Source organism: Ceratotherium simum, chromosome 4 (genome assembly GCF_057802395.1).
Source record: "Ceratotherium simum simum isolate JZ-2026a chromosome 4, ASM5780239v1, whole genome shotgun sequence".
NCBI classification, from domain to species: domain Eukaryota; kingdom Metazoa; phylum Chordata; class Mammalia; order Perissodactyla; family Rhinocerotidae; genus Ceratotherium; species Ceratotherium simum.
The window spans coordinates 93,324,543-93,446,429 of NC_141903.1; the positions used below are offsets into that span (position 1 = coordinate 93,324,543).

General features: G+C 44.2%; 3 protein-coding genes and 1 non-coding gene across 14 annotated transcripts; 1 reads left to right on the forward strand and 3 right to left on the reverse strand.

Moving 5' to 3' along the window:
* Positions 1–4,221: 4,221 nt before the first annotated feature.
* NAIP (NLR family apoptosis inhibitory protein) lies at positions 4,222–39,431 on the reverse strand. 5 transcript variants are annotated; one of them, XM_004420472.3, is made up of 15 exons: positions 37,383–39,431; positions 34,796–35,366; positions 33,696–33,795; positions 30,406–30,487; positions 29,434–29,485; positions 27,464–27,583; positions 25,592–25,691; positions 20,192–20,273; positions 19,145–19,202; positions 16,924–19,032; positions 13,835–14,002; positions 12,541–12,693; positions 12,095–12,181; positions 9,728–9,892; positions 4,222–4,741 (listed from the first exon to the last, which is right to left on the reverse strand). In XM_004420472.3, exons 2-15 carry the CDS (start codon positions 35,361–35,363, stop codon positions 4,377–4,379), a joined length of 4,209 nt encoding a protein of 1,402 aa, XP_004420529.1. In that variant the 5' UTR covers positions 35,364–35,366; positions 37,383–39,431; the 3' UTR covers positions 4,222–4,376. The 5 variants fall into 5 exon arrangements, 4 of the variants coding, with proteins under 4 accessions (XP_004420529.1, XP_087286347.1, XP_087286345.1 ...); XR_015552053.1 differs by lacking the exon at positions 37,383–39,431 and adding an exon at positions 6,480–6,619 and having other exon boundaries at positions 4,655–4,741; positions 34,796–35,387; XM_087430219.1 differs by lacking the exon at positions 37,383–39,431 and having other exon boundaries at positions 4,649–5,645; positions 34,796–35,387.
* A 9,185-nt stretch (positions 39,432–48,616) lies between these two features.
* Positions 48,617–66,137, reverse strand: GTF2H2 (general transcription factor IIH subunit 2). 4 transcript variants are annotated; one of them, XM_014779728.2, is made up of 16 exons: positions 66,003–66,137; positions 64,450–64,538; positions 63,770–63,847; positions 63,407–63,443; positions 63,112–63,198; positions 62,425–62,475; positions 62,040–62,094; positions 58,930–59,035; positions 57,631–57,721; positions 57,373–57,460; positions 56,757–56,864; positions 55,229–55,292; positions 53,819–53,922; positions 53,150–53,252; positions 50,318–50,357; positions 48,617–49,055 (listed from the first exon to the last, which is right to left on the reverse strand). In XM_014779728.2, the coding sequence occupies exons 2-16, from the start codon at positions 64,503–64,505 to the stop codon at positions 48,936–48,938; spliced, it is 1,188 nt and encodes a 395-aa protein (XP_014635214.1). In that variant the 5' UTR covers positions 64,506–64,538; positions 66,003–66,137; the 3' UTR covers positions 48,617–48,935. The 4 variants fall into 4 exon arrangements, with proteins under 4 accessions (XP_014635214.1, XP_087286349.1, XP_087286348.1 ...); XM_087430223.1 differs by lacking the exon at positions 66,003–66,137 and adding an exon at positions 64,665–65,267; XM_087430222.1 differs by lacking the exon at positions 66,003–66,137 and adding an exon at positions 64,670–65,266.
* Positions 66,138–70,228: 4,091 nt separating this feature from the next.
* On the reverse strand, positions 70,229–121,242 carry OCLN (occludin). Of its 4 annotated transcripts, none has more exons than XM_014779709.2 (9): positions 121,087–121,242; positions 112,523–112,638; positions 108,136–108,802; positions 104,473–104,634; positions 85,922–86,067; positions 78,990–79,205; positions 76,988–77,159; positions 74,181–74,222; positions 70,229–72,714 (listed from the first exon to the last, which is right to left on the reverse strand). In XM_014779709.2, exons 2-9 carry the CDS (start codon positions 112,570–112,572, stop codon positions 72,613–72,615), a joined length of 1,557 nt encoding a protein of 518 aa, XP_014635195.1. In that variant the 5' UTR covers positions 112,573–112,638; positions 121,087–121,242; the 3' UTR covers positions 70,229–72,612. The 4 variants fall into 4 exon arrangements, with proteins under 4 accessions (XP_014635195.1, XP_087286351.1, XP_087286353.1 ...); XM_087430225.1 differs by lacking the exon at positions 121,087–121,242 and adding an exon at positions 120,856–121,001; XM_087430227.1 differs by lacking the exon at positions 121,087–121,242 and adding an exon at positions 120,914–120,934.
* Positions 90,976–91,087, forward strand: LOC147917371 (U6 spliceosomal RNA). Its single transcript, XR_015552112.1, has one exon. It is a non-coding gene; the product is annotated as a U6 spliceosomal RNA (small nuclear RNA).
* Positions 121,243–121,887: the final 645 nt, after the last annotated feature.

A 121,887-nucleotide genomic window follows, 5' to 3' on the forward strand; every position in this document is an offset into this window, starting at 1 on the left:
GGCTTAAGCTTTCTTGTATAGGGTGAGTGGAGTTTTGTCGTTTTTCATGACAGTGAGCCAATAGTTTCTACAGTCGGCATATTTTAATTGCCTAAATATGTGCCAAGTTAAATTTAGTTAGGAAGGTAGCTTATTTCCTTTCTAAGATACTTTCAGATGTTACCTCCTTTAATACCTAATACAGTTGGAGAGTGGTTGTAGGTTCAGGAAAGTCGTTCATGTCAGCAAATATTTGTTCAACTTTGTCCATGTGCTAGGCACTCTTCTGGGGGCTTGGGAGACAGCAGTGAACAAAACAGATGCAAGTCCTGTGCACAGTGGTGGGAACCAGCCGGAAATAAGTGACATTCACAAGGCAGCAGCCAGTGATGCGTGCTGTGGAGAGAAGTGAGGCAGGGACAGGAGTTGTGCACAGTGGGATTGGAATTGGGGATGCTTTTTAAAAAAGAGTGGTCAGGGAACTCCTCACCGTGGTGACATTTAAGCAGAGATCTGAAGGAAACGAGAGCCATTCACGGAAGTAGAGGGAGAACCTCCCACGCAAAGGAAATGACAGATGCAAAGGCCCTGAGACAAGAGCATGTTTAGCATGTTCAGGGAACAGCAAAGAAACCAGCATGGCTGGAGTAGAAGTGAGCAGGAAGGAGAGAGCAGAGATGAAGGTGAGAGAGACAGCCAGGGGTTAGGTCATATGTATGCCATTGTAAGGTCTTCAGCATTTACTTTGAGCTGGGAATCCATTGAAGTTTTGAACCAAAGGTGTAGCACGATCTGGTTTATAAAAAGAGTCTTAAAAGAGCCTTCTGACTGCTATGTTGAAAATAGACCATAAGTTTCAAGGGTGAAAGCAGGTCAACGAGTTGGGTCCAACGGGTAGTGTGATGGATCTGAGTGTATTTTGCAAGTGGAGCTCAGGATTTGCCAGTAGATTACATGTGGAGTATGAAAGAGAAGAGTCAAGGATGACTCCCAAGGTTTTTGGCCTAAGCAAGTGGAAGAATGAAGTAATGAGATGGAGAAGTCTGCACGCAGAGTACTTTTGTGGAAAAGATGGATAGCAGTTTGGTTTGGACGTGAAATTTGAGATACCTATTAATAGGAGTTTGACATGAGTAAAGAGTTCAGGGAGGTCTGGGCTAGAGATGAAAATTCAGACGTTAGTGTAAACGTGGAGCCATTCAACAGGATGAGATAGCTGAGGAAGTGCATTTAAGTAGAGCTATCAGAGAACCTTGGGGCACTCCGGGTGTTTAGAGATAGGAGGAGAAGCAGTAAAGGAGACAGGGAGGGCTCCCAGGTAGGGGGGAGGAGACCTAGGAGGGATGCCTGGAGGCCACTTGAAGCAAGTGTTCTGAGGAGGGTGATGGGCCAAGTGAGAGCTAGCTGCAGGTCAGATGCTGCTGACAGGAGGAGCGTTGAGAAGCAGTCACTGCGTTAGCAATGTGGAGATCGTTGGTGACCCTCAGACAAGCTGTCTTGGTGGAATGGGGGAGCTGAAAATCTGCTGGGAGAGGATACAGGAAAGAGAACAGTTGAAGATGGCACATGTGAACAACTCTTTCAAGGAATTTAGTATTCTGAATTTTTGTTACATTTGGTATTAGTAAAGTCACATTTGGTATAGCTTTGTTTTAGAAAGTTTTTTGTGAATCTTAGTTGTGTACATGTATTTAAGTGTGTGTGTAAATTTTTTATGTAAAATTTATTTCTTACTGTGGGTTATGGTAAAAAAACAAGAAAGTTCAGGGAACATTGAGAAAAGAGGTTGAGGATATAGGAGATGTTACTCCTGTGGGCACAGTGGCAGGATTTAGGGAGTTGGCACGAGTGGGGTATGTGATCAGAAAGGGGAAGTTTAGAAACATAAGGGGGAGCACCAGGGCAGTGAGGGTGACCTGGGTCCTGTGGAGACTGAACGGCTCCTGGGATGAAGGGCATGGAGATCTTACGACCCAAAAGTACTTCGTCATGGAAATAATCCATCTTTGTAAAGGGCCAGAGTAAATTATTTTAGCTTTGTGGGCCACTGATGGTCTCTGTTGCATATATTTTTTTAAACCTTTAAAAATGTAAAAACCATTCCCAGCTCATAGGCTGTACACGCTGTGGCTGTACTTTGATGCCCCTGCTTTATACTCGAAGCCCTGAGATGATGCTCTGGACGAATAATCTGCGTGGAGTTAGTTTTTAAAGTATCATTTTTAATAGTATGTGCACATTGGACAGAATTCAGATGGTACACGAGGATATGCAGGGAAAAAAAGGCAAACCCCTCCCTCCTCTGCTCACTAGCTATCCTGGACCCCTCCCTGAAGTCAGTCGTCATTACCAGTTTCCTGCATGACATTTAAGAAATTTCCTGTGGCTGTATAAACATGCACGTGCATATGTCCTATCAATCTGAAGAAATTTAACTAGGGTCCTTTTTTGTTTAGGTCTGAACTATTAAATGTAATATGTAATACTTGTACCAGTTATCAAGTTATAGCCTGTCCTGTCCAAATCCAGCCTTCAACGCCAACTCTGCAGTAATGGGTCTGGGCCTTGTAAGTACCTTCTCCCTGTCAGCAGGCACAGTGGAAAGCTTTGTCGGTAGAGGGTGCTGTGAGACACCGGAGGAGCAAGGGCGGCTTTTCTTGGTTCCAGGTGACCCTCCAGCAGAGCCCTGCAGCCCCCACTCCAACTGGGCACACCTTGTGCAGTGCCTGGCTTTAGCAGGACCCAGGGGCCAGTAGCACGGGGCACCCCCACGCTCTCACCTCCTTGGGCTGCAACTCTGAGGCCTCAGCAAATCTCTCTGTGGTTCACACTGTACCCTCTCCATCGTGGTCTGGATCTCAGCCCTGGGGTTCCTCCTTTGGCTGCTGTCTCAGCCTAGGGTGAAAAGCCTGCAGGCTGTTCTCTGCCTCCACTTAGAGCTCTCCTAACTCCTCACTTACTTACCCCATCCCCATTACTCCAGTCCCGTTAACAGTTAAGTCTATAGTAAACATTCCCCATTCAAATTACTATGGTTTCTGTCTCCTGATTGGACTCTAATACTTAAAACTTTTTTGATTACAAAAGTATTAGATGTAAAATCAGACAAGCCAGGTGATAACCCATCTCCCCTTCTGGTACTCTCCCCCTCCAGAGGCAGCCCCTGCTGATGCTATAAATGCTGAACTAGTTTTGTATTTTAAGTGTAAAAATAACACAGGCACTTGTAAAACAAAAAGCAGTATAAAAAGGGAGAAGGTAAAAGAATGCCTTCCTAGAGTTAGCCACTGTTAACATTTGCTGGTGTAGACTTCCAGAAATTCTTAATGCAACTAGCGACATGAGAGTGTATTTTTTAAACAAATGGGATCGTACCATACGTATATACGTATTGACTTTTTCCTTGGTAAAAATAAAATTTAGGGAGAAAGAATGGTTATTTTCCAGCCTATACTAGCATCATGAGTTTGGAATGGGCTTCTAGCCATTCAGAAGACTCTGCTGCTTAACTGGTAGGGGAGCAATTCTTGACATGTAGATGTAGAATCCTTGAACAACGTGAAGTCACTAACAGACAAATTGTGTTCTCCCTGAGCAGACTGGATTCATACGAAAGTTCCAAGACCATTATAAATGCATATGTTGAACTCTCAAACACGTGGTTATCTAAAAAAAAGCATTGATACTCAGTATTCTGGAAAACACAAATTTAGCTAATCTCTAGTAATGCTAAATTCTACTCTGTATTTTTTGCTTATACAATAAGTGATGAGTCAAAAGCCTCTGGAATAAAAGCATTTTTCCCTAGATCCTATTTCTTTACATTGGCAATGGATAAAGAGAAGCTGTAAGTAAACTCGACTATACTGAAGTTAACTAAATACACAAAACAGACCCTAGAAGGATTAAGGAATAGCTCTTGGTCCAGAAAAGATCATCTGGACCCCCGGTGTTATGGTGAGCTCTTATTTCACCGTCTGTGGAACTGATTCAGCCCTTAAGTTAGCCGGTCCATGTATGACTTGAATACTTGCACATTGTGGCTTTAAGATACATCAGTGCGCCTCTCCCCACCCACTCCCTGAGGCCTTGTCCATTACTCTCCACCACAGTTACCCTGAAAACCTGATGCCGAGCCCGGATAACAGAGGGTCAGCTGTAGAAACTTGACTGAAGCACTGATCTGTAGTTGCTTATTCAGGGACTCAAAGGTGCAGGTAATAATCTAGTCCTTAAGCTCAGTGATGTGTAAGCAAAGTGTTTGGTTTCTTTATTACATGCCTTACACATTGTATAAATATTTTGTATGCAATATTTAATAAAATGTTTTTGGGTAATTAAACTTTTAGAATTGTTGACAAAAATTTCCTTGATTCAGCAGTTTTTAGCTAACTCTTCTATTTCTGAATGATTGGAGAGAATGGCAGTACCCATTTCCAGTGAATGATTAAGTATTTAGACTGAGGATGTCTTTCTTTCACGGCTGTAAGCAGTGCGACGTCCTCTGCATCCAGGAGCCAGCTTAACATGCTCAGTCTGGTGAGGCTCGGCAGGCGTGACACACATTGACTCAGAGCCTTGACTGTCACGGCCTGAGCTTTGATACATTCCGTGAAGTGCCTGGAAATAATCAATTCTTGCAAGTGTGGTAGGTTGTCCAGGGCTTGAAAGAAGTTTCTGTATCCTTCCTCTGTAATCTTGTGATTGATCTCAAGATCTAAGTTCTCGAGTTTCTGGAAACCTCCATTGATTGCTACCTTGGCTATAAAAAGCAAAATATTCATGAAAATGGAATCATAAGGACTTCTGTTTCAGTAACGGTAGACTAGGTTATTTGAACCAACCCCTCTCCCATCACCACCACCACTGAAAGTAGACAATGTTCAATATAGTATTTTTTAGATATCTTCTTAAAAGTCCCAAAGAGCTGGTAAGTTAATAAGGAACTACCTGGCTAAAACCCACAGGAAAAGCAGAAATGGGAGAAGTAAGGCTAAGCCCTAGGGCACTGAAACCGCTTTTACTAGGAGGGTTTTGCCCTTCTGTGCCCTTCTGGGCTTCTCTTTCGCTTTCACAGGAGGACAGCTTCAAGGCACAGCATGGCTAAGAAACAGGCTGAGTGACAAGGGACGTCAGAGATTGAGGCAACCATGTCTCCCCTTTACAGAGAGAAGGATGTGACACTCCTCAAACTGTCTTCTCACCGTCTCCTTCTGTGCACTCCACTTGTTGCCCAGGAGGGCCCTTCCTGTCATTGAGACTGAGGGCTCTGAAGGATGTGGGGCCTGGGCACTTAACAGGAAGTTCTCAATGTAGGTCGACTTCACTTTGGAAGTGGATACCTAGCCAGGTTTTTGTTTTTAATTGCTAAGTCTATTTATCCTAATTTGCGCAAAGGTTAGGTTTGGTTTCACTCTAGAACCCAGGACTGTAGCATAACTAACTTTAGAGGCAGAGGTACTGAGAAAATGTGTTCAGCTGTGTCCTGAGTAGGTCTCTCCAGTAGTACGCAAGAGATATTTCTCATTCCCCCGCAGGAACGACACTTCTGGAGGGACTTGAAGAAAAGTCCAGGCCTTCTACATTCGTTTCCTTCTTTCCTGTTTTCGCCATAACCCCTAGCTCATGTTTGTAGGTCGCTGGCTCTATGATGCGTCTGGTGTCTCCTGCAAGTCAGGTTCAAGCGTTACTCACTGCTGGGAGACGGTGGCCTGTCAGCTGTCCACCAAAGCAGCCACAGGGAAGTAAGGCTTCTCTGTTAGTCAGCATGCACTGTGCTCCCGCTCTGCCAGGCCTGCTGCGCTGGGAAGAGGGAGCACCTGCCCCTGGGGCGGACGGACTGGGGTTACTGGTCCCTGGTCCACAGGAGGCTTTGTTTGACCTCATGTGGTGAGAAGATGACCATGCAATAATAATTTGTGTTACACAGGGATGAGAAAGACCATCAAATTTAATGTTACTCAATTCTCCTCTTAAGGAGGGAGGGAAGAGGCTTTAAGGAAAAGGTCATAGTTGTTTTTAATAACATTTATAAAGTAACAGTGCTGAGCAGTAATGAAGTGAGATGCCGCCTTTGTAACACACCCTACGAAGCCCTCTCCAGTCTTCTCACAGCGTAACTCCTGCCTCTTGTGCAGATGTTCCTCTTTTTTTTTTTTTAAGTCCCTCAAATATGCCTGGTTCTCTGTCACTCCGGGCTATGATACAAATCATTACCTCTATTTGAAATGCCGTCTCAGTCTCTCCCCTCACAGCTGTGCCCGGGCCATTCTGACCTCAGGTCTCAATAGAAATCTCATTTCCTCCCAGAGGCCTTCCCTGACCCCAAATTAGGTAGAGTTCTGCTGTCAGAAGGAGAGGAGAGAGAGAATGAGGGAGAAAGACCTGGGCAGGAGTGATGTGCATATTGGCCAAGATCTTCCCAAAACTGATGAAAGACGTCAAGCCACAGAGTCAGTAGTTTCTACAAACCCAAGCAGAGTAAATACAAAGAAACTCACGCCTAGGCCTCTGAGAGTACAGCTGCCGTCCTAGACTGCTTGGGCAGCCATAACGAGGCACCCCGTCTCCAGTCCAGTGAGAGTGGAGGTTAGGGCTCCAACACGTGAATTGTGAGGGGACACAGTTCAGTCCATAGCAACTGCCAAAAAGTAAAGCAAAGGAAAAACCTTAAAAGCCCCGAGAGTGGGGAAGATACCTCACCTTCAAGGGCACAACAAAAAGACAGACAGCTGACTAAACAAAAAATGGTGGAAGCTGGAAATGTGAAAGAAAATCAGTGCCAAAACAGAACTCTATACTCACTGAAAAAAGTTATTTCAAAAACGAAGGCAAAATAAGAGACATATCCAGACAAAAAGTGAGAAAATTCATTACCAGCAGACCCACACGAGAGGAACACTCAAGGAGTTCTCGCGGCAGGAGGAGTGTGGTCCCTGGCAGATGAGTAGAAACGCAGGAGAGACTGAGGAGCCCCAGAAACAGCACGTATCTGGGAATGCTACATAAATAGCTGTTTGCAACAGTAATGTCTCGTGGAGTTTCAGTTTACGTAGAATTAAAACAAATGACAACAACAGTGCAAAAGGCTTGAGGGAGGTAAATAGAATGAAATGTTCTAGAGTCCCTAGCTTGTATTACTGTCTAATAACTCAGGGATGCACATTTGAACATCTAGGATACAACTAAGAGAATATATAACTCAAGATAATAGATGGGGAAGATGGAATAATAAATGAAGCAAGAAAGGTGAAAAAAGGAACATCTTGTGGGACAAATAGCAAATAGACATAAATTCAACTATATAATCAGTACATTAACTATAAATAGATTAATACTCCAATTGAGAGTAAAAGATTAACAGACTGCATTTTTTTAAACCTACCTAATCTTTTTACAAGAAACACACCTAAATAAAGGGCACAGAGAGACTAAAAGTAAAAGGAAGGAAGAACATGAGACACAAACAGCAGAAGGATGCCAGATGGCACAGTGACGTGTGACGAAATGACTGACTTGAAGGTAAGATGCATCACTAGGAATAAAGAGGGCTGATCTGCCAGCAAGATTGAATTCTAAATTGTATGTACCTAGGTTTAAAATACATAAAGCAAAAATAGAACTAAAAAGGAAAGAAGACAAATCAACAATCATAATGGGTGATTTTAACACAGCCTTCCCAGTTATTGATAGCACAAGCAGTCAAAAAAGTCAAAAAAAATTTAACGATTTGAATGGTACTTTTAACACTTGATTTGAACTTCAGAAAACTCATTCTTTGCAAGTGAAAATGGAATATTTACTAAAATTGACTATTTTAGTATGTATTTTGTATTATACTGGCCTGTAATACAAGTCTCAACAGATTTCAAAATTGAAATCAGACAGTGTATGTTCTATGATGACAGTGAAATCAAGCTAGAAACCAGGAACAAAAAGATTACTAGACAATCCTCAAATATCTGAAAATTAAGCAACACATTTCTAAATAACTGGTGTGGCAAAAACGTGACAACTGAAATTAGAAAATATTTGAACTGAATGAGAATGAAAATGACATATAAAACTTTTGAGAGGGAGCTAAAGCCAAAAGTGCTCTATCAGCTCAAGATGTTAGGACAAAAAAAAAAGAGTAAATTATATCCAAAGAAAGTAGGAGGAGATAATGGAGGTAAGAGCAGACATGAATGAAATAAAAACATATGAAAAGAGGGCCGGCCCCGTGGCTTAGGGTTAAGTGCGTGCGCTCCCCTACCGGTGGCCCGGGTTCAGATCCTGGGCCCGTACCGACGCACCACTTGTCTGGCCATGCTGAGGCTGTGTCCCACATACAGCAACTAGAAAGGATGTGCAACTATGACATACAACTATCTAGTGGGGCTTTGGGGGAAAAAAAAGGAGGAGGATTGGCAATAGATGTTAGCTCAGAGCTGGTCTTCCTCAGCAAAAAGAGGAGGATTAGCATGGATGTTAGCTCAGGGCTGATCTTCCTCACACACACACAAAAAAACATATCAAAAGAAAAATTTTTTAAAGAATAAAATTGATACACCAATTAGGTAAAAAAAAAGAATGCATAAATTACCAATATCAGGAATATAAAAAGGGTACTATTACCATAGATCATACAGATATTTTGAAAGATTATAAGTATATATTATGAGCAACTTTAGGTAAATTTAAAAGTTTCTAGAAAAATATAACTTGCGAAAACTTACCAATCATAAAACATAATATTTCCCAATAGAAAATCCGCTATGAAATACAACTACAGATTCATCAGAATGGCCTAAGTTGAAAGGTCTGGCAACACCAAGTAGTGGCCAGAATGTGAAACAACTGCTGGTGGGAATGTAAATTGGTACAACCATGGAAAACTGAGTATGTCTATACCATAGGACTCAAATTCCACCCCTAGAAATACCTTCAGATATACCTCAAAAGTCGTGTAAGTATGCATAGCAGCATTACTCAAAGTAGGCAAATATTGGAAACAACTCAAATATCCAGTTGAATGGATAAATAAATTGGGGTGTATAGAGTCATACAATGGAATAACATACAGCAGTGAAAATCAATGACCTCTAGCCACATGCATCAATATGAATGAATATCACAAATAGAATGTTGAGCCAAAAAAGATAGATGCGAGAGTACATACTGTGTATGATTCCATTACATACAAGTTTAAAACAGGTAAAACTAATCTTTGGTGAAAGAAAGTAGTATAGTGGTCACCTCTGGGAAGAAGGGGAATGTGGTGTCAGAGAAGGGACATAAAGGAGGCTTCTGGAATGTTTGTAATATTCCATATTCTAATCTGGGTGACCGTTACCCAAGGGTGAGTAACAACATTTTCAAGTATGCTCACTTGAAAATTCATTGAGCTGTGCACTTAGGATTTGTGTACTTTTCTGGATGTGTATTAATCTTCAATTTAAAAAAAAGTACTATAAAAAGGACTACATGGAGGGTATGTGGCCAGGTGTCTGAGACACTAGGTGTCAAGAACACAGACAGACAAGGGCTTGTATAATCTCAAACGGGAGGCTATCTTTTACTTCCAATCTGACCAGAATGAACCTAAGTCCACAGGACACTGGAGGGAACAATAGGATAGTGAAAATGAGAAAGTGGGTGGAACATTTTTAGAGGGACAAATGTTTTCATAGACATTTTGCAGCAAAAAGCTTAAGTATTACCACTGGCTTTCATGCAAGCTGAAACAGTTTATCTGAGGGTGGCTCACCAATTTCCATCACGCTGTCATCATTCAAAGTCTGGTAAAATGAGAGAACTCGGAGACATCGAAGATGCCGACACTGCTGGATGATCAGTTTGGCCACTTGATGAACGGCATCCCCAGTAGGAAGGATCAATTCCTCCAGGTTATTAAGAGAACCTAAAGTGTGGGCTGTCAGAAGAGACAAGCTATTCTCCATCCCGTGTTCCCAAACAATGGTAATCCACAGCCTCAAAATCATGCACAGTCCAGGAGGCCCCATGGAGGATAGAGGCTGTTCCTCTTCCTCTCCATGGGCAAGAGAAAGAGGTCGGCCTACACCTTGACCCTCGCTGCTACCTGCAGACCACCATTCCTCCCCTGCCAGCCCATCTCCCGCACTGTGGTCCAGAATGCCTATCCACTCTAGTTCCTCTTTGAGCCCAAAGCTTCCACTGGCCTCCAGGCCACGCGCCTAGCTCCCAGTGCCTTCAGCCCCCCTTTATACCTCATCTCCTGCTGTCATCCCCAGAGATTTCTACCTCTGCCCCCAGCACCAGAGCCTCACAAGCCCCCACTTGCATAGCTTTCCTTTTCACTTTGATCCTTCCTTAGCTTCGTACCTTATGGGTCACTTGATCTAGAGAAAGTTCTGTACTTCTGAGGCCTCACACCTGGAAATGTTTTGAACACTTTCTAACACAAAACCATGTTCCAGGCTCATCTTTTACTGTCCCTGTCCTAGTTCTTTTTTTTTTTTTTTGAGGAAGATTGGCCCTGCACTAACATCTGTTGCCAGTCTTCCTCTTTTTCTTTTTTCTTTTTTCTCCCCAAGCCCCAGTACATAGTTGTGTACCATAGTTGTAGAGTCATAGCTCTTCTGTGTGGGCCGCCACCTCAGCATGGCTTGATGAGCGGTGAGTAGGTTCCCCACCCCAGGGTTTGAAACCTGCGAACCCTGGGCCGCTGAAGCAGAGCACACAAACTTAGCCACTACTCTGCTGGGCCGGCCCAGCTGTCCCAGTTCTTTATCAGCCATTTCTCCAAGGACCCTGGCTACTTTTAGGGAGGCCAGTGTTTAAAGCTAAGATCTGGGCATTGGTGATCTTGTTCTTACTAGGGTGCTTTCTAGTCTCTCAATTGACTGAACTGAGAAATATGTGTGTGTCTGTATAGAGATATAGACATAAAGAGACCTATATACACATAGATATCCTTATGTCTATGAATATAGGTTAAAAACCTTGAGTCCACACCAGTATTTCCAATTCTAATTTAACACCTCAAAGTTCTTTCTAGCCTCACCTTTCAATATTTATAAATTCCTTCTCCAACAGGGAGGACACTTGCTCGCTATTCTCAGAGTGTTATTTGCTTGGTCAACTGTTGTATACAGACACCTCCTCGGCCCCTCATCCTGCCTCTGCCACCTCAGCCCTCTTGCTCCTCCCCTACCCACACGGCTGCATCCAAAGGAAGGAAACAGACAGGAAGAGATCTTAAGCATGCTGAAATTTGAGAAGCATTACTGCTCTACCCTCATATCTCCACTGACTCCCCCTATATTTTCCTGTTCCTTAAAAACAAGACAACAGGCCCCAAATGGAGTCACTTATGCTAAGCCCCACATCACCACACTAAGACTCTCCCAGAAATGGAATCTGAAACCAGTCAATCAGGAATGGCCTGATCAGCACTGGTTATGTCATCTGCCCTGCCATCCCCCTAAAGGAAGGTAACCTTGCAATAAGCAACTTGCTTTTTTGCCTAGCATGACTTCCTGTTCCTGCTCCCTCTGCCTATAAAAATCTTTCATTCTGTACAGCTCCTCAGAGCTCCTTTCTATCTGCTAGATTGGATGCTGTCCGATTCACATCCATTTTTGCTCAAATAAACTCTTAAAATTTTTAATATGCCTCAGTTTATCTTTTAACACCTGTTAGAATTTTTTCCATGAGCATACATTACTTTTGTAATCACAAGAAAAAAATGTGAAAAAGTATTTGAGCTCTTTCTATAGTTATCATTTTGTTAAATCTAGGTTTTCACATACTGAGCTTTCTTAACCTTAGAAGATAGTTTTACCTGCATTCTAGAAACTTCTGAAACAACAGGGGCTTACCATGTTTGGAATGGGTGCCTGACAATGAAATTGCCTAGTGCTATAATGACCACTAGTGTGTATTCTAAGAAGTCAGTCACTCTGACAACACTGCTTTGAGTGAGATCAAGGCATTCGGAGGGTAAGAGCTGAGCGGCTCTGTCCCTTCCTCCTAAAGAGCAGGGCAGCTAATGCATATCACAATTTGTTGTGGCTAATGCAAAACAGGAGACAGAGGATTTAGGGGGGAAGGAAACAAAGAATAAGTAAAAGGCACTGTTTTGTAAACATACCAAATTTTTCAGCTGTTTCCTTATCAGGAAATTCTTGTTGTTTAAGATTTAGTACCTTCAGAGAAGTAAAATTTGGCAAAATGATGACTATAAAAGGGGAAATAAAAATTATGTCAGCTACATCTCTTATACTAAAAAGTAATATGCTTAAAGAGTATTTTAAAAGTGATAGAAATCAATATAATCAGATAGAATTAATTAGTATGACTAAGTAGATAAAACAAATCTTTGCTCAGAAAATAATTCTAACTAGAAACGTTTAAACTTCTAGAAACAAATACACCTTATTGTTTGAGAATTCATTTAAGATCAGATATCTATTACAACAGTTTTGTTCTTTGACATCAATTGCACGTTTAAAATTTGGCTGTTTTTAAAAAGTACTTAAAATGACTCTGTGTCCACAGAAGCATCTTAAACCAAAATTTTACAATTATAGCTCTTACCAAATGGGATGGCTTTAAAAAAATTTCCAGAAAGCTTAATTTCTTTGAGTTTCTTGCAAGAAGCAAGTGCAGTCATGAGAGATTCAAAATCCGAAAAGAAATTACATTGCAGGTGGAAAACATGAAGGTCTGGAGAATTCTGAATTAATTTGACTGTAAAATATCAAAGATTTCAGAAATTAGAGAAGATTGCAAATTTCTATCAGAATTAGCCCTATAATTTGTATTTTGTTTCAACAACACTGAATTAAAAGGAAGCACCACAATGTCATGATTTAAGAATCAGGCCACTTTGGCTTAGGTTCAGGTTCTGCAACTAACTAGCAACTGTGTGAACCTGGATGCACAGTTGCTGACCCTCTCTGGGGATCAGTTTTCTCTGCCGTAAAATGAGGGCATTGACTCAGTAAGGTCACTTTCAGCTTTGACATCCTAATGTCTCTAAGTGCGCACATGACATTTGCACAATAGGAATACTATACAAAGGCACCTAAAAGCAATGACAATGCTGAAGCAAAACCTAAACTAATGCAACAATTGCTGACAAATGTAAGAAAACGACCACTTCCAGCTTCAGCTTCCTGGATTTGTTTGTGTACAACTGCAGGTCAACTCCATGGAGACTTACATTTCCTCAGTCTGTACTAAACCAAGGAATTGATGAAGCCCAAGTCATTTTGCTAAATGATGTACTTAAGAAAGATGGCTGCACAGGTTGTCCATCAACCGTGAGGACAGGCTGGCGAGAAACAGGAAGATGCTTCCGATTGCTGCCGATCAGCAGATTCCTCCCCTGATCTGGCAGATCTGTAAGTTGCAATGTAACGGCAACTTGAACAAAAGCAGAAGAAAAGAGCTCTACAAACTGTTTGGAGAGGCAGTATACCAGTGGTTCAGAGCTCAGACTCAGCAGTCGGAATTCCTGTGTCTGAGGTGCAGATTTACCACTTCCTTAGCTGGGTGACCTTGAGCAAAGTACTCAACCTCTTGATACCTCACTTTCCCCGGCTGTAAAACGAGAATAACAACGGCACCTTTCCTCACAGAATGGGTATGAGGATTACACAAGTCGATATTTGTCAAGTGCTTAGAACAATTCCTAGCAGGTAATAAGGGCTCAGTAACTACAAACAGCTCTCTGCTTCTCTAATGAGAAGGCGCGCTGTTCCCACAGTTTACCACGGATACTGGCGACCTCCTCATATCCAGAGACGCTTTAACTCTTAAATAAATCATTGGCCAAGCAGCTTTTTCAAGAGGTGTAAAAACAAGTGAATCAAAGTGCCATGCTTACCTAGTTTGGAAGGACCACGCTCAGCTGAAATACGGATCAATAATTTCTCCATACGGTGGAGATTTAGGAAGTCTTCAGGAATGACTGAAAAAACATTTTCTTTACCATCCAGATTCACAGACAGCTCTTTTAGGCAGAGGAACTTGTCCAAACTAGGAAAGAGTTGATCTGGAAAGCAACACACGTTTCCCTATTATTAAGGTAATGGTTCCAAATGGAAAATTTGAAACTGTCTTTCGATTCATCAAGCTATTTTCATATGAAAACCTTTCACAGACTTAAAACATTCTTTTTTAGAAAGTACACATATAAAGATACTGCTTTTTGCAGCATTTACTGTTTATCTCCTATATGGGAAGCCCTTGCTACTGTCTGGAGTCACAAAAGTAAACAAGACATCTCCTTAACCAATGGCGCTGAGATTACTGGATGTCCACGTGCAAAAGAATGAAGCTAGACCTCTACCTCCCACCAACATATACAAAATTAACTCAAAATGGACCAACAGCCTCAATATGAGAGCTAAAAACATACAACTCTTAGAAGAAAACGTAGGGGTAAGTCTTCACGACCTTGGATTTGACAATGGATTCTTAGATATGTTACCAAAAGCACTAGCAAAAAAGAAAAAATAGATAAATCAGACGTCATCAAAATTTAAAACTTTTGTTCATCAAAGGACATTATCGAGGCAGTGAACAATCTACCTAATAGGAGAAAATATTTTCAAACCATATGTCCAATAAGGATTTAATATCCAGAATATCGGAGGAGAATACAAATAACTCCTACAACTCAAAACAAAAAGACAACACAATTTTAAAAATGGGCAAAGGACTTAATAGACATGTCTCTGAAAAAGACATACAAACAGCCAGTAAGCACATGAAAAGACGTTCAACATCATTCGTCATTAGGGCCATGCAAATCAAAATTACCATGAGATACCACTTCACACCAACTAGGATGACTTTATCATTATAAAACAACAAGTGTTGAGGAGGACGTAGAGAAATTGGAGCCCTTGTACATTGCTGGTGGGAATGTAAAATGGTACAGCCAATGTGGAAAACTGTTTGGAGAGTCCTCAAAAATTAAAATATATTTACTACAATTAATAGAATACTGTTATTAATACAATTCTACTTCTGGGTATATATCCAAAAGAATTGAAAGCAGGGTCTCAAAGAGGTATTGGTACACCCATGTTCACAGCAGCATTATTCACAGCAGCCAGAAGAAACAATGCAAGTGTCCATCAATAGATAAATGGATCAACAAAACGTGATATATACACACAATGAAATATTATTCAGCTATAAAAGGAATGGAGTTCTGGCACACGCTACAACATGGATGAACCTTGAAAACATTGTGCCAAGTGAAATAAGCCAGACACAAAAGGACAAATATTATATGATTCCACTCACATGAAATATCTAGAATAGACCAATTCACAGAGACAGAAAGTAGATTAGACGTTATCAGCACTGGGGAGAGGAAGGAGAAGTTATTGTTTAATAGGTACAGAGTTTCTCTTTGGGATGATGAAAAGGTTCTGGAAATGGATAGTGTTGATGGTTGCACAACATTGTAAATGTACTTAATTCCTTTAAATTGTACACTTAAAAAGGGTTAAAGGGTAATTTTTATGTATATTTTACCATAATAAAAAAAGTATTTGAAAAAAATGAGTGCAATTTTTCTAAATTTGATGATAAATATCAACCCACAGATCTAAAAAACGCTCAGTGACCTTCAAGAAAGATCTATATAAAGCAAAGCATACCAGGCATATAACACGCTGCAAAAACCCAGGCCCCACTTACAACAATCAGAAAGTGAAAAAAATTTAAATACTATTTACAAAAGTATCAAAAAACCAGAAGTACCGGGGCCGGCCCAGTGGTGTAGCGGTTAAGTTCGTGTGCTCTTCTTTGGCAGCCCAGGGTTCACCGATTCGGATCCCGGGCGCGGACCTACGCACGGCTTGTTGAGCCATGCTGTGGCAGCGTCCCATACAAAGTAGAGGAAGATGGGCACAGATGTTAGCCCAGGGCTAATCTTCCTCACAAAAAACAACAAAAAAACCCCACAAGTACCTAGGAATAAGTTAAATGAAAGATATATAAAGTCTACACTGAAAACTTCAAACGTTGCTCAGAGAAGTAAAAGGAGACACAAATAAATGGGAGAGATTATCTCCCATGTATGTACTTCCCAGAGAGTACGAGTCCTTTCTTCCATTAAGCAGGTAGAGGGAGAGTAATTCTCAAGCATCGTCTTACACATAGATCATTCTTTTACTAATAACAAGTAATTTGTGTGTTTATTAAGAGGCTTCATTAGTTAATATTTTATTAATTTTATCTGAGTTATTTGAAAACCATTCTATTATTCAGAGGCCTTTCACTAATTCATACTACTGACAAAAATACATCAGTGAAAGTTTATTTTATTTTATTAATTTATTTTTTGTGTGTGAGGAAGATTAGCCCTGAGCTAACATCTGTTGCTAATCCTCCTCTTTTTTTTTTTTTTTTTGCTGAGGAAGACTGGCCCTGAGCTAACATCCATGCCCAACTTCCTCTACTTTATATGGGACGCCGCCACAGCATGGCTTGACAAGCGGTGCGTCAGCCTGTGCCCGGGATCCGACCCAGCGAACCTCGGGCCGCGGAAGCAGAGCATGCGAACCTACCCACTGCACCACCAGGCTGGCCCCTGAAGGTTTATCTTGTGTCTATTCTATCAGCAAGCATTAATGGTCTCATGCTTTCAGAAGTTTTCATCCTCTTAAAACTAAGAGTGTGGGCTGGCCCCGTGGCTTAGCGGTTACGTGTGCGCGCTCCGCTGCTGGCGGCCCGGGTTCGGATCCCAGGCGCGCACCGACGCACCGCTTCTCCAGCCATGCTGAGGCCCGTCCCACATACAGCAACTAGAAGGATGTGTAGCTGTGACATGCAACCATCTACTGGGGCTTTGGGGGAAAAATAAATAAATAAAATTAAAAAACAAAACAAAACAACTAAGAGTGAGAAAGTAAGATTCTGTATCAGAATAGCCGTCTAAACTACACTCAGGTGTACCTTGCACGTGGGTCGTTCCTGAGACTTCAAGAGATTCCAGGGAAGACAGGGTGAGGAGCAACTCCTGTTCTCCCGCACTCAGCTCAGATTTGCTTATGGAGCACTTGGTGAAGGAGGCCTTATACTGCTCAAGGGCTGGGCGGATGCTTTCCATAAAGCCCCTGCTGTCCTCTAAGTGGAGTCTGATGTGCTGTGAAGCTGAGAAAACTGCCATTAGAACCCTGAGCATCTCCTGGCCCACAGCATCAGTATGAGTCACATGGACTTCCAGAAGGGGAATCTTGTACTGCTTTGGAGAAAGTGTCCAGTAGCCAGTGCTGATGTCCGGCGGTGCACTGAGTTGCTTATTCAGAAAACTCGCCACTTCTTCCTCTTTTTCAGCTAAATTCTGCTCCCATTTATTCATCGGTTCAAAGGCAGAAGCATAGTCCTGATCTATAGTTGGTGCCTGTGATTTGTCCAAACAACTTTCCAGGACTGAAAAATCTAGTCTTGTGGCCTTCTTTCCTTGTATCAAGACCTGGATGCTCTTCAACAATAATAGGCTTTCGGGGTGGTCAAAAAAATACCGTAACTTAAGTACTTCTAATTTCAGGGTTCTCCCTTGAAGGAATCCAAAAATAAATGGAGAACATGCAGCAACAGTATTGCTTTGATACGCAATTTTTACAGCAAGAGCCAGTAAACGTTCTGAAACCAACGAAAAGTAACTTTGTGGACAAAGTTGCCACAAGCCCCTGAGAAATTCCATCTCCACTGAAATTTCTGGACGGTGCTTCAGGTAGTCATCATTTTCAGAGATGTTCTCCAATGACTCTTTACTATCCACCAAATGAAGCAAATGAGATACAACTTTTGGCCCTGCCTTGGTTGAAGCGTGGCAGGAGACGTAGTTCAAAAAATTGTTATAGGGAATTACAGCCATCAAGGACGAGTTCACTTGTTTCAGATAATGAAGTCCCAAATCTTGATCTTCTTGCCTATCTGAATCCAAGAGTTCAGCCAGCCTCATCCCAGCAAGAAATTCTTGGAACGCAGGACTTAAAAACTGATAGACTGGCCTCAGTCTCTGCGCTGTGAATTTGCTCATCAGGCACATGGCTAGGTCCTCGTCTTCATCGACCCCAGCTTCTACAAGGTCATCATCGTGAAACTCAAATCGAGATGAAAAAAATCCTTTCAAGGCCAGCTCACCGCAGGAGGACACAGTTGCTTTGAGAAGTTCAGCTGTGGTTTTGTACTTTAAGAAAAGACATTCCATGTAGGACTTGAAAACAGCCACATCATCAAAGGACTGGTCTAAAGGATACCGAGACCAATTAGCACAGACTGCTGCTACAAAGAGGGGAGTTTTCTGAATTCCCTGCAAACGTTTGTTCCTTCCAAAGTGAACCATAAACTTCCTCAGGGGGGCCATATTGCGTGAAAAGAGCTTCCGTAGTATATAGATGGTATTATAGAAGGGAAACACTTTGATCTCTAGAATCGTGTGTAGGTATCGGTGGATGTCCCTGGCCCTGCTTGTGCGGGCAGCAATCAATAAGCAGACCCTTGAGGAGTGGTTTCTTTGAATCAGTTTTGCTATGACTTGGGGGATCGAGCACATTTCTTTGTAGTCATCCAGAAGGAATAACACCTGGTTCTTTAACTGCTGGATGATGTTCCTCAGGCACACTTCAGTGACAGGGCCTTCTGTCCCTAGGAGTTGGTCACAGATGATGTTGGCTAGCCCCTGGTCCAGTCTGGTAGAGCTAAGGGAGAGATAGAAGACCAGCTGGAACCTGTTTAACAAGGGGCAGCATCCTGATGCCCAGAGAAGAGCTATTTGCTTCAGGAGGACCGTCTTTCCACTACCAGCTTCCCCCTTCACACACATGACAGAGTTCAAGTTGGCAAAGACCTCAGGCAACACCACAGGCTCTTGCACAGGACTGCTGATGGGTTTTGAAGCAAGGGACAGATCACAACCCAGCAACTGGTCAGTGATTTGGCAGGAAGAGACCTCAAGCAAAGACATGTGGCAGAAACGGGCACTGGTGTAGGCTTTTCTCAGTCGCTCACTCAGACCCTTTGCCTCCTGAAACCACTGGGCTTCACCCTGGACCATCTCTGTGGAGAGAAGAAAGGAGGCGCAGCTACAAATACTCTCGCTTTTAGATTCCCTCCATACAAACAGATGCACACATACGTATCATCCCATGTGCTACTTCAAAATCCTTACCTGGCGCTGTAGGACTAACTGCTGCCGAATCTTCAAGATTGCTTTCACATGTGGTTTCCTTTGAAAATAAAATCCTCTATTAAACCAAGATTTGTGTAAGAGAGTGGGACATCATGTTACAATCAGGGACCAAACAACCTCTAAATACAGCCCACCCTCAAACGTTTACGCCAAGAGGAGCGCTACAAATAGGAAACAGTAAATGACCTGCAAACCCCTCTGGGCGCGCACACCCAGGGGTCACGTACGCTACATTCCATGGGCCAGTCAAGCAGGGATTAGTCCAGGTAAGCAGAATCACAGCGTCTAGAGCAAGGCGGACCCTCCAAAAGTCATTAGGTGCAGCTTCTGACCTTAGTTATTAACATTTTTAATATCACATACCTAGGATGTAGGAAGGTTATGTTTCATCCTTAAAAAATAAGCTATTTATATATCCCCACACTTTTTTTTAAGTTCATTTTTCAATTCACAAATATAAAAGATGAATCAAGTGAATAGCAAATTACTTTGTTTTCTTTTTATGGGATGGCAAACATAATGTACCTAACATACAGCCTCAAATAAGGTATGTGTGTGAGTGTGTGTGTGAAATTGATAGTGGCTTATGTCCCAGAGAACTGTGTAGGATTTCTCAGTTTAAAGGGGTCAACCTATTACCTGGGTTATGATTTGGTTTGTCATTTACTTTTTATAAGACAAATACCTTCCCAGCCCTGGGAAAGGCCAAGTAGCAAGTCAGACCACACCGTCTTCCAGATGCAGATCACAGGTGGACTCCAGGTAGCCTGGATGCTAATCAGCACTAAGTCTAAGAGTCTGGACCCCAAAGTAGGAAGGCCTGACTCTACATTTCATGGAGCTGGGTATCATGTCTTACTGGTTTATTATCCTTATCCACACTTAGCACGTGATAGGTGCTTAATAGATATTGGTAGAATTTATGTATTTACCTACTTATTTACAATGAGCAATTCCTGTTCAAAAACAGTTTTTAATCACATGATCATGTACTGCTAAAATAAACAAGGTAGTGTTGTTCATTACCGTTAATTCAGAAAATTCACCATGGCTCTGAAGGTCTGGAATCACTTCTACAGAGGACTTCATATTTTGGAGAAACTGACAACTAAGCACAAAAGTTAAAAGTTATAAAAACATTTGTATGCAATTAAGCATCTGTATTAGGTTTTTAAAAGCACTATTAGAGTTTTAATGGCAAAAACTAGTATGAAATTAACATTTCCAGTGATTCTGTCAGCATCGTCGTCAAACAGGACATTTAGACTGTGGCTCTCAGCGACAGAAACATAAGTGGTTTATAAAGCAACGGTGGGGATAACCAGCAAATGTGGTGGAATGAGTGCCTATTTAACACTCATCCATGAAACTAACTAAAATGAACCTAAAGAATCAGAAATAGAGAAGAAATTCCATCTATGGATTCTGAAACAAAAAAAGGATATTAATAGAAAAACTGGTGAAATCCAACTAAAGTCTGGCATTGACAGTAATGCGCCAATGTTGGCTTCTTAATTTTGACAAATGTCACATGTAATGTAAGATGTTGGTATGAGGGGAAATTGGGTGTGCAGATATAGGAATTCTCTGTATTATCTTTGTACCTTTTCTCTAAATCTAAAATTATTCCCAAATAAAAGCTTATTCAAAAAAAAAAAAACCAAAAAACTCCATCAATACGAAAACTAAACAATGGCCACAAACATATTCTCTGAAAACTATTTACCAGACATCATGAAAGCAAGACATCTAAACTCAGGTATGATGTCTGCCCAAAGAACCAAGGGAGAAAATTCTAGAGAGCTCTCCCCACATGATGAACTTGAAGAAATGGGAAGGATAAATGTGAGTAGGTAAATGGGAAAACTAGGAACAACCAACTGTCTTGGGTGCATTTTCATGCTGCAGGATCACAGGACAGCAGGAGATAAGGCAAGAGGACACTCCATTTTTATGTTTCTAGACGGCTTGGAGACAAGTCCTGGAATAGGAGGTAGCCACAGGGAAACAGCAAGTAGGACTTGGAACGTTTCTGTCCACGGTTGCTACACAGGTAGACCTATCAAGGAAAAGGACTTTGAAGGAAGGTAAAATATAGACTTTTTCATACTAACAAAGCCAATACAGTTAGTTGCCTGTACAGTTAGTACAGTTAGCAGACCTTCACTACACAAAGGAAGTTCTTCAGTTAAAAGGAAAATGATAACAGATGGAAACTTGGTTCTACCCAAAGGAATGAAGAATGCCAGGGATGGTAACCAAGTGGGTAAATATAAAAGACATTTTTGTCTCTTTTTAAAATGTATTTAAAGGATAATTGTTTAAAGCAAAGATGTAACACTATATTGTGAGATTTATAATATATGTGGAAGAAAATAAATGACAATAATCGCACAAAGGATAGGCAGCGAGAGATAGGCGTCACTGTTACATGGCTCAGACGTATGTCAAGTGTGGTAACACTATTTGAAGATGACTGTGATGTTAAACATGCATATTGTAAATTCTAGGGCAGGTTCTAAAAAGACAAAATAAAGATATACGACTAATAAGCCAACATTAGAGATAAAATGGAATACTGAAAAGTACCCAAAGAAGTCAGGAAAAGAAGAATCAAAGAAGAGATGGGATAAAGAGAAAACAAATAGCAAAATAGTAGATTCAAATCCAACCAAATCAATAACGACATTAAATGTAAATGTTCTAAACGTTCCCATTATAAGCAGGTATTGTCCGACTGTTAAAAAAGCAAGACCGGGACCGGCCCAGTGGCACAAGCGGTTAAGTGCTCGCGCTCTGCTTCGGTGGCCTGGGGTTCGCAGGTTCGGATCCCGGGTGCGCACCAACGCACAGCTTGCTAAGCCATGCTGTGGTGGTGTCCCATATAAAGTAGAGGAAGATGGGCACGGATGTTAGCCCAGGGCCACTCTTCCTCAAAAAAACGGGGAGGATTGGCATCGGATGTTAGCTCAGGGCTAGTCCTCTTCACAAAAAAAAAAAAAAAGCAAGACCAACTATGTTGCCTACAAGAAACTCATTTTAAATATAAAGTCATAGATTAAAAGTAAAACGATTTCAAAAAAGACATACCATGTAAAAACTAATTCTAGAAAAGCTGGAGTGGCTATATTAATATCAGATAAAGATTTAAGAATAAATAATACTATGAGGAATAAAAAGGGATATTTCACATATTCTCTGGATACAAAAGAGCAAAGGGAAAAGAATAGCCAAACATGCTCATGAAGAAAAAGAACAAGGAAATTGTATAGGAAAATATGAAAATATGCTCAACATTATTAGTAATTAGAGTGACAAATAGGAAAATTTGGGCAATACCAAGTTAGTGAGGAAGCAGACCAATGGGAACCCATCCATGCTAATGGGAATGTAAATCAGTAAAACCACTTTGAAAAAAGTTTTGTATCATCTAGTAAAGTTGAATATGTGCAAACCCTGTGACTCTGCAATCCCATGGTTTCTTGTGTATCCTAGAGAAACCCACATGAGCACTGAGAAATGTGTACAAGAATGTTCACAGTGGCATTTTTTGAATTTGCAACACTCTGAAAGGCACCCAGATGTTGAATCAAGAATAGAATGGATAAATTATTATATATTCATAAAATAATTATATAGCAGTGAAAACAATGAACTACAACTTTACATATAATTATGGATGAATCTCAAAAACAATGTGGAGCAAAATGAGGCAATCACAGAAGAACTGTGCAGGATGCTCCCATTTATTTGAACTTCAAGAAGAAGCAAATGTAAATATGTTGAAGGATACATACGTAGTTGGTAAAACCATAAAGAGAAGCAAAGGAAGAATTAACCCCAAATTCAGGATCACGTTTACCTCTGTATTGGAGGGACAAGGACGTAATTGGAATTGGGGAGGGGGACACATGTGGTCTTCTAAAGCACTGGTAATATTCAACTTCTTAACTCTAGCTGTGGGTTCATTGGTTTATCATTGTCCTTTACATCACACATAGGTATTTTAGGTGCTCCTTTAGAGGCATCCTAGTTTGCAATTTAAAAAAGGTGGCAGAGGGCCGGCCCCGTGGCTTAGCGGTGAAGCGCGCGAGCTCTGCTACTGGCAGCCCGGGTTGGGATCCCGGGCGTGCACCAACGCACCGCTTCTCCGGCCATGCTGGGGCTGCGTCCCACATACAGCAACTAGAAGGATGTGCAGCTATGACATACAACTATCTACTGGGGCTTTGGGGAAAAAAAAAAGGAGGAGGATTGGCAATAGATGTTAGCTCAGAGCCAGTCTTCCTCAGCAAAAAAAGAGGAGGATTAGCATGGATGTTAGCTCAGGGCTGACCTCCCTCACAAAAAAAATAAAATAAAATAAAAAAGGAGGCAGAGGAAGAGTAAAAACCTACACAAAAAGGGAGATGATAGATTCTAGAAAAAGTTCTAAATAAAATTAGACTGCATCCTGACTTATCTTTCCAAGAATAAAGAAGACTATTCCCACTGTTCTCAATAATTTAGTAAATGTTAAATCCAAATAAGAAAAAAAGCAACTACTTCTGTCAAAATACCTTCAAAGTGGGGCGGCCCCGTGGCTTAGCGGTTAAGTGCGCACGCTCCGCTGCTGGTGGCCCGGGTTCAGATCCCGGGAGCGCACAGAGGCACCGCTTCTCCGGCCATGCTGGGGCTGCGTCCCACATGCAGTGGCTGGAGGGATGTGCAGCTATGACATACAACTATCTACTGGGGCTTTGGGGGAAAAATAAATAAATAAATAAAATCTTAAAAAAAAAAAAATACCTTCAAAGCAGCATCCTCTCCAGAATCTTAGAATTAGATGGAAGTATTCACATTAAGATCTGTATGTATTAATATTTATTTCTGGAAAAACTCATACTAATTACAAAGTGAAAACAACAAATTCCTTCTTGCAATTGAACATTTCTGCAGAGTTTGGTGGGTGAAAAATAAATAAGCCAAAAAATGTTTTAAGAGTCATAGAAAAGAAATATTAAAGAAATAGCTATTTCTTGATGAATTTTTAGAACACTGGAAACAAACAAAATCCTAGAAGCTTCCAGAGGGGGTCAAAGTAGTTTGCGATCAAAGGATTAAGTATCAGAAAGGTGTGGAACTTCTCAACAGCCACACTGGAAGCTATTAGAAAATGCAGCAATGTCTCTATAGGTTAGAATTAGGATGACTTCCAACCTAGAATTCTATACCTAGCTGAACTACCAAACAAGTGTGAAAAATATATATATATATATATATATGTTAGGGTATATGCATTATATGCAAGCTAAAAACATGCATCTCTTATGCAATCTTTCCCAGGGAACTATGGAGGAGTGTTCCACAAAATGAATGAATAAACCAAGAAAAGGATGACATTAGGTACCAGAAACAGGAGCTACAACACAAGAGAGAGGCAATGGGAACCCCTAGGATGACTGTGAAGACAGATCCCAGGATCCTCAAATGACTACGGGACAAGTTGTTCATCTTGGAACAGGTCAGAAGACTGCAGGACAGACTCCTTCAAGAAAATGAAAATGCTTGGATATCTTGTAGGTCTGAATGACTGGACAAGAGATTTAAACATTTGGAAAATTGAAGAATTGGGAGAACTGGGAGAATTTGAAGATGAACTGGCACTAAATACATAAAAAACTAAGCAAATCGCTATAATTAAAAAAAAGGAAAAGGAAAATAAGTGTTGGTGAAGATGTGGAGAAATTGAAATGAAATTGAAATTAGCCACAAAAAAAGAATTAAGTACTGGTACATGCTACAATACGGATGAACCTCAAAACACTATGCTAAGTGACAGAAGCCAGACACAAAGGTCGTAATATGTGCTTCCATTTGTATGAAATATCCAGTACAGGTAAATCCACAGAGATGGAAAGCAGATCAATAGCTCTAAGGGGGTGGGGTGGGGTTGGAGATGAGGAGTGACTACTTAATGGGTACAGAGTTTTCTTTTGGGATGATGGAAATGTTTTGGAATTAGATGGAGGAAGCAGGTGGCTGCACAACATTGTGAATGTGCTCAATACCACTGAATTGTGCACTTTAAAATGGTTAATGTGTGAATTTCACCTCAAAAACCACGAAGCTAAGCAAACATACTAATGAGACAATTATTACTTCCTAAAAGAATTACAAGTTGTACAAGGAGGGACAATGAACCATAATTTACTACAAGGTTCAGCTCTGCACAGAATTTATGCTGTCATGACGATGTCAACAGGTAAAAATGCTGACTGACCAACTACAGGACACCTATGATGAGAGCAAAGCGTAAGAGAGAGAGAGAGCCTCCCCCCTCACAGCGTGAATCAGAGGGGACACAAAGACTTAATCAGAGGAGAAAATGAGGGGAAATTGTTCAAGTACATCCAAATTCAAACTCTAAAGCTTCATTCCACGCACTTGGGAAAATATTTGGTGTGATCTTCTAATGGGTCATCACCCTCCTTCCAGTTCTCCAAACATCCTCCACAGGAAAAGCACTGGACCACGTCCTTTATTCCTGGAAGGAAGGAAATTAGATCAGTGCCACTGGCGTGTGTATATGTTAAGTCACACAGATAATAATCACAGGCCTTTATTAGCAAAACCCAACTTGCATTTCTAATCAGATTTTGTGACAAAGTCACAACTTGGGTCACCAGTGAGGCAATGTTCTATATAGGACTCTTCTCTCACCAGTGGGGTGATGAGCAAATAGTCATTGTGCCTTGTACCTCGCACTTTGATGAACGCCCTCTCTATGTTCCCTCCTTCTCGGGAGCGAGAGAGCTGCAAGTCAGAATGTGGAACTGAAGCTCCGTGAGGAAGAGATGTCTGTCTGTTCTGCTCACTCATGAATCTTATGGACCTAGAAGAGTCCTGGCACCCATGAGGCACTCGGTGAGTATTTGTTTAATGAACAAATCAGAAAGAATATATTTGGAGCTCAGGAAAAAAAAAACATGAGCAAACGTAGCAGCCATTATGTAAGTAAGTTCATGAAGACTCAAATGCCTCTTACTACATAATTGCCAGGTTTATTCCACTAGAAGCAAGATCAAGTCTCCTTGTGAGACTGTATTTCTTCGGAAGGAAATTAGCATTTGGATTGACCAAAGGATCGAACTAGAAATGGAACATCATTTCTAGAAATGGAGCATCTTCCACTCTCAGACCCCTGTACACACCACAAAGCTAAGGCAGAGGAAGATCTCCTTTTGTGTCCGGATGAAAATATGAGGTTCTGGAACTTAAAAGACCCTAAAAGGGTCAGAAGACTAGGATTTGTGGGGAGAGGTAGAGGTTCAGAAAGGAAGAGGGTGAGGACACTGGACAGAGGGTCCTTGAGGAAGGCTGGCAAGAAGAAGACAGAATAGAGAGAGGAGGGATGGAGGGTGGAACACTGTCTTTCCAAATGCATAAGACTGTGAGGCAAGAAGACTTTTTGTGCCAATGGGATGATGTCTGTTGGATAAAGTGACCACATTCTCCTGCTCTGCACTGTTCTGTGGTATTTGTGAGGTCTACTTGACCTCTCAGTACAAGATCTGTGTGGACCTCCACTGTAACTCAGTGCATGTGTCTGGTCTGAAGAAGGCCACAGGGTCCCTAGGAAGGAAGCATCCTTCCTCTGATCACCTTTTTGTACCTTGGGCGGAGATTTAGCTGAGGGGAACCAGTCCATCCCAGATTACAGGGGGGAACTTCCTGATGACCAACAGTTAAAGAGAGAATACTGTGAACTGACGGAAGATTCTACATGCTGAGGAATCAAAGAAGAATTTCTTGACTTTCTCTTCCAAGGGGAGTGTGGCACAGACTGCTATCCACAGTCCCAGTGTCTCTCATTCTTCCATACCAACAGAAACCTCAATTTTTAGCTGGGCACGTTGCCGCCCAGGAAAAAGATGAAAAGTCCCAGCTCCTCTTATAGCTAAGTATGGTCATCTGACTACTAAGCTCTGGTGAAGGAGATAGAAGCAGAGGGGTCATATGACAGTTTTCAGGGATGCAGGGAGTAAGGTGTAGAATGTAAAAGACATGATAATCATCCCAAACAGAATACCTGTATTCACTGTTGGTCCAGACCTTAAGGTTTCAAGTTTGGAGCTTCTCTGCCTAAGGGAGGTGTGGAACTGAGAGAGATTTATGATTCAGCGAGGAAAAGGGCACACAAGGAATGATTAAGAGTGGAGGTTGTTGAGTGTAGATAAACACAGGCCCAGCATCATGAGGAGGATGTGGGGATTAAAAGGGGAGCCAGGCAAGAGCTTGGCGCCACTGCTGACTCACCTGTGTAGGAAAAGCCTGCCTTGGCCAGAGCTGCGACTCCCACGGGGGAGGCATGAGGCCAATTCTTAAAAGAGTCCAGCCGTAGTTCTTCATTCGCAAAGATGCTGTTACTGCAATAAGCTTGAATAAAAGGCATATGGTGAGACCAGAAAGCATCAGTGTTCAAGTCCTCCCCTCCTATTCACAGATGGAACGGTGTGATATGCGGAGTTCGGTTCAACATAATTGCAGGAGGGAAAAGACAAAAGGTGTCTAGACGAAGCAAGATTGACCACAAGCAAACTGTTGGAGCAGTGTGATGGGTATATGCTGGGTGTACACTATTGTCTTATTTCTGTGTATGTTCAAAATTCTCTACAATAAAGCATTTTAAAATTCTCTCTTCATTGTCTAGTAACAGAATAAAACAAGGAAAAGCTAGAGAGTCCCCTCCTCCCCAAGTTAGTGTCAGGATTGAAGAAAGGCAATTTCCTTGTATCTCCCTTAAGAGCAGGCAGATTTATTTCTCCCCTTTAGGGTGTCCACTCTATAGAGTGGTCTCTGTTAGACTTCCCATGGGTGCTGGCCCCGGGTTTGGTTCCCATCTTCTGCACCATGTGAGGACTTGAAAACTTATGTTAACTTGGTTCTGCAAATTTCCTTAAGAAGAAAGTGGGCATCACTGTCCCCCTTAACCCCAGGATTCCTGCTGTCACTTCATTTTTAATATGAATATTACTTAATGGGTTGGAAAAACCTCAATCCTTTCCTGTGTGTCTCCTTTACTCCCACACCACTAACACACTCACAACACTTCTGACACCAGCTGTGTGGGAGTTTCCCCCAGAACACCAAACAAGTCTCTGACACCAGCTGGGTGTCCTACAATTTAACTTGATTCCGACACTGCCTACGCTGAGATAGCGTCAGCTGCCACAGGTTAAGGGCTTTGTCCCACAGCACTGCTCCCATCCCACTTCGTTTACTAGAGTGGCTCACAGAACTCAGAGAAACACTTATTTATGTTTACCAGTTTATTCAAGGATATGATGAGGATACAGATGCACAGCCTGATGAAGAGATGCACAGGGTGGGGTCTGGGAGGGTCTCGAGCACAGGAGATTCCATCCCCGTGGAGTTGGGGGGCGTCACCCTCCTAGTGGGGACATGGTCACCCACCTGGAAGCTCTCTGGACCTCCTACTACTGGGATTTTACGGAGGCTTCCTCATGTAGGTCTGATCAATTATTAACTCCATTTCCAGCCCCTCTCCCCTCTCTGGAGGATGGAGGTGGGGCTGACAATTCCAAGCTACTGATCATGGCTTAGTGTCTCTGGAGAAAGCCCCATCCAGGAGCCACCCAGAGTCGCCTCAATAGACCGAAAGATGCTCCCAGTGCTCTTCTCACTTAGGAATTTACGAGGGTTCCAGGAGCCCTGTGCCAGGAACAGGGGCAGAGACCAATACATATTTTTCCTATTATCTCACACTTAATTTCTCAACAGACACTAATCCATTTAGGAATGTTTTCAAAACCGTTTTGTCCAGAATATGTTTTTTCCTGAGGAAGATTCACCCTGAGCTAACATCTGTGCCAGTCTGCCTCTATTGTTTAGTATGTGGGCTGCCAGCACAGCACGGCCTCTAGCAGAGTAGTGTAGGTCAGCACCAGGGAACCGAACCTGGGCTGCCAAAGTGGAGAGTGCTGAACTTAACCACCAGGCACCAGGGCTGGTCCCAGAAATTCTGTTTTAAGGGAAGTGTCAGTCAAGGACCCAACTCTGCCATATTTCCCTATGCTCATTTATGCTGGAAAACTAAGTCATTCTAGAAGACCAGAAATCTCTTGTGAAAATGTTTTATTTAAAAAAATGATTTATGGCACCATAAAATGAGGAGGAAAATGGAAAGGTTTAAAAAAAAATGAGGACAAAAAAAAAAAGTGAAGGAAGAAACAAGCCAAGACCTTGGAGCACGTCTGAGTCTTTACCTGATGCCATAGGTACGTCCCTCTTGACCCAGGAATTCACAAAATGTTCTCCCTGAAGGAAATGAAAATGCAAGTTATTGCCTGTTTGACTTGGAGCAGACACCTACCCATGAATAAAAACTGAAAGAACTTCTCCCCAGAAGTGAAGAGTTTCACTGGCTTGAGTGGCAGGGTCGCTGGATAACCATCTTATTTCTATTAATCTTGGAATTTTTTTATGCAGTGGAAAAAAAAAACAAAACCCCCGCCCTGTGACTGTTTCTTTGTACCCAACAGGAAGCCTTCTCAGGTCACTTTTCCTGGAGATGCAGCTCAGAAGTGGAGCTCCATTGAGACAGCATAGATGCCCTTGGACTGACGGGGAAGGATCAGACAGAGGAAGGACTGGCGGGGAGGAGGAGATGGAGGAAGGAAGCTGGATGGAGCCTGCTGGTTAGGTGTTGAGCAACTGCCCCTTCTCTGACAATCCCCCGATTCCTTTCTGAGAAAACACTCCTCTCCAACGTTCAGGCCAGGTTCTCTGCAAGATTCTCATCTTCTGAGTCATGTTAGCCAATGAATTCTGTTTTTCGCTCAAGCCATTTTGGGTTGGGTTTCCCGTCACCTGCCACAAGGGCATCCTTACTGCAGAGCATAAAGTGAGAGGTAGGAGCCTGGTGATGGTGCCTGGTCCCAACATCTCAGCAGGCTTTCAGAAGGGCAGCCAAGGGAAGCTGGGCAGGTGGCCTCAGTCAAAGGGGAAGACTGTCAGGGAGGCAGACGACCAATCAAAAGGCTGGCCTAGAGAAAGCAATTCTGAGGGTTCTAGTTCAGCAAGAGAAGGCGGTTTTCTCCACTCTGCCAGATGAGGGGTGGGGAAACGAAGGAAGGGACGGAGAAGGAGAGCCCATGGGAAAGAATGCCCCCACCGTCCGGGTATGGGTTATGAGGTAATCAAGCCAACCAGAGGAAAAATGTGCCGTTACAAATTACCGTGACGCCAACAAATCCCTTGTAGCTTTGAATATACTGGGCGATTTCCTCTGAGGATTTCTTACTTTGAAGAAATTCACACCTATAATTAATAAAAATAATTAAAATTGACCCCGATACTATGATAGAGATGTCCTATATCTCTGTTATTACGATGATGGTTACACAATGAACGTTTGTTAAAACAACTGAATTGAATACTTAAAATTGGTGAATTTTATACTTCAATAAAAACTGTCAAAAAGTTTACCCCAAAACTTATTTATGAGAATCATCATTATTCTCATATAATTATTCTTTATTTCTGTTGGTGCCAACATGTAGAATAATTTAAAATTAAATATTCAGATTATCTTTTCTCTTGAAACAAAATATTTGATACAATCAAACAGACTGATTTACAGTAAAATCGGCTGGAGTTTTTTGCTTGTCTGTTAAATTAAACTATGGTGACTAAATCTAGTTCCCGTGGTTATATGAAAGTTACTGGCAGTAAGGGGAACTATATAAAAAATAATAGTATTTCATCTGCTGACCAAAATACATCACCACTCCTTAAAGAAAAAAATGAAATTAATTTTGAATTTTTTTTAAAAAGCGTATTGAATACCATTTAAAAAAACACATTCCAGGGCCGGCCCGGTGGCATAGCAGTTAAGTTCGCATGCTCCGCTTCGGCGACCCCAGGGTTCACAGGTTTGGACCCTGGGCGTGGACCTACACACTGCTCATCAAGCCATGCTGTGACAGTGTCCCACACACAAAAGAGAGGAAGACTGGCACAGATGTTAGCTCAGGGACAATCTTCCTCACCAAAAAACAAAACAAAACAAAACAAAACAAAACCCCAAACTAGACACATTCCTTTCCACGAAACAGCAGCAATTTTTAGATTAACTTTAAGAAATCCCTCTAATTCAAATTAAAGGCTCCTTTCTATGGGGGTGTTGTAACAAGTGGTCTGGGAGTCAAGAGGCCAGAATGTTAGTCCCAGTTCTGCCGCTAACGGAGTGTGACCAGTCTTGCCAATTCTCTTGTCATCACATGGGAAAATGAACTCCACTGGGTGATTCATATACTGCTCCCGGGCCACTGTGTGGGGCAGCCGGGGTCCCCAGGTTCCAGGTGTCCAGATCTTCAGGGATTTCCCTGAGTCTGTAGTTACCCACCGAGCACCAGACGGAGGGGCGAAGCCCTGCCCACGTGCTTACGGAGTAAGCACTCAGTACGCGGGACTTTCTTAAAAAACTACAATAAAATCGACTTACATTTATTGAGTACCACGTTTTAGAAAGTGTAAGAGTGTATCAGATACTTTGTCCATAGTTTAGAAAAGCAGCAGCACAACCAGTCTGTGACATTGAAACCCACGCAGCTCAGGAGAGAGCAAGCAAGAGGAACCTCGGGGTTCTGAGTCCTAATTCCAGCTCTGAGATGGATGGGCTCACCATGAGCTCACGATGACCAACGGATGAAAGGTCAAACAGCCATCTTCACTAACACGTGTGGTTTTTACAAGGCATTTGCTCCATATGCTTTATTTATAAGCCTAACAACCACCCATGAGCTGTATCTTACCACCCGCATTTTACATCCGAGACTCAGAGAGGTCCAGTAACCTGTCTGGGTCTGGTACTTAGGATGCGGCTCTGTACATCTCCTCAGCCTCTGTACTCTGCCCTGCCCTTCTCTGTACCTGTAGGCCTTAGCTCCTTCCCACTCTGAGCTGGTTCCCCTTCTCTCCTGTGCATCTTACCTTTCCCTCAGCCCTTGTCAGAGAAGGTGTGCCCAAGCCACTCCAGGAGGATGTGCAGCTCCAGCTGGTGCCAGTCACATGGTGGCCTATGTGAACGGTGCCCAGTGTGTAACCCCGAGACACTGAGCATGTGGCCCTGAGTGTACATGAAGCCTGAGCAGAGACAGGTGTCCAAGAGCCATGAATACTGAGCCAGGGCTCCTGCTCATCGGTTACGTACCCATACAGGGAGGTGATAACACTATGAATGGCTGGGGTCTATTCTGGTTGGTCAAGGAGCCAGAGAGACATACAAAATATTTAACCATCTGGCTTTGTGCATCCTTATAATTGTCTCATCTGCTTGTCAGGAGGAGCTCGCCCTCGCCCTCTCACGCTTCCCCTTCCTTTCTCCTCTCCCTCTTTATTGGTTCCTCCCTCCCACCCTCCTCACTCTCTTTCTTTTCAATGACAAAAGTAATACACATTCATTTATAAAAACTTAAACAAGATAGGAGTGAACAAAGGAAAACGTGCAAGTCCCCTGCCCCTCATCTCCTGACAAACCCAAATCAGAGATCTCTATTGTTTGGTTTAGATCTTCTTGTCACTTTTTAAATACATTTTCAAACAAGTCCGTATACAGGTTGAGTGGTTCTAAACATTTTTAAAGGTTTATACTACACATTATTTTGCACATTGCATTGTTCACTTCATGTATAACAGACATCCTTCTGTTTTTGTGAGCGTGACTGTCCACATACGAGATGACCCATAAACGTAAATAACCACCCAGTTGTTTTGTTGACCTGTGATCTAACTAGCAGCTTCTTTGCATGTAGTAGGTATATGACAAAGATTTGTTACAGAAATAGAAATGAGCCTGATCACACTGCTAGATCAAAGTGTCAGGTCACAGGGAATACAGGAAGTAGAGAAAGGTTCAGTGACACCATAGAAACACATGATTATTTTCAAGAACAGAAGACTCTGAAAGAAACTTTGACCTCCCCCGCAACTAACTGCCTAAAAAATAATTTAAGATAGAAGGCCTGTCCCCAGGACAGGCCATCACCGTGGATAACTCTGGGTATCAATAGACTGGGAGGGTCCTTGCTGAGCCCATCCTTATCAAAGTTCCGTTTACCAAACATTCGCTTTTCCATCTCCATGTGAATTACCTTCCTCCCCTTTGAAGTTCCAAACCACTACCCCCAGCATCCTCCTTCGTCTTTAGCTGAAAATGCTATTTAAGATGACAACCTCAGCCAGAATGCTGAGTTACCCAGTTTCCTGGGTTTCTCCCGTGTATACATGTTACCAAGCTTTGTTTGATTTTCTCCTGTTATTCTGTCTCATGTCAGTTTAATTCTTAGGCCAGACAGAGAGGGTAGAGGATTTCTCTTCCTCCCCCTCATTTACTTGAATAAATTCTGGACTATTCCAATTTGGGGTGGGGAAAGGTGCTACTCTGGGAGGGTGACTTTTGTCTTTAGTTGAGTTTTGTCCTTAACAAAAAAAGACAATTACAAGCAAAAAATATTTATCTACTTACTTGGGGAACCACTTGGCGTGTTCCTTCCAAGGATCGTCTCCTTCTTCCCAGTTTCCTAAACACCCACCACAGGAAAAGCACTGCACGCTGTCCCGTACACCTGCACACGAAGGGAACACTGAGATGCCCGGCAGCGCATGAGGCGGGTCTGGAGGCTCTGTCTGGAGCTGCCCGCTCTGTGCACAGATGAGATGTGCTCCCGTGTCCATCCACACACTCTCTTGTCTGGCCGAATCCCCATCCACAGACCCGCTGCCCTAAAGGACCACTTTCTAAGCCTGGCACTCCCCACCCCCACAGCCGTACTCCTTGGACAGAAGCCAAAGCTGCTGAACTCAGTCTTTGGCCCCTCCGAGGGCTGGTGTTGGCTGTTAGAGCTCTCAGGGCCCAAGTTGAGGGAGGCAGAGAAACCCCAGCTCCCGTGAGGGAAACCTGGTCAGGGACAAAACTACCAGCCAAACTGGTAGTTTGCCGTGAAACTTCTGTGGAAACTCAGGCACATTTCCTAAACTCTTTGAGCCTCAATGACTCAACTGTGAAATGGGGGGAGGGGTAAGGTTGTGGGATTGGAATTAGTGCTTATTCTGAGCCCAGCATCAAGCGGGTACTCGGAATGGTAGCTGCTGTGACAACAATCCTCGGTCACGTCTGTCGGAATGTTTGTGGCATGGATGACAATCCAGACAAGGTGCGATTTGCCCTGTACATTAGAGTTAGCCTTGAGATTAAAACAAGCAAGCAAACAAAAACCCCTCCCATGTTGCAGCAATTAAAAGAACTGAAGAAATATCACGTAAGAGCAGCAAGAGGAGGGTGGGTGGGGTGGAGACTGGGGTCAGGTTGACCTCATGATTTGTGCACGGCCCAAATTTAAGGAAAAGTAACTTTCTTATTTTATATATATTTGGCAAATTAACACACTGTACTAAACATAAAATAAAGCTAAAGTAAGATTAATGCAGTTGAATTTTAATAAAATAGACCTTGTACCTAATATAACACATTGAACAAGTGAGGAAAGATTCACGAAACGTTGCAACTGAAATACTAAACTTAAAACTCTAAAGAAATACTTCAGAAAATCCTTTCAAATGAAGTACCTGTGAAGACAAAGCCAGCTGCTGAGAGCTCCCTTGGGGCTGTCCCTTGGGCATAAAATGGCCAGCTCTGGAAGGACTCAAGTCTGGCCTTCTCCTCTCGGTACCTTGCTGTGTCTCCTCTCAGCGTCTTCTCTGGATTCCTTACTCTCACGTCATACTTGGCGATGTTACCAACATCTTTGCCCAAAAGGAACTCACAGTCTGGATGTAGCCTCTTGTGGTCTTCTATGGGGCGTCTCTGGAGGCTGGCACCAAAGAGGATTAAGCTACAGCAGAAGCACTGCACCCCAGATTTTACGCCGGTGAAGTAGAACCCCGCCGCTGCCATCTCCTGTGGTGTCCACGAGCTGTAGGACTCGTAGGTCACAAACGTCTTCAACCTTTTTGCTTCACTGCGCATTCGTGAGTTAAAGCCTTTCTGCATTTTTTCTCGGTCTTCCTGCTCCTTTTCTTCTATCTCCTTTGCATATTGAACTGCGTCCATGCCCAGGAGAGCAGAGAGCTCTGGCAGCAAAGTGTAATCGAACTGCGAGATCTTCTTGTTGGGGGCCTCCTCCTGGGTGGCCATTTTCTGAAAAGGGAAAGAAAGCAGGGTGAGGAACATTTCCACCTGGCTCACTAGTCCTGAGACCTTTCCAACCCCTCTATTCTCACTGTTTCCCCTCTTCTGAGGAATCTTGGTCTTCTGTGCCTCATTCAGCCCAATTCGGAGCAACTGTGCTGGTAGGTCTGCGACAGCCTCTTCCCCTCCTGACAGCAGGGTCAGCGTGGAGTCACAGCCTCAGCGCTCACTCACGTCAAGGCATAAAAGAGGGGAACCTTAGTATCGTCGTGTATGGAGTCTGAAGATGCCTGCTTGTGTCCTCGCCACTTCAGGCTCCTCGAAGGAGCATCCCGTCCAGTACCTGCGGGTGGAGTCGGACAGCTCCCCTCTACAGGCGTGTTTTCTGGGCCCCCACCTTTATCCAGCACAGCTGATTTGGAATTTGCCCATCTACCCACAATGCTTCGCAAGTTGCAGCTAATTGAAGACCTTGATTCAGACCATGCCCCTCACTTGGCAGCACCTAAAGCAGGGAAGAGCCCCCGTTGCTGATGCGTGAATCCCATTCTGCAGCGGTTCCCCGGGAGGCTCTCTCAGTCCCCCAGGTTACTCAGCTCTTTGACCGAATAGCTCCTTTGTTTCAGTTCTCTTGATGCCCTCTCCCTGTGGAGTCTCCTTGGTGGTTGACTATTGGATGAGGGTCACGTTCCAACCAAAAGAAATACCTGCCCAGCTCCCCTTGGGCATCGTGTTCCTTCCTGTTACAGGAACGGTTTCAGCTCACTTAGAGGAGCTGGTGTGGGCAATGGCACCCCAAAACAAAGAACCCTCAAGAACTGGCCATCTTATGCTCGAGGAACATCCCAGTGAGCTGCCAGTGCTGGCTCTGACTCCACAGGGCGCAGCTTGGTGGACTCGGAGCCCAGGGCTCTCTGTTACTTTCATTTCTGCCAAAGCAGTCCGAACCAGCCAAGGCAAAGTACTCTTGGCTGACTTCCCCTCTGCCTGAATTTCTATTTTAACCCATTTAAAGCTATTTAAACAGCTTTTAGAGCTATTTTTTACAGCTGTTAGAGCTCTTTCCTCTGGCACTGGAGCTGCCACCTTCAGATCCCATTGCTGTGCTTCTCCTCTCATCAATAGCTACAGTCCTTGAGCTAATTCAAACCAGGGCTGCCTCAGCAGCCAGCCTGGCACCCTTGGTTCTAAATCTTTCTCCCAAGCAAAGCCTTAGCCATCACTTAAATGAGAGAGTAAAACACTGTTTCGGTGACCCCCTCAGTGTCATCTTCGGCTCTTAGACAGGGCTGGATAATTGGAAACACTAACAAGACTCCACTTGGGGTACTTACATGAGACTTGAATAAAAGCAAAGGAAAAGGCGCAAAATGAAAACCAGGCAAGCCTCAGAGAGGTCTGATTCCAGGCCCAGTTTCTGAGGGCCTCTGTCCGTTGCACAGGGTGTGCTGCATTTAGGTAACGAACTGCCTAGGTATGTGTGGGGGCCCTTGGTCTCCAGGAAACCACGATCTCATCTGAGGAGGGGTCTCTTGTACCCCTCTGGTCACATGGCCAAAACCAGCTGCATGACCTGTCTCAACGCAGAAACAGGCGGGTGCAGGCTGCCCCCTGGTCCGTCTCAGACCCAGCACAGAGTTACCTCAGTCTCCAGTCAGCATTTCGTTCTGGTTCGGCTGACAGAAGCACCCTGGCTCCCGGCCTCCCTGGAGATAAACCAGCGTGGGGTTGCAGCAGACCAGCGGGAATCAACCCGGTGCTTACACAGCGAAGTTCGGCGGGCAGCTCTGCTGGCCCCGAGGCCATCTCCGGAGGAGAGACCTCCCAGGCCCTCCCCAGGTTCATGTTCTTTGACGACCAGGCTAAGAGTGCCAGGAGGCAGCTGTTGAGGGGCTGAGGTTCAAACCCAAGTCTGCGCGAGCCCAGCGCCTCCAAAGAGACGAGCAGGAACAAGAGAAGTGAGGCCAGGTGTGGGGGGCGTGCAAGAAAAGCAGCTTTCTTTGCCAGAGACGGCGATTTACTTACCCGGAGGTCTGTCCGGAGTCCCGGTCAGATGGAAGGAGGACGTGCAGCTTCGGTTCAAATGCTACGTTTGTCTTTGCTGGGAAGTAATGAGAAGATGTTTGAGGAACTAAAACTCAAAATGGATTGCACAGTTTACTGAGAAGTCACCAGTCAAAGCTCTAGGGTACTGAGTCAACAGGACCCAAAAGGAATAACAAAACCCACCGAGGCCCACGACAGGAAGTAACTATTCCAGATGGCGTGCTAACGTTGGTTAACGGTTATGGTGCTAGATTAAGTCTTACTTCTTTGATGCCGACAGTTTCTATCTTTCTGGTATCTTGCAGGATTTTCTTTTTCATCCTTGCGGCTGTAAAATTGCGCAGCACTGTGTGTAGGTGTGGGTCTTCCTGCATCTCTCGTGCGCGCACACAGGGCTTCTTCCGTCTGAGCCCTGGGTCTCCCTGCGGCCCTGGGAATTATCTTCCGTAACTTCTTTGACAATTTCCTACGTCTGCTCTGCTCATATCCCTCTTCTGGTGTTCCCGTTGTTCAGATGGACGTGTGACGGATCCCCTGAGTTCCCGTCTTTCCCTCACACATTCTCTCTCAGTGCGCTGCTGGACTTTCTGGGAGATTCCTCTCCACCATCTTCCGTCTCTCCACTGGTAATTCTTCACCTCAGCAATTATACTTCCGATTTCCCACAACTCGCTCTTGTTCTCTGACTGTCCCTTATTTTCATGATGAGTAGTTTTTTTTAGCCAACACAATCTTTCTGAATCTCTCCTATGATCTGTCAGATGACAAAACTAAAACAGTTTAGTACTGAGTTTGATGTCCTTCATCAAGGGAAGACAGCCCCGGACGGGCTGCAGAGCCTCCCGGTGGTGGAGCCCTGTCCTCAGGGACTGAGGCAAGGGCAGAGGTACAGGGCGGGGTCGGCCAGGAGGTCGGGGTTTCCTTATAGAGCTGGCAGGTCCTGCTCTCTGGGGTTGGGGAGCTAGCTACACGGAGTCGGAGGATTGTGATGGGTGTACGTTAGTGTCGACGCCAATAATCCATAACCAATCTATAAATCAAAATTGGGGTGAGTTTATTATGAGCCAGATCTGAGGACTAGCCCGGGGCCTTCCTTCCTCAAGGAAGGAAGGGCACCAAAGAAGTGGGGTGCACAGCGTGGTTATATACCGTCTTGGAAAAAAGAGCATACTTCACATATGTTAGGAATGTCCCTTTTACAATTGTCACAAGATGCTTTGCTGGCACAGGATTTCACACAGCAGTTAATGGATACGGCAGGTAGCAGGTCGGTGGTCTCGAGGTGGTGGTCACAGCAGGTCAGCAATCAATCCCTAGCCTGGGAAGAGATGCTTATCCTTAAGGAAATGCTGATGTGGGGAAGTTACTTTATCTTTAGGGCATTGTTCTTGTCTTTGGGACATAGTAAATGCTTAAAGTGGATGTACAATGCATGCTCAACAGCCACAGCAGGACTTTCTGGAAAAACAAGGTCAGGCCAAATTAGTTTTACACCAAATGGCTTCCTCACATACCCCAATATGTCCTATTGCTTGCCATTTATTTATCGTTAGGATACCTTGACAGGTGTTTCCTGTACATTCTGGCTGACTTAGGTTTAGATTGTGACCTGGCTGGGCTCCCGGGGTGGTCACCATTTTGAGGGTCCCTATGTAGGAATTAACTTGACCAGTGCCAGTGTTTAAGTTCGTCTGTCTCCTGAGTCATCTGTTTCCTCCAAGGCTGTTACCATTTACCTTGGTGTTTATTTTTCACATTACCAGCTTTCCTCAAATGTATACTGATCCTCGGTTTTCAATTCATGTTTAAGAATTAGGCATTGTAAAAGCTGTTTGGTCAAAATTATGGTTGAAAAACGTAATTAAAAGCCACATGAGTGTGACTTGAACCTTAGCCCTTCACTTCACAGAGAACAGATCAGGGAGCCAGGATGTGCCTTGGAGAAGCCCGAACTGTCAGAGAAATGCTCAGAAGGTGATTTCAAGTGCCCTGTGGAGACAGAGCCAGCACTGGCAGCTCACTGGGATGTTCCTCGAGCATAAGATGGCCAGTTCTTGAGGGTTCTTTGTTTTGGGGTGCCATTGCCCACACCAGCTCCTCTAAGTGAGCTGAAACCGTTTATTCCATCTTTTTTTTACGAGAAGAATCCTCTAATTTTTTGCCTCAAGGTTAACACCCATCTATCTGATAATCTGATTGGGGGATAGAGGGAGCCGACTGTCCCCTGCACAGACACTAAATTCGTCCCTCGATTTTTCTCTCCTGCCCTTCTTGCCTGGAGTCCTGACTCCCGCTGCCCAGGGGTCGATGGGGCTGAGTCGCCCCCAGGCCACGTGCGTTCAGGCTGTGCTTCCCTTTGGCCTGCTTTATCAATGACTACTATTTCATTTGAATTTCCACTTTCCAAAAATTTGTTAAAATATTCCATGTGCTGATGGTCCCCTCCTGCTTTCTTAAGTTTTCTGGGTTTATACTTTTTAAAATCATTTCAATAGTATCATGTAATTATTAGCAATAATAAGAACTAAAATTTTAGAGCCTTCTACTTACCAGGCACAATTCTAAGCACTTTAGACGTGTCCACTTGATCCCTTTAGCAGCCCAGACGAAGGAGGTGTGTTATTATCTCCATTTTACAGATGAAGAAACTCAGGCACATGGGGGTTCAGATTAACCAGGTAGTTGGGCTGCAGTCTGCACTTTTAGCCACCAGGTTATGCTGCCATAAAGGCCAGATGTTCAGGAAAGGCAGACCCGGGGGCTCCAGAAAGCTTATTCCCTCACCTCCCCTTTGGTAGTTGAGCAAATTGCTGAGTTAGCAAGATTCTCGCTGTGACCGCAGCAGTGCCCGGGAACTCCTCTGGCTGAGCCCCTGGTCCAACAAGGCCACTTACCAGCCACAAAGCAGTTGTGGTTCAATAGTCGGCCAGGTCTTCACCGGCCCCGCCTAACTCTCATATCAAGATGTGTAACATCACAGGGACGCTGTTCTGCAGGGACGCTGTTCTTCTGAAGCACTTTCTTTTTTTTATAATTTTATTTATTTTTCCCCCCAAAGCCCCAGTAGATAGTTGTATGTCATAGCTGCACACCCTTCTAGTTGCTGTATGTGGGACGCGGCCTCAGCGTGGCCAGAGAAGCAGTGCCTCAGTGCGCGCCGGGGATCCGAACCCCGGCCGCCAGCATTGGAGCGCGCGCACTTAACCGCTAAGCCACGGGGCCGGCCCGATGCTTTGAGTTTTAGAGTCATACTATTTTCAACCAAAAAATACATACACACACCCAGCAGTATTTAAAATTTTAGCCATTCTAGGGCATATGTACGTATCTCATCGTAGTTTTAATTTAATTGTTTATTGGCTATTCATATATCTTCTATGGTCAAGTGATCAAATCTTTTGCTTATTTTTAAATTGAGTTGTTTGTCTTTTTATTATTGAATTGTAAGAATTCTTTATATATTTTGGATACCAGTCCTTTGTTAAATGTTTGCACTGCAAACATACTCTCTCAGTCTGTGAATTGTCTTTCTGTTTTCTTAATGGTGTCTTTCAAAGCAGAGGTTTTAAATGCCGAAGTCTGATTTTAATTTTTTCTTTTATGATAGATGCTTTCTGTGTCCTGAGAAGTCACTGCCTGTTGTAAGGTTGTGAAGATGTTCTAAAAATTAACATTTGGATTGTACAATACCAACTGTTGGTTAAGGATGTGGAGCAACTGAAACCCTCACACACAGCTTATGGGAGTGTAAAATGGCGTAATTCCTTGGAAAAATAGCTTGGCAATGTTATATAAAGTTAAGCATATACTTACTATTCAACCTAGCAATTCCATTCCTCTGTATTTACCCAAGAAAAATGAAAACATATGAACACACAAAGACTTATACAGGAATGTTCATAGTAGCTTTATTCATAATAACCAAAAAACCAGAAGCCACCTCAATGTCCACTGGGAACAAACAAATTATCGATACAGTATCCATGCAGTGGAACACTAGTAGGCAGTAGAAAGGAGCAAACTATTGATATACGCAGCATGGACGAGCCTCGAGAACATTATGCTAAGCAAAAGAAGCCATATGTACTGTATGATTCAACTGGGAAGAACTTGTACAGCAGGCAAGACTAACCTACAGTGATGGAAAAGCGATGAGTGGTCCCCAGTGCTGGGGGTCCTGGGGAGCTGGTTGCAAAGGGGCCTGTCCTCCCTTGACTGCGGTGGTGGCTGTGTGGGTGTGTACGTTTGCCAAAAGGTATCCAAGTGCCCACTTAAAATGGGAGTGTTTCATTGTGTGTTAACTATAACTCAACAAATTTGATTTCTAAAAAATTCCAAGTACATATACGAACACACTAATGTTTAAAGAGAATCTAAAGAAATGAAAAGCAATTCCACATTTGGGCTTTATTTTCTGTAAAGTTAGCTGAGTTTGTTTTTGTAGGTTCCGTAGATTCTGTTCTCGGGGCTGTGTCCCCTGTCGCATGTCTAGAGGCAGCGGCCCCACACCCACACTCCCCACACTCCCTGGAGGGTCTGTTAGCACAGTCTCTGCCTCAGGAGCCTGCGATGGCCTGGGAATCTGCATTTCTGACCCCTTCCCAGGTGCTGCTGGTCCGGACCCCACCCCTAGAATCACTGATTACAGGGATCCTTAAAAGATCCCTCTGCCTCCAAAGATCAAATTCTTAATACCTAAAATCTGCACTGAATTGTCCCCTAAGAGTAGTGTATCCAGGAAAGCCTGACACCTGAGACTAAAAGATGATCTGCCCTGAGGACAAGGGACAGAGAGACAGGCCAGGCTGAAGGTTGTAAACTGGTGGCCCGCAGGTAAGTTTTATTTAGCCTGTGTGGTTTTTAAACACTGGATGCCAATGTTTAAAGCTTAGGAGAATTCACTTAAAAATCCAGTTTTTCATTTCTCTTTAAATATCAAAATATATGGCACCAGGGGACCTACATTCCCAGAAGGAAAACATGGGCCGGGGCTGAGTGATGGTTGCCTCCTTTAAAAAACGTTTCGTTTTTTTGACTAGGTAGCAAAGGCACACGTACAAAATTCAAAAGGCACATCAGTGAAAACCACATCTCTCTTCCACCCCTGAGCCCAGCCCCTGGGGGCTGACTCCTCCAGATGGCCACGGGCTCCCAGATGCCACCGTGTCACATCACCTGCCCCTCTCTCTTGCATGTGTCGTCAGCCCGGCGCCTGTGGGGCAGCTGAGTTTGCATCCAAGCCCATCTGACAGCCCCCCCACTGCAGGCCCACTGCACCTGCCATATTGCACTTGCACGCTGACCCCTCTTTAGGTCTGCCTCTTCTGAGGCTGGGAGGTTAGGGTCTGTGTCCTCTTTTTGGTGGGTCTATCCTAATGCCTAGGATCCTGTCAGACAGACACCAGATGTACAAGGTTTGTTGATAGTAAATAAATGAACCAATTGTGTATTATTTCCAGGGCCCTGACCTGAAGTGTGACTCAAATAGCAATTTAGTCCATTAAAATCAAGAACTTAAATCCCATAAGGACCCCCGTCAGAGTCCCAGTCCACCTTGTAATAGGTCTCCTCAGAACAGAGTTAGAGAACATGGAAAGAAAACGACGAATCTTCTGTTCCTAGAGAACCGCGCCCAGCAGGGTATCAGAACGCTCCTGAGGCTGCTGTCCAGACGCGTGGCCAGCCCCAAAGGCCCGGGGGTTCCAGCCCCCCACTTCCTGGGGGCCGGGTGTGCCCATTCCTTCTCACCACTCATGAAACCACCCCGTCGTGAACCTGCCAGGCGTTACAGACAGACAGCGGGACACAGATAAGGCCACGATACGAGGAAGTGACAAAGCACCGAGAAATCTTACAACACGCTGTTCTTCCCACCGCCCTTCCGAGCAGCAGGAGCCCCGTAGTCGCCTCGCTGTTTCGACACATGTCAGTGTTCTGACTGTGACGTGTGCTCGGATACACGGCGGGTCACGTGTGGTCCTTAAACACAGGACTTACATGCTTTTCATCTAACTGCTTCTCTTCCTCAGCCTCCAGACGGTACTGCCACCTTCTCCTTGGGAGGACGTGGTCATTCTCAAGGGCAAACGAGGCCACAACAAGATAGAGACGGTGCACATATTGCCACATATGGGTGGGAAATGTACTGTTTGGACCACGACCCAAGGAAGTGAACAAGAAACTTTCAGTTCCCCTCAGCCTCCGGCTCCACACTTCCCACTTCCCGGCTCACTTGATGGACACGACTGCTTTTGTGTTCTTGTTCAGGCCCTCAGCTAAAGCTAACATTAGCTACCTCATTATTTTCATTTGCTTCACCACAACTTCTCAGGATTCCATAAATTCTATTATTTTTGAATACTTAATTTGTTTATATGGCTCAAAAATTTAAACTATACGAAAATATTAAAAACGAATTCTCCCCGCTCCCTGCGTTCACACCCTCTGTGCTCCCCGCCGGGGCAGCTGCTTGTGTTAGCCCCCATGTGTTCCTCCAGCGTTCCTTGTGTTAAGGACAGCCTTGTTGAGATACACCTCATATACCGCACCACTTACCCAAGTGTACAGATCAACGGTGGTTAGTGTGTTCACAGAGTTGAACAATCACCACCACAATCAATTTCAGGACATTTTCATCAGTGCAAAAGAAACCCTGTACCCACTGACACGCGCTCCTTTCTCCCGGTTGTATGTGGGGGGCCTGTGGCTGGTGTACTGAATTAAGAACACCCAGATTACGACCTGCTGAGTGAGAGGCACACGGTCCCCGTGGGGCTGCAGGCAGCTCCCTCTGCACTGAGCTCCCACTTTGGGGAAGTAAAACCCTGGGGTCATTTCGAGGGAAGGTGCAGTTTCAGTACACTCACATGAAGGAAGTAAAGTCACAGACTTATTACTTACAGATCCCAGAAGAGGGGGTGCGGTGAGCGGGGGCAGGGGCAGTCCTCCTTCCCAGGTCACCAGCGAGCAGGAGATGGAGAGCAGGATGGCAAGCACCTGTCACTTACAAGGCGGTTGGGGAGGAAGTCTCTCATTTTTCTGGGCTGGACTCTAAGTGGTTATTTTAGAAGGTGCCCCAGGGGGAATAAAGGGGCACTTATGCGGGAATCCTCAGCTCAGCTCCCTCTCTCAGCGCCCTGACTCGGTGTGAGCAGGGCTGTCACCATGATGCCGAGTCAGCGACTCAGAAGGGCCGTGTCCTCACCACAATCGGTTTGCAGTGCTCCCTTCAGCCTTTACGTCTGTGAGGGCCATGCTGATGTCTCCTCTTCATTCTTGATCTTAGTAATTTGAGTCTTCTCTCTTTTTTCCTCTTGCTCAATCTAGCTAAAGATTTGTCAATTTTGTTGAAGCAACTTTTGGTTTCATTGATTTTCTCTATTGTTTTCCAGTGTTTCTTTTTGTTAATACAAATATATATTCTTATTTTTCCTTCTTCCTTAGGCAACAGGTAGCATACTACATACCCTGAACACTGGTATATGCTGAAGGATGTACTCCAGGTCAAAGAAAAATGATCCTAAATAGATCTGAGATGTAAGAAGAAATGAGGAGCCACAAAAGTGGTAAATATGTCATTAAATCTTAATAAACATTAAAACACATATTAGTCCTGTGAAACAGAAAAAAAGAAATACACAGGGTCGGCCCTGTGGCTTGGTGGTTAAGTGCGTGCGCTGCGATGCTGGTGGCCCGGGTTCGGATCCCGGGTGCTCATCGAGGCACCACTTCTCCGTTCATCCTGAGGCCGAGTCCCACATACAGCAACTAGAAGGATGTGCAGCTACGACACACAACTATCCACTGGGGCTTTGGGGGGAAAAATAAAATAAATAAAATCTTAAAAAAAAAAAAAAAAAAAGAAATACACAACAACGATAACTCCGACATGAGGAAGAGGTGAGCAACGTTCGATGTACTGTCTGAGGAGGGTGTGGGCACGCAGCAACCTAAGATGGTGACCTGACGAGTGAGCACGGCACACAGGTCCGAGGCCGCCTCAGGTTCCCCGGCCGCCGCCTTCTCAGCGCTGCTGCTGCTGCTCTGCCCAGCCGCCTGAGCGGGCGCAGCCCACGCCGAAGTACACCAAGCCGGTCTGCCCCGGCTTCCCCTCCAGCTTCGGAAGCCGGCCACAGTGCCACACCACTGAGCGTGAGATCTGGCTTCCTGAGCAGTTCCCCAGGGACCAGTGACAGCCCCACGTAGCAGACCCTGGCCAGTGGGGAATGCAGGATGGAATTAGTTAGGAATTCCATTACTCCTCCTTCCTCCCTTTGATGGACTGCTCAGAGGGGCAGTTTCTCCATATAAACCTTCTGGAGAAGTCCCACACTCTTAAGTGAACACACTTGCTGGGAGACTCGCACGACTCCACAGCTTGTCACCAAGCCTGGCCACCGTGGCAGCATACGGCATCAGGACTCTCCTCGCCTCCCTCTCCCTCATCTTCCCTCCCTGCACTTCCCCGGATCTGCACCGCCAAATAAAGGAACAACACTTTCGTCTTTGCCTCGGGTTCTGCTTTGGGGGGACCCAAGTTAAGAAACGGTGTGTAGGGGGCCGGCCCGGTGGCGTAGTGGTTAAGTGTGGGTCTCACAGGTTTGGATCCCGGCACGCACCAACACTGCCTTGTCAGGCCATGCTGCAGCAGCGTCCCATATAAATTAGAGGAAGATGGGCGGGATATTGGCCCAGGGTCAATCCTCCTCAGCAAAAAGAGGATTGGCAGCAGATATTAGCTCAGGGCTGATCTTCTCACACACACACAAAAAAAGAAAGAAAGAAATGGTGTGTATTGTAATTTCTAGGGTAACCACTAAAAGAATAAAAATAGAGTATACAATTTCCAAACTAGTTGAGGAAAAACATAGTATGGTGGAAAATAATCTAAAAAAAGGCAAGAAAGAAGAGAAAGGGAAACACAGAATAGTTGAAACAAATTGCACAAAGATGGTAAATTTAAACCCAAATATATCAGTAGACACATGACATATAAATGGACTAAATGTTTCATTAAAAGACCAAGATCGTCAGGCCAAATAAAAAAGAATATGATGTAAAATGTATGCATTTAAAATAAATCTAATTTCTATAATGAATTTTAAGTATTAAGGAGTTTTCTAATTAATCAAACAACAGGACTCAGAAAGACATACTGTTCAGAAAGATCTCTCGTGGTAGTTTCCTTCACTATTGTAGCATATTGTGGAGTTCAAGAGGGAAATTAAAGTCCAGAACTAACAGTCTCAGATCACCGTTTCTATTTCTGTAATCTTAAGTCAGGATTTTCTTTACAATTGTGAGAAAGGAAATTCCACCTTAAGCATAACTAAAATATTCACCTTAACTTTATCAAGTATGCAAATGAAATATAAAACTGTAGAAAGAGATAAAGCAGCCAAAAGGGCACTGAATGTTCCTTTTATATGCAGGAGTGAGGGTGTGTCTCTAACATATTTCTAGTAACTTTCCAAGAGGTGACCACTTGTGGCCTTTCTTCTAAGTCAGGTAAGGGGAGGCAGAATACTCTGACCATGTTGGAGGCGTCTCCTACAAGCCACTGACACCTCTGTTGACAAAGCAGAAGGCAGACAGCGGTTACCTGGTTGCCTAGAGCTGAAGCCTGTTTCCACGCCAAGAACTATTTGGCTCTGGGCTCAGAGAACACGACTCCCAGCAGAGAGCTCTGTTACTTTGGTCATATTATGTCTTTGTCCGTGTGTGTGCTGGCATGCATGCTGTTAAAAATGCTTATTTCTGGGCTCTATCCAAGATTTATGGAATAGACGCTCCAGGGTAGCATGACTGATATTTCTCATTAAGAACTGTTATTTATAAAATTATGAATGTCATAGTGAAACTCAATCTAGAGCGACTGAAGTTTGTAGATATAAAATGAACACACCTTTGCCATGGAAACCTGATTCGCTCTCCACAGGGTGGTCCCTGAAAACAGCTCTGTGTCCGCACTGAACCTGACACGCAGACTCGACACACATTCTCACCCAAGTCTCTCTGACACCAGAGTGGGAAGGTTGAAGAGGTTTAGTTACATAGTCCCTGGTGTGAACCTGAGTGGGGCTAACAGGGACAGACACCACAACGCCGGCCTCATTAGCCTAAACTCGGCGGTAAACCAGGCCTAGACACCAAACAACAAAACAGCGGTCTCAGACCTACCTCATGGAGTAAAATACATTACCAGTTATTACAGAGGAAGCCTTAAAGCAACAGGTTTAGCATATGAGGGTGAAAGGTTAACAAGACCTTTTCCCTCACTGCCTGAACCTCACCTTCAGTGAAGTGTTCCTCTGTTGTCATGGAAACTGATAAAGGCAGGAATGCCAACTTTGTGTCCAGGCAGCTTTGCTTAGGTAAAACTGATCACTGACCTGCACTTGGACTGGGGGCCCCACAGACAGTGTGATGGGAACCTCGGGCTTCAGGCTTTCCTGAGTGCAGTGACTCTGAACACTAACACGTCCCTCATGGGGACCCTGGAAGCTGTGCTGATGGAACTGTTATAAGAGATGCCGCTGGGGCCGGCCCAGTGGCACAAGTGGTTAAGCGCGCAGGCTCCGCTTTGGCGGCCCGAGGTTCACCAGTTCGGATCCCGGAAGTGCACCGATGCACTGCTTGTCAGGTCATGCTGTGGTAGCGTCCCATATAAAGTAGAGGAAGGTGGGCACAGATGTTAGCCCAGGGCCAGTCTTCCTCAGCAAAAAAAGAGGAGGATTGGCATCAGATGTTAGCTCAGGGCCGATCCTCCTCACAAAAAAACAAAACAAAACAAAAAGGAGATGCTGGCTCCTTGAGGCCTGCCTGCAGCTGAGCACTCGGCTTGGCACCGAGGCTGTGCTGGGTAAGCGGCTACAGGACTTGCCCAGAAGGAGGACAGCCTGATGCTGCCTCCTGGCGGCGCGCTGCTCTTGGGTAACATCCTTTGAGCAAACCGGTGGCAGGTGTGGCCACGGCAATCCTGAGATGTTGAATGTATCAGCCTAAAAAGAGCCCTGTTTTTAATTTCAGGTGTATTACTTTTATAACTATATTCTGATTGTTTGTTAAGCCAAAAAAGACCCCTTGGGGTAGAGCAGTATATAATTGCATATGTATTAATTTCATAACTATGGATTCATTTCATCTTACACTGAATTTACACTTATACCTAATTTTCTTTTTACACTAAAAATGAATAAAAATCAGATTCTGTATTTAACTATAAAACAATTATCACATCAATTTAATTATTATAAGTAACTTAAATACAATAACATATAACAACTTTGAAAACATAACTCAAAATAATAGAAAACAAAACTGAATGAAATACTACTGAATTCCAGCCATTTCTGTGACAAAACACAAACTTTTAAATTAAATAAAATACTACATTTTCTTAGCAAAAAGTTTCTTAAGTCAGATTTTCCTTTTGGACTGTTCTTTGTGTTTTAATTGGAGCTTCTTCTCAAGACATTTTATTTACAACTGCAAGTTTCTCTTTAGCACGTACAGGTGTGCCACCTGCTGGAGTCAAACACCTGTGGGAGCTGGCATCGTGTGTATGCAGCCAGGACAGCAATGCAAAGAGTCGTGGACGAACACGTCGCAGTCCACGCAGAAGACGTGTCGGCACGTGGTGCAGACATAGACCTGCAGAGAGGAGGAGGGCACGTTCAGAAGGCAGGCTCCAGACGCAAGCACAGCACAGGCAGGAGACACTCAAGTGCTCTGCTCCTTGTCTCTGCATCAGTTCCCCACCCACCCACCCACCCGATTACTTCCAATGTCCTGTAGATTCTCTAATCTAAGGCCATGGCTTTTTTCCAAAAATATTACTCCTTAGAACTGAGGGAATAACTGTTTTTGAGTCCTTAAAGTCTCTTCTATTACAGGACACTCTCAATTACTTCATTTTAAGTAAGTATTTGGGGAAGACACATGGACTTGAAATGAGTGCTAGTTTTGAATGCTTCGAGAGGCCATCTGACTGATTCAATTAAAAAGAGAAGCACAAAAATTTAACACAGATTTAGTTATTCCTGGAGAATGACCTCACAACTGCAAAAGCTATATTCCCCTTTTAATTAAACCATTAAAAAATATGGCAAAAGACACCTATAAAACAAATAAAAAGAAAAAAACCACTATTCTATCAATATTACATATATGGATACTTGTGCTGGGGGGTAAAATTTCCAGGGCAGCATCATACACAGATTCAAACTCACTAAATCTCAAACAGCACAGAAGATGGTATGTTCTTAAAACTGTCAAATGATTCAAAAGTTGTTCTAGTGAGGATGAATCTACTGACATCAAAGAGGCACGTAAAAGTCAATAAAATTGTTTTATGAAATGTGAGCGTGGAATAAATAAGCAATCCTTCCAACTAATATTTTATATAGTTTATAAAGCATAGTTTTAAATATGGACATGTAATTAAATTAATAAAAAATTAAAACCAGGCAAGGATCTATCTTATTTGCATCTTTAGATAAGTTTATATATTCAAATTGACCACCTTCAAAATTTTTAAAAACATTTTTCATTGGCACAATGGGGAATAACCTTAGGTCTGTGGCCACCTTAAATGGCAAGTCAAAATGAGTTCTGACAGAGCCTGAAGTACAGTATGGAGAAAACACTTTGAATACTTCCAAACTAAACGCAGGTCATCCTCAGACTGAAGACAGTTTCAAGTACTAAAATGTCTATACAGCAAAGTTAGAACGCAGAATTACAAAACAACTGCTGAAACTCTTGTGCTCTGTTTCATCTCCACCAGGGGCTACTATACTTCTGAGGAATAACCGATATGAGCCTGGGCTTCAACAATCTACTGAAAACTTGTCATATTATCTCTTCAGTATTTCTTACACAATACTTAATGTTTAGAAAGCACACGAACTTACATGTTGGTCTCTCAATTCCCCCTGACATCCATAACAAAATCTGCAAAAGAAAGTTTAAGAATCATTTTGTTTAGAATTCACTCATTAAAACAGCTCAGCAAAATCTCAATAACAAGAATCCTTCAGTTAATAAGTAATTATCTTTATACATGACTTTTAGGAGAAAGAGGTAAGAACACTACTAATTTAAGAAAATTCCACAGTATATCCTAAGGTCATCTGACAGTCAGCCCAAAATAGCACTTGAAAAATAAATTTTTTTTTTTTTTTTTTTTTTGTGAGGGAGATCGGCCCTGAGCTAACATCTGCCAATCCTCCTCTTTTTGATGAGGAAGACTGGCCCTGGGCTAACATCTGTGCTCATCTTCCTCCACTTCATATGGGATGCCGCCACAGCATGGCTTGCCAAGCAGTACGTCGGTGCGTGCCCGGGATCCGAACCGGCGAACCCTGGGCCACTGCAGCGGAGCGCACGCACTTAACCGTTTGTGCCACCGGGGCGGCCCCGAAAAATAAATTTTTTATTTTATTTTCATCCAGGTTAACTATGAGCATGCCTTCTCCACTGGGATTCCATGAGGGAACTTAGCCCTACAGAAAATGATTTGAGGGACTGTTCTTCAACTCTCCCAAAGATAATGGCCAGCTGGTACAATTCTAGATGGACAGAAGTTAATTTACTGAATATAAGGGATACCTAAGGGATTCATTTTCAAGGAATAGCTTAAAGAGTTACAAGTTCTCAAAACTTATTACAAAAAGTAGCAGTTCCCCGCCCCCCAACCCCACTTCATTTCCAGCTCCCCAGAGCTGTCAACACTTCTGGCTGTTTGCGAGTTACCTATGCTTATGGTGCTCTCCTGATTTTTCCACAGGCACTGGCTATGAACCTCCCACTACAGAAGATGAGAATTTAATTCTTTCAAACTCTTGAACCAATCGCAAGTACATGCATAACTAATATCATTCTCAATTCTTTTTCTATGCAGTTAAATCATTTTGGATAGAACAACGTTAAATGTTTAGTTTATCATGATTATATAAACATATTCAGTTCAGCCATGTAATGCAACTTTTCCTCTGTAAAACATTTTTTGCTGGAGTTAACAACGGTATTGTTATTCACAAGCTTAGTTTTCTATGTAGCTACCACTAACTCAGCCCTAACCTTTCCCTGAGAAGTCTAAACATCCTCTGGTTAAGTTTACCACATCAGGAATTCTATAGTTTCCTCCTCTTGGTGAAATCTCTCCTGGAGCACTCTGACCTTCTCCAAACTGGACTGCTGTTCCCCATTCTGACACACACTGTCATACTGGGATCTCCCCTTACCATCATCCTCAGACTTCTTTAGCCACTTCTGAATTAGATAAATATTCCTACTGTCATTCATTCTCTTTCTCAGTTCCTTTGAATCATCTCTACCACAGCTTCCCCAAAGTCTCTTTTTGAGACCTTAAGTTTGAAAATTTCTCTATTTTACCTACATTTAGTTGATAGCTTGGCTGGGCATATAATTTGCGTTGGTAATAACTTTCACTCCAAATTTTGAAGGAAATTGCTCCCTGTCAGCATCCAGTGTTGATGATGAGAAGACAAACAATTTTCATTCCAAATTCTGTGACCTAACTTTCCCTCTCCAGAATGTCTAGAGTTAATATTTTGCTGTGTATTCTGAAATTTCACAGTGATATACTTTATATATGTTAGGCACTTGACCGTCCCTTTCAATCGAGAAAGTTCTGTCCTTCAGTAGTAGAAAATGTCCTTGAACTATTTCTTTCCTACTCTTCATTTGACCTTTTCTTTATTCTCATATTATCCTGATATTAGACCTTCTGGATAAATGCTCCAGTTTTATACCATGGAAATCAGCAATTGCTACAAATCAGGGCTTGTTTTTTCTCTCTGGAGAGCTGATTTACCAGCATACTACCCCCTTACTATCCACAAATGGGTTTAGGGAAATTGGTACATTTCTGGAGACCCAGATCTGTTTAATAATGAGTCATTTCAGTCACAACCAAGGCATTCTTTTTTTTTTTTTTTTTGTGAGGAAGACCAGCCCTGAGCTAACATCCATGCCAATCCTCCTCTTTTTTCTTGAGCAAGATTGGCCCTGAGCTAACATCCGTGCCCATCTTCCTCCACTTTACATGGGACACCACCACAGCATGGCTTGACAAGCAGTGTGTCAGTGTGCGCCCAGGATCTGAACCTGCGAACCCCGGGCCGCCAAAGCGGAACGCGCACGCTTAACCGCTTGCGCCACCAGGCAGGCCCCACAACCAAGGCATTCTATGTCTTATTTTCTATATTAGAAGCAATCTTGCCCAGGTTAACATGACTATCTTTTTTAACGTACTAAGAACGTATTCAAACATTTTGCTGCTAGTGCCCTGAAGTGGATTCTGACTCCTGGGGGCCCCGTGTGCAGCAGAGCAGACCCCTGCCCAGTCTCTCTGCGCCATCCTCTCACCTTCTGGCGCTCTATCAGACAATGCTCCGCTGCTATTCACAGGGTTTTTATGGCCAATTTCTTCGGAACTGAGTGGCCAGGACTTTCTTCCTGGTCTGTCTAGTCTGGAAGCTCCGCTGACACCTGTCCCCCACGGGTGACCCTGCTGGTATTTGAAATCCTGGTGGCATAGCTTTCAGCATCACAGCAGCACGCAGCCGCCACAGTGTGACAACCGACAGATGGGTGGTGAGGTTCCCTGACCAGGAAACAAACCTAGGCCTCGGCGGTGACAGCGCTGGATCTTAACCACTAGACCAGCTATTCACACATTACTCTACCACTTAGATATAAATTAATCAAAACTCATATACCTTTCTCCATTATGTTCTTCTAGGGGAACTTCTTGAAAAGCATCCAAAGGAAATAAATGATGGTAAGATCGTGCCAAATGGGGAGCAGACACCAAAGTGAGACCTAACATAGAAAGCAGAGAGACATGTTTAATAGCCCAAACCTCATAAAGACGATGGCAGAAATGTCAAATGATATAATTCAGGGTAAATATTTTCAAGTATTTTTAGGACTGCAAGTATTCATTTCTTCAGTTTATCACCTGTGGCCATAAAAGGAGATTTCAGGATGGAGTCTTAGTTCTGTCACTAGGCATGTGACCTCTCCTGGCCTATCTGCTTACTTATAAATGAAATAAAATTATATGATTCTACTACTTTAATTCCTCATTCTCCTTATATATATTTATTTTATGCAGGTAAGAGCTGCAAAAATGTCTACTAGATCTGCACAGCCTTTAAAGAACACACTTTTTTCAGGAAGAGAATCAGGAACCTCTTCTAGAATGCTATGTTTATTCTTAGAAATTGAGTACTGGCCATTCGGTAAAAGAAGTAACCTACTTCTCTTCTCAAAGATGAAATCCAGAAACACAGGCAGAACTTAATATTTACATTTATTTCAACAGCAATATAAGAAACAAGTTATTCAAGACTAATCTAACGGGTAAGGAACAGCTGGTCTCTCACCACAGATTTTACACTCCACGGGAAGCTCACAGTACTTCGCCCGACACTGGGGGCAGAAATAGCCTCCTAATGTGAGCCCTGGCTCGGTGCTGCTATCCAGGTGCCTGTGGGGGAAACACTGCTTTAGAAGCGATATATAAAGATGTGAATAGTCAGAGCAGAGGAAAGTATGCTACCTGACACCAAGGTCTTCAAGTTGTTTCATAGTTCACTTACACTTTGTTCATTTTTTCTTTTTTTTCTCTGCATTTTTGTTTTCAGTAGGTTCCATTAATGTCTCTGAATTCACTACTCTTTTCTTCTTCAGTGACTAATCTGCTGTTAATCCCATCCGGTGTATTGTCATCTCAGACACTGTATTCTTCATCCCTACAAATTAGATTTGGTCTTTTTTCTACCTTCCATATCTCTTATGCTCATGTTCTCCTGAATACGAATAGAGTTCAAACTCTGAACTCTGTTCTTCAATAGAGAAGACATCCTGGCTCTGTGTGGGGTCCCCGTCCCTGCACAGCAGCCTGAGTCTCTCCAGACAGTGAGCTGCAGTCACAGGGCCCCCCTTGCTCGTTCCCTTCTTTGAGGGATCGCTATCTGAACCTGCTGCCCAATGTCTGGAAACCATGGTTCTGTGTATCTTGTCTGGCTCTCTGGCAGGAGGCAGGAGGATAAATCCAGGCCCTATAACATCTTTACAGCTGGAGATAACAGTCTTATTTGTGATTTTTAAGAATTATTTTCTTAAATTTTTTTGTTTTATAATTATGTAAAATGTAAAGCTCCAAAGTTAAAACAGGTATATTCAGGAAAATCTAGAGTCTATCCCTTTGCCTTTCTCCACACACTGCCTAGGTAAACATCTTTTAGTTTTCACTTTTTATTTCCCTTACTATTTTTATTATTAATATAAACCCTCTTCTCAGGTGGTTGGCAGCATACTGTACACTTTCCCCTCCCTCGCTGTCTTACTTAGTAACATGTCCTGAAGATCACTCCACAGGAGTAGACACAGTCCTCACCCTTTACAGCTATAGAGAAGGTAATCTTTTACAAAAGCCATTATATTTCAAGCCCATATTTTAAATTTATAACTGATAGGAAGGAATTAAAAATGTAAAAATATTATCACTGGGGGCCGGCCCGGTGGCATAGTGGTTAAGTGTGCACGCTCTGCTGTGGCGGCCCAGGGTTTGCAGGTTCCGGATCCCGGGGGCACACCAATGCACCACTTGTCAAGCCACATTGTGGCGGTGTCCCATATAAAGTGGAGAAAGATGGGCACAGATGTTAGCCCAGGGCCAATATTCCTCAGCAAAAAGAGGAGGATTGGCGTCAGATGTTAGCTCAGGGCTCATCTTCCTCACACACACACACAAAAAAAGTATCACTGACAGCTTCAAGGTTTTTACTTACGCCATGCTGAAAGAAGGTTTTGCATCTTGATCAGACAGAGAAGCAATTGTATGCTGTGGAAATCCTTCACAGAAGAAAAGATGTTACTTTCTTTTTCCAGGCAAACAGCAAAATTCTAGGACTGGGAACCTAAAAATGTTCCTACCACAAAGCCCACAAAGTTGTACAAAAGTTCTCTTTCCCGCCTATTGGATATGTTTATCACAGTCGGTCAAACAGACTGAAATTCCAGGTTACAAGACAAATCAAAAGTGAAAGGAATGGGGGAAAGATCTGTCTGTCCGTCCATCCACCTCAGATTCTAAAGTTCACATGTGTATTTCTAATTTAATAACAGTTAAGACATATTGCTTTTTAAAAAGAAAATGTAATTTTTAAATAGTTTCTAACACAACGGAGGAATCTATTACATAGCCCACTTTCACTTTATGTAAGAATATACTTCTGTGTTTAAAATTTTGGAACAGCCAAACCCACATAGTTTGCTTTCCATATGTATTTTTAAATTCTGAAAATAAGTCCAAGAAAAGCAGAAACCATAAAAAAAAGAGAGATTTCATTACATAAAAATTTAAAATCTATCTGTACATCAAAACAAACAAAGGTAAAGGTAAATGACCAACTGAAAAAACATTTGCATCAGGTGACTGAAAAGGGGTGGATATTCCTAAATGGCGCTAACAAACCAACATGAAGAATAAATTATTATAAGTTTAAATAATAACTTTAAAATGGGCTAAGAAAATGTATCAGTAAATCAAAGACTAGCCAACATAATATCTAAAACGCAGTGTGTTTACGTCAAGCATTATTCTAAATGCTTCATCTGTATTAACTCAACTCTTGCAACACATAAAGAGACAGACAACAATAACATGTTACAGACGAGGAAAGAGGTTGACCAGCACTATAAATGGCCAAAAACAAGACAGAAAAGCATTCCATCTCACTGACAGTTAAAAAATGCATATTAAACAAGGAGATTCTTTTTATACTTAAAAAGTTATGCCTTTTTCAATTATAAACATATAAAATTTTCGGAAAATAGAGGAAAACAAAAAATTTCTTAAATGATGTAAAACCCATCCTTCTTTGTGTCCCCAAAAAAATCACTTCGATCAATTCCATGCCTCTCCCTGCAACCGTCCGTTTATGCACAGTTTGTATTATGCAGCTGTGACCAAACAGCACAGAGGATTTTGTAGCTTATTTTTTAAATTTCTTAATACAACCGGATTTTTCTATAAACGCAGTTCTTTATACCTTTCTAGCCTTAACAATGAAAGAAAACCAGTAGTGTTCTCTGAGGGAAAGGACGACAGTGGTTTTCATTTTCTTTTTACTTCTCTTATTTTCCAAAATCACTTCAATAGCATAATTTTCTCTAATTATAAAACATTTAAGTTAAAAAAAGAAATTCTTAAACATTAAAATGATAACTTGTGCAAATGAAAATACAAAGTCTAGTTTGAGCTAAAATATATTTTTTAAAATGTCTATTTTAAAATAACACAAAATAAACACTTACCCATACGAATAAGAGAGCATTCAGAATTTGAGCTAGCCGGAGGGGGACTAACATGATGCGTTAGCAATTCTTTGTAATGGCTTTCATCTAAAATAACGTGGTATGTGCCTAACAAGACAAAAAGTAAAAGAAAAAAAATCAGCTTTCCGGACATAAGAACAAATTATAATTTCTATGTAATTCTATAAAAGTTCTACCATCTGAAAATGTATATTTTCAAAATAAATATTCGAGTTAAATTATCATTTTTCAAAAACTTTATTTAAATAATATCTCTATATTGACTTCTCCAGGAATAACTATAATTATAATTTAATTAAAGCCAAGTTATAAGATCTTTACAAAATATTACATGTAGTGAAACTTCTAGCTTTTCAAGAGTTATAATGCTTCCTCTAAACACTGACATAACTACTGAAAATTCCTTGCATTTCAAGATGCTATCTTATAGCATCAATGATATATTTAAGATGACTACCCATATTTTGGACTTCAGGACATAAACTGATTTAAGTTTAGTAACTTAAAAACAGATTAAAACATCCTAATTTAATTAACAAATTGTTACTTCTTACATGGTAATTATGAATAAATATTGAAGATTCTAAATACATACCACCAGTTTCTCGAGCAAGTACAGTGCAAACCCGAACCTCTGCAGACAATCCAATAACAGACACTCTAATTTTAGCTGCCTTTAGGGTCTTCGTAAAATCCAAGTAAACGAAGGGTTTTGAGGGAAGAAAAAAAACAATGAAGAATTAATGTGTTTGAAAAATAGGTAGAATGCTCTGAAAACTAGTAGTAAGTTCACTACAGAATTCTCTTTAGTTTGTAACTTTGGTTTTGATTATAAAGAAATTGTTGGCTCTACCTTGATGAGGTCATAGATATTAGATGGGTCACAAGTCGTGAGGCTGCTAAAGATGATCAGGACTTCTCTACTCGTGTGGCCGGGCATGTGTCTAAAGAAAGATAAAACGCACTCCAATCAGGTAAAACAAATTACACTAACGAAAATTTACTCAGAAGGAACAGTACACATGGCTCACACATTTAGACTACAGAATATCTCATTTGTTTCAACAGTGCAAAGGAATGAATTATGAGTATATTAATACCTTAAATTTTTCTAAAATTAGCTACATACTTAACAAAAATTCATTGATTCATTTATTCATTCAATAAATATTTATTGAATACTCTTTTAAGTTCTGGGACTAGAGTGATAAACAACACTGACAAGGTCCCTAACTTGTGAAGCTTACATTCCAGTAGATTTGTTTCACACAAAGGCTAAGGTGAATGCTGGGAAGTATGACAACCACCATCTGGATCAACTTTAAGGTGTATTCCTGCAGCCCAGCAATAGTAACATACTTCTTTTTTAAAGACTCTAATTTAACCTCATGGTGATTCAGAGTCATAATAATCATAAACATTAATTTTTGTGTACCATTTAATTAAATGGCTTATGGGACTTTATGATGTGATCAGCTGTTTTCCCCATTCTAAATGGAGATGTTTATGCTTTTTGGAGCATTCTATCAGTTATTTACAGCTTTCCTGCCATAGCTTCACTGTCAGGCTCTCGGCTTTTGCCCTGGACGCTGCTACTGTGCCTCCTTTATTACGAGTGTTACCTCCTTCTCATCTCCTTCAAAACTAGAAAAATACCTATTATATCAAGTATAAAAATCTGAGTCAGGACAGACTATCTGGGGATAAGACAGATGAGATTTAACTACATGGACTACTTCCTCTGGGGTCTTAGCTATATTCCACATAAAGTTAAACATGCTGGAAAAGTGTGCTATTCATTTTCAGATGTATCACAAAATAAGTTAATAAAAGTCAATAAACGTACAACAAACTCACAATTATTATACCACATTAAATTCCATATACAATTTTTTTTGTATTACGAATACTGCTACAGTTTTAATCATATTTTACTAAAACCTTTAAGGATATACCCCACCAACTACAATGTAAAATAAAAATCAGTAGCCAACACCATACTAAACATCATAAATGACACTACACAGTTCTCTTAACAATGTTTTCATCATAGTTGGGTTTATGGAGACACACATTAACATATTATCGTTTCAACTTAACTCATTCAAAAAACTTTGAAATGAATTGTAAATAATAAATGTACAATCCTCACTTTAGAGTCTGCAGAGCCATGCTCAAGGAGTTATACAGAGACGGTTCTCCATGGCACGTCATATCCACAGCTTTCTTCAAAGATGTTATGTGTTTCCTCGGGTTTCCTAAAATAGAAATGGAATAATCTACTTCAAATAAAATTCTATATATACACAATAGAAATTTATGTTTCTCCCAAAATTTACATATCTATGATGCTAAAGAACAGAATCCCTTCAATTCACATTTTTAGCAAGTTGCACTTTTATCAGAAATGTTGGTTATATAAAGTCTCACTTCATACTAAAAAATAGAACACAAATCTTTTTTTATCTATTAGCACACATTTTAAATAACATTAACTTAGAGTCCATAACCTCTTTTAATATTTTCTTATTTCACCATTTTTAAAACTAACATATTTTCACATTTTAACACCTGTAAAATCAGGTCATGTCTGACAATCGCTGGCAGCCAGGCAACAGATGTGACACAGCTGTCACTGCCTGCTCCCGTGCGGACCTATGAATGGCTGTTGACGTGCTGTTGCTTCAAGTGCATTATGTACACTTTGTGCTATTCGTGTTGAGTTCAACTGCGATTTAAAGTGTTTTTAGAAAGGTTATTAATAAAAAAGGTTCTATTTTTGTGTAGAAAGGCATGGAACAGAGCAGTAGCTGTAAATTTGTTATTAGTGAAGCAAAAAGTCATTGGTTGAAGAATGCCTGCAACTCTGTATCTTTCTTTGGGGGAGAAAAACAGGAGCTTTAGAAGACCTAAGACAGGAGAATTTCCACAAATAGACAAAGCTGTGTTATCTTCTGTTACCGAGTAACATCTGAAAAGATTGTCTGTCTCATGCCAAGCAATACAAATGAAGGGAGGAGAAACCACCGAATTCTTTACAACAGTCGACAGACATGTCAAATTACCAAGAAGCTGGTGTGAACAATTCCCACGTCGTCTGACATGGTGTCCAAGTTTAACTGCTAGTGTTTCCTTCTTGATGGCTCATAAAATAAAGGTATCTTACAAACGATGGAATCTGAGATTCAGTGAAATATGGTATTCTTCACACAGTTTCTCCTATTCAACACTGTCTTCATATTAATTAATGATAACCAAAACATCATTAATTTTATCATATAGTATAGTTCATCAAACTACCTCCATACTGTTGAATATTTATTTCCAATTTGTCACTATTACACATAGCACTGCAGACAGCATATTTGTAGAGTGAGGCTTTTTATTTTTTCATAATATTTCCTAAGTATAATTCCAAGGAACAACCATTTTTATGGCTCTTTTCACAAAAATGTTAAACTAATTAACCAGATTATCAGCACTATATGTACCAGTTTCTCCATGGTTCAGCAAGGAATATATTGCTGTTGAAACTTTATTTTGCTCATTTAAAATATATAAAATAATAAAATGTTGAGTTTTTTTTTTATCACTTGTTTGGCTAAACTTTCTTTTTTAATAGTTATTTAGTTTCTCTTTTTATTCTGGTATGAATTATCTGTCTTATTTGTCCATTCATGTACGTATAACTTTTTGGTGTTATTTATCTGAATAAGTTTTAAAATATTAACCATTTGCCATATTTAATACATATTGCATTTATGCTTAGAATCATAAAATTTTAAAAATGAAAAGTATATCACTAAGTCAAATCCCTCATTTCTTAAGTGAGAAACAAATGTAACAAGTGAAATGATTTGCCCAAAGACACACGCCCACCCAACGGCAGGTGCAGCACACCTCATCTCCTGGCTCTCTATCCACCTGTCTTGCTACTACACATGACGTGTGAGTCATCTCCCATGGTGTTGTGAGCATAGGAAAAAAGCATACCACATTACTGTCAGTGTGGTTTACAGCAGTGACTCTGATCAGGGGCAGAGAGGGTGCCTTCAAGAGGCCTACCGGCATCTCCAGAGGATTTTTCATCTTTATACAGATGACTTCCCTGGCATCCACAGAAAACTACTATTAACTAGGGGTGGGGTTGGGGGTGGGGTGGCAGCAGGAGGGTTGGCCCTCCATCTTTTCCTTGGGCAACCATCCTCCCCTCACAGTATACAGTCCAGCCTAGACCACGTGTCGTTCAGGCGGCGCTTACCCCGCCTCCATCTGGCTCCAGGCACAGACATGCAGTCCAGGCTACAACAAATACTTCCTTTCCCTGGCCACTCTGACTGCTCATGGATGGGCAGACCACAAGCAGAGTCCATAAGAGTCCCCGTTGGGACTTGTGCTGAAGCTACAGGCTACGAGGGTCATGTAGGCTTGGGACTATCACTAGGCATCTTTTCACCTCCCAGAAAACCTATCAGAGAATGAAGCCAGACAGAGCCAGGACCCCTGGAAACATCCGTATGTGAAATCAGCCCACCTCTGAACTTGAGCCAATAATTTCCCTTTTGCCCTTAAGGTAGTTGGAGATGTTTTTGGTTACTTGTAACTCAGTTTCTTAGATCACTCCAGACTAACATACCTTTCACTCTCCACCGCCATAGTGAAAAACTATTACAGATGAACTATTAAAGATGTCACTTCCCTTATGTGTTTGGTAAGGAGAAAAGGTTGAGAGCCACATTTAAGGGATAGTGTGTTTCACAGAAAATAAAACAGAATTAGCCATGTAAATTTGTATCAGCACATATACCAAAGCAAAGAAACTCTGACATTATTATCTTTTAAAGGAATAAAATTCAGTTAGGCATGTCACAGAAGCAGAAAAACTGAATCATTAACAATAACTAAAATTCAGTTTTTATACTCTTTGCTCTTTAGAGGTTTAACTTTAAAAAAAAATAATTTTAAGAGTAAATGGATTTTCTGAATGGATACAATAATTTTATCTTAATACTTTGGGGATAAGAATGTGTAGATCTTAAAAAACACATTTACATCCATTGCAACACTATTTACCACTGTGCAGAACTCACGCAAAACAGTCCATCTCAGACACTGAGAGTCTGATGGAGGGTTTATTAAGGGTTTCACCCAGAGGCAAGCAGGGAGGCTTCATTCCACTTCATAGACAACCTTATGACAGGGTCACAAGGTATGTAAATACAGCGAAGGCCCTGAGTCCTGTAAGGGTAGTTTTATGCATACCTGCGAGTTCCGTCAGTTTTTCAGCTCTTTTACTCTTTGTTACAATTATTCCAATCTCAAAATAAAAACAAAAATCATTATTAATTTAACGAATTATTTCTTCTTGATAAGAATGTATATAAAATAAACTAGCAATTACAAAGGAATAAATATCATGTAAGGAACTTTTTTCATGATGCTTTTCACATAAATTTAGCTAGTAGTTCCCTGTACATTATTTCACTTTTAGAGTTATCTTCTTTTCATTGATAATTGTACCAGAAACTGGTACATGATCTGGATCACTTAATAATTCATAAAATATATGCCCAATATTTTAAAAATAAGATATATTTGGCAGTAATATTAGGAATCCAATTCTGAATTCTATCACTTATTTACATACCTGACTAATAGGATTTTGATCAAAATATTCCTCTACGAAGTATTCCAACAGCTGTTTGAAGAAAACAAAATGGAAATACTAGCTAAGGGCAAAATAACAACCACAGAAAACATGTCTTGTGAAACCTGTTTATCAAGCACTGCTTCTCATTTTTAAGCTTACAGATTTTTAAAAAATGTTCAGTAGTAAAAATGCTAAATAAAAATAAATTTTAAAATATTAAATAAATAAAAATTAAACTATTAAATAAACCTCAATTTGAAAGGTAAGTGGTGAGACAGGTTTGAGCTATGCCTTAAAAGATGGAACCAACTGGACATGTAAGACAGAAACTATCTAAACAAGAAGAGCCACTGAAGACAGAAACAGGAGAATGGGCAGAACTGGGAACGGGCTTCGATAAATTAGGAATAATCTGCACGTGTTTATAAGCTGAGGCGACCGATTCAAGGAAATCAAAGGAGAATGAAGATTCAATAAAGGGAAGGGACAACCAATAAAGTGAGACCCTGACTCGGGGTGGAAGGGCACAAATAATTAGCTGTTTGGTTACCATTTCCCTCAAGGATCTGGGAGCACTTCTCCTTAGCTATAGTTTGTATTCACTCAGGAAAAAAAAGAACGCATTCACTAGAAGTTCAGTGTCCTTCCCCACATTTAGAGTAAATTAGAATGATTTTACTACACCTTTAAAGTACATGTCAGTCTATTTGGCTTTAAATCCTGGTCTTCCATTGTTCTCGATCCATCTACTACCACGTAAAGATGGCGCATCTACAAACAAAAACTCCAATAAGGACAACTTGCAAATAATTTTTACCAAGAACTAGTAATGGCATTTAGTATTCACATATTCTACACATCTATTTTTAATATATTCTTTTAAAACATTGGTTGTTTTCCTATTGTTTATTCTGTCAAGCCACAATGTTTCTTTAACCCAAACTAGTTCTGTACCAGTAAAGAAAAAATAGTAACATACCATTCCAAGACGAACTTGTCCATGGTGCTCAAACACTCTGTTAAAATTATGCAAACATTTTAATGGAATACCATATACTACCTGAAAAATCAATACCACTGTTCAACTAATCTGCGTTTTTTAGTGAAGTAAGTTATTAAGTTATGGGACCCATGTGATTAGAGACATTTTGGATAGTTCCTGGAGACCCATTTCCCTGCTGAGGTGCTAGGCTGCTGGTTCCCTCCCCCTATTCAAAAGGCTACAGGTCAGTTTCCCTGAAACACAGCTGACAGGAAGCACTGAGGAGTGGGTATAGGAGCACGGAAGGCTTCAAGCAACATATCTTACCTTTTCTAACACGCCCACACAACGTTTGCATACCTTTTTCTCTTTGCTTTGAAAAGAATGTCTTCTATTGTAGCTTTAAGTGATCCTGATTCATCTTCTTTAAGAATCTCCCTATAAGCAACAATTACTTGCTTGAAAAGGTAAGCTAAAAGTTTACTAACCCAAGAGGAATGAAAACACAGGTCCACACAAAGATCTGCACGTGAACGTTCACAGCTGCACCGTTCACAGCAGCCCAAAACTGTGAACAATCTAAACGTCCATCAACTGGTGAATAGACGAATAAAAACACGGTACTACACAAGAGAATGCTATTCAGCAATAAAAGGAATGAATTACTGACACACTACAACATGGAGGAAGCTTGAAAACTGCATGTTAAGTGAAAGGAGCCAGACACAACTGACCACTTATACGATTACACTTAAATGAAATGTCCAGAAGCGGCAGAAACAGACAGCAGACCAGTGGCTGCCTAGGGCTGGAGAACGGAATTAACTGTAAATGGGCCTCAGGGAGCCAGTTACTGGGGTGGTGAAAATGTTCTAAAACTGACTTATGGTGATGACTGCACAACTCAGTAAATTTTCTAAAAATCACTGAATTATATACTGGAATTGGGCGAATTTTAACATGTGTAAAATATACTTCAATAAAGTTAAAAAAAAACCCCGCAATGCCTAAAGAAGAGAGAGTAAGAATGCCCTGCTCACCAAGTTCTTTCATAGCCTCCTTCCCATCGCTTAGTTCTTTCAGGTTCTTCATCCATTTTTCTCTTAAATGTATTATATTATTCAACGTCCTGTAAAAATCAGTAGATTGTGAATTTTCTAAAGATGTTCGCCACCAAAGGCATACAATTAAATTTGAAGAGTAAAGAGAGGAAAGTAAACACACAAAGTAAAAAAAACTCAAAATGCAAAGCCACCTTACTCTTTGCAGTTTATCCAGTAATTGTTGTTGGATGAAAATACTTTACAAGATCCTCATGGAGCTCCATCCCAGAGAAAGACTGAGCATTCGTGCACGCACGTGGCACCAAGAGAAACACGCATCTTTTCACAGCTTTTAAGAAGCGTGCACCGTAGGCGCGTCGCGGGCCAGGACCTCGGAATCGCGGGGGTGGGGACGCGCGGCGGGGACGAGAGTCGCCACAGCCCCGGACGGCGGCCGCCGGGCCCCGCCGCGCGGAGACGGCCGCACCACCCTCCGCCCCGGTGTGTCTTCTCAGTCAACGTCTTAAAATGGTGTCTTTAAAGGGTAAATGCTTATGGCTCATACTTCAAAAAAGGGACCCGATATTAAACCTGCACCGTGACCAGATGAAGACCCTGCGGCATTCAGTGAGGCAGCGAGCAGACAAAGGCGCATCTGGACCCCGGGAGGGAGGGGCCCGGCTGCTCGCTGCTCGCCTCTGCCCCGCGTTTCCGGGTACTTCTGCAGGACCCAGGGTCAGGCCTGCGGGGGGGGCCCCCGCCCCCGCGGACGACGCCCGGAGGAGCCGGGCGCCCCGGCCGGGCAGAGGCGGCCGCGGGGCCGCGGACCCGGCCGAGCCCCCCGCTCGGACGCGCCGTCCCCCCAGCAGAGCTCGGGACCCGCGGGACCGGCCCGCGCACGGGCTGCGGGCACGAGAACCTGCTGACCAGCGGGCGCCGCCCGGCCCCGCCGCCCCCGGGCCCCGCCGCAGCGCCCGCCCGCGGCCCCTCTGCCGCGCCTCTCGGAAGCTGGCTCCACGTTTGTAAACGCAAACACGCGGCCGCGGCAGCGTCGCGTCAGCACCGACACCGCACTTCACTTGCACTCTGCGCCTTTATTTTGGGAGGAAGACCGGCCCTGGCTGACACCCGCGCCCCTCCTCCAGGTACACGGGCCGCCGCCGCCGCGCGGCTGACGAGCGGGGTGCGGGTCCGCGCCGGGATCCGAACCCGCGAACCCCGGCCGCCGCAGCGGAGCGAGCGCTTAGCCGCCGCGCCCCGGCCCGGCCCGGCCGGTGCCTGTTAACTCTCGGCGAGCCCGGAAACCGCGCGAGACCGGCGGAAGAGCACCGCACCCTCCACCCGAGCGCCCGACGGGCCCCGCCACCCCAGAGCGCGAGCGGCCCGGCCCACAGTGACCCCGGGCGGTCACCGCGCGCTTCCAGCCGGGACTCCGCGACTACCGGCCACGCGGCGGGCGGCCGCCCGCTCGGCCCAGGGATGCAAGGACTGCGGACACGGCTCCCGCCCCGCTCCCCCTCCCGACGAGCGCCGCCTCCCCGAGCACTCACCGGACCCGCCGGAAGCCGCCCCGCCCGGAAGCCGCTCTGGCCGGAAGCTCGCCCGCTCCGCGCGGAAGCTCGGCCGACCCGTTCTGAGGCGCCGCGGTGGTCCTTCCGCCGCGTGGGGGCGATGCGGAGACGTTCCGGCCGGGGAGCGGGCGCTCTGGCCGCGGCGCCCGGGGCGGACTGGGGGTGCGGGCTGCCCGGAGGCGGGGGAGGCGGGGGAGGCGGGCGCCCCTCGCTCCGGCGGGCGTGAGGCGACCCTGCGTCCCTGTGAGGGGACGGCGGGGCCCGCAGAGTCCTCCCTCCCGGGGCCGCCTGCCGGGAGACGGTCGTCAGGGAGGCCGCGCGGTCACGGCGCCGCCGGGGAGGACGGTGACCGGGCCAGCGGGGAGCTGCCGGCGCCAAGGCGCTGGGGCCGCGCGGGCCGGCGTGAGGAGGCCGGGGAGGGGAGGGGAGGGCAGGGGAGGGCAGGGGCAGGAAAGGGGAAGGGCAGGGGGAGGAAGGAGTAGGAAAGAGGAAGGGCAGGGGGAGGAAGGAGTAGGAAAGAGGAAGGGCAGGGGGAGGAAGGGCAGGGGAGGAGGGGCAGGAAAGAGGAAGGGCAGGGGGAGGAAGGGCAGGGGGAGGAGGGGCAGGAAAGAGGAAGGGCAGGGGAGGAAGGAGCAGGGGGAGGAGGGGCAGGAAAGAGGAAGGGCAGGGGGAGGAAGGAGTAGGAAAGAGGAAGGGCAGGGGAGGAAGGAGTAGGAAAGAGGAAGGGCAGGGAGAGGAAGGAGCAGGGAGAGGAAGGGCAAGAAAGAGGAAGGGCAGGAAAGAGGAAGGAGCAGGGAGAGGAAGGGCAGGAAAGAGGAAGGAGCAGGGAGAGGACGGGCAGGAAGGAGGAAGGAGGAAGGGCAGGGAGAGGAAGGGCAGGAAACAGGAAGGGCAGGGGAGAGGAGGGCAGGGGAGGGCCTGGGGAGGAGGGGCAGGAAAGAGGAAGGGCAGGGGAGGAAGGAGTAGGGAAGAGGAAGGGCAGGGAGAGGAAGGAGCAGGGAGAGGAAGGGCAAGAAAGAGGAAGGGCAGGAAAGAGGAAGGGCAGGGGAGAGGAGGGCAGGGGAGGGCCCAGGGAGGAGGGGCAGGAAAGAGGAAGGGCAGGGGAGGAAGGGCAGGGGAGAGGAGGGCAGGGGAGGAGGGGCAGGAAAGAGGAAGGGCAGGGGGAGGAAGGAACAGGGGAGGAAGGGCAGGGGAGGAGGGGCAGGAAAGAGGAAGGGCAGGGGGAAGAAGGGTAGGAAAGAGGAAGGGCAGGGGGAGGAGCAGGAAAGAGGAAGGGCAGGGGGAGGAAGGGCGCGGGGGGAGGAGGGGCGCGGGGGGGAGGAAGGGCAGGGAGCATTAGCAGCCGCTGGCCGCCCCACTTCCCCACGTCTCGTGCTGCCCTCCGCTGCCAGTCTTGCTTGTTGGCACCGAAGGGTCCCGTGCGTGCTGCCCCTCAGAATCACAAACCAGCGTCGTGCACAGCGGTGGAAAGAACAGACCTGGAATTAAAATCGGGCTCTGCACCTCAAGCGAGTCGCAGCCCGAGTCTGATCCACAAGACGGGTCGTGACCGGCCCTGCGGGGCTTGCACATGACCCAGTGCAGCTCCAGAACCAGCCCTGTCCCCCGCCCCCAGAAGACGCGGCCTTCCTCAGTTGGGGTGTCGTCTGTAAGAGGGAGCGGAGGGGAGAGGAGCGTCGCTCGCGTCGTCTTCGTCCTTGCCTCCCACTCATGGGTGACTCCTTTACAGACTCACACCCGGACTCCACACTTGCTTCTTTCCCTTGCACAAACTCCACACTTGCTTTCCCTTTCTTCTGATTGGCCATCCTCCAAGAGGGGTGCATTCCTGTGGGACAGCCACAACACCAAGTCCCAAGTTTCTTGCTAATGTTTACTCTCAATCAGTCTGGGAAAAAAAAATTTTTAATGGAAAACCAGGAAAAGGACAGAGGACTCCCTAGTAAATTTAAATTAAGGCGTATTTGTGGAGAGGAGGCTAAATCATTCAAGCTTTTCCCAACTGTCAAGTTTACTTTCCACTGTGTAGATTTTAGTCGTAGACCGTGAGTCAGCTAGGAATGGCACTAAGGCAAAACAAAATAGGCGCAAACCCGTGGTGATCCCTTCCACAATGGTGACTGACACGATGTTCTCATTGTGCAGAAAGGGGTGGAGTAAAGGAGTGATCTCCCCTGGCTGGGTGTTCCAGCTTGTAAACTAAGGGACAACTACAACGAAGGGAACGACCTGTTCTCTGCCCCGGGGGTGGCTGACAGTCTACGGAGGGAGGGATTCATGAGCAGCTCAGCCAGTGGAGCCAGGCGGAAGTTCAAAAGGTGTGCAACTGCCAAGACTGGGGGAGGCCAGCCTGCCTACTCCAGTACCTTCAGATGGAAACTAAATCATTTGAGACTCACTGAAAACCTCCAGAATTGCTTAAAACCATATCTAATAATCCTTATTTTGATATGTAAATGCTATCTTTTAAAGCATTCGTTCATAGTCTGTGAATACTCACAATGCCAAGCCTAACTAATGCAGTCATCTGTCCAGAATTCAGAAGAATTAACACCCTACAGCTTCACCCGGCACAGACCAAGCATGTGGGGATTGGGACGAATCATATACTTTTAAAATACACTTTGCTTTTGAAAACTTGTTTAAAGTTTCACCTTCCAGCTTTGGGAATTAGGTGTAACTAGCCATATTTATTGTTTACTTTCTGACAAGGACTGTTTTCGAAGTCACACATTAACTACCTTCATAACAACTATGAGATTAGGTACAAATATCTCTGGCAAACAAGCCAACTGAGGGACAGGAAGGCTAAGTAATTTGGCCAAGGTCACACAGCAAGTAACTGCTGGAGGGCAAAGCACGAATAGGACAACATACACAGGGAAGAGCAAGCAGGTCCGGGGGCAAGAACTAGACATTTTTTAGGACACACATTTTGTTGCAGTCATACACACACACGAAATCATGATTACGCATCCATGTTCTTTTTCTAACTCCAAAGAGGCATTATTTTAACTGTTTTCTAAAAACTACCCAACTTACTTGGGGAGTTTTATTCATGAAAACTATTCCCATTAGAAGAGATGTTACCAATATGAAACGCAGGAGGAGGTATATTGACAAGAGATTCTCACATACTGAGGTATATGGGGTAACTATTCAGGTTCAAAACTGATTCAGCTTGAACTAAAAAGCCTGACTTATGGCCTGTCAAACATACATTGTGCATCTGCTTAACCATTAAAGAATGCACTCTCTTAAGAATGCAAGCTTCCCCTCCTACGCCCTATTGGTAACGCCCAACACCCTATTGGTGACGCCCAGATTAGGCCCTCTCCTGACATCACGTCACGTTGGCCTGCTAATTTGCAACTGAATACCTTTTGAAATTATGATGAAAATGTATTCTGGGTGTGTTAATGTATGTTCTTTGTTCTAAAAAGATAAAAGACTCTACTGAAAACCGTGCTACTCCAGAATGCTTTCTATGGCCTTCCCAGGTTATTATAATCCTCACTCTGGCCCACCCTACTTCTCTTATCTCCAGAATGGTTATTGGTTATTTTGCATCGACAATGTAGTCCTTTGCTAGTTTTCTGTCCTTTCACACAGGAGTTCTCATGGTGAGTGTGCTAGAACCACAAGCTGCTGGGAGACGGAGTTTGGATTCTGATTCCTCCAGCTGAGCCTTTAACAACATCCAGATGAGACACTTCCAGACCCAGTGCTGCAGCAGGGGGAATGTGTGTGTGTGAGGAACTCCACACACAACTGAAACTAAGGCCCCAGGAGCCGTGATTAAAGGACTAACCCCTCTTTACACAGGCATCTCCAGTCAGGTCTTCACCGATACTTCAGATAGTTCATATGAAGCATTTTGTGTAATCAAAAGTACTTAAAATGCACTCAAAATTAAAATAGGATATTTTATTAACATTAATCAGAGCAATCCCACCCATTAAGGTATTAACAAAGTCAACCTAGAATGGAGTATAGAATCTAATATTCCAACAGACAGAATTTAAGCCAGATTCCAATCCTAGCTTAGTCACTTGCTGGTATGACAATGGACCAATTAATCTATCAAATCATTGGTTTCCTTATCTGTAAGATGAGAATGAGAAATGGTTACATGTAAAGAGACTGTTTTAAGGATCAAATGATATTTTTTGTGTGTGTGTATACAATGGAACTTTTACTATAAATAGTAATAGACAAATTTATTTCAAAAAATACAAAGTATATATGACAAAACTAATACCTGTTATTTCTGGGTGGTGGGTACATGTATGTTTACAGTTTTCCATATTTAAATTTTTCAAAATAGAGAAATAAAAAATATGGATCTTATCTACTTTTAATACAGAATCACACATGTAAAGGGACTCACTTTATGCAGAGAACCTTTATCAGATGGACCACATGCTTCCACAAAATCTTTGGAACAATGGTTTATAGCAGAAAGCAGAATGTAGACATAAGAATCACAGGTCAGAGATGAAAGAGACCTCTCAAATCTAATCTAAACCTCTTATTTTTCAGACTAGAAAACTACCTGAGTGTCTTGTCAAAGTTACATACAACTAGTTAATGCCAACCCCAACAGAAACACTCTGATCCTGGCTCCTGAAGTGGCCTTTAGTGTAAGTACCACATTCGAAAAATGATTTTATTTCAAAGTCCAATTTTATGGCACAATTTTACAACACAAACTCGTGCTATTTGATGTTTGCATCCACTGAATTGTTTTGTTTTGTCAGAAGACTGGCAAGCTTGCCTTCGTAAACTAAGTACACTGACTTCTAAGAACAAAGAGTTTATATGTTAACACACATAAAAGTCAGTCAAGGGCCAGCCCAGTGGCATAGTGGTTAAGTTCTCGCGCTTGGCTTCAGCGGCCTGAGGTCCACGGGTTCGGATCCTGGGCTCGGACTCTGAGGTCCACGGGTTCGGATCCTGGGCTCGGACTCACGCACCACTCATCAAACCACGCTGTGGTGACGTCCCACATACAAAATAGAGGAGGATGGGCACAGATGTTAACTCAGTGACAATCTTCCTCACACACACACACACAAAAATCAGTTAAGTTGCGCAAGAGTCCTTACCATTTGGTGTGAATTCAAAAGGTATGAAAAGCATAAACTATTCATTATCTTTTGTAGTGTGTATAGCACATGGAAATTAAGAATTTCTTCAATTTGAAAAAATGAATCAATGTTATAATGGAAACATTTGAAAAATGTTCCAAATGTATCTTTGGAAAATGATTCAGACTTGTATATAAAAACTATATACATAAATGCTGAATTGCATAACAGTGATTAATTTAAAGAGTGTTCTTCAAAAATTTTCAGATAAAGAGCTCTAAACTGGGGGATAATCACATCAACTTGGCTACCAGCCACATGCCCGATGTTATCAGCTAATTTTACTTAACTAATGAAAATCTGAATTAAAAAAAAAGTGCTGAGACTGAAGGGCACCATTTGAAGTACTTTGGTGTTTCGTGGTATTTCGTTCCATTTCCAGACCCATCGGCCTTCTTATAGCCAAAGGGCCGGGACTCTGGCAGCCAGCACAGCACCCAGGATGGTTGAGAACAGCAGCAGACACAACTGCTGAGTGTAGTTTCCACAGCTTACTATGAACAGCACTAATGACGTCAAACAGGTATATTATAGGAAGAAAAAACCAGGTTTAATGCCATATAAAATATGTACAGAACTTGAACATTCTTGTGAGATATAGTTCAAGTCACAGTTGAATTATAAATGTAATCAGATACTCTCATACAATGAAAAAGCCTAGTTGGTTAAGAAAAAAATGCACGTAAACCATAAAAGATGAGAAAGTATTTAAAAATACACAAAATTCTAACAGTAGGTTTAAATTTTGATTTAAAAAGTAAATATGTATTTACAATCTTTAAATTTCACAATTTGTTACTTTTACATGATCTTTTCCCAGGATAACACAAAACAACAAAAAGCTCTTTTAACCATTTATACACAGAAAAAAATCAATAGGGAGGTTGATAGAATACAGTGTTGTAGTAGCTAAAATACAGAAGGCCAGGGTCTTATGAGTGGGGTCACGGAACAGACTTGACCCAAACTGGCATGCTGGCCGACCAGCAGTTTCAGTTCAGAAACTTCACTGCAGGGCTGTCTCCTTATCTAACAGGAATGATTATAAATACCAGTTATCAGAAAGGAGGAGGCAGGGGGATTAAATGAGATCATCCATGAGAACTAAGGAGCACTAGGGATGAAGACGTGACCACCCAGGGCATGAATTTCACAGCACAGTTCACTCCAGGACCTTCCTCAAAGGGTTAAAAACCTCCAACAACAGTTAGCTCTTAATACAAGAACCAGTGTTTACAGCATAAAATCCTTAATTGGAGTGTTCAGCCCAGGTGGTTATCAAAAGCTATTTACAAATGCTTCAATACTGATGATATTAAAGCTACCAAACTCTAATGATCCAAAGGTCTGGCCTCCTGGTCACAGTACAGAGTCACCTGCCTCTGACAGCACTGCAGATGCCTGCTGAGTCTCAGTCTTGCACAGTGTGGCATCTCCTCCTAGGTCTTCCGTCTGTCATAATCCCCAACCATCTTCTTGATGTGTGACAATTTGCTCTTCAACTGCTTGCAGTAATTCCTCTTACTTGTGTAATCTGCAGACTAGAAAGGAAAAGAAATGAACCAGGTAAATTTAACAAAATAAAACCAGTTATGTGTTAGCTGCTGGGAAGGCAGAGGTGAACAGAAAAAGGGGAATATTAGTCAAACGGAATTGTTGGGGGTGTTATGTGGAGTAAAACAGGTGGCAGGATCTCTAACCACATGGGCAGCTGATTCACTTTGCTCAATCAGATCTTCTAACGTGGGTTTTACAAAGGATACATTCACTGCTAATGATTTGTAAAGTCACCAAGAAAACGTATTGGCCTTTCTGCAAATACATCATCTAAAAAAAATCAGTAAAACAAGAAACTGGTGATATGTGTTGACCTGGGAAAGGGAACTGGGTGAATGGGGACGGGACAGGAAATGTTACTATACGTCCTTTTAAACTCTTGCTTTTAAAATCATGATGTTTTGCAATTTAAAACAATTCAATATAAAATCTTTTAAAAACAAAAAGTGTTTTAAGTCCATAAAGACTGATGATGCCAGGGGCCCGCCCTATGGCGTAGCGGTTCAGTGAGCGCTCCACTGCTGGTGGCCCAGGTTTGGATCCCGGGCGCACACCGAGGCACCTCTTGGCAGGCTATGCTGTGGTGGCATCACACATAAAGTGGAGGAAGATGGGCACAGATGTTAGCCCAGGGCCAGTCTTCCTCAGCAAAAAGAGGAGGATTGGCATGGATGTTAGCTCAGAGCTGATCTTCCTCACACACACAAAAAAAGACTGATGATGCCAAGTATTGGCAAGGACAAGGAGCAACAAGAACCTACACTGCCTGGTGGGAAGCAAACCACAAACCAGGAAAGCTGTCTGAGGGCACCAACCCAAGGCTGGATGCACATGTGCCTGGTGACCCTGCAACTTCACTCCTAAGTGTAAACCTAACAGACATGTGCACGGGCGCACAGACACCCACAAACATGAACCACAGCTACACGTCAAGACACGAACGGATCTCACAAACATAATACTAAGCAAAGAAACCACACTCTAAACACACTCTGCAGGACTCCATTGATATCAAGTTCAGAGGAGGCACAACTACTCGATGATGTCAGAACCAAGGACGTCAGAACTCAGGCACCTCTGGGTGAGTGTGAAAATGGAACGGAGTGCAAGGGCAACCAGGACACGGCCTCTCGGTCTGCGTGCCCGCAAAGGTGTGTGGCTACTCTGTGGACGTTTACCAAGCTGTACACTTAGGATCTGTCCACTTTTCTGTATCTACGTTTCAACTTAGGAAAAAAAAGGAAAAAAAAAATCAGTATTGGTTGTAGCTGCAAACAACTGAAATGAAGGTTCCAACTTCTCAGTTACAGTTCTCATCTTGCAGTTTAGGGCCTTCTGTCTATAATCAGCACATGTGTGACAAGGTGTTCGTAGTCATTCTAAAGTGTAAACGAAAAACATGTAACTAGAAAAGTTCCTCCTAAAAGAGTCTTACAGTCCAAATACTTACTCCTTTTACTTGCTTCAGTCTGTTGTATTCATCAGCAGCAGCCTGTTAATGAGAACAAAGGAATATGTTTAGTGGAGCATTTTCTCTTTCAAAAATAACATTCCTGATGTTATATTTTGGAGCTAAAAATGCCAGCTTATGACAAAAATACAAGGAATTAAAAAAAAGAAGTCTTATTTATTTATTTTTTTTGTGAGGAAGATCAGCCCTGAGCTAACATCCGATGCCAATCCTCCTCTTTTTTTGCTGAGGAAGATTGGCCCTGGGCTAACATTCGTGCCCATCTTCCTCTACTTTATATGGGACGCCGCCACAGCATGGCTTGACAAGTGGTGCCTGCCCGGGATTCGAACCTGCGAATCCCGGGCCGCCGAAGTGGAACATGTGCACTTAACTGCTGCACCACGAGGCCGGCCCCCCAAAAAAAGAAGTCTTAAAGCTCTTAACACTGCTATGGTCAGCAGGAGGGCCTGAAGGAATCCAGTAAAAAGACACTGATGGCGTTAAGACGTTTCTCACATTCTATTCACACAGGCCTGTACCTGCTGTTCTGCTCTCCCCGGGCCAGCTCACGTGCCTGCTCACACCACAGAAGTCTTGTCAAGCACAGCCCTGACCAGGTTGTGTCATTAGAAAACCGGTCTGAGCTCCCCATTAACTTCTCTACTAATCTAGTCTCCTACCCTTGCCAGTCTCAGTGCCCGTCATTTGCAATCCTTTAAGAAACGAAGCATGCTGATGCTTCCGGGTTTCTACCACGTTCTCCTTATGGAGAACTCGTGCATCCATCCCCCTCCTGTCTGGAGAATTCATAGTGGTCACCTCGTGATCTCCCAGTGGAGCCTGCCCTACACTCTCCAGGCCCTCAGCGGACTTCATTCCTTTGGGGGACAAGTTCAAGGACACAAGAACGATCAATAAAATGCAGATCACCTCAATTAAAAATGGCAAAAGGTATTTAATAAAATGAATATGAAGTGATGAAAAAAGTTTCATTACTAATATCTAAGACACAAGGCAGTAATTTTTCAGGCACAAAATGTTAGTGAGATGTGGGTCAAACGAGCCCTCCAGAGCATGACCAGCAGGAATGCAGTTGGCATAATCTTTCCAGAGGGCAGCTTTGCAACAAAAGTTTAAATGTACATAACGTCTGACTCAGATAGTTCACATTCTGGAATTTGTTCTGGCAAGATAAGCAGACAGGGCACAAAGATGGAGAGGTTCACAGTGTGTTACTGGGGGAGGTGTGTGTGGCGGAGAGACATACCTCAGAGTCACCCTCTATGAAAGGAACTTGAAGTAAATTACGGTGCAACCATAGAAATGAAAATTCTGTAGCTATTTTTTAACACATAAAAATATTTTTTCAGTGAGTAGATCTTTGTTATTGACATGAATCGAAACCATAAACTACTGTTGAGTAAAAAAGCAGGATATAAGAAGTACCAGAAAGTACTGAAAAAGAAACTCCCCCACAATGATGGGGGTCGACACAGGAGGCAACTGAAGCAGTTCCCAATGGTCAACACTGTGACAATTCGAGCAACAAAATAAAGCAGCCTCAGATTATAACCCACAATATAAAACAGATACCCATGAATCCATACTGACGTCCAAGATTGACTAAATAAATAAATACACGGCAGGAAGTGACAGGTTTCCCATGCAGAAGAATTCCAAACCATCTGTGCAGGTCCACTGCCTTTAAAGAGCTGGAGCATAACTCCCCACCCCTAAGTGTCATCCGTGCATCCTGACCTCCTTCCAAAGAGTGCAGCATGGAAAGAGGAGTTAAACGTAAGAGAGCAGGGGCTGGCCTGGTGGCATAGTGGTTAAGCTCACGCACTCTGCTTCAGTGGCCCGGGGATCACAGTTTCAGATCCCGGGTGTGGACCTACATACTGCTCATCAAGCCATGCTGTGGTGGCGTCCCATATAAAGTAGAGGAAGAGGGGCACAGATGCTAGCCCAGGGCTAATCTTCCTCACCAAAAAAATAAATAATAAAATAAAATAAAAGAGTAACTTTACCTGGACAAACACTACCTCAGCAGATGATGAAGGAAAAAAAAACCATAAACTACTACTGAATAAAAAAGCAGGAAGGATAAAAGTAAAACATATGATTCCGTGTGGAAGACTCAGTATGTCCAGGTGCACACCTACATGGAGGCGACAGCTTAACAACTAATATTTTGGTGACAACCGAGTGGTAGAATTTAAGGAAATTTACTTTTCTGTATGCAATTCTGTACTGTTTGAATTTTTTTTTTTTTTTGTGAGGAAGATCGGCCCTGAGCTAACATCTGCCCATCCTCCTCTTTTTGCTGAGGAAGACCGGCCCTGGGCTAACATCCATGCCCATCTTCCTCCACTTTATATGGGACGCCGCCACAGCATGGCTCGACAAGCGGTGCGTCGGTGCGTGCCCAGGATCTGAACCGGCGAACTCTGGGCTGCCACAGCGGAGCGCGCGCACTTAACTGCTCGCGCCACCGGGCTGGCCCCTGTTTGAATTTTTTACAGAAAGAATGAACTGTGTTTATAAATAGAACAAGTAATATAACTATTTTCTTTTAAATAGGAAGGGACGTATGTACATAGACTATTGCTTTGTAATTGTTAATTACATTAGTACACTCTTCAGTTTGGAAAGATGTTCATCCAAGACTCGATTTCAATTATTCTTCAACGAAATTAAGTCTGATAATTACCAGCAAATTTGTACCAACATTAGTATAAAGGATACTGTATCTCCAATGAGTAGAATTACACGTAACCTATAATCATCAGGTTTGAACTTACCATGTACTCGGTGCTTTCTTCTCTATAGTCATCCAGTTCTTTATCCAGACGAGAGAGCTCTCTGTTGATCTCGTCGAGTTCTGCTTGTAAGCTCTTGTACTCCTGCAGGCAAGTGTCAAAACTTCTCTTGTAGAGTTGTCTTTGTTGATCTGAAGTGATAGGTGGATATTCCCTAAAAATTGAGCAGAAAATGACTACTTATATATCCCTAGCAGACATAAAATCCAGTGTTTCTTCCTCAAAGATAACAAAGCTGGTGGGAAGTGAAAATGACATTCTCCTGTCTTCTTTCTGTTGCTTATGGGCACAGGTAGGTGCGGTGCAAACAAATTCTCTTAAGAACGATTACATTTAATACATCACTGCTCATGTTTTTAAAAAAACTATGCCTCCATAATTTTTAGAAATAAAGTTGAAAATCATTTATGAAACTTAACGTTCAAGTCATAGGAACTCGTTTACTCTGAATATACAACACCACATGGTAATGGAATACTTATGTTTAAAGTCTTAAAACTGGAATTCTGGACACAAAGCGTGTTTTCGTCACTGCAGTGGCAGAGCAGCTGAGTGGCGGCCGGCTTTTCTGCTACCACCTACAGTTTTCAGACTGTTTGGGGTATTTGTTTTTGGTCTTTGTCTTGTTTTTTCTAAATGGACATAGCTATTTTCACTCCTTTGATTATAATGGTAGATATTAAAATGCATGTGTATAAAAATGCATGCTCATTGTAAAAATAATCTGGCAATGCATTAAACTATGAAGAACCCCTGAAATTCTAACTTGTATCTCTCAATATACCAGCTTATTCTTTACATATGAGGGTGATGCTATTAAGCCATAATCCTCCGAGGAAATACTCTGAATTGTTTCACAGGACTAAGGAACTTCACAGCAATATGGAATTCCAAATTTTATTTTATTTTTTTATTTTTTTAAAAATTTTATTTATTTATTTTTTCCCCCAAAGCCCCAGTAGATAGTTGTACATCATAGTTGCACATCCTTCCAGTTGCTGTATGTGGGACGCGGCCTCAGCATGGCCAGAGAAACGGTGCGTTGGTGCACGCCCAGGATCTGAACCCGGGCCGCCAGCAGCGGATGGTGCGCACTTAACCGCTAAGCCACAGGGCCGGCCCCGGAATTCCAAATTTTAGATCTAAGTCAGACTAATACCTTCATTTTACTGAGGGGAAAAAAATTAAGTGATTTGCTCAAAAGGGAAACGAGAACTCAGGATTCCTAAAAGTTTTCATTTAAATGTTCCATGATACAAGTTAGGCAAATATTTTACAGATAGATGGCTGAACTAGAAAAAACTCTTCGGGGAGAAGGGGAAGATGAGGGGAACCACCAGCGAGTAGGGACTTCAAGATACAAGTGTCGCACCCCCTCCCACCTTCTTGACAAGCAATGTTCTGATGAACCCCCATTCACACTGCAAATGTCTGAGCTGTGTCCTGGCCCTCAGAAGACGTGTGCAGAGGAGGCCGAACATCAAACACGAGTACGGTGATGGCCATGGAGCCACAGAACCACCACCGGGGCCGGAACATGGACTGTTAACTTGGTTGTTTACAACACCATTTGCCAAAGTCTTTTGTATTAAACTTTAAAAAGAATCTCGGGTCTCATCGTGAAAGCTTAATGTTCAAGTAAATGCCCAAGGAAAGCCACAGCCCTGCTCTGGGGATTTTATCATCAGTGAACAAAGCTCCTCTACACTTGCATCTTCGACTGCTGGTAAAGTAAGAGCTCTGGTGAGGTTTATCAGCCATTTTGGGGACAGTGGATATGTTTTTAAGACGTGGTTACAGCCAAACATATCCCTTCACGTCACCCTTTATTACGAAAGCACACTAAGGAAAAAACTAACAGAAACTGTCTCCAGTCCTGGTTGGCAAAGAATGAAGCCACCCCCCCAGCTCAGGAGCAACCCCCCCGCCTGGCTGGCCACCCTGATCATCAGGCGCGGGGTCCCGGCAGGCGGGGCGGGACTACCTGACCCAGTCCTCCTCCAGCTCGTCGCATGACTCGCCGCCCGTTGTGTAGTCCGTTTCGTAGTGGTCCTGCTCTGGCCTCTTTGGCCGCCCGGCTCTGCCCTTCGTGGGCGCCCTCTTGGAGGGAGTTTCGAAGTTACCGCTGCTGCTGTAACGAGGCTGCCTGACGTCGTCCACAGCTGAAGTCACCGGAAGCTCCTGAACCACTTCGGGCACCCTAATAAAACAGAGACCATCTGTCAGTGACCACTGGGGACACTACAGCCCGGGGCCGGAGCTACGTAAGCACGGGGACACCCACGCAGAGGGGCAGTCACCGAGCAGGTCACAGGCTCGACCCAGAGCAGATCTGGTTTCCCGAGTTCAGTTCAGCACCAGCTCAGAGCCTCTGACACAGTAAGGGTGATACTGGCCCTGATATCAGTTCCCCTCCATTAAACCCAGCATATATGGGGTTAAAACCAAAGGCACTCGTCCTCTTTCCCTGCTTCTCTAAGTTACATTCATGTGTAGATATTAGTGTTTTTTGTATCCCTGAACTTCACTGGGCAGATAGAAGTTACTAATTGTTAAAAGCCTAGGTGGCCTCAAGCTGGGCTCACACTGATGTTTTGGCTAACTACCAGTTCTTGAGGTTTGTTACAGGGAAACTGATATCAAGAAACTAAAGCTTCTCAGACCTCAACTCTGTGGCTTCCTGGATCCACCATCCACCACAGAGACAAAGACAGCTGAAGGACACCCACCTGCATTCCCTTATCTGCCATCTGCCAGCAGCCTCACAAGGCCAAAGGCAGGCTGGTGGGAAAGCGCCGACCAGCAAGGCCACAGGCTCCCCTTCTCTACCAGCAGCCACATTCCTCCTCACAACTTTTAAAACCCCTTTGCCTCCCAACTTTCGGGGAGACGGGACAAATTCGAGAGCTGTCGTCTCCTGGCTGATGTCACCCAAAATAAAAACTCTTTCCTTGCCATAAGCCTGGCGTTCTAATTTTATTTGGCCCCTCTTGTGTGGCGGGTAAAGAACCTGGGTATGTATCCGGTAACAAGGGGAGTCCACGTGTGAGCCTTCCAAGTAACAAGGACCTAACATCTCACTGTCGGAAGTGCTGGCTAATCTGAAAGAGGTGTTACCGGCCCTGTGCCAGGGACTTTCTCCACAGGGTGTCAGGACACAAGGACCACAAGTCTTTCCCACAGGTTCTTCCAGTCCCGTGGAATGCTGAGCGGTGAGGAGGAATGCACACACATACCTACCTTTGGAAGCTGACCCGCACAGATAAGCTCTCTGTAATACTAAATTTAGACTCCTACATAGCAATTCTCTTTTCTTTTCAAGATTCTCTTGATTCTTTCTTTTCTTGCAAAACTAAAAAAACAAAAAATTTAAACTAAAAACATAAAATGCAAAAAACTAAAAAGCTTTATATTGTAATAGACTAAAGAGCACACTAAGACTTCTTTTCAAAATTGCTATGTTAATCCTGAAGCCACATAGAATGAATGGAAGGGAAAATCATTACACTTATTTTTCTAATGCAATTATTGAATATTGCATCCTATTTCTAATTGCATACAATGTTCCTGCCACAAGCATGAAAACAAAGCCTAACACGAAATAAAATACCGAGCTGTGTCGATTGTTAACTACTCTGAGTAACAGGAATGCAAAGCTTAACCATCCCCAGTAGCAGAGCTGGAGAAGGACGAGAAACGACAGGAAAGAAGATGAAGAAATCGCTGAGACGTCCCAACACAGCCTATATTCAAATCAACTATTAAAATGCCTGAAGATTTTTTTCTTATTGCTTTCAACCTATAGAAACCGTCATCTTGAGCTTTCTCTGTTTACTCTGTTTCCTAGGTGATCCAGAACTGCTTGATTCTAACTGCTGTCCAAGTCTTAGATTTTAATCACACTTATTAATGTCCTGTAGACTCCTTAAGCTTCAGGAGGTGTGTGTAGTTCGGGGGGGTATTTATTTCTTCTTTCTAAATTTATTCAGGTCAACGTGGCTTTGTGTGCTGTTAATGTTACTTCTAAAAAAGGGAGAACGTGACTTTCTCAGTGAGTCAATGATTAGCAAGTTCCTAGACACTCTGCCAAAACCACCAGGTACTATGCTTCTCGCCCTGAAGTGGCAAACCAACCTTCAGAATGCAGTGGGTTTATCTGAGGGGGTGGGGGCCAGAAGGGAGGAAGCTGAAGGGCAAAAGAATTCAGGAAAAAACCAAAACCCACTAAAGCTGGCCTCCTCCCATCCTTGTATCTTAGATACTGATACCAGAAATCTTTACCTTGGAAGGTTTCCACCTCCCGTCTTCCTACACCTTTCAGACACTGAAAGATACAGCATGGAAGCTAAAACCAACATGCTTGGCAAGGACAGCATGCAAATGTAAGAGTTTGGGAAAACGTGTGCTCTCAATCATCTTCAAACCCACTTTTAGGTACAAGTCCTATTAGGTCAAAATCTGCCCAACCCACAAGAGGTAACCAGCATCTACTCTCCTCAGGCTCCAGCTCTGGCTCCCAGGGCCGGAAGTCACCCTTTTGTAGCTTTTGAGTTCCTTCTGTTTTATTCATTGGTCTTATCCTGTCTCGCCCTGATTCTGAGTGCAGTAACTGTGCACTTGCTTCCATCTCCGTTAGACTGCATCCTCCATGAGAACATGGACGTGGTATCCCAGGGCACCCGGCCCAGTGCTGTGACCACAGCAGGTGTTCCAGGTAATTCCTGAACTGAAAACACATTCACGGGAATCCTCTTTTCTGACGACACCCAGTATTGGTGAGGGAAGAGAAATAATGCATGATCAACATCAGCGTCTGACTCTCAGACTGATGGCCATTATGCACATGGTTTCAGAACTGCCACCATTATTGTGGGGAACAGCCAAGCCTTGCCAACCAGAGAACTCCATCTTCCTGGCCTTGGGGATGACAATGACCCAAAAAGGGCCAATCAGAATCTTTCCAATAGATTTGATACGTAAGCTTTGAGAAAGGAAATTCCACTTTCTGAATCCTGGGCTGGAATATCAGTGCAGCATGGGGAATGTGGATAACCATCCTGCTACAGCAGAAGCTATACTGAGAATAAAGCCAACACAACAACAAGAGCTCTGATATCATCTGAGTCCCTGGATCATGCCATGCCTGAAGTCAGACCACTCCTGGGCCAGTGAATTCCTACAACTTGTGTAAAAGCCCTAACAGATTATCTTACGGCCTATTTACTGGAACCAAACAATGGTCTCATTTGGCACTCTAAGGTGTCAGCCAACATTCAGTTTCCTTGATTTATAAAGGTTAATTCACCCTGGGTGGGGACGGGATAGCACAGAGTGTGCCTAACAGGGCTTCCCAAATTCACTTAGGGTGGAGAAGCAACCATTTTTAGCTCAGTTCTGGTGTCTCCTACTCCAGGATTAATTCTAACTGCCTTGAAATTCTAAGGCGTAGGACACTACGACGAGTAGAAGGAGCCAGACATGAGAGCAACTACCACACGACTCCATCTTACAGGAACTCTGGCAGCAAGCTAGACCAACAGAGGCCGACAGGCATCAACATTGTGGGGGGGGGGCGGGGTGGGGACCCATGGAGAAAGGGCACAAGAGGACCTTTTGGGCTGCCTGAAATGTCTCTCGGTGTGGTGGTGGGGACTCAGCGTTTACAGGTGTGAAAACTCATCGAGCTGTATACTCAAGACTAGTGCTCTTTACTGAATGTATGTCATGCTTCGGGGGAAAAAATCCTTGTACTGAGGTACCTCCTCCTCAAGGCGGCCCTCAGACCACACTCTCCTCCTAATTCCTCTCTATCCACTACAGTAACCAGGAGGAGAGGTGCTCGTGGGCCAGCAGGCTCCTGGAGGAAGGCCAGGCTACGATTAATGGGCATCGTGCCCAGTCCAGCTGGGTGTACCCTGAACCCCCACGGCACTCAGTCGTCTGCTGTGCACAACATGTGACAACTTCTACTACTCCCCAGAGGCCACACGTCCCTTCTACCCCTACCGAACACATTAGGTGCCATGGGAGATACTGTCACATTCGTACCCCTCAGCACCACCCCATTCTCTCCTTCTTCTGGGTTCTAAAACTGAGCATCACACTTGCATTTTCCACACCTTCTAAAGTTCTGGGGTGCAGGCTGGGAGTATAAACTGGTACAATGCTTGTGGAAGACAGTTTGACCACATCTATCAAAATGAAACATGCAATTTCCTTGAGCCCAGCAATGCTGCTTTTAATATTTTCCCTCCAGATACATTCACAAATGTGCAAAGCGATAAATGTGCAAATTTATTCCCTGTGGTGGTTTGTCATAATAAAAGATTGGGGAAAAGTGTGCACCAATCTGGGACTAATGAAATTATTACAGTATACCCACTGGATGGAATATTACGCAGCCATAAAACAGATCAGTAGACTCTGTATACTAATGTGGACAATCTCCAAGATACACCGCTAACTATGCATTTAATAGGCTAGTATTTCTTGAAAGGAAAAAAATAACCAGTATACATATTTGGCCAGCATATTTACTTATAAATAACCTCTGGAAGGATAGAAGAGAAATTGTTAACACTAGCTGCCTCTAGGAAGAGGAATTAGGAAGCTGGGGACCAACGGTATCCTTCTGTCCTTTTTAAATTTTACATTAGCAATATACTGGCTTATTCAAGAATAAGTAAGATTTTTAAATTGTCCCAAATCAATCTGTGAAAATACCTTGGTTTTCGTGAAAAGGGACAGCACGTGGGAAGGCTGTGTGAGCATGCAGGACTTACGATTAATTCAGAGGTGCAGCTGGTCACGAGATGCGGTACAGACACTTACCTTGTATGCGTGAGTCGTGCAAATCATAGCCTGAATGTTCACAAGGACTGCATCTCTACTGTGCACCTTTGCCCCTAAAAGCCTCATGCACTTTGGTTTTTATCAAAATCCACAGAGAAGAACAACAGAGAAAATGCTGTTCCTCCAAATCATTCACCACTGAAATGACACAAGGTCGCTTCTGAAGACCAAAACAAGTCTGTCTCCAAGCTCCACTCAGGGTAATAACAAAACCTGTTGTCCCCAAACCGATTCCATAATACACTCCCCTGCTGGTGTCATCCTACGGGCTCCAGGCGCCCAAACTCCAGTGCACTCAGAGGGGATCTCTGGATAAAACTGGGCCCATGAAACGGGGGCGGGGGTGGAGACAGAACTTTGAAGCAACCAGAAATTTTTCAGTAGATACACCTTTAACTCTGAACCATCAACTAGCTAAAGGGAAGCTTTATTTTTTTGGTCTACAAAGGAATTTGGAGTTCTAGAATTATATATAAGAACACTAATTTATCATTCTTAGGCAAAAATTACATCCAATCCTTAACAATCTCTCCAGCATCCTTCTCTCACTAGTCATCAGGTTGAATTAGAATCTGCTTTAGGTTAAACTAAAACCTCAATGGGGATACCATTTCAATAACCATAATGGCACCTCCTCTCGGCCAGAAACTCACTGCCAGGTTTTTTCACACAACATGTAGAACAAAACCTAGAGGCTTTATCAGTTTCACGCCCCCTGTCATATGTACAGCAAATGAGATCTCAGAATTCCTGGATTCAGATGAAGTCTTCTAGTTTATAATTTATTTATTTATTTATTCCCCCAAAGCCCCAGTAGATAGTTGTATGTCATAGCTGCACATCCTTCTAGCTGTTGTATGTGGGACACGGCCTCAGCATAGCTGGAGAAGTGGTGCGTCGATGCGCGCCCAGGATCCGAACCCGCTGCCAGCAGCAGAGCGCGCACTTAACCGCTAAGCCACGGGGCCGGCCCAGTCTTCTAGTTTAATAAAAATGTGTGTGGGTAGGGTTTGACCAGTGAGTGAGTTCCCCCTGCTACTGATGAGATCTAATAATCAGAAGCAAAAGGAAAGACTGAGAACCGCACTGGGCTCTGCTCTGCATCAGTAATGCCCTCCGCTTGCCTGAACTTCAACACCGACACAGGGAAGAGAACCGCCCTCCTGAGTGAAGGCGCCCAGCCTTTCTCTGGTAGATCAGCAAGAGACAAGCAGCACTAGAAGAGGAAGAGGACCCCACCCTCCTCATCTTCCAAGTAGCCCCAGGCCTCCACCTACAAGGCAAAGGTCAGTCTCCAGCCTATGTGCAAACTGGTGGAGACTTTTTTAAGGCAAATGATACTGAAACCTGCAAACAGCCATTGATGATTAAGTAGCTAGGAACTAGTTTTTTTCCTTTTTGCAATTACTGATTGTAGCTTTTAGTTGTTCCCCTGCCCATTGTTAACTGTGCTGTTTAGGCAATATGCTATCTGACTCCCACTAGGTTCCTATAGATAACATCTCCTTGAAGCCTGGGTCACCACAGTAATGGATGTTTTAGCTATTTTTCAAGAATTAGAACCCCTTGTCCACTTCAGGCCAGCTGAGACCACCAACTCATCAACTGGGCCCACGCAGATGTCTGACAAGCGACCTATTGACGTCAAGAGGCTAAAAACTCCACCCTCGGGTCATGCCAACGCCGGCATTTTGTGAACATGCGTCCTATGAAGAGGCATGAAGTCTGACCACGCTTGCGCAGATCAGCAATTACCTCAACTCTCCTCACCTCCAATCATCTATCTTTACACTTCAGACCACCTTGCCCCCCATCCCATAAATATCCCTGAGTCCCTGTTTTTGGGGAAGCGGATTTGAGATTCATTCTCCCGTTTCCACACTTGGCTGCCTTGTGATTAAACCCTCTCTCTCTGCAATCTCGTCGTCTCAGTGTTTGGCTTTCTGGGCAGTGGGCAGAAACGGACCCGGTTTGGTAACAGTACAAAACAGTAACTGAAGTATAAACACGTGCAAATATTCATACGTCAGCCTCATGCTATCAGAAGAGGAAGGTGCCACTTACGGGGTTGATTTGTAGGAAGACTCTGGGTACAGGCGCTTGTCGTTGACTTTCCCATTGGAGGAGTAGGCCGTGGGGCTGTCTACTTGCTCCATGTAGTCAGAAGGGGGAGGAGGCATGTCCTGCGAGCCTGCAGAAACGTTCTTAACCTAAAGAAACAGCCCCAAGAGACACGGTTAGCATTTAGCCTCTAATTTAAAGGGAGACAAAATAGAAGAAACATACCATATGAAAATTATCTAATATTTATTGGGCTCATTAACTATTATTAACCTGTAATGACTGTCCTGTTACTATCAGTGTGAACAGTCAATCAATACTTTTACAAACACAAAACCAATGCTACTGTCAGTTTAACAAATCCAGACTGAGTTACAAGGAAGAAAAAAATCCCCATTACCTGGTTCTCACCCTGATGTGACTGGGTGGAGTAATGAACCATGGTAACTGCTCCACTCCCATTAGGAAGACTCATCTCGCTTTATCTGGGCTGGGTCTGCGTCAGGGCGAGAACTTGGGTTTCTAACAAGTTCTAAGGCAATGCTCACACTGCTGCCTGGGCACCACACTTGGAAAACCACTAATCGAGGACAAAGGACACTGGATCTTCTTATTCCATTCACCCTACATATGGACTGCTAAAACCACAGAAGAAATTACGAAACTCAGACTGATTTCTGCTGTAGTTCTTTAATGAGAGATGTGTTTTTCTAATGGCTCTACTGTCAACAGCCGACACAACAGTCACAACATCGTTGAGGTCTCTACTTTCCTTCTCATTCCATCCTGCTGCAGAAGTGAATCTGTCCTAGGAAATAACAGGCCTTAGAAATTATGCCTTGCTAACACGAAAGGTTTCCCATAGCACCTTTGGGAGGAAAAGTGTAAACAGAAGCAGCAGCCAGATTCCCCACGCTCTGTTTTATTTCACGTAGTAGACCCAACACTCTTAAAATTTCTCCTAAAATTCTCTACATTATTACATATCACTCCGCAATTGATAAAAAATAACTGCTAAAGTTAGATACAACATGGAGTTGTTTCAAAGTAAAGGAATAGAAATAAGGTGTGGGAGGGCCGGCTCTGTGGCTTAGGGGTTAAGTGCGCGCGCTCTGATGCTGGCGGCCCAGGTTCGGATCCCGGGCACGCCCCAAGGCACCACTTCTCCGTCCAACCTGAGGCCGAGTCCCACGTACAGCAACTAGAAGGATGTGAACCTATGACATACAACTATCTACTGGGGCTTTGGGGGGAAAAAAATGAATAAATAAAATCTTTAAAAAAAAAAAAGAAATAAGGTGTGGGAAAAAATTCACAATAACTCCACAAATTATTTCTGTGAAAAAGAGCGACTTTTCAACAATATGGAGGGTGGGCCTGCTTCTGATCACCTGGGCTCTCTCCAGCTCGGCCAACAACCAGTTCCAGAACGCCCCAGTCTCTCATCTTCAAGAAGTGGGGAAAGTACCAACTTCATCAACTTGTTCTGACAGCTAAGTGGGATGACCAGGGTCACGTTTAGCTGAGTGCCTTTGTGAACACAGGAGACTCAGGAGATGCTGGATTCTGGAATTAAAGCCATTGGATCTAAACAAAGAATTTTTACAAGTATTGAAGGTGACACAGACTTCTAATTGGGTTACTCTATTATAAATCCTTGCAGTTAGGTGCAGCATCGACACTGCGTTTCCCTGCAACACACACACTTTGCATCTTGTTTTCCGTTAAGCATTAAACATGCCTGCTCCCTTCCTACCACCACAGTACCACATTCCAGAAGGTATTTACGTACCCGCCCTCGAAGTACATAGAGGCCTTCTTGATTGTTTCGTATTCCCCTGAGTCAGAAAGGGATGGAATCGCTTCCTGCTGAAAGTGGAATTTGGCAGCAACTGGGAAAAGCAGGGAGAAGCTGAGGTTCCCCATGGGGGGCGGGTGGGGCCATCCTGCACTCCCACTGAATTCCTCAGGACTCACACCATCGCCAAGCTTCACAGGCAAATGCCAAGCAAAGCCCTATTCTTTTTTTTTTATTGTGAAATTTTTGTTGTACATTATTGTTTGTCAATCACCATATAAATGCATTCCTCGACCCCTTGTGCCCACCCCCCACCCCACTAGCCCTGGTAACCACCAAACAGTTCTATCTGTCCGTGTGTTGGTTTATCTTCCACATATGAGTGAAATCATGCACTGCTTGTCTTTCTCTTTCTGGCTTATTTCGCTTAACCTAATACCTCCAGGTCCATCCACATTGTTGCAAATGGGACAATTCTGTCTTTTTTTATGGCTGAGTAGTATTCCGTGGTATATATATCCCACATCTTCTTTATCCAATCATCAGTCGAGGGACACTTGGGTTGCTTCTATGTCTTGGCTATAGTGCATAATGCTGCAATGAACATAGGGGTGCATAAGCCTCTTTGGATTGTTGATTTCAGGTTCCTTGGGTAGATACCCAGTAGTGGGACACCTGGATCATAAGGTATTTCTGTTTTTAATTTTTTGAGGAATTTCCATACTGTTTTCCACAGAGACTGTGCCAACTTGCATTCCTACCAGCAGTGGATTAGGGTTCCCATTTCTCCACAGCCTCTCCAACATTTGTTGTTTTTTGTTTTGGTGATTATAGCCATTCTATCAGGTGTAAGATGATATCTTAGTGTGGTTTTGATTTGCATTTCCCTGATGATTAGTGATGTTGAACATCTTTTCATGTGCCTATTTGCCATCTGTATATCTTCTTTGGAGAAGTGTCTGTTCATTTCTTCTGCCCATTTTTTGATCCAGTTTTTTGTTTTTTTGTTGTTCAGTTGTGTGAGTTCTCTATATATTATGGAGATTAATCCCTTGTCAGATATATGGTTCGTAAATATTTTTTCCCAGCTGGTGGGTTGCCTGTTCATTTTGATCCTGGTTTCATCTGCCTTGTACTGATGACTCCCACTTCTTTATTTTTTCTTTTGTTTCCCTTGTCTGAGTAGACATGGAATTTGAGAAGATCCCTTTATGGCCAATGACAAATAGTGTACTGCCTATATTTTCCTCCAGGAGTTTTATAGTTTCAGGTCTCACCTTCAGGTCTTTGATCCATTTTGAGTTAATTTTTGTGAATGGTGAAAGCAGGTGGTCTACTTTCGTTCTTTTGCACATGGCTGTCCAGTTTTCCCAGCACCATTTATTGAAGAGACTTTCCTTTCTCCATTGTATATTCTTAGCTCCTATGTCAAAGATTAGCTGCCCATAGATGTAAGGTTTTATTTCTGGACTTTCAATTCTGTTCCATTGATCTGTGTGTCCGTTTTCGTACCAGTACCATGCTGTTTTAATTACTATCACTTGGTAGTACGTCTTGAAGTCAGGGATTGTGATGCCTCCAGCTTTGTTCTTTTTCTCAGGATTGCTTTAGCTATTCGGGGTCTTCTGTTGCCCCCATATGAATTTTAGGATTCTTTGTTCTATTTCCGTGAAGAATGTCCTTGGGATTCTGATTGGGATTGCACTGACTCTGTAGATTGCTTTAGGTAGTATGGACATTCTAACTATGTTTATTCTTCAATCCAAGTGCATGGAATATTTTTCCATTTCTTTATGTCATCACTGATTTCACTCAATAATGTCTTAAAGTTTTCCTTGTATAGGTCTTTCACTTCCTCGGTTAAATGTATTCCTAGATATTTTATTCTTTTTGTTGCAATTGTAAATGGGATTGTCTTCTTGAGTTCTCTGTTAGTTCGTTGTTGGTATACAGAAATGCAACTGATTTCTGTAAGTTGATTTTGTACCCTGCAATTTTGCTGTAGTTGTTGATTATTTCTAATAGTTTTCCAATGGATTCTTTAGGGTTTTCTATATATCAGATCATGTCTGCAAACAGCGAGAGTTTCACTTCTTCACTGCCTATTTGGATTCTTTTTATTCCTTTTTCTTGCCTAATTGCTCTAGCCAGAACCTCCAGTACTGTTGAATAAGAGTGGTGAGAGGGGGCACCCTTGTCTTGTTCCTGTTCTCAGAGGGATGGCTTTCAGTTTTTCCCTGTTGCATATGATGTTGGCTGTGGATTTGTCATATATGGCCTTTATTATGTTGAGGTACCTTCCTTCTATACCCATTTTGTTGAGAGTTTTTATCAGAAATGGATGTTGGACCTTGTCAAATGCCTTCTCTGCGTTCAAAGCCCTATTCTTATTCAGGAGACTGCATCTGAGTTTAAAAAGACTTTCTTTTCTTAAAACCCCACTTACCACTTCTCCAGACTTGTTCCCCTTGATACCTTTAGCAGACGTTCGTTCCTACTGACTCTGGCAAACTGGGAACCGAAACACTAAATAGGTGCCTGGGCGTCCTTGTGGAGACTCCTTACTGCTGGAATGGAATGTCCTGCTCTCTTTCGTTGCCAGCTAATCCTTAATCAGGCTTTGAGTCTTGGCTCAGTACCAACACGTGGTAGTGCCACCAGCTGCTGGAGGCCCCTCCTGCCCGCCTACGTCCCCAGCACCTGTGCACAGAGACCTCCCAGTGGAGCAGCACGCACGGCAATTGGCTGCTCCCACGCCTCCTGTCTGTGGGCAGTGGACTGTCTGCCTGCCGTCAGTGTGCCAAACGCTGACCTGACAGACCACCCAGCAGGCAGAACCGCACAGGTCAATACTGTGATGCCCTTTTCAGAAATGAGGAAGCTACGGCTCAAGGGAGCTGGACAATTTTGCCCAGGACCTACGCCTGTGAGTGCTAATGCAGGATATAAGCATAGGGCTCACGGGAAAGCCTCCGCCTGGGCGGTCTCCCCACTTCCTCTTCGGGTCCCCAAAGCCCAGCACCGTACCTGGCACAAACCAGGAGCCCAGGGCGTGCTGCATCAAGGTGACCTCATTTATCACTGTTCCACTTGTGCACTGTGTCAGGTGTATAGATATATAACACCTTACCAAAGGAGCGGATCTGACCTTCAGCTCTCAGGGTTGGCAGAACTGGACTGGGCTGACCACTCACTTCTCCCCCCAGCACGGGTCTCTTATGACTTAAAGGTTTTTTATGCATATGCAACTTCCAAGGCAGTGCTTGCTTTGGCAGAACATGGACTAAACTTGGAACAATACAGAGAAGATTAATCATTAGCATGGCTCCTGGGCAAGGATGACATGCAAATGTGACTCGTTCCATATTTAAAGAAAAGATCCCCATCCAAACTCAAAGATGAATAAGAGCAGCCTTTGTCCTTAAAAGGAGCCTAGGAGTCTAGAGACAGAAGTGAAAACATTTGTAAAACAAGGAGTAAGGTCATGTCTTTCCTTTCTATGCTTCACTTTTCCTGAAAGAAGCTAAAGTATTACTTTTTCTCACAGCACCAGTGCAAAGTGAGTACAGACCTGCTGCTTTCAAAGGAGGTGGAAGGATGGGGGAGGCCTATGGGGAGGGACCAGGGTTAGTCATCAACACAAGGAGCCCTCCTGCGCCTCCTGGGATGAGAAAGGGCTTTCGCTCCACTGTTGTTACCGACAGGATCCCCAGCCAGCCCACAAAACTCGATGAGGTAGCTCAAGTTTAAAAAAAAAAAAAAAACAAACCACCATTTTAGTAACTATAGTAAATTTTAAAAGATTTAGAACCTGAGAAAAACTAGGCTTAATTCTAAACAGCAAATAGCAATTTTTCTCAAGTAACTTGAGAACAGCTCTAAGAAATCAGGGGCAGAAAGAGTGAAAAACGCAAATTAAGGAAGATTTGTCGTCTACTAAGTACAGAGGAGAAAGAGAAGACTGCGAGCCAGTCATGCCCACAACTGGAACTTCCGCTCTGAAGCAGGGGAGCCTCGGGCCTGGGCGCTGACCAGGGCTCCCCCCAGGGCCTTCCGTGCGGAGGGGACCCCGTGACGGGAGACGCTGTGGGCAGCAGAAATCCATGCTCCAGGGTCCGCCTGCCCTCTCTCAACTGGGCTCTGCTTGAGGACTGCCTGGTCCTAGTGCACCCCCACCCCACACGCAGACTTTATTAAAGGAAAGACAAGAGACACGCTGAGGAGAAAAAACTACACTTCGCCAAAGCGAAGAATGACTCGGACTCACTCCCGAGACTACATTCAAGAAGGACGAACACTCAGACCACGTTTAAGGAATATGAGTAACTGGCTCAGGGTGAGGGTGAGACACAGGAAAATGTTCCTAAGATTCACAGTCCAGGTGAGAAAGAACTGGCATGTTTCTGAAATGTCAAAATGAGATAAATCCAAAGCAAATAATTTCAAAAGATCTTCACAAGAAGTTATTACGATGAGGACAGCTTTTTATTCAAAATTTAATTATACTCAGAAATGTTCTGGTTATGTCACTTGTCAGAAAAATCTTTCTAACCAATAACATCCAACACTCCTTGGAGAATCCATGAAAACATGTCAATTCCTGTGGGGCCAAAAAGGAAAGAAAGCAAAGAGCAGCTCTCCTCCAAACCTTGCGCGCCTCACTCACGTGGGACCAAGGGGACCCACGCAATCGTGCGTGCGAGTGCCACTGGCATATGAGCAGCCTCCCCACCCTGGCTCCTGAGGTCAGAGATGGAACGAAAAGGTCAAGAACCATGCAGGTCACTTTGAAAGAAAATCTTCTCTCCCCCGAAGTACACTCTGGGGAGGACACTTCCCTCCACACAAATCCGTCTCATCCGTCATTGGGAATTAGTACAAGCAAAAAGGCCCCTGACCGCCACTCCCCATTCTCCTCCTCGTCCCGCTCCCTCCCTAGTTCACACAACACAGGAAAGAGGGTCAGGAGAGACCTGCGTCCCCTGGGGCAGCAACTGGACCGCAAGTCATCCTCCTCCAAGAAGGAAGGGAGTTCGCCTGAGTTTCTGGCACGTGCCAGGCAAAACCCCACCTTGTCTATTCCTCACCTCGGCCCAGTGAGGTAGATCATCTCTGTTTTCATACGAGGAAACTGAGCACCTAAGGTTAAATTAAATTGCTCAAGGTCACACAGAAGGTGACATGGCAGAGGGGGATCTGAACCCTGGTCCACCTGACTCCAAAGCCCAGCTCTTTCTGGCACAACAAACCACCACCTCCGTAATTTGAATATGGCTCCAGGTGCCCACCATTCCCTGCAAGAAGGGGCAACATTCTCACTGCCTAACTCCTCACCACACCCTAACGACAGGACCGAATCCATCCTGAGGGGTTTTACTAGCCCATTACAGCAGCTTTTGACATAAAATTACTGTGACTATGAGCTTCAGTCCCCAGGTGCCTTTGTCTAGGTCAGGGTGTAGGACCTGCCCCCCGCCAGGGAAACCAGGGCTTTTCCTGCTTGGTCTGGAGGGTGGAGGAAGACACCAGCCATCAGAGGGAGGAGCGCCTTTGTCTCCGCCAGGTGCCCTAGCACTACAGGTCCTCAGAACCGGCAGTGGTCCAACTTGTTTTTCCTGTTTTCTGACATTTTACACCCACAGATGCTCCCCCAGCAAGAGCCTCAAAACTGCCTCTGGAAAGTCCCCTCAGACTTTTCTCCGCCTTTGGTGGCTTAAAGGCAGACGCTCCCAGAAGTGGCAACGCCCCCAGTGAAGAGACCGTGGACCAGGTGTGAGGAGGTCTGATGATGCGGCCTGGAAGCACTGAGAGTTTCCCAGACACAACGTCCTCTACACAGAGGGAATACCGATACACACCAGCAAAGGTGAACTCCCCGAGTCCACGGCTGTTCCAGCTTTGCGGGTGTGTGTGGAGCAGCCCCACACTCCCTGCGTGATCTCAGTCACGGCCCCTGGCTCTAGAAGCAGAAACCCTGGTGCAGACAGCGTGGAACCCTCCTGTGCCTCAGGCCAGCACCCCCAACGGGTGAGCCACAAGGCACAGAACCCTCTGTCCCACAGCCATCGGGCACCACCTGGGGTTCCAGACCCCTCAGTTTACTGCACACTCTGCGCAACGCTGCCCTTTTCTAAGGCTTTTATGCACACCTTAACCCCAACGCCCGCTGGGCTCGCACTGTTCCTGTGCAGCCTGGCTCTACAGAACGGTGGCTTTCCACGTGTAGACCCCAGACCAGCATTGTCAACACCACCCAGGAACTCATTAGAAATGCACATATTCAGGTCCCATTCCATATTCACCAAATGAGAAACTCAGGGCGGGGCCCAGCAAGCTATTAACCATCCCTTCAAGGATTCTGAAACTTGCTAAGGTCTGAGAACCACTGGAGGACAACGTTTTCCTGTGTCATAGACAACTGCCCACTTAGACCATCACGCCTATAGTTACCTTAGGATCAACTCTGTTTAGTGCTGGCAATCTAGGAGTCCCGCAGACACCCGCCAGCTGGAGCACACATTCCACCTCCCTCCTCACCTTCCACTGCAACTTGCTGAACTGGCTCTCCAGGATGCCCTGGCCTGTCCACGCACTCCGCTTCATGCACAGTGGGGCTGGGACAGATGCCCCTTCTGACCTCCATGCTGGTGGGCTCTAAAGTCAGCAGATGGATAGGGCACTTCCACTTTTGTTCCATTTTGTGTCACCTGAGGCCACAGATAACAGCGAAATCTTTCCCAGGGTGAGAGCCAAGTGTACCAATAGTAGGTGGCCCATAGGACTGCTTTTACGTTCAAGACTTCTTGTACCGGTTGAAAATAAAAAGCTATTCAAGTTTCTTCAGCTGTCTAATGCTAGCTGCCACCACTGCCCTGTGCCAGCTACCTGCCCACACATCCCTGACTCCGGCACCTGCGTGCAGGGAGATGACACGCACATCCCTGACTCCGGCTCCTGCGTGCAGGGAGACGACACACACATCCCTGTCTCCCGCTCCGTGTGCAGGGAGACAACACGCACATCCCTGTCTCCTGCTCCTGTGTGTGGGGAGATAACACGCAGAGCCTGCCTACACCCTTCAGAAAAACACCTGTGCTTACCGTATCCTGGAGTAAGTGACAAGTAAGAGGAAGATCAAGTCAAACTGCACCAGCATTAAATGTATTTATATTCTGGGTTCTTGTATTCAAGCTCATCATTGCAAATAGTAACAACTACTGCTCTAGCTAAAACATACTGGGCGTTAATAAATTACGTGCTGGTCCTGACCTAAGCCCTTCAATCATTACAGCATCAGCATTTCTGTAGATGGACCCTTTATTTTCCCCATTTACACATGAGGAACCTATTAAACGAACAGACAAAACCACCTTGGGGCAAAGCAAGCATCTCCATCGGAGTCCAAGGAAACCAAAGGCTACACAGGGCCAACCACGAAGGACAGGGTCGGGGCTGCACAGTCAGGGACTCTGCCCCTTCTCCACACCCAGCTAGCTCATCTTCTCTAGCTCCTGCCTTGACAGGTCAGCGCTGGGAATGATGCCACAGGAATGCTGCATCCAAACGTCAAAGCCTGAGAAACTTCTGGAGACAAAACTTCCCAGATGTACTTAGCTTTTAGATGTCAGTATTTCCTACTTAAAAACAGGATCCTGTTTAACAAATTTCATTTACTCCTTGGTAACAATGGGGAAATGAGTTTATGGCATGTTCTCTCCAAACTGAGACTCTTCCAGGTTCTGATACAAATCATGTAGCACGACAAGAAAAGGTGCAAATTAGGGGATTGGCAGAAAATATCCATTAAGAACTGGCTGCTGATTTGTAGGGGGGACAGGCGCTTTTACCCATTCATAATCTCATTTCAGTCTGTTAATTTCCCCAATTTTACTGGCAAAGAAAACTGAGGCTCAGAGGGTCTCAGAGGAAAAACCCCAAGTTATTAAGACAAATATAATACTCGTCTTGCTGTCTGGTATGTCAGGTCTGCGCCCTCTGCAACCTCAGGTCCTCCTTCAGGCACCGCACGGGAGGGAGCACGGTTGGGATGACGATAAGGTATAACGTGGCAGCCTCCAAGGGCTCTTAGGAAATGGTGGTTCCTGCCTTCCTTTTACTGTGATGTTTTTAGCTTTGCTGCCAAAATTATCAAGCCGTGAAGCCCAACCCCAAGTCAGCCTAATGTGCTGCAGCGAAAAGAGCCCTGAGCAAGCAAAGCCCGACTCCCGTCCCGACTCGCCACGTCACCGCTGAGCCGCCACGTTGTGAGCGTGTCCACTGGCTGACTTTCCGCGTCCACGTCAGTTCACCGAGGTGACTGGAGGGCCTCCCCTGAGGTCCCATACTCCTCACAGACCCTGCTTTCTTGTACTGGACCAAAGCCAAATCAAAATTTATTCGCAGGACTTCCTGAGGCGGAGGTCCTTAGCTTCCAGTCACTGCTGCACCAGAATACTGCAGCAATCAACAAAACTCACCTCGAGCTCACAGGCTGCACAATCAACTCTTCGTATTTACTGTAGGCGTGGGCTTTTCCAAAGCCAAGTCCCGCTTATAAGTATTTACTCTAGAGAGAATGAATACTTATGTCTTGATATTTTTATTTATGACTTTCTCAAAATACAGGTTGGGGAAGGGAGACATGAACCCAAAGATTAACATGAAGTACTCATCTTCACGGACTAATGGGCGCTGGTCCCTCCCAACCCAGCTCTGGCACCCGTGGCTGAGTGGTCCCTCCACCAGCATCCTCAGTGTGCCGGCAGGACACAGCTCCTCTGACCATGGTCCCCTGCCTTGTAAGAGGTCCTGCTCACGGAGGGGCAGAAAGAGATCCAGGGAGCATGAGCCTCCATGGGAGGAGCCAGCAGAGGACTGAGGGGCACTGCAGGAGACAGCACATTGGAAGATGCTCAAGAACTCATCTTATTAAAAACTGAAATACCATACGACCCAGCTATCCCACTACTGGGTATTTATCCAAAGAACTTGAAATCAACAATTCAGAGACTTATGCACCCCTATGTTCACTGCAGCATTATTCACAATAGCCAAGATGCAGAAGCAACCCAAGTGCCCATCAACAGATGAATGGATAAAGAAAATGTGGTATATATTTATACAATGGAATACTACTCAGCCATAAAAAAGACAAAATTGTCCCATTTGCAACAACATGGATGGAACTTGAGGGTATTATGTTAAGTGAGATAAGCCAGACAGAGAAAGACAAACACCACATGATTTCACTCATATGTGGAAGATAAACTAACACATGGACAAAGATAACCGATTAGTGCTTACCAGAGGGGAAGGGGATTGGGGGAAGGGGCGCACGTATATGGTGACTGACAAATAATAATGTACAACTGAAATTTCACAGTGTTATAAACTATTATGACATCAATAAAATAAAAAAATTAAAAATTAGAGAAAAAAAGAAACTCATCCTAAGCTATTCAAATTGCACTCTAAGTTTAAACTTGGTCAGATGACCACAGACATCAAACTCAAGGGGGCAATTACAATTAATTCATGTGGTCCACACTGTCTGCAGGGCACCCTCTCCCCATGCCACACTGCCTGCGGGAACTGCTGTGTGCCGTATTATGTGAGGAGGAACCTCCCCCTGGGTCACCTGACCCAAGCTGACTCAGGCCCTCCCCAGGCCACTCTTAGATGAAGCACTAATACGAGAAACTCAGCTTTCTGCCTGTCTTCTGGGAGAGAAAGGGAAGCCGACCGTGGCAGAGAGAGGTCAAGAAGGGAAAGCAAGTCGTGGGCCCGGAAGTCCCGATTTCACTTGTTCGTGATACACGCCTCCCCCTGCCCTCTGGGACTAAGTTGTGTCAACTCTGTCTAGGGTTTCATGAGTTACCACCCCAAATCTTGCAAACAAATTCCTCTTTTCACCTGTGCTAAGTTCTGTTTCTGTCAACCGTAACCAGGAGAACACTAATTCACGCAACATCTAAGTTCCTTCTTTTCTGTGTAGTCAGCTGCTTTCCTTCCACTGTCCCCAGACAAAATAATACAGCCCCATTTTATAGATAAGGAGACTGAGGTTCAGAGGTTCATCTGTCTGCCAAAGAGAGCGGGATCAGGACTCGAACCCAGAGCTCCAGGGCCCAGCACTGTTGCCCCCCACCAGCAGTCTCCAAACCAGACTTCCCTGACATACGTATGGTTAAAAGTAACAGGACTGATCAGTCTAGAGTCATAACACAGGCAGAGACGCTGGAATCCACCCCATACTCCACCTCCCCAACACAGAGCTGCCACTGGACATGGAGAGCGAAAGGAAGGGGACGGCCAATCCCTCAGGCTACTTCTCTACACTGAACCCACAAGCGGAGGGTCTCCCGCCCATAGCAACGCACACACCGGCAGTGCCTGGTTTTCAGCCTGAGTGTAGAAACGTGACTCAGAGCAGTGGGGAGGAGGTCCGCTCAGATGAGAACATCTGAGGGTCCCCGCTCTGATCCCAAGGGAACCCTTAGTTGATGCCCAGCACCGAGAAGCACGTCAGTCACACAATCAAGAGGTGGCAAAGGGAAGGAGCCTGGTCTTTCTAATTGAAGTGGGAAGGCCCTTGAGACAGCTCACCCCGGGGCAGGTGGAAGCGGGGGGCTGGGAGGGTGACAAAAGAGTAAGGAGACAGACTCAGTACTGTAATTCGTGCGTGGGATGGTGGGTGTTCACTGCGAAACGAACAAATAAATACAACAAGCAGGCTGTGAATGGACCAAGAATGGGGATTAATCTATTTCAGTGCACCTGAAGTGCAATCAAAAAATACAAGAGAAAAAGTAACCGTGCAAGTTTTCCCTAAGAGGATGTTGGCATGGGCACGCCCACCTGTGGTTGTTGTCCTGACTCTGTCACCTGCGGCGTGACCCTAGGCATGTGAATACAAGAAGCTTTCCGTTAACATAACAGCAAAGTTAACGTCAACATCCATTTTCTGCATTTTCAAAGAAACTACCATATGCTTATCATAAGAAAATGACTTACTAACTTTTTAAATAATTATTCTCAGAATGGGTTCACGGAAGAATAACCAAAAGACGACTTTCACCAAAAATGTAAAATTTAAGAAGATAAAACCTCAGGATGACTGGTTGGCCATTGGAGAACAAAATTAAGTTAGATCTCATCTCATACTGTAACAGAAAAATAAGTTTCCTGGTCTGAACGAAGTACGGACTTTAGTAATTATGTACCAATATTGGTTCATGTGACAAACGCACCATACTAAAGTCAGATGTTAACTACAGGGAAAACTGGGCGTAGGGCATATGGGAACTCTTTGTACCATCTTTACAACTTTTCTGTAAATCTACACCTATCCTAAAATAAAAAGCTTATTTAAAAAACTGGATTGAGGTGATGGCTACACAATGCTAAAAGTTTATACTAAAAATCAGTTAGTCATATACTTATAATGAGTGAATTTTATGATATACAAATTATAGCTCACTAAAGCTGTTTTAAAAAGTTCCTAGGAGTCTAAAGGTCTAAATTGAAAAAATTATAAAATCAAGAAACATAAGAGAGGAACTCTACACCATCAACGATAAGAAAAAGCATCATGAACTGACATATATTTAACTCAACCCTCTGTACACATTTAGTCCACACAGAGTAAAAAATAAAATAAAACTTTAAAATACAGAAGAAACTATAGAAGACTGTTATTTAAACCTTGAAGGAGGGTGTGTAAGACTTTCTAGGAACAACACAAAGAAATAGAGAAGCCATAAAGAAACAGATGGAAAAATGTAAGTACCTAAAAAACGAAAACATGACACAAAGTAGAAGACCAACAACAATCTGGGAAGAAATATCAGCAACATATAACACAAAATGTTACTATGCACAATATGAAAAACCCTACAACGAGTGAACAATCCAGAAGAAAACTCAGCCATGCTATAAAGTCAAGTGATTTAAGAATATAAATAGCATATGCAGACATGCTTAATCACAATATTTTTTAAGTTAAAATGAAACTCATTTTCACTTATCAGATTGACAAAAATTAAAGACTGACAATGCCCAGAGCAGGAGAAGACATTGGGAAACGAGCCTTCTCGTACTGTCAGTGGAACCCAAGAGTCTTCAAAAACAAGGCAATCTGGCCTAGTACCTAACAAAATTTAAAATGTGCGCACTCGATGACCACCTCCAGAAATCTATTTTATACAAATACTACCAAGAGTGCATTAAGACACGTGTCGGGGGCTGGCCCTGTGGCTTAGCGGTTAAGTGCGCGCGCTTCGCTGCTGGCGGCCCGGGGTTCCAATCCCGGGCACGCACTGACCCACCGCTTCTCCGTCCATGCTGAGGCCGCGTCCCACATACAGCAACTAGAAGGCTACGCAGCTATGACATACAACTATCTACTGGGGCTTTGGGGGAAAAATTAAATAAATAAAAAATTAAAAAAAAAAAAAAAAGACACGTGTGGGAATGTTCACTGCAGTGTTATCTGTAACAGCAAAAACTGGAAGCGTGAAAATGCTGATCAGTAGGGGAACGAGCCACGGTATATCCATACTGTGTAATACCGAACAGCTGCTAAAAGCAATGAGGTAAATGTCTGTGGAGTGAGACTCAGAAATGTTCACAATACAAGGCGAGTTTTTTAAAAAGGCAAACTGCAAATAAATATGTACCTTATGATCCCTTTTCTTGGTTAAAAAAAGCACCCAATTATTAAAAATAACATCCCATTATTTATCACGTGCAGGCATTATTCTAAGCATTTTACAAATATGACCTCATGGTAACAACCCTAGGAGGCAGGCACGCTTCAGAGACGGGGAAGCGGAGGCAGAGATGGATGTGAGAGCCCTCGCCCACCTCACACAGCAACAGCCTGGCTGGATTACAACCTGGCAGTAGGGCTCTGGTCTCCCTCTGACACCCACTCTGCTGCTGAATCACGTCTGTGACCATGCACACGGGTGGAGCCTGAGGTGGGGGTGCAGGGGTGGGGAGGGGGCATCCACTCTACGCCAATAAGAAGTACTTAATTTCAGGAAAATTAAATTGGAGTGAACAAGGGAGCGAGTCTTAGGATGTATGAAGTCAACCATTGTATAAGAACAGGAAAGGCCTAGAAGGATATAAACCTGTCCGTTAAAAGTTATTAATTGGTGGGGCCAGCGCCATGGCTTAGCGGTTAAGTGCGCCTGCTCGGCTACTGGCGGCCCGGGTTGGGATCCCGGGCGTGCACCGACGCACCGCTTCTCTGGCCATGCTGAGGCGGTGTCCCACATACAGCAACTAGAAGGATGTGCAACTATGACATACAGCTATCTACTGGGGCTTTGCGGGGGAAAAAGGAGGAGGATTGGCAATAGATGTTAGCTCAGAGCCAGTCTTCCTCAGCAAAAAGAGGAGGATTAGCACAGATGTTAGCTCAGGGCTGATCTTCCTCACACACACAAAAATAAATAAATAAAATAAAATAAAAAGGGGTAATTAGGAAAGCTTTTATCTTGCCAAAAATAACAAAAATAAAAACAGGTGCACACTGACAGACGCAACCACATGAAGGAATCTCGAAGACACTACGTTGAGTGGACACAGAAGCACATGGTCCAGAGTTCCATCTATAGAAGTTTAAGAGCAGGCGAAAGTGGATGACGTGAGGGAAAGGAGTTGCCGCCCTCCGGGGGTGCTGGCCGAGGAGAGGCCGGGCAGCCTTGGACTCGGGCATGTTCTCATCTTGATCTGGGTGATGGCTGCACAGGCACGTATGTGAAAATTCACCGAGCCACACAATTAAATTAGTGCGCTTAATGCACTGCGTGTGTGTGGGTCTACATTACAGGTCAACAAAATTTTTTAACAGTACCAAAAATGTTTCTGAGGAATATTTAATGATGTGATAACAGGCCTTAAATATAATGTTAATTCAAAAAAGGTAGAATTTTACACTGATAGGGAATATACTCATTCTTCTGATTTAGAATAAGAAGTAGGAGGAGGGAAAAGGATTAAAGAAAATACAGCAAAATGGTAACTTGGGGGGGCAGGATTTTCTTTATACTTCACTGTATTTTCAAAATTCTCTACAGTTACCAGATAAATAAATGAATTATATATATATTTTTTTAATCCAGAAAAAGTACCAATTAGATACGGGGTTTGAGGACACAGAAAAAATAGAAGTCTGCAAATTTAATTACAAGAACCTTTAAACATTTAGAATACAACAATGTTGGTACAAACTTCAGTGAGTGACTGAATACAAAGGGCCAGGTTAACACCCAACAGTGTGCAAACTCAGCCTGTTTATTTTACAAAGTACAAGATATCCAGAAAGGGGAGGGGAAAAACAACCCTAGAAATCCTTAGGAAGCCAGAGCAAGCATTGTGCTGGGGGTTCAGAGACAGGAAATGAGAAGGCTGCACGTTCTCTCACCGATAACATAGAAGGGCTGAAACCTGCTTAAAACCCTGAAGGCTCAGCTTTCGAGGCAGCTCTGCTCTGGGGGTTCTGATCCTAAAGATTTTAAAAATCCATGAAAGGCAGTAAAATTTAATAAGATAATGAATGTCTAGACCCACCCTAATGCGTAGGGAGGAGTACACTAATGCTCAGTTGCTAATAATTTTTCCTTTAGTTTTTCTTCCCCCCCAAACTATCCATCACTAGCTATGTGAGGAGTACCTTGTCTTGGTTCTCCACAATTAGAATTCCAAGTTTAATCCTCACTTAGCACAAGTAATTAACTCTAGACTCTCTTCTATTATTTTAAGTGGAAATTATTTTTATGATATTAATTTCTAATGACCAAAAGGAAGAAAAATCGTGAATCCACTCCACTGCCAGGCCCTGCAGATGCCGTGTCCACATCTCCACCTGGGCAGTGACTGACCGCGAGGACACTCTGCACCAGGCTGTGGACGTAACTGAGGAAGGAGAACGTGGTGCTGAGCTCAGCAAAGCAAAGCTGCACGGGTGAGGGGCGAACCGAAGGGAAAGTAAAACGCCAGTGGCCAAAACCGCCTCCAACAGCTGACCTCAAACAGCCTTTCTTAGGTGTTTCCATTGGGGAAATGAAGGGAAAAAGAAACAAGGAATTTGCAAGTGATTGAGAGTCGCATAAAACAGCATCCTGCTCAAAATCACACGTCTGCTATTCGACAGAGGACTCTTTAGTTAAGTTTCATATGACGAAACATTTATTACTACAGAGAAACTATGAGGCACACGTGAAACAGCCTGCAGGCCGGCTATCCGACTCCCAGGGACTCAGCGGGGAGGAGGCAGGATCAACAGGAGGCGTTCCTTTTTAAACGCGGAGTCCTCGAAGCTTCATCACCACCACCAGCACCTCCATGAGCTATTTTGGCTATCTTCTGTCAAATTATCAAGAGCACCCAGAACTGAGTAAATCCCACGGCAGTAAAATCAGATGAGAGGCCAAGGTTCACGGGGACTCGGATACCACTGGCACCGGCCTCTCCTGAGTCAGTCTTTCTTTAGGCTCTCGAAACCTTAAGTAAACAAACCCAACAGCCAGTGAAAACGGACACACCCAGAAACTCTCAGCGAAACACTGACTTCACAGTTCACAACAGGCTGTCCTAGTCCACCTACAGCTGGCCTCGCCCGGAGCTCAAGGTGGAAAGAAAACACTCCCGAACACCCCCACGCCGGAGGAGGAGGAAAAGAACCAGCCAGCTTCAAGGGAGGGCAGGACAGGAACCGCAGTCTCAGTGTCACACACACCACCTTCCCATTGTCCCAAGACTGCTGCTGTTTTTGCTCCTTAACTAACTACAAAAAGAATCCATCGACATGTCCAGATTTCTTCAAAAATCAGGCATTTCTGAAACTAAAGGAGCCTTCAACGTGACCAATGTCTTTACTCCGACCTGACCAGCAGGACTGCCCTCAGCCCACTCCACTCCACTCCCACTGGCCAAACAAACCTCCCAGCAACCAGTGTTTGGATTCTCAACTAACATTCCTGGCACGAAATCAGTCTGCTCAAAGAAACCTATGACGGCAGCTTCCGTCGCTGCTCCCGGTAGCCTCCCGACAGGAGTTCCGAGCAACAGTCTCCCTCCCAACATCTCTACAGACAGGCCAGGCATCGTCACACGAGTGGGATGATATTTTGGAGAGAGGGACTTGCAGGGTTTTCAGCAAATCACATCATAGAGGAAGCCACCTTCTGCTAGGATCAACAGTACACACAAACAAGGAAACTGCTCTCATCTCTCTGCCTAATGAGGCAGAGTACCTTTCATTAACTACTTTAATGAAAGTAGTTCACAGGTAAATGTAAGTGCAGAATTAGTCACTGTGATTTGCCAGGCTGTTATCCAGGTAAAAAGTTGAAAGGTCTCCCACCTGCTACCTACCACCCCAACACACCCTGCCAATCCTGCCCCAAGCCGGCCAGCACCCTGGGCGCCGGGCTTCCCTCCAAATCCACAAACAGGAAAATAAGGGGGGAGGGGTGTTTCTGTTTTCAAAGGCCAAGTTCCTTTTCCACATGATTCCTTTAGAAGCCACTTATTTTCTGTGCCTAGATCCACTTCTTTTTAACTTGTAGTGAACCAATTTCCACTCATCCCACCTTCTGGGTAAAGCCCAAGGCCGGAACTTTTGCACCATACACAGAAAATAACTCTAAAAACAAGCTTCACGAAGCACTAAAACTCAAGTTTAGAGACAGAAACCTGGGCTTTACTAAAAGATTGGAAGTCTGCTGATTTCTTTAACACTTACCCACTCTTCAACATTGGGGGGCTGCTCATCATATACACGCTCCTTGTCCCACAAAATGTTCGATTTGTCATACCGGTCCATCTTTCTTCGAGTTTTCACAGCAAAGAAAATCATTAAAGCAAAAGCCACAATAACCATGAACCCCAGTATAATGGCAATGGCCTAAAAAGAGATTAAAGATAGTGACATAATTAGACCTTATTGCTGACTTTGTCCCAATCCACCCTCCACAAATACCCAAAGCCCTACTAAATACCTGTGATTTAACTGATATAACGCTGATACAAATGGTTACATTTTAGAAATATAAACCCCAGCCCATCCCCATTAGGCTAAGGCTAGCAAAACACACACACACACCTCGATTCAATCCTCAGAATGTGTTTGTTAATGCCAGGTACTGTCATCACCCCCATTTCAGAATCACAGAAAACTATTCCAAAGCTTGAGCACCGAGGGGTTGTATTTTTATACCCTTATGAGAATGACCAGTAAACTGACTCAATTGTTGGCATACTTCTATAGGGCCTGAAAAACATTATTCTCAGAAGTAGCTTTAAATACCCACTCATGTTTATAATCTTGTTCATAACACCTGCTTGGCAAGTCTTTTTACTGAATGTAAATTTCGGCCCAGAGAGGACCTGCCTTACCACAAATTACACAGACATGATCTAACCAAGCCATAAACCAGAGAGAATGCACTCATGGCTCATTTAGTCAGGCAAGTGTCTGTTTTTGGAGTCTCTTGTGTACTTACTAGAAAGGGCCCTACCCCTGGCGGTCCTCCCATGTCTGAGAGGGATGTTGAGTGGGACGCTGGTCCCGGGTACCAGCTGGGGTTGAGGCAGGTACCAGGCCTCTGCCCTGACGTCCGCTAATAGGTCACACGAAGCTCTCTGCAGCTGTCTAACAGCGATATTCTTTTGCCAAGAAAACAGGTTTCAAGCAGTAAGAGGGTGAAGAGGGATGGGGTGTGGTAAGACAGGAGTACCAACCCTCACCCTGCTTACCACACATACACCTGAATGTCAACCACAAACATTCCGGAAACCTACATCTGCAGGGAAAATATTTCAGTTTTCAAAACAACGGTCATTACTAGAGAAGATCTAACCCCAAAAGAGCAACTCATTCAGGTAAAAGAATGGGAATTCCTGAGTCAGTGTAAGGAGAAAAACAACAAAGGAAAAAATGATTAGTAACCCAGAAACATTTTCTTAATATAATTAGGATGACTCATGTCACTGAAGGCAGGGTTCTCAACCCGACCTGCACATTTGAATCACCTGGATGGCTTTTAAAAATCCTGACTTACACCCTAAAATTACAAAACACTTTTCAAAGAAATTAAAGAAGACCTAAGTAAATGGAAAGACATCCCATGTTCATGGATCAGAAGACTTAGTGTAAAGATGACAGTACTCCCCGAATTAATCTACAGATTCAATGCAATCCTTCAAAATTCTAGCCGGCTTTTTTGCAGAAATTGACAAGCTCATCCCAAAATTCATATATAAATGCAAAGGACCCAGAATCTAGCCAAAACAATCTTGAAAAAGAAGAACAAAGTTGGAAGACTCCCACTTCCCAATTTCAAAACTTACCACAAAACTATAGTAACCATGACAGTGTGGTCTTGGCCTGAGGACAAAAGTATGGATTATGGAATCAACCCGAGAGTCTAGAAATAAAGCCTCACTTTTATGGTCAATTCATTTTTGACAAGGGCATGAAGACAATTTAATGGAGAAATAGTCCTTTCAACAAATAACACCAAGACAACTGGATATCCATGTGCAAAGAATGTTGGCTCCTTCTTTACACCGTGCCCAAAATTAATGCAAAATGGATCACAGACCTGAATGTAAGAGCTAAAATTCTAAAACTCTTAGAAGAAAACAGGAGTAAATCTTTGTGACCTTTAATTAGGCAAAGTGTTCTTAGACACGACACCAAAAGCATAAGCAACAAAAGAAAAATTAGACCTCATCAAAATTGAGAACTTTTGTACAAAGAACACCATCAAGAAAGGGAACAGAGAATGACAAAATGGAGAGAAAATATTTGCAAATCATATATCTATAAGGGACTTGTATTTAGATATATAAAGAATTCCTACAACTCAATAAAAAAATACAAATAGTCTAATTAAAAAATGGGCAAAGAGGGGCTGGCCCAGTGGTGTATCGGTTAAGTTCGCACACTCTGCTTCAGCAGCCTGGGGTCTGCAGGCTCGGATCCCAAGCGCAGACCTATGCACCACTTATCAAGCCATGCTGTGGCGTCGTCCCATATAAAGTAGAGGAAGATGGGCATGGATGTTAGCCCAGGGCCAATCTTCCTCAGCAAAAAGAGGAGGATTGGCAATGGATGTTAGCTCAGGGCTAATCTTCCTCACAAAAAACAAAAAAATCAGGGCAAAGATTCTGGGGCCAGCCCGGTGGCGTAGCAGTTAAGTTCTCACGGTCCACTTTGGCCGCCTGGGGTTCGCTGGTTCAGATCTTGGGCATGGACCTACGCACTGCTCATTAAGCCATGCTGTGGCAGCGTCCCACATACAAAATAGAGGAAGATGGGCACAGACGTTAGCTCAGGGCTGATCTTCCTCAGCAAAAAGAGGATTGGCGATGGATGTTAGCTTAGCGCCAATCTTCCTCACCAAAGAAAAGGGCAAAGATTCTGAATAGCCATTTCTCCAAAGATACACTAATGGCCAATAAGCAGAAGAAAATATGCTCAACATCTTAGCTTATCAAGGAAATGCAAATCCAAACCAAAATGAGGTGCCACTTCACACCCATCAGCACAGCTAGAATCAGACAAACAAAAGAATGCTGTGAGGATGTGGGGAAATTGAAATCCTCCTATACTTCTGGTAAATGTAAAATAGTGCAACTTCCTAGGCAAACAGTCTGGCAGCTCCTCAAAAGATCAAACACATAAGATCACCATAAGACCCAGCAACTCCATCCTGAGGTATACACTCAACTCAAGAGAAATTAAAACACAGCTTTACACAAAAACTTGTACACAAGTGTTCAGAGCATTATTCATAACGGCCAACGTGGAAACAGCCCAAATGTCCATCAACTGATGAATGGATAAATAAAATGTGGTTTATCCATACAATGGATTATTATTCAGCCATATAAAGGAATGAAGTCCTGGCACATGCTATCACATGGGTGAACCTTAAGAACATTAATGCCAAGTGAAAGAAGCCAGCCATAAAAGACTACATATTGTATGATTCCGTTTATATGAAATATCCAGAATAGGCAGATGTATAGGATAGGCTTAGTGGATCCCCAGGCCTGCGGAAGGTTAGGGAAATAAGGAGTAACTATAATGGGTATGGGGTTTCTTTTTGGGGTGGTGAAAATGTTCTAAAATTGATTGTAGTGATTGATTGCACAACTCTGTGAATATACTAAAAACCACTGAAGTGTACTTTAAATGGATGAATCATATGGTATGTTAATTATCTCAATAATGACACCCAGCCCGTCTCCCAGATTCTGAATTAAGTAGAAGTGGGGCCTTGGCATCAATATCTTTTAAAAGTTCCCAAAGTGATTCTGTTAAGTGAGCCAAGCTGAGAGCCTCTGACCCAAGGAGAGAGGGGAGGGGGAAAACAAAACAAAACAACACTACTCATACCTCCTGGGGATCCACCACACAGTAGTGATATAGATACTGGTCCACATAGAGTCCAGTAGCTGCAGGTGTATAGAACTGGTTGCAGAGGGCATATATTTGTGCACTGTAGAGAGACCCAGAAGCCTGGGCAGTCGGGTTGACTCCCATTATATAGACAATCGTGGCAATAAACACCATGATGCCCAGGATGGCACTCACAATTATCACCGTCAAGTAATATCTTCTTGTTCTAGACATTTCAGATCTTATAACGCTGGTAACAAATATTGCCAACGCAGCAATGAAACAAAAGGCAGCCATGGCCAGGAGGAAGCCCTTGGCCGCTCTTGGATCTGTATAGGCTCCATAGCCATAACTGTAGCCATAACCATAGCCATAGCTACCAAAGCCACTTCCTCCATACGGGTAGCCTATGCTACCTCCCAGTAAGGAAGATCCATAGCTTCTGTCCCAGGCCAGTGTGGAGGCGACACAGGCAAAGATGGCAATGCACATCACGATGATGAGCATAGACAGGATCCGAATCACTCCTGGAGGAGAAGTCCACTTGTAGAAGTGCAGAATTTCATCCTCTGGGTAGAAAGAATACGCTGGCTGAGACAGCATTGGTCGCACATGCATCTCTCCACCATATATGTCATTGCTTGGTGCATAATGGTTGGGTTTGCTGAAATGCACATGAAAACAATGTCAAAAGTTAGCACTTTCTGACACTAAGCGGAAAGAACATAGCAAGTACTTGGAAAAACTTAAGCCATTGGCAAATAAAACTATTATTAGTACTGCCCCACAGCAATAGGGCAATTTGTGTCCTCCCCCTAAATTCAAATGTCAAAATCCTAACCCCAATATGATGGTGTTAGGAGGTGGGGCTTTGGGAGGAAATTAGGTCACGAGGGTGGAGCCCTCATGAATGGGATTAGTGCCCTTGTAAAAGAGACCCAGAGAGCTCTCCCACCCCTTCTGCCACGTGAGGACAAATGAGAAGTCAGCTGTCTGCGAGCTGGAGGAGGGCCCTCACCAGAACCTGACCCTGCTGGCGCCTGATCTCAGACCTTCAGCTTCCAGAACTGTGAGAAATACGTTTCTGTTGTTGATAAGCCACCCAGTCTGGTACTTTGTTACAGCAGCCTGGACTGATTCCGACTCCACTGAACAGTAAAGGTATCTATGCGTCAGAGTCACTGGGAAGCTTTGTTAAAACAGAGACTGTCAGCCCCCATCCCCAGATCTGCTGATTCTGAAGCTCTGGGGTAGGACAAGCTCCCGGATGCTGCTGAGCTGCAGGTCTGGGAACCATACACTGGGAATGACTGCTCTGGTTTCTATAGGACAGAGGTTCTCAAATTTGCTGCATATCAGCATCCGCTGGGGAATGTATACAGTCAGCAGCCCCTGGGGAAAGCACTATGGATGGAGACTCCACACCAGCTAAATCGTGACCCCTGGGGCTGGGACCCACGCAGTTTAGAACAACGGTGACAACCCTGCTGCCTGTGACCTGAGACTGGTGCGTTCACAGACGACACCTACACCGGTCTTCCCAGGGTCACGTGCAATTCCTGGCAGCCTGGCTTTTCCATCTAACAAAGCACATTCGTTCATTTACTCATTTGACTCCAGCCCTTTACCAGAGCGGGCAGGCTGACGTGTGCGGGGCACGGTGCTGGGCCCAGGGACACAGCAATGAACAGGACGGCCTGAGCACAGGCCCCTCCCATAGCTGTCGGGCAGTAAGACATTAAACCAACACTACCCGAGGTACAGTTAGTCGTGGCGAGAGCCGTCCAGTACCTCAGGTCTGCAGGGAGGGCCCAGCGGGGGGAGGCCTGCCCGAGTGGATCTTAAATCTCCTTTATGAAAACACCCTGCCGACTCAGTAACTTCATCATAAGTACACGGCTGGGGACAGACGTGTGGACACAGTGACTCTAAGAACTGCGGGTCCTGAGGAGGCAAAATTCAATTCCAAACCCAAACCAGCTACTTGTGTTTTTGCCATCATTTCCACAGATCTCCTTCCTCACTCCAAAGCAGGACGTCTCATGACTGGGTGCCACTAACTATGGGAAGTCCAAGAAAGTACCCGAGTGAATGAAAGGAGAAACTGGAGAGAATGCTGATAAGCTGGTCTTTGAAAATGTCAAGGGTGAAATTCCACAACCCCTCCACTCAGATATGTGGGCTGTCTCTGTTCAGGGCGGTCGTGAACAGTGTAGCTCTGAATATCCGTGAACGTGTTATCCTGGTACACAAGCACTTATTCTTCTAGGATATAGGCCCAGAGGTGGGATTTCTGGGTCAAAGTTTTTTATCTTTAGCTCTCCAAGACAATGTCAAACTGTTTTCCAAAATAAGTGTATCACTTGTACTCCCATTAACAGTGTAACGTTCACAGAAGCATTGCTTAGGATAACCCCAACCTGGAAACAGTTTCAATGTCGACCTACAGTGTAACAGGTAACTGTGACAAATCTGCACAATGGAATGCCACAGAGCTGTGCTGTCTAATACGGCAGCCACAGCCACATGGATTGACTGAGCACTTGAAATGAGGCTGGTCCAAACTGAGATGTGCTGCTAAGTACAAGATACACAGTATCATAGTATGAAAAGATGTAACACCACCAAGAGAGAAGGCTAATATTAACCATGGACTTGGGGTAATAATGATGTGTTGATGTAGGTTCCTCAATTGTAACAAATGTACCACTCTGGTGGGAGATGTTGACAATGGAGGAGGCCGTGCATCTGTGGGGCAGGGGGCATATGGGAAATCTCTGTACCTTCTGCTCAATTTTGCTGTGAACCTAAAACTGCTCCAAAAAATAAAGACTATAAAAAAAAAGAATGTCAACTATCTCATGAGTCAGTGTTTATATCAATCACATGTTGAAATAATATTTTGGATCTATTGGGTTAAGTGAAATATATTATTAAAGTTAATTTCTTCTTTTATTTGTAATGTGATTACAAGAAAACATAAAATTACATGTATGGCTCGCATTATATTTCTATAGCACTGCTCTGAAGCAAAAAATGAACTACAAATACATGCAGATAAATCCTATAAGTGATGCTGAAAGAAACAAGACAGAAAAGGATATACACAGCCTCTTACATTCACGCAAGGTTTAAAAAAAAGTAAAACTAAATTGTATTGCCTAGGATGTATACAGTGATGAAATAATAGAGAGAAGCAAGGGATGACCCTATGTCACCAAAGTGGTTCCAGGGAAAAGAGAGGACACAGGGAAGGCCTTTGAAGTGTTCTGTTCCTGACCTCGGTGACTTGGTGACCTCTCTGCTTTGTATTCATCCTTCCGCACGCACCCTCCTTGCCCCTTCCTGTGTGTGTGCTATATTGCACCACTGTTCACAAAAGCAACACAAAGTAAGTACCAGGTAAACGGAGCACTACTCAGTCACTGTATTCTCCAGCGTATTTTAAGGACCACGTTGTCATCAACAATGTCCCTACCACGTTCAGGTATCAGTCAGGGGCTGCACAGTAGGAATGCAACCCCTACTGCAGGTATTAGAGTTTAAGCTACAGACTACTTAAAGGAGAGAGCATCAACATTTGATAGCAAACTTAAAATTTAAGAATTCATTGCTAAATCCCCAAATGACTAAGGACACCAAGTACCCTCAATTTTGCTTCTTGTTTTATATAACGGCAGGAATCACTCTTAAAATTGACAGTATGGAAACCATTATGCTAAGTGAAAGAAGTCAGCCACAAAAGACCACATATTGGATGATTCCATTTATATGAAATGTCCAGAACAGTCAAATCCAGAAACAGAAAGTGGATTGGTGTTTGCCTAGACCTGGGGGAAGTGGGGAGTGACTGCTAACGGGTAGGGGTTTCTCTGGGGAGGGGTGATGAAAATGTTCTAAAACTGATTGTGGTGATGGTGACACACTCTGAATATACTAAAACCACTGACCTGTCCATTCTAAATGGGTGAACTGTATGGTGTGTGAATTATATTTCAATAAAGTTACCATTTAAAAAATTGACAATATATTGCCAACGATCACGTAAACAAGGCATTATTATGGAAGCCTCATACCATCTGTGAAAAACAAAGAGGAATAAATACAATACAAATATAAGCCTTGACTATATTGAAGCAAACATTAAAAACAGGTGACAACAGTTGCCTCTGCAGAGAAAAACCATCACCCTAGAAGCTGAGGGTAAGAGGGAAACTCACTTCTCACTGTGTACCCTTCGGTTCAATTTAAATTTACAAAGGCACATTTTATTTTTAAAAGCAAACAGACACTTAGATGAAAGTTTCAACTATACATATTGTTTACATGTCACAGACTTAAAAAAAAAAAAAAGAAAGAAAAAACTAAAGAATTATTTACTTACAATTCATCAGGTCTATAAGGAGGTGGACTTTCAAAAGGCCTCGATGACATGGCTGATGTCAATGGTCACCCGATCTTCAGGATGAGCAATGCCTCGCAGCTCCCAAGATAATCGATCTAAGCAACACGAGGAGGGTAATGGCATTACTCCGGAGCTCAGAGTTTCCTTGCATCACTCAGAAAACTAACGATACCAATCTCAGGTAACCTCTCCCGCCTCGCGTACTGCTCTGGTCCCTCCACTGCCACTGTCCCACACTGGGCCGTTAATTCCTTGAGCACAGGAATCATCCAGCTGGGCGGTCCTCTCGGCACCTGGCATCTGCACATCACTGCCAGACAAATACTGTTTAAACCTGAAACTCCAAGTTGCGGTAATGAAAATTTCACAAAGCTTTTACAGCATAGGTAAAAATGGTATTTTTTAAAACAGTCACTTCAAAGAACAACGAAGATGTGTAAAAGGAAAGAAAATTTCTTAAAATATATTGTTTCTGGAATTCTACTCAGCCATAAAAAAAGACAAAATTGTCCCATTTGCAACAACATGGATGGGCCTCGGAGGTATTATGTTAAGTGAAATAAGCCAGAAAGAGAAAGACAAACACTGTATGATCTCACTCATATGTGGCATATAAACCAACACATGGACAGAGAAAACTGTATTGTGGTTACCAGGGGCAATGGGGGTAGGGGGTGGGCACAAGGGGTGAAGGGAGACATATATATGGTGATGGACAAACAAAAATGCACAACCCAAAATTTCACAATGTTATAAAATATTAAAGCATCAATAAAAAAATACATATTGTTTCATATTACTTATGAAAGTTCATGTAAAATGAGAATGTGTATGAAAGTGCATAGATAGCAGGTCCAGCACATCCTAGCTGGACCTCAGTGTTAATTTAAGTATCATCTGGTTTAAAAGTACGCCTTTATCATTAGAAATGATTACCAAATGCATCTATAAATGGTGGGATTATGGGCATTTTTCCCTTTTCTCCTTTTCCAAGCCTTCAAAATTGAGCATAATTTTTACGTTAAGCATACGTTGTATTAAAGAGGCCTCTTCTCTAAGAGAAAAGCAGAATGATTTTGTTCTAAAATTCCTCCGAGCAAAAGTCCCTCAACACCTGAGGCAATTTCGCTCAGTCAACAGGTACTGACTACATGCCCACACTCTCTACGAAGGAGCCCACGGAGTGGAGGGCGGGACACAGCGCTCCGGGGGCTCACACACAAAGAAACAGCAGCTCCAACAGGCATTATTTAGGGCGGAACCACATGCTCAAGTGCAGTCTGGGGATAAGGGGAAGGCAGAGAGGAGAGGCGGCAGCTGGGGGGCGGGGGGGGGGGTGGCGGGGAGGAAGGACACGTGAGCAAGATCTATAATCTGAGTGTATTCAGGGTCTCATATCTTTTCCCTTTCAAATAAGGTCTGTGCAATCGTACAGTGCTACGTCAGGACAGTAAATCAACCCAAACTCTTTAAACTTTGTTCTTTAAAATCAATGGCAACTATCCTCCACATCCTTAAGGGCAGTCAATTCCAAATTTCTTAGAATAAGATATTGCCCAAATATACATTAGGTAAAACCTCAAAGATGCAAATATATTGAATGTTAATAATGCCAACACAATTAGCCCAATTTTCCAAACATAGTGAGGAAAGGCAACTTCTCTACATTCGTTTATTTTTAAAAACTGCTTTCCTGAAGTATAACATACAGAAAAGTGCACCAACAGTAAGTGTATACAGCTCTGTAACGAGCACCCAGATACACACATAAATGAGCAATTAAGGCCAAACTGGTACATCACTATGAAAGTACAGATTAAGTGTCTTCCTAATTAACGTTCAGAAAGAAACATTAAGAAAAACTGAAATTAAACACTATTCAATGTGGGACCCTATTTCTGAAGCTGAATGTCAAATACTGACAAAGTGACCTCAGAAGAACCTTATCCTTCCACAGCCAGGGCTCACGCACTCAAGATTATGGCAAAAACTCCAGTCTCCATAGAAGGTTTTGAAAATTCTAAATTAATCCAGACACGGTCTAAAGTTTAAGTTTTGTCAAAAGTCCAGACAACAAAATCCCTTTCCAAGCTGCTACTTCCTGGCCTCAGTTTAGCTGTCCTGTCTCCTCAAAGAGCAGAGATTTTAAATTGTGACACAAATAATTTTAGAAAGGTCCTTAAGAACAAGTCACACCACAAGAACCGCACTTCCTTTCTTGAGAAGGTTACCAGACCGGCAAAGGAAGGGCGTGCGGAGAGATTCCTGAGGATCTTGAGCACATCCCCGTGTAGCAGTGTGGCTGGGCAGCTTCCTAGGGGCTGAATAATGGAACCTAATTAGGACGAAAGAATGGACCATTCATGCCCACCGGGAGGAGGCCTCTAGCAGTGACCAGACAGGGTAGACAAGCTGATCCAGACGTGCAGCTGACAAACACTGGACAGGATGACTGACCTGCTGGCGATGAGGACTCAGCACTGATCACGTCCTCTGGAGGCCTGAAGGACGGCTAAAACAAATCCAGTGGTTTTAACCGCTCACAATCTGAGAGGACAAGGTCCTCACCTTCTCTAAGCATCACGACCCGCGCCTGTCAAAGGGGGGTGATCCTGACCCCTGGGCTGGGACAGGAAGTGAGATAATGTATTAGCGAACATGAGCAAAGCAGTCACAGCGAGGTGGTATCCTGAAGGTGAGAAAGTTCAGGGTTTAGGCACGTAGGGATATCATACCCATTTCCAAATACTGGTGGCATGAATTTTTAAAATGTAAACTCAAAAAAATTAGTAGAGGGGCAGGCCTGGTGGTGTAGTGGTTAAGTGCGCGCCCTCTGCTTCGGCAGCCCGGGGTTCACAGGTTCGGATCTCGGGCGCCGACCAGTGCACCACTTGCTGAGCCGTGCTGTGGCAGCATCCCATGTAAAGTGCAGGATGACAGGCACAGATGTCAGCCCAGGGCCAGTCTTCCTCAGCAAAAAGAGGAGGATTGGCAACAGATATTAGCTCAGGGCTGATCTTCCTCACACACACAAAAATAAATAAAAACTTAATAGAGGACAGCCACATGCAAAGGAATAAAACTAGACCCCATCTTACACGACCCACAAAAATTAACTCAAAATGGATCAAAGACTTGAATGGAAGACCTAAAACCATAAAACTTGTAGAAGAAAACACAAGCAGTACACTCTTTGACATCAGTCTTAGCAGTATCTTTTTTTGTGTGTGAGGAAGATCAGCCCCGAGATAACATCCGTTGCCAATCCTCCTCTTTTTGCTGAGGAAGACTGGCCCTGAGCTAACATCCGTGCCCATCTTCCTCCACTTTATGTGGGACGCCGCCACAGCATGGCCTGACAAGCGGTGCGTCAATGAGCGCCCAGGATCTGAACCCGGGCCGCCAGCAGTGGAGTGTGCGCACTTAACCGCTACGCCACGGGGCCAGCCCAGCAGTATCTTTTTGAATATCATGTCTCACCAGGCAAGGGAAACAAAAGGAAAAATAAACAAATGGGACTACATCAAACTAAAAAGCCTCTGCACAGCAAAGGAAACCATTAACAAAATGAAGACAACCTAACAATAGGGGGAAGATATTTACAAACCATATATCCGACAAGGGGTTAATACCCAAAATATATATAGAACTCACACAACTCAACAACAAAAAATTCAATTAAAAAATGGGCAGAAGATCTGAACAGACATTTTTCCAAAGAAGCTATATAAATGGTCAACAGGCACATGAAAACATGTTCAACATCACTAATTATTAGGGAAATGCACATCAAAACTATGAGATATCACCTCATGCCTGTTAGAATGGCTATTATTAAAAAGACAAGAAATAACAAGTGTTGGAGAAGACGTGGAGAAAAGAGAACTCTGATACACTGCTGGTGGGAATGCAAACTGGCGTAGCCACTATGGAAAACAGCATGGAAATTCCTCAAAAAATTAAGAATAGAACTACCATATGATCCAGATATTTCACTTCTGGGTATTTACCCAAAGAACACGAAAACACCAGTTCAAAAAGATATATGCACCTCTATGTTCATTGCTGCATTATTCACAATAACCAAGACTTGGAAACAACTTAAGTGCTCATCAATACATGAATGGATAAAGAAGATGTGGTGTATAGATGTGTGTGTATATGTATAGATATATATATATAAAAGAATACTACTCAGCCATAAAAAAGATGAAATCTTGTCATTTGCAACAACACGGATGGACCTTGAGAGCATTATACTAAGCAAAATAAGTCAGACGGAGAAAGCCAAATATCATATGATTTCATTCGTAAGTGGAAGATAAACACATAGATACGGAGAACAGACTGATGGTTATGAAGGGGGTAGGGGGAGAGCGAAAGGGGAAAAGGGGCAGATGTGTACAGCGAGGGATGGAAACTAGACTTTGGGTGGTGAACACAATGTAGTCTACACAGAAATCGAAATATAACGACATACTCCTGAAATTTATAGAACGTTATAAACCAATGCTACCTCAATTAAAAAAATTTAAAACAAAATAAAATTAATATAAGTACTGGCTAAGGGAGATCTGGCTTAAGAGCTGTTCATTTTCACAAGCGCATTTCCTTGGTGAGAATTTCAACAAAAGCTAACAAGCTATTCCAAACCTGGGCAGTATTCACAAAGATGGTGCTTAGATCCAGGAAAGACACAGTTATCAAAAAAATGAACCCTTGCATCACCCTGAAACTTGTACATCATGTTCCCACCAGGTGCCTCCCCAGAAGTGTGACTAAGATTGTCAGGGATCTAGAAAAACCTTGTCCTAAGACAAATGATTGGGAAAACAGGAAATGTTTGGCCTGGAGAACTCAACATCAGAAGACCCACTAAGGCAGCCTTCAGATCTGGGGGCTGTCTTTGCAGTCCTAGAAACGGTTCTGTGAGAAAACAAAACACCACAGGTCAGCTTTCACCCCAATGTTACGAAGTCTCCGCATCACCCTGACCCCACACACCCTCTAAAAATAACAAAAAACTTGACCTCATGCCATGTATGCAAAGCTTCAGTTGTCTGGTATTTGGGGGGCCTGGGCTGGAGGACTTCTAAGGTCTCTTTCAAGGCAGCCCGTGACTGTGCATTAAGATCCCAGCAAAAGGAGAAAGAGGACCCAGAAGAGACTGTTGTCCAGTGCCCAGTACAGCCACATGAACATTATCTGGTCAATAAATAGATGCTGAGCGAAGGGAAAAATAAAATGAGGAGTGAAAAGGCCTGAGGGGGCACTGGTCACCTTCACAGAACCTGTGTCATGAGAGCAACAGAGACACAGTCAAACAGCTGAATCAGAGTCAGGGGCAAAGGGAAGCAGCAGACCCTTGTTGAGTATGTTAAGCTGCAAGTCAGCTAAGGTTAAAATATAAAAAAAGTTGTCCCCTTGAAAATGTTTACTGGTCAAAAGCTGTCTTCATAGAAAACCAGGTTAAGATGAAAAAGAAAAGCCTGTAAATGCTATGCTTCAAAATTATTCTTTAAAGCAAGCTGTCAGTAAGTAACAAATGAACTTGACGCTATTAAGGGGAGGCTGTTCCTCTTTGATCACATGCAGCAATAGTTAATTTGCTTTCAAGAAGTTGTTTAAGTTGTGTCTGATATTAAATGGTTCTATCTAGATCACAGGTGCATCATTAGTAAAGTGCCTAAAATTCTGAAATTGAGCAGATTTTGAAACAGACTAGCTATGTGTCAGAATGTGCATTTTAAATAAATTCTTCAGAATCCTCTTAAGCACACCACATATTTTGAGAATCACTGCCTAGAATAAAGGCGTCAATCAAGGAGGGCCCTGATCCTGTGGGCTGCCTGTCTGGAATGCCCAGATCTTTACATGACAGGTGCCTGCTGCTGTTCCCATCTCAGCTCAAATGTCACCTCCTCAGAGATGCCCTCCCAGTCACTCACTCCATCTACCAAACCTGTTTGATTTTCAGAGCAAATGTCCCCCCTAACTAAATTATTTTTCCTTCTTTCTTTTTTAACTGCCACCATCTCCATCCCAACTGGAACACCAGCTTCACAAGCACTTAGAGGTCCATCTTGACCGTCAGTGTAATTTCTGATCCCTAGAACTAGTCCCCGGTACCAAGTGATATCAGTCAATATTTGATTCATAAAACCAACAGTCCACACCGAAGTTGGACAGAGCTGGGATTTCAATCCAGTGGTGAATGCCTTGAAGTTCTTCATACAGCTAACACTCAGCAAAAACATTCTTTCAAGTTAAACTCAACAAAAGTAGTTAAGTGCTGACAGTCTGAGGAAGAGGAGAGAAAAAGGACAGAGAGCTCACCGTGTGGGCGCCACCTGGGAGCGTGTGAGGAAGGAAGAGTCCCAGGCCCCCCCCCGACCTGGGAACCTGCTGATTCACACCACAATCAAGAGTGGGGAGCACCAGGTTTCAGAACAGCCACAACCCAGAGGCTAAAACAAAAAGTATAACAAAAATCCGCATGGCCTTCTTCCCCTAATATTTCCATAAATAATAGTGTGGGTGAAAAAAGCCCACTAAATATTCTCATCAAGTAAGCCTTGAAATGCAACTGAAGAAAACTTCCCCCTGGGAGCTTCCTGGGAGGCTGAGAGATTATATCTGTTAATTGACGTGGTAAAAGTAATCTATCATTTTCACAGGGCGATAATTCCAACATTATCTTTAGAAGAAAACAGGAGTAATTTCACTTTTACGTCAAGCAAGACGCAGAAACCTTATCCGAGGCCATAGGGACTAGCCAAAGGTAGAGCGCTCCAGAAACACTGCCCCAGTCGGGCTCTGTGCTGGAACACCAAGGGCTGCGCTTCTCTCTAACACACCCTCCCTCAAGAGCCGAGGGGTCCGAGCCGGCGCATTTCTCACATGCTCCCCTAAAGCGCTTCCTCGCCTTTAAAATGGAGTTCCAATAAGATCCACCTGTTAGAGTTGCTGGGCTGATTAAACGACATCAAGTGCAAACGCTCTTAGCACAGCGCCCCGCACACAGGACCACTGCCCGGCATCTCCCTGAACAGCCTGGAAGCTGCCCAAGGCTCCTCTCCTCCTCCCCATCACCTGACGAAGGAGGCACCTAATAACTAAACAAATGCAAAACTACAAAAATCAGAAGTGTTGCTCCGTCTGAGGAGGCATCTATTACTGTTGCGCCACCATTTAAACTATTTTAAAAACCCAGAAAGAGAAACTAAACATTCATATGGACAGCGCAAAAGAAACACTGTTGCACTTGGGAATGCGAAGTTTGAGAAATCTACGTGCGTCTAGAAACAACCAGTTTTCAACCACGGCAAGAATCACCGGAAGTGCCTTAATGGCAAGAATTCTCTTTTCCAGGAATCCCAATAATACACCTACCTGTTGTGCGTTAGGGCCACACGCTGACCTGGAAGGCTGCCTCCTCCCCGCCCCGGATCATTGCCCGGGTGGGCAGTCTGCCCAGCCAGCCCCGCGGCCGGCCTGAGGATGCCCTGGCTTCTCCTCGGGCTCAGGCGCTTCTCCGGGGACACGAGGGGCTCGGACCCGCCCTTCCAGCCCCGGGTGCAGAGGCCACCACGCCCTCCACCCAGCTGTCCCGGCCTGCAGGCCGCGCGCGGGGCCGGCCCTTCCCCGGTCTCCAACCCCGCGGCCGCCGGGCAGAGCCGAGTCCGCGCCGACCGGGGCCGCCCGAGGCAGGGCCGCCCCCCTCGCGGCGGCCTCGCGGTCACGGCTGAGGATCCGGAGCGGGAGCCGCTTCCTCGAAGTCCTGCGGCCTCACTGGACGTTCGCTCCCCGCCCCCAGCTTCAACCCGCGCGCCCGCACAACCCCCACCAAGTGCACTCGAAACAACCGCCGGGCCCCGCAGGACTCCAGGCTACTTCCCGGATTAAACCCGCCACCCTCTCCCCCGGGAGACGCGAAGGGGTGGGGTGGGGTCGGGAATGGTGAGGGCCCCCGGGGCCAGCTGCCCCGGCCGGCGAGCGGCCCCCTCGCTCCACCCCGCGCTCAAGACCCCGCGGAGCCCCCCGAACTGCAGCGGGGCGCTGAGCGCAGGATCCTCGCTGCGCGCGAACCTCCGCCCCGTAGGAGCGAGAAGCGGCCCGCGCCGCCGAGGCACCTGCAGCTCCGCGCGCTTCGGCCGAGGGAGCTGATGGGCGGCTCCGGACGGCCCCTCGAAGGAGGCAGCCCCCCAGGCAGTCCAGCGCCGCTCCCCCCGGGCCCGCGCGTCCCAGCCCCGAAGAAGCCGCCCCCGAAACCAGCCCCCCCGCAGACAGCGCCCCGGCGCCGCCCCGCTCACCTGCTCCCCGCGGCCGGCCCGACCCACCAGAGACGGCGGGAGCGAGGAGCACGCTCACCTGACGGGCACACCTGACGCTGTGCGGGCCGCCGGCACGTAGCCCGGGACCCGGCTAGGGACCCAGCCCTCCTCCCCCTCTCCCTACTCCTTCCCCCACCCCAGCCGCCCGGCCCCCGGGCATGCGCACCAGCGCCAGGCCCAGGTGCAGGAGGTCCGCGCCCCGCGCCCCACCTGCCGCGCCCCAGCTGGTCTCCCCGAGTCCCGCCGCCTCCGCAGAAGAAGGAGAACGGGGAGGTGGACGCTGGCGAGGAGGTGGTGTGGCGTGGCCGCCTCCTCCCTCGGTGACCCCTTCACCTGAAACTCGGACGGGAGGGGCAAGGAGCGGAGGCGGCGGCGGGGGAACCGGCCCTCTCCGCACACCCGGCCGCGCGCCCAGTTAAAGGCGCAGCGCCGCGTTCCGGCCCGAGGGGCGGGCCCGAGCGCAGAGAGGCGGCTCGGCTACCCGGGGCGGGGTGGTCCTGGACCCCTGGCGCGCGCTCCGGGCTCCGCGGGTCAGGTGGAGCCGTGGAGGGCTTGGCGAGTGAGGTCTGCCGGGGACTGTTTCCCTCCCGAAGAGTGTCCTAGGGCGCGCAGTGCTTGGGCGAGGCGGGCGCGTCCTCACACACTTTCCTGCTCCAAAAATTTGGTTCAAGTTTTGTTGGAAAGAAGCATCCAGGTGTGGGAGATTTTCAAAAGTCATGCGTAAATTTAGGAACTAGATCCAGGAAAAAGACCATTACTTAGAGTGGTTAAATGAAGGTGAAGTACTGTAGATATTGGTGTCCGTAAATTTGCCATTGAAATGAAGTACATACTACAGTATACGTTATTACCACCTCGGAGTCCTCAGCCCCCTCCTCAAATTCAACTATGGTATGATCGAGACTCGGTTCTTGGGGGGACTTCTATGTTAACATTCTCTTTGGCTTAAAAAAAAAAACTCTAGATGTGTGTGCTATGTTCTATTTCTTGATCTGGAGGCTGGTTTCAAAG

Excerpts from the sequence above, each read along its gene's own strand:
- OCLN (XM_014779709.2), bottom strand. The coding sequence starts at position 112,572 with ATGTCATCGAGGCCTTTTGAAAGTCCACCTCCTTATAGACCTGATGAA. Across the intron at positions 108,803-112,522 it reads CCTTATAGACCTGATGAATT|CAAACCCAACCATTATGCAC; the intron begins GTAAGTAAATAA and ends TGTGCATTTCAG. Across the intron at positions 72,715-74,180 it reads GACTGAAGCAAGTAAAAGGA|TCTGCAGATTACACAAGTAA; the intron begins GTAAGTATTTGG and ends TTTCCTTTCTAG.
- NAIP (XM_004420472.3), bottom strand. The coding sequence starts at position 35,363 with ATGGCCACCCAGGAGGAGGCCCCCAACAAGAAGATCTCGCAGTTCGAT. Across the intron at positions 30,488-33,695 it reads CACGCCAAGTGGTTCCCCAA|GTGTGAATTTCTTCAAAGTA; the intron begins GTAAGTAGATAA and ends TATTAATTATAG. Across the intron at positions 25,692-27,463 it reads GGCAGGCTTTTCCTACACAG|GAATAAAGGACGTGGTCCAG; the intron begins GTGAGTCAGCAG and ends CCTTCCTTCCAG.
- GTF2H2 (XM_014779728.2), bottom strand. The coding sequence starts at position 64,505 with ATGGATGAAGAACCTGAAAGAACTAAGCGATGGGAAGGAGGCTATGAA. Across the intron at positions 56,865-57,372 it reads ACTTGCTCGAGAAACTGGTG|GCACATACCACGTTATTTTA; the intron begins GTATGTATTTAG and ends TTGTCTTGTTAG. Across the intron at positions 50,358-53,149 it reads GAAGAACATAATGGAGAAAG|ATTTTGTTATGGATGTCAGG; the intron begins GTATATGAGTTT and ends TTTCTTTTGCAG.